At 38.2% G+C, this 144,179-nt stretch overlaps 2 protein-coding genes across 3 annotated transcripts; one reads left to right on the plus strand and one right to left on the minus strand.

Annotated features, from left to right (window-relative positions):
* Window positions 1–210: 210 nt before the first annotated feature.
* Window positions 211–49,369, minus strand: LOC124777429 (tRNA-splicing endonuclease subunit Sen2). Of its 2 annotated transcripts, XR_007015728.1 has the most exons (5): window positions 48,896–49,369; window positions 36,592–37,582; window positions 23,772–23,932; window positions 8,745–8,833; window positions 343–480 (listed from the first exon to the last, which is right to left on the minus strand). XR_007015728.1 is itself a non-coding variant. In XM_047252829.1 (4 exons), the coding sequence occupies exons 1-4, from the start codon at window positions 49,085–49,087 to the stop codon at window positions 319–321; spliced, it is 1,506 nt and encodes a 501-aa protein (XP_047108785.1). In that variant the 5' UTR covers window positions 49,088–49,366; the 3' UTR covers window positions 211–318. The 2 variants fall into 2 exon arrangements, 1 of the variants encoding a protein (XP_047108785.1); XM_047252829.1 differs by lacking the exon at window positions 8,745–8,833 and having other exon boundaries at window positions 211–480; window positions 48,896–49,366.
* A 79,326-nt stretch (window positions 49,370–128,695) lies between these two features.
* On the plus strand, window positions 128,696–129,208 carry LOC124775241. Its single transcript, XM_047250078.1, has one exon. It carries the CDS (start codon window positions 128,696–128,698, stop codon window positions 129,206–129,208), a length of 513 nt encoding a protein of 170 aa, XP_047106034.1.
* The last annotated feature ends 14,971 nt before the right edge of the window (window positions 129,209–144,179 follow it).

Here is a 144,179-nt window from a genome sequence, read left to right on the forward strand (position 1 = left end):
GTGTTATCCAAGGATTTCTACTAGACCTTGTCTTTTTACCTATTGGTCATCTGCTGCCACTACTATTTCATTTCCCATAGCTACCCATTCGCCTTGTACTGTATCCCGTTCCCGTGTTGCAGTCAATATACAGGCATATGGACAAAAGGAAGGTTTTTTGTGTGGGGGAAATTAAATTGTATTGATGATTAGATAAATTAAGCCCACATATCACGAACTTCACTTGGATTCATGTTTGTTCAGTTTTTAAGTCATTGTTACACTGTTGTATGTAATATGTATGTACATTGAATCATGATAGTAACAACTGTGTAACAGTTACTCAATAATCTCCTCTCTATCAAGTTCTTCTCGTTCTTGGGAAGAGACCCATCTTTTGAGCAGGACCTCTTGTACACAAAATCGAGCAAGCTGCTGTGGGGTATTTGGACCATGGTCAGCTACTGAACGTGGCCATACCACACGACACATCAGTATTTCCTGCAACATAAATAGTAATATTATTAAGTTTTTTATTCATGTTTTACTCAGGACAGTAAATTATTTTAAGTACACTGCTTGCATTTATTGTAACACAGCAGAGTGGGACCACACATTCTATATCTTATGATTCCGGAATATTTGATACTCAAGTTGCATATTATAGTAACTTTGTGTGAACACCAACTAATTTAGTTCATATGTGTAATTGTGATTATAGTTACTTTAATTCAGTTGATATGTTATATTTAAATAATTCTGTACCTCACAGCCAGCACATCAGATTAACCGATTACGCATCAATCTGGTAATTGTTAAATTATGTCTTAGAATTAAGACATAACAATTTTGCTCTGTACAAGTTATTAGTTCTATGAAAAGCATCTGATACAAGAATACTTAAAATATGTTAGCATCTTTTGATGCACCATTTTTGTAGTAATCTGTGTACCCATCAAAAAGCATTATCAATTAACTTAGCTCTATGCAATTTTGCACATTTTGTTTGCATTGCATAACAAACACGACAGCCAACTAAAGAAACTGTTTATTTCATTTTGCAATTTTCAACACACATAAAATGTATAAATTCATAAAGTTTTAATTGTATTTTTACAAAAATACTTATGTTGCAATGCTAAACTCTAAATGTGATTGTTAAACTGTTATATAAGCAACATGACAAAAGCCATGTTGAGTTAGTCTTGTTCCAGTTTTTGTAAGGGACACACTTTTTACTAGTTTCATTCACGAATATAGTGGATAATTTAAATCAAATGTGCTGAACTTTTATTAAATAGTTAGTCTACCTACAAATAAAAAAGTTTTTGAGACGCTGGGATGAATGACTACGGTCAACAAATTTTATTAATAACGAACTGATTTCGGAATAACTGATGTACACCCACCGTTCAAGATCATATGCAATTCAAGTAACATAATTAATTTGTAGTTATTAAGTGAGACTGCATTTTCAACACAATCAAAGTACAGTACATAATAATGTAAACTGACATAATGCATTGTTTGTGTATACAGAGGGGTCCAAAAAAATGTATCCACTGTTTAAAAGTCCATAACTGGCAAACTAATTGATGGAGTTGTCTCATCTTTGGTAGTGCAATAGTTTGTAGTTCCGGCAACCGCCACACAAGCATTGTATTGGGTTGTTTTGTTTTGTCAGATGACAGTCACCAGATAGTGTTTTGTTCTTAATTGCACCTAGTTACTCGAGTAAACATGGCTGGTGCAAGGGGTGGGGGGGTGGGGGAACAACCGACTGGACTGTGGATGCACTGATAGACTAGAAGGCTATGTAGGCTGGGTAGCACTGGACTGGGAGGAACAGGGAAGTGGACAGGCGAGTGAAGGACAGGGACTAGTGAAAGCTGAGACCAGGGGGGGAAAGTAGGATATATTGCAGTGCAATTCAGAAGAGCTGGTGCTGGTAGGATGGATCCTGATGTCAGTATGCATTTTAAGTAAGAAGGCCTATATCATTACATAACACAACTTTAGTAGGATGTACTCCTCTTTTGCATAATTTTGTACTTACTATGTTTATGTGTAGGTTAAGCTTCTGTCTAGTTTCACATGAGAGTAAATCATAATTATGCTTGAAGATGTTTCCTATTTTTAAGAAGCTCCCTTTTGTAAAAATTGGTATTTCATATTTATACAAACAAAGCAGGGATATTATCAGACTTTTAAAAAGGGGTCTACAGGAATCCCTGCAGTGAGGTTCCTTTACCACCCTGATAATCTTTTTTAAACAATGGAAAATCCAGGCTGGAATAATGACAAGCACAATAAAATGACTGCTACACATTTGAGCTTTTGGCCAAAAGTCCTTCTAAAGTAGAAAACACACACATACAAAACCACTGTCTCTAGTCACAGATGCTGGAATGCATACAGCAAATGCGCCTGGTAGGAACGCAATCTGTGGTTGAGAGATAGGGAAGAGGCTGGGACTCAATGGGGAGGGATAGCAAGATAGGGCTTGTGGAAAGTGTAGAGCTGCCTGTGGGTGCATGCAGGGATATGGAGGGGACAACAAGGTAAGGCTGCTACGTGCAGTCTGGTGGTTTGGGGGGATCGGTGGTGGAAAAAGGGAGAAGTAGAGGAGAGAGAAAAAAAGCTAATGGGTGCATTGGTGGAATAGAAGGCTGAGTTGTGCGGGAGTGGGAAGAGGGAAGCAGACAGATGGGGAAAGGACAGGGACTAACGAAGGTTGAGGCCAGGAGGAACATGTGATATATTCCAGGGAGAGTACACAACTGTGCAAATTAGAAAAGCTGGTGTTGGTGGGAAGGATCCAGTTGGTGCACGCTGGGAAGCAGTCACTGAAGTGAAGCATGTGTGTTGGAAATATGCAACTGGATGGTCCAGCTGTCTCTTGGCCATACCCTTGTAAAGCAGCACAGTGGTTGCAGCTTAGTTTGTATAATACGTTCATCATAAGAATAAACCTGATGCAAACAAACACAAACGTGACGACTGGTCAGAAGCCATAGCACACGTACACTGGTGTAACAGTTGTTACACTCTTGGAAGTAGGTCCTAATTATGTATTAGATATCTTATTACTAAGTTATGTTAAATGAAAATTTAAGATATTCAAATGTATTAACAGCCATCAATGTTTTCTTAATCACGGTTTAGCCAAGTAGTTTTTATTTCAAAAATCATGTACAGTCACAGTCTCTGCACTGTTGTGCTCTGATTGTCGCGCTGTTAATGGGCAGTATGAAAATGGCTGAGGCTGCTTTCCGTTCCATAGTGAAACACACGCATGGAACACAGTTAAGAGTGCCAAGAAATAGGCCGTTCTTAATGTTTTTAATAAATTTACAGAGATAATTGGCTTAAAATTTTACCAGCGTTGTATATACTGCAGTTGATTCACAAACCCGCACTGAACGTGTAGCGCAATCGGTCATCATCATCAGTGTTCTGCTTAAAGGCAGGTTTTCACATGGTAGTTCTCCAAGCTGTATGGTCTTCTGCCATCCTCTTCAGGTCTGCATAATTTCCTCTTTCCTTTAAGTCGTCTATCACCTTGTATCTCCTTCTTCCTCTCAGTCTTCTCCCACAAACCAATCCTTCCAAAGCATCTACTAGCAAGCACTCCCTTCTCCGTGAATGTCCCAACCAGTTCTTTTTCCTTTCTCTTATAACCTTCAGCAGACATCTTCTCTGACCAACCCTTTCCAATACTCTTTCATTACTCACTCTTTCCATCCAGCTTATTCTCTCCATTCTCCTCCACATCCACGTCTCAAATGCTTCTAACCTTTTTTCATCATCTCGTCTCAGTGTCCATGTTTCTGCCCCATATAGTGCCACACTCCAGACAAAACATTTGCCAAGCCTTTTCCTTCGTCCTTTATCTAATTTGCCACATAAGAGTCTCCTCTTTCTGTTGAATGCCTCCTTCACTATGGCAATTCGAGTTTTCACCTCCGAGTGACATCTCAAGTCTTCAGTTATTGTGCTTCCGAGATATTTAAATTCACTTACTTGGCTAATGGTAGATTAATATTGGACTGTCTGTGTCTTGTACTGATGACCATACTCTTTGTTTTTGCTGTGTTTATTTGCATCCCATATTCCACACAAGCTTCATTCAGATCTTTGAGCATGTTATTCACTGCCCGCTCACTTTCTGCCACTAATATCATGTCATCAGCAAATCTTATACATTCTATTCTCTTTCCACCAATACATATTCCTCTTTTCCCATCTAAACTTTTCACAATAATCTCTTCAAGGTATACATTAAACAACAGTGGGGAAAGGCAACAACCTTGTCTAACACCTCGTCCAATGCTGCTTCCTTCTGATATTTCATTTCCAATCCTTATCCTTACTTTCTGATGTAAATATAGATTCTGTATCAGTCGTCTCTCTTTCCAATCTACTCCTTTCCTCTTCAAGATATCCATCAGCTTGTTCCACTGAACTCTCTCAAAAGCCTTTTCTAAATCCATAAAAACAGCAAAGATTTCTCTACCCTTTTCCATATATCTTTCACCTATAGTTCTTAGCAGGCCAATAGCATCTCTTGTTCCTTTTCCTCTTCTAAATCCGAACTGCTCCTCTGCAATCCCTCTATCCAGCTTGCCATATAACCTTCTATTCCACACTCTCAGCAAGACTTTAGCTGCATGAGAAATTAGACTGATGGTCCGGTGCTCTTAACATTTTTTAGTATTTCTCTTTTTCTCTATTGGTATCATAACTGTTGCAGCGAAGTCCTCAGGCCATTCCCCTTTGTCATATATCTCGTTACAGAGGTAGATTATTTCTTTTCTTGCCTTGTTTCCCAGACTCTTCAACAGTTCTGCTGGCAAATAATCTATTCCACATGCCTTCCTATTCTTCATCTCCTTCAGCGCCTTTTCTACTTCTGCTTCCAAAATGGTAAATCCCTTTCCACCTTCCGGCACATAGTGCTCCTCTTCAACCTTAATTTCGCTTTCCATTTCATCCCCCTTATACAGACATTCAATATATTCTTGCCATCTGTTCAAAACGTCCTGCGGTTCTTCTGCTAGAGTACCATCCGCTCTTTCTATTTCCATGTTATTCCTCTTTCTTTTACATTCAAAAACTATCTCACTAGCCAGTCTATACATCATTTCATACTTTCCCTCTCTCTCCATTTTCTCTATTTCGTCGCATTTCTGTTTCATCCGTTTTTCTCTTGCTTCTTCAGTTTCTCTTCTTAATTCATTATTCAGTTTCCTGTACCTCTTTTTGCCTTCTTCAGTTTCTACACTTTTCCACTTTCTGCGCTCTTCCATCTTTTTCAACATGTTCTCTGCTATCCATTCTTTCCTGGTGCTTTGGGATACTCTAATTCCTAGTACTTCTTTGGCAGAGTCCATGAGTCCTTCCCTCATTTTTATCCACTTGTCATTAACACTTTCATCAACACTACCTCTTTGCCATTTTTCCATAAATCTGTTCTCCAAATCTGATGCCTTTCCTACCTCTTTGAGTCTTTCTATGTTTAGTCTTTCCTTTGCTTTACCTCTCCGGACTTTTTTCAACTTCACTTGTATTTCTCCCATCACTAGGTTGTGGTCTGAATTGGTTTAAAATTTTCCCAGCATTGTATATACTGCAGTTGATTCACAAACCTGCACTGAACGTGTAGCGCAATCGGTAGTGTAATGTAAAGTGAACCAAATGCGATTATTCGTGCGTTGGTTTGTATCTCCCCAGTGTCATTTTTTTTCTCATTCAATTTGAAATACCTACATCTCGTAATTATAAAACTCATCATTTTTCATGAATAATGCACATCATCTTGTTTCTAATTACATATTGGACGCGAAATTCCATTTCAAATACAAATTCGTATTATCGATGTTTTATGAAAGACTGTTCATAAAAGTTGTTTAAATTAAGAAAACATCAAAATTTAATTTTTCAAGGCAATAATGAAAAACCAAATCCTCTTCATTTGGACTACGTCCACCATTTTATACCACAAAGGTAGATAAGTATCGTAGAAAAATGAAAAACAATCATTTTCGCAGCATCGAGCACATCATACAAATACTGCATTTTTACATTTGATACTGTACTACTACAATATGAACCCAACAGAACTGATCTGGAGCCAAGCTGCGGGATTTGGCCCGAGAAGTAACAAGGCAGTTAAGCTGCCAGACATACTGGAACTAATGCATGCAGCTTTTTCATGCATCACTGCCGAATGCTGGCGAGATACAGAACGGCCCGTCATAAAAGAAGAAGAAGAGAAAATGCTGTGCCTGGTTGGCTTTGTGGACTCTGTTGTTGATAGGCTTGTTATCAACATAGCAGGTGACACTTCGAGAACTGGAATGTATTTTTTGGATTTGGATAAGGAAGGAGCTAAGAGATTACCAGACGACTGACTGTACATAATACCTTCAGTGCCTTCAATATTTAACTATACAGTGAAATCCTTCAATACTCTCCTATGCTACACACAGCTTATGCAGAAAAATTACTCACTGCTCAAGTCAGGACTTTTCAGCATTCTTTTTTTAAATTACAGTAGTACTTTAGCTAAAAACGATAACGTGTTGTGGTTTTCATCAAGTCGTCTAAGGAGCATATTGTGGGGGATTTGCATTATTTCATTCTGCTTAAAAATTAAATGACATTCAAAGTTGTATTGCTCCTTTGCTTGTCTCTTTTTAACTGTGAACTGCAGCTGGCCACACTGCAGGCTAGCTGTACCAGCTGACCGGCCAGTGCTGTCCGAGTTAAATGCACTGGTAAAGCTGTTGTCCCCTATTATCACTACGTCGATGTGGGCGTAAGGCACAGCACAAAATTTACCCTTATTATCATACCTGACAGTAATCGAGGCACCTTGGCTACAGTCTCACGTGAAACAGAAATCCAATGAGATTCCAGCAAACGTGGAAGAATACATAGCACAATGTTTACATCAGGTTTATTCTTATGATGAACAGATTATAGATCACATGACCAGACCTTAAGACTGATCACTCCTCCTGCCTCACTCTCACACATTTTTGTGTGTTACTTTCCATACCCCCCTGTGCCACACAAACTTCTTGAACCTTTAAGTACCAACCGACCCCCCCCCCCCCACCCCCTCCTTTCTCTTTCCTTATTCCAGCATGCTCATACTAACCTCACCTAATCCATTTACATCCGCTGTCTCCTCTCTTAACACATACCCACTCACCAATCTGCATTCCACATTATTGTTTTGTATTTATTTTTCTCTTTAATCTCATTGTGTTTTCACAACAATTTTAGTTTGTTTTGGCCTTTCACTATTGGCTCTACACCCCCAGGTTTTACCTCTTTTCCCCATATTTCATCCATTCTGTCCTTTGGTGAGTTTTTGCGCATATTTTTAAGAGTTTTTCAGATATATTTTTACATATTAAACTTTTTTAATCCCCTACCTCGGATCCTTGCTCCTTTCTTCCGGACCAATACAGAAAAGTTTCCTTATTCCTTGCCAGAACCTACTCCACAAACTGTTCCTGCATAGTTACCTAGATCATAGAATCTCACCAATTAGCCGTATCATCAAATTACCCATCTCCAGCTGCAGCCCCTCCTTCCATAATGACCTCTATCTGTCCAAATTCTGTCAGTCAATTGCCCTCACCTGCCTACTACATGTAAATCAGACCCAAATCTACTTGCAATACTCCCTCTTCATACATAAACTTCTCTCTTTCTGAAATCCCAAATTCCTGCATTCAATTTCTCATAAATAAAGCAACATGCACAATACCACCTCTAAAATCTCTACAGCTTGTTCCCCACCTACTCCTGCCTTGGACTACTGCTATCCACCACCTCTACAACAGCCTCCAAAATCTCTCACACCTCAGAAACTCACTCCCACCACTATACAAAATCCAGAACCTAAGCAGACCTGAAATACAGTCATGAACTACTCCTCCAAAAGCCTTAGTTCCACAGAAGTATCAGTCCTTTCCAAAGGCATTACCTTCTGCTCCACTCCCAAATTCTGTCATGCTGGACTCATTAAAGACATTATCCTCTTCTCCTGGCCCCTAAAAGTGGAAATACTTTTTTGCTACCAACCACTTCTATCAGACTCAACACAAAGCCATCATTAAATCATGCCTGACTCAGTTCACTCCTTCCAACCACGATCAAATCCCATTGCCCCAAATCACTTCCTGATAACATTCCAGAATTTTTTAACCTCAAACCTTGCCTTCTCATCATTCCCTAACAACCTCAACATGGAAACTAACCTTACATCCACAGAAACAACCACAATCCACCACATAAAAACAGATCCTGACCTTACAATCCTACATGCCACAAAGGCTCATCCACTGTGGTTTTGAACTGCAAAGATTAGCTGGCGGACGGACTCTGCCAGCTGTCAGGTTCATCTACCTACAAACCCTGCCACAGTGACTTCGTTCCACGAATCCAATAGGATCTCCACTCTTTCTTCAAACCCTTAGGACTATCTCAAAACCTCTCACCTGGGTCTCTCTCTCTCTCTCTCTCTCTCTCTCTCTCTCTCTCTCTCTCTCTCTCTCCCCCCCCCCCCCTCAATCCTACCTCCCTCTTGCACCCTAAAGTCCATAAACCCAACCACCCAGGACCCACCATTGTGGCTGGTTATTGTGCCCCACTGAGAGAATGTCTGCTCTCATAGGCCAACACCATCTGCCTACTACCTGTAACCTACCCTACGATATAAAAAGACACTATTTCCTCCAACGACTCACCACAGTTCGCGGTAAAGGTTCTGAGTTCCAGTCTTAGTCCAGCACACAGGTTTAATCTGCCAGGAAGTTCCGTATCAGTGCACACTCCGCTGCAGAGGGAAAGTTTCATTATGTTAAATCAGAATGGTCACAAAGATAATATTGTGGGTAAAGCAAACTAAAGACAGTGATTTATTGGCAGAACACTTAGAAAAGGTAACAGGTCTACTAAAGAGACTGCTTACATTACACTTGTCTGCCCTCTTCTCGAGTATTACTGGGCCACGCAGGATGTGCATCAGGTAGATTTGACAGAGGACATTGAAAAAATTCAAAGAACGTCAGCTTGTTTTGTATTATCACAAAACATGGGAGAAAGTGCTGTGGATATGACACATCAATCGGTGTGGCGGTCATTAAAACAAAGGCGTATTTGCTGTGGCAGGACCTTCTCATGAAATTTGAATCTCCAACTTTCTCCTCAGTGTGTGAAAATACTTTTTAGGCAAGCACCTACTTAGGGAGAAATGATCATCATAACAAAATAAGAGAAATCAGAGCTCATGCGGAAAGATTTAAATGTTCATTTTCTCTGCGTGCTGTTCGCAAGTGGAACAGTAGAGGAGTATCTTGAAGCTGGTTCGAGGAACCCTCTTCCATGTACTTAATTGTGAACTGAAGAATAATTAAGTAGATGTACATGGTGATTAGCAATATATCCTTTTCATAATATTATTGATAATCTTTTTCTGTATTTTAATTTTTTAAACTGTAAAACTCCCTTAAAAATGATTCCATACATCAGCAGTGACTGGATATGCTCAAGGTACATTGTCAACACTGATACGAAACTTCTATTTTGAGTGAGAGACCTAACAGCATACATACATGTATTCAGTTTCTTATTTACATTGTTAAGATCTCTCTCGCACTTCAAATCCTCTTGAAAATGTATGCCTAAAAATTGTCTTTGACAGACATTTGAGACATAGCGTGTAAGTTTTCGTACATATGTAAAGCAAGCATTGGTGAATGGGGAGGGGGGCAGTAGCGAGAGACCAAAGCTTGGATACAGTATGCACATTCCAGAGGACGTAGGTTTGTGGTGATTCTATAGAGATGAAGAGGCTAGCACAAGACAGCTTCGCTTGTAGAGTTGGATAAAGCCTGTCTTCAGGCTGAAGCCAACAACAACAACAACAACAACAACAACAACAACATGTTATGTGGAGTCTGAGCAGATAGCTTGTGAGGTAACGGGCAAGTTGTGGCGCCCTGAAAATATTGTAAGTTTGGAGTTGGCGTGGCCGCACAGGCTGCTCGGCATGCCGGGGCCCGTCAGCAACCACATGGTGCCACACGTTAGCCAGAGCAAGAGGGAAAACACCAGCGCGTGGTCCAGGCTGACCGCGTGGCTGGGAATTCCATGTTGACGCTGTGTCGAGGACTGTGCTTTGTTTCGATGAAGGAGATTTGTATGCCAGGAGGGCCACAGATGGCGGACTTTATGAAACCATAATGGCAGACATTTCACAGTTCACGCAAAAAATAATAATAGCCAGAGGAATCATGATACCTTAAGAAGAAACATGTACATTACCATTATTTGCATGATGATTCTGATCGTACAATCAGATTTTCAATATCTTTATTAGTTTAAAGTTTAGTCTCTGACTGTAAATTATACACGTAACACCGAGCAATGAATTTCCAAAATCTAAACAGTTCATCAGATTTTCTCGGCTGATGTGTCTTTGGAAAGTTATTAGTGTAAACCTAAATTGATATGAATTACAGGCATGTAACTTGAATAGTACCTGAGTTATTGGAGATCAAAGTGGCCTATTACTATTGATCGCGTCAGGCCATAAGTACTCTACAGTTACACGAAAAAATGGTAGCAGAACGCTTCTAAATATATTTACTCGTTTATGTCTTTGTTTATATCCGATATATACTAATCATGAAGAAATTCGTCGAATATTTACTTTGTTTTAGAAAGCACAGAGACATTAGGCTACTGGCCTACTTTTGCTTCTATTCCTTTGATATATGTTTATTTAATTTGTTTATGTATTTAATAATGTGTGTAAGAGCGTGTTTATGGTCCAGCCATAAGAATATTTATTTAATTTCAAGTTATTTAAATGTAAACCCAGTATTTTGTATGTGTTTCAATATGTTGGTGAGTGTGTGTTGGCTTGGAGAAATGGCGGGAGCGCTCTAGTCAATCACAGCACTCCTTAATTGCAATCTTTCATTTATAAATTTCTATGTTACATTCAAAATTCGCAATTGCCGATTGATAGGAACCTCCGCCATTCGATTCATGTGTATATTCATATTATATACCGCAGACTCAGTAGTATATGGCTTGTAATACGGCAACTATGTATCCCAGCCCCTAGACAATGAAACCCCAGCCAAAACTTTTAATACTTCAGCTCTTGAGTCTGAGGGTACATAGTTCAGGGCCACCATTAATTATTTGAATGGCCTTGCCACAGTGGATACACCGGTTCCCGTGAGATCACCGAAGTTAAGCACTGTCGGGCGTGGTCGGCACTTGGACGAGTGACCATCCAGCTGCCATGCGCTGTTGCCATTTCTCGGGGTGCACTCAGCCTCGTGATGCTAACTGAGGAGCTACTCGACCGAATAGTAGCGGCTCTGGTCAAAGAAAACCATCATAACGACCGGGAGAGCAGTGTGCTGACCACACGCCCCTCCTACCCGCATCCTCAACTGAGGATGATATGGCGGTCAGATGGTTCCGATGGGCCACTTGCGGCCTGAAGACGGAGTGGTGGTGGATTAATTATTTGAAAGCCCGCAATTGGAGGTTTCTCCTCTGGGATTTGAGTCCTGTAAAGTGGTAATTCCTTTGCTCTCTGTTATTCAGCAAACTATGTGAAGTGTAAAAACCTTTGCAAAACCAGTAGAGATTTCTGTAGAGTGAGCCTCTCACAAAACACAATGTAATATCGGTTTTTCCTTCTGCAAGTAGGTTTCTGGAAATAGTGAAATTATATAGTAATTTTCACAACTAACACATGCTCTCAACAGAGGTCCTAATCTGTCAAGTTAAAGGCAGTTTGCGTGGGGCTCAGAGTCTAAATAAGTTGAGTGCAGGGAACGGTAACAGTTGGTGGGTTTAACAGACAGCAGTATCGGAGACGGTTGGAAAGTGTGGTAACCAGCAGCAACTACAGTTACATCAGGCGACTTCTCCAGTGGCGGACGCAGTTCAACAGCAGTACGACGGCAGTGTCTTCGAGTACTCCAGGGCAGTCTTCAATGTCAACTTCCACTACAACTAGTGGCATCACCATGGCGGAGGGAACCATCTCAGATCAGATAAGTGCCTGTGCAAATAGTGAGATAGTGTTTAACTCTGAAGTTCAAGCTCCACTTATAGAGCTCGCAAATACGAAACAGTCACCTAGTATGTGTCATTCTGAAAATGGAAGTGAGTTGATTAGTCTGAAATCAGAGTGCGAAAGTGTAACTAGTAGGAATTCAGGCAAGGGGAATGAATATGGGGGGAGATATGATGTCTCAGCTAATGCAAATGATCCAGGGATTGTGAAATAATATGAATACAATGGCAAATAATATCAGTGCAATTTGAACAGATACAGGTATACAGCGAACAGATATGGGCACATTGCAAACAGTTATGGATACAGTTCGGTCTGATATGGGTACAATGTGAACTGAAATAGGCTTTGCTATAAAAGAAGAAGTTGAAAAAATTACGGGTAACCTTGAAAAAGCAATTGATGATAAATTAAAATGTGTCCGAGTGGATATGGGGAAAATTACAGGCGAAGTTGTAATAGTAAAATCTAAAATCGAACCAATGGAAAAAGATCTTGGGGAAAAAATTGATAAGATACAGATGGAACATTAGGGGCAAAGTAAGCAAATGTATAAAAGCACAAGATGCTCATAAAAGCAATATAAACTTAGCAATTAGTGACATTGCCAATCGTGAAGTTGAGGGGGAGAAAGAAGTGGGCAAAATTAAAGATAAAATAGAGTCCAGTATCACTAGTGAAAATGAAGCTAAAAAACAAATGCAACAGATAAAAAGTGATTTAAATTCTTTAGCCTCCAACAGGCCCTTGGGCAAATACCGGATCTGTGAAACATTACACAGATGACAGAAGGTATCACCCAGTAAATTTCTTGGCTGCATGCAGGGATGCTTTTGTTCATGGCATGTCAGACGAAGCAAAAATGAAATACGTTAAACAGCATTTGGAGGGAGACTCACAGTCTTAGGCAAATGTTAAATGTAGTTCGTGCGAATCATACAAAGAGTTCGAAATGTGTTTTTTGAATAAATTCTGGAGCGATGCAAAACAGATGAGCATCGAAAATGAATTTTTAAACGGGCTGAGTTACATGTGCGGTAATGGGACGATGAGAGATTTTTACAAGCGTGAACTGGCAAGCTTATGCATGTGAAACATCCGTTGGGGTTTTTAACTGAAATCACCATGTTAAAAAGGTGATTACCCGATAATTTTCAGTGGGACCTTGTCCATTGTTCATGTGATTCCGTGGACGAATTTCTAGAATTTGTAGAAAAATTAGAGGGGGCTTTGAAGTTCAAACCTCCAAGCCAACCTGGTGGTAGTTATCAAAATGGGAATCCAAATAATCATCAACAAAATAATAATCGTGAGAGAAATCAAAGGAATTCTCAGGGAGATAGTAGCTGGAATGAGCAGAATGGTTGGAGAACAGACGGGAGTGATAACTTCCGTGGACGGGACCCAAGTAAAGAATGCAGCTTTGATGGGGGAAATTCGCGCGAAGTGCAATCGCATAACAACCAGTCAGGAAACTGATGTTCGCCACATCTCGAATTTGGAGATGGTGATCTGAAAAGGCAATGAGAAGGACTGGAGACAATGCTGATGGTAGAAATGTTGGTAGGTTTGGAGAAAGACAACAAATACGTAATATGGAGCATGTTAAAGAGAAAGGTTATATAGGTCGCTCTTTCAATAAAAGCAGGCGCGAACGGTGGAAGCATAGATTTGTGAGAAATTTAAGTAAAAGTAATGGGAATAAATTTGCGGGGAACGATGTAATTTATGAATGTGTAATGAATGAGTGTGTGAATGGTGATGAATGCAAAGATTCAGTGGTTCAAAAAGAAGTTACAGAGGGGATGAATTTTTTGAAAGCAAATTGTTTGGAGAGTTCTGAAAAGATATTAGCAAACAGTAGCAATTGCAGTAAGGAAGATGTTGTAGTTGCAAGTATTTGTGAGTCGGCAAAAAGCATCGATGTTAGTGAAGTGGTGTAGCTTTGGTCTCGCCAGCTGCAAGTGAGGGTGATTGTGTTTTAGTAGAAAGCGACAATGTTACTAAGGGAGGCTTAGCACTGATCTCGCCAGCAGTTGCAGTTAAAAATGTATCGGTGGAGGTAGATGATTTCTGTTTAAAGGAACAGAGCAATGGAATTTATGTCATGATGTAAAAGCTAGTATCAACTTCGGAGGAAGGAATTTACGGATTCTAGTCACGTATGGAGGCGAAACGAAACTTATTGATGAATGTGTCAATCTAAAATGTTTGTCAGAGTGTGAAAGTGAGAATGTATGTAAAATAGGATTGGGGGTTAATCTGGATGACAGGTGTGTAGAAATGGCAGTGTGTGCTGCTTTTTGTCCAATCACAGTGGAATGTAGCAAGTCTGGAAGTCCCAAAATTGTACGACAAAATAGCAGCAATTTGTGTAATGTAGTGGCGGAGGATTAAGTTGTGTACGATTCACGTAAAGTTAAACAATGGAAAATCCAGGATGGAATGTAACAATACCAGAGGAGGAAAGTTGGTACTCACCATATAGCGGAGATGCTGAGTCGCGATAGGTACAATAAAAAGATTCACACAATTAAAGCTTTCGGCCATTAAGGCCTTTGTCAGCAGCAGACACACACACACACACACACACACACACACACACACACACACAAACGCAACTTGCACACACATCAGCAGTCTCAGAGATCTGAGACCACACTGTGAACAGCAGCACCAGTGCATGATGGGAGTGGCAATTGGGTGGGGGTAAGGAGGAGGCTGGAGCGGGGAGGGGGAGGGATAGTATGGTGGGAGTGGCGGGCAGTCAAGTGTTACAGTTTAGACGGAGGGCAGGAGAGAAGGTGCGGAGGGGGGAGGGGGTAAGTAGTGGAGAGGAGAGAAAATAAAAGACTAGGTGTGGTGGTGAAATGACGGCTGTGTAGTGTTGGAATGGGAACAGGGAGGGGGAGGGATGTGTGAGGACAGTGACTAACAAAGGTTGAGGACAGGAGGGTTACGGGAATGTAGGATGTATTGCAAGGAAAGTTCCCACCTGCACAATTCAGAAAAGCTGAGTGAATTTATGTAGTGATTTAAATGGTGTATAAGCAGATAAGGTTGCTGAGATGAATATTTATGGTGATGATGGCTTAGGCATTAATGTATTCTTTCAGGAGGATAAAAGTGTTTAACAGTGAGTTGATGTGTAATTTTGTTGAAGCTGCAAGTGTCGATATTTTGGATGGGAAAAACTGTAAAGTTTTGCATGCTGTGGGTAGTGAATTGGCACAAGGTGTGGAAGAACTAACAGAAAATTTAGAGAGGGCTGAAGTAAATAGTCTGGATAGGGATAGTTTGTGTAATGAAGTTCATATAAATTGGTATATGAAGGAGGAGTGTGATTTTAGTGTGACGGATTGGCGTTTGTACAGTAAAATGTTACGGTCATTACTGCTGCATATGTGGAAAGGAGAGGAGTTTAAAATTGCTAAGGGTTTAGAAAAGGGAAGGAATGAATTAGGGGCAAAGGAAATATTTAATGCATTATTTTGGGATGAATACGAGATTGAGGGATGGATAGAACAGGGTGTGTGTACGCTAGAACTGGGAGAGAAGGGGCCAGACATAGAGAATGATTTATTAAGGGAGAAATGAAAAGCTGTTCTAATTGTAATAAGTGGTAGTAAATCTGGAGGGATAATTTTATATGTTTCACTTGGGGATTCATTAGTAATTTGTTAGTTTATTGTGGCACTGTACGTATGCAAGAGGGGGAAGTTTAAGCACTGAGGGTGCTTGGAGGTCAGTGACCTCCTGGGTTTAGGTAAAATATGTATTGATTTATGCTTTGTATAAGAGTGTGGCAAAGAATTTAATGATCAATTTTAAGGGTATTAAAATTGTAATTGTATGTGCACGCATTTTTTGGTGCATGGAAGTAAGAAGGATTTGTTAAAGTCAACTTGTGGGAATTTGAGCTTACAGTGATTCAGTCATTTGCCTTGTGACTTTGTTCCTAAAGTGTAGTTTTCTGCTGGAGGGAATCTTTAGTGAGGATCCTGGTTGGATTTGGGAAATGGTTTGTTGACGGGTTTCTACTTTTGGTTTTCGTTGTAGACAGATTTGTCATGATAAATGGTGGAGATCAGAAGTCAGAGGCAGACACGATTTCTGCGAGGCACTTAGTCAAAAGACTGATGTGAGTTGATCAATACTTCGTGTTAAATCCATGTGAGCATGTACAATGCGAAGGAAAAATTAGTGCAAGGAAGGCGCCTTAGTGCTGAGTGGCACAAGAAGTGCATTTAAAAAAATATATTTCTTGTCCAAAAAATTGTTCGAGCATAACTGAACTGCAGGTATTTTTTAAATATGCCATTTCGTTCATAATTTGTGTTGGTTTAAGTTTAATTCAAAATTCATGCTGCTCCCAGACCACTACAAAAATTTGTAAACACTATTGGCCTGGAGTTTTAATCATTTAATTCTGTTCTTTGTAATTTGTTTTATACGTACTTATATGAACTGAAGGGTGCTACTTCTGAACATTCTGACAAGCCAGAATGTTAATAAGTGGAGGTGTGTGAGGTAACGGGCAAGTTGTGGTGCCCTGAAAATATTTTAAGTTCGGAGTTGGCGTGGCCGCACGGGCGGTTCGGCGAGCCGGGGCTTGTCAGCAACTGCGTGGTCCCGAACGTTAGCCGGAGCAAGAGGGGTAGCACCAGTGCATGGTCCAAGCCAACCGCGTGGCTGGGAATTCCATGTTGACACTGTGTTGAGGACTGTGCTTTGTGTCGATGAAGATTTGTATGCCGGGAGTGCCAAAGATGGTGGACTTTGTGAAACCATAATGGCAGGCATTTCACAGTTCATGTAGAAATTAACATTTTGCCATCCACACAAATTTATTTGCTTGGCGCCGGCAGTGCTAATTCAGATTACTTGGCTTATCGCCAGTCGCTTGCCACCTTTCCATTGATGACAAGCATCAAACACATTGACTTTTGAACGCTCTAATTTTTAAGGAAAGCCTTTATTTGTCATATTGTTCCAAAAACTCTAATTTTCTTTTCAAGTAACTTCTCTGCAAGTTCTACATTGTTATAATAATTATCCATGTAGAGGTGATGCCACTTTCCATAAGAAGGTGCAATTTGGCTCTGAGCACTATGCGACTTAACTTCTGAGGTCATCAGTCGCCTAGAACTTAGAACTAATTAAACCTGACTAACCTAAGGACATCACACACATCCATGCCCGAGGCAGGATTCGAACCTGCGACCGCAGCGGTCACGCAGTTCCAGACTGAAGCGCCTTTAACCGCACGGCTCCATAAGAAGGTGTCAATAGTTCCATCACTATTTTTTTTGCTAAAGGTTATCCAGTGCCAAAATATATCTTGAATAACAAAATGTATCCCGTACTTGAATCACACAGCATCCGAATGAGTATGCCATATTTCGCAATTTTCGATGGATTGTAAACTTTAAAATTTAACTGTCCAAGCCACAGTATCATTCCTTCATCAACTGAGATGTTTTGACTTGGATGAAACGTTTCTTTAAACTTTTTGGAAAAATAATCAATTATGAATTGCACTTTGAAAAGCCGGTCGGCATTATCCGGTTTATTGTTGTTGTCAGAAAAATGTAAAAATGATAACATTTGTCTGAATCAGTTGTGGGACATCGTTTTGCAAAATATCTGTGTGTCTATCAACAGATTCATTGCCAGTAATCATTTATCCTTGCTTTTTTTACAATTCCGACAAGGATAGCAAGTCCAAATCATTTTCTAAGTTCGGGTCCCGTAACGTCACAAATTCGGCATTTTTTTATCCAGTTTCCTTCTATTGCAATTTTGACTGTAATACTTGTTGGTTTTGTTGCTAATACATTCAAATAGATCATTCCCAATATACAATTCTACGATATCCATGATGCTCTGTGTATCTTTGCGAAATGTGTGTGGACCCAGAGATCCTTCAAATTTATTATTGGTTCTCAGTAAATCATAGTCTTTCTTCTTCGTCTGATTCATCCAAATCAGTTGGCAACCATAGCGTTTGCCAATTTTTCTTGGACGTATTTCACTATCTTCCGATGATTCTACTTCACTTTTATTTTTTTGGTATCCAATGTCTTCTTCTCAATCGGCCAAGTCATCTGGAATGTCAGACAAGACGTCCATGAATTCATCGTAAATAATCGTATCGTCTCTTTCATCTGCCATGATGAAAGTACACAAGTACTTATATTTATATAAAAAAAAAATGTTGACGTGTGTAACTTATTGTTACCTAAAAAACACCAACAGAATGAAAAAGAAAGCAAAGTGCTGTCACCAGTCACTGCGCAATACTACGCTCATGACACCACTCTGGTGTCGCCGGCCACTGCGCAATACTATGCACACGACACCACTGTGGTGTCGCCAACCGTTGACCACTATTTCGAACATGACACAACTGTGGTGTTGCTGGTCAGCAAAGTGTTAATAATAGCCAGAGGAACTATGACACCTTAAGAAGACATGTACATTACCATTATTTGCACGACGATTCTGATGGTATAATCAGATTTTCAATATGTTTATTAGTTTAAAGTTTAGTCTCCGACTGTAAATTATACACGTTACACCCAGCAACGTATTTCCAAAATCTAAACAGTCCATCTGATTTTCTCGACTGACGTGTCTTTAGAAAACTATTAGTGTAAACCTAAATTGGTATGAATTACAGGCATTTAACTTGAATAGTACCTGAGTTATTGGAGGTCAAAGTGGCTGATTACTATTGATTGTGTCAGGCCATTAGTACTCCACAGTTACTCGAGAAAACAGTAGCAGCATGCTTACAAATATATTTATTCATCTATGTCTTTGTTTATATCCGATATATACTATTCATGAATAAATTGGTCAAATATTTACTGTTTTAGAAAGGACAGAGACATTAGACTACTGGCCTACTTTTGCTTCTATTTCTTTGATATATGTTTATTTAATTTGCTTATGTATTTAATAATGTGTGTTAGAGCGTGTTTATGGTCCAGCCATAAGAATATTTATTTAATTTCACATTATTTAAATGTAAATCTAGTATTTCGTATGTGTTTCAATATGTTTGAGAGTGTGTATTGGCTAGGAGACATGGCGGGAGCACTCTAGTCAATCACAGCACTCCTTACTACGGTAGGCGACTACCGAAGTCAATGGAGGGACTGTATGTAAAAGGGAGAGGAGCATCGGGTGGCACAGGACATGGGGGGAGAGCTGGACAGAAGGCGCGATGGATGGTCGCAGAAAATACTTGGAGAGTGTTGAGCAGTTTGTGCCTGGCTGCGGGAGATAGAAATATTTTGTAGTGCTAACTTGTGCACTTGTGAGATTTCCATGGCTTCTGCAGTGAAGACGTAGTATGCATTTAGAAGTGAATATCTCGCAAGCTATGTTGTTGGTCGTAACTAATTATGTGAAGTAGGAATCTATTGTTTCCGTGTTATTTAACTTATACTTTATTTAATTGCTGGACCATCAACACCTATAAGTGTTTTGCAGTAATAAATGGCATTCTTAAAGGTACTTCTGCTATTGTACTCATCATTTAAAGTCATTAAAAATAGTACCCGCAGATTTTATTTAATTGCAATCTTTCATTTATAAATTTCTACGTTACACTCAAAATTCGTAATTGCCGAGCGATAGGAACCTTCGACCATTCGATTCATGTATATATTCATATTGTACACTGTAGACTCAGCAGTATTTGGCTTGTAATGCAGCAACTACATATCCCAGCCCCTAGACAATGAAACCAGCCAAAAGTTTTAATATTTCAACTCTGAGTCTGAGGGTACATAGTTAAGGGTCACCATTAAACCATTAATTATTTGAAAGCCCACAAGTTTTAACCTCTGTGACGGGAGCATGACACTTTTGTTATTCCTCGTTTCCTATGTATAGTGAAAAAATTTTTCTTCGAGTAAACTTGAGTTTTGGGACATGAAGCGAATTAGCTCAAAAATATGCCAGTAAGGATTTCTAAATATCTACTGATCTCCTCATAAGGGATACCACAGTTCTCTCTGTTATGCATTCCAAAGACTTCCAAGTTCCACTTCAGAAACGTTGATATTTCTGATTTATTATCTTCATTTCCCAAAACAATATTCTGTGTCTGATTCAAAATATGAGAAGTACACCACTTTTCTTGTGCTTATCTCTGTTGCACTGGATAGTACAAAAAATGCAAATTATTTAGTAGGCACAATATCTTAGACTTGTTTGCTTAATCATTGTGTCTAGCATCCTCTAATTTCAGGTGAAAGTATTTCCACTGATATTCTACACATAGTATCATACAAGTTAGCGACCTATGAGCCAACTACCCTTCATACAGCATTGTATTGTGCGTGGCCTCCTTCCTCACCCGCGAGCTACACGACCTCTGCCAATTGAAGAAAACAATCCAATGTAAACATAAACATGCAGAATTGTTTTCCCTCCCATCCCCAGTGGTGGTCATGGTTCTTGGTGGTGCAAGCCTTGCCAAAGGTAGCACTGTCACCACTAGCACTACACAGCTGCCACCAATCACGTGCTTCCAACTGCTGTAACACAGCTATACAGGCTGCCGCTCAGCTAATCTATGCCAGATGCACACCAGGAGTTGCTCAGTGGCAGGTGTTGCTCGGTAGCCAAGTGCTGACCACCCAGTCCATTAATATGGAGTTCCCTTTGTCAAGCACAGTAGCAGCTCATAAGGAGTTACTCTGTGAACACCCCTCCACAATGCCTCCATACGGAGCTCCCATTGCTGAGTGCATCGGTCTCTCTGAACTGATGTTCACCCACATCCAAATATGAAGGAGTACATAGCTGGCTGCCTGTTAAACTGCTGGGCCATCATCGAGTGCCTCTTCTGCATCACTTTACAGGCCGTCACCTCCAACATCGTCACTGAGTTATCACCTTATGGGACACCATCTACTACAGATCTGCTCATAACCCAAGACCAAAGAGCACTTCGCAGTCCGTGTGTCAATCTGGTGGGCCATTGCTGGTGCCTCCACCACATCTCTTCAATAAAGTTTGACTTACTAAAGTTGATTGTTTTAGCTACCTGGGTTCATAACTAGTACCGTGTCATTCCAACCACTCAGTCATGAAAACAAAATTGGTGACTAGGATAACTGGTTTTTGAGTTGTTTTCCCTAGTGACACACTTAGTGCTCTCACACAGTTGCCTTTCTTTGGTGCATTTTTTCCAGGCTGTTGGCAATATTTCTGCTGTGACACAGCAGTCCTTGGTTGTTTCTCGCCCCGTCCCCAAAGTGGCCACCACAACACTTGTCATTCAGGCTTTCAATGATGCCATGACCAGTCTTAATCCTCTAGCTGGAACAGTACTGCATGGCCTCTGTGATCCATGACTATTCTTGTCGTTGATCTTTTCTCCTCCTATGCTCCAGTGCTTTGGTACTTAACATCCTTCAGTCTCTTAACCCTGCTGTTGACCTTCCCTCTATTTGCAGTACTCACCTGCAGGCCAGCCGATGGCCTACAACGCTTCTAAGTCCCCTTCCGGGCCCTCTTTCCTGGTGGATCCTCTCACTTGACGTGACCTTTTGTCCCACTGTGTTCTCCTTCACCCCAGACGGCACTGACAAAGACTCTAACACCTGTCAATGCACAGTAAATGCACTGTTGATACACTTAACTTTGTTAAAGTTAACTTCATATGAGTTCATTGTTCTATCTATCTGGATTCGTACCTAGTAGCATGTCATTCCCACTCGGTCATGTAAACAGAACTATCTATGAAGAATACAATGACAAATCTCAGGGTCCGCAGCTCGTGGTCGTGCGGTAGCGTTCTCGCTTCCCGCGCCTGGGTTCGATTCCTGGCGGGGTCAGGGATTTTCTCTGCCTCGTGATGACTGGGTGTTGGGTGATGTCCTTAGGTTAGTTAGGTTTAAGTAGTTCTAAGTTCTAGGGGACTGATGACCATAGATGTTAAGTCCCATAGTGCTCAGAGCCAGAGCCACAAATCTCAGGATACTAAGATAATAATGGAATTTCCAGAACGTGAACTGCTTGCCTGCTAATGAATGGTGGGTCACACACTGAGGGAAGAAAAAATTTAATAAAAGGTGTGTGCATCACTCCCCCCCCCCCCCACAAACAGCTCATTATTTATCATTTATAACCCTTTAACATAAACCCACTTTGTGTCTACTGTACCAAAAAATGTCCTCTTTACAAACCTCAAAGCACCTAATATCTATCTTTTCCCTTTCCTCTAAGGGGCATCTCATTATTTAGAATAATCTAAATTAATGTAACACTAATGTTTCCAGTAGATTCATCCACTTGCAATGGTTATCTTTTTGTCTGTGTTAATAATTGTGCTCTACTATTACAGATGTGAAAATAGATCTAATGATTAAATGGCATCAAAATAATTAGTGTGGGGTTGGAAAATGGCATTTTTATAGAAATGTGGGTAAGTTACTATGCACTGCACGGAGAACACACCACCATGGCTAAGATATGAAACCAACACCCACAACAATAGTACAAGTTTATATGCCTACTAGCAGCTCCACAGATGATGAAGGAATTGACAGAATGTATAAAGAGCAAAAAGAAATTATTCAGGAAGAAGGAAATTTAATTGGGTGGACTAAAATTTGGTAGCAGAAAAAGGAAAAAAAAGAAAGAATTGTAAGACATTGTGGACTGAAGAAATCAAAGAGGAAGCAACCTTGCACAATTTAATCATTCCTAACATTCGGTTGAAGAACCACGAAAGAGGATCCTATTCATGGAAGAGACCTGGAGAAACCAAAAATTTTCAAATAAATTGTATGAAGATAATACAGAGTTAAAGAGGGTCTTGCCTTACTGCAAGAATACAATTTTTGTTTTGTTTAATTGTTGTAAGAAGCTGTATCAACTTATAATTCACTATTATTATCTGGAAGCACAGGAAAAGTGCTTAAAATTCCATGACGGTAACACAGATTTAGAAACCAAATTCTAAAATGCAAAACCTTCCCATCTGCTGATGTACCGCCACAAATGAAGTTTCTAAGCAAATTATGCCTGAGTTTTATAAGTTCTTCATATTTAAGTCTGCAGGCGAAATGGAAGTAAAAAATTAAACAAGAGCACAAGTACAGATAATATTTACCAACCATACAATGCAGATGTACTGTGTGGCCATATGAGGTGGCTCTCACTTCAGAGTTACAATTACAATTCTTTGTAACCACCTTATATCTGGTAGCACCACTGATTTATTTTTCATACACTGAATAAAAATGATTAGTATTCAAAATGACACAATATGTTCACATACAAGAAATCTGAACTATAAGCAATGAAATTAATAACCAGGGCACTGAGTAGCACACACAAACATAAATAAGTGCTGATATATAACAGCTAACCTTACGAACCTCCCTTCTTCAAAGAATACACAGACCGCAGAACCCGAACAAGCACTCTTCGGGTATGTGTATTCTGAAAAAGGACTCAGTTCACAAGATCAGCTACGATGTTCCAATTTTTTTAATGTGCTTATTTGCCACTCAATGCCTCTACTACATGCTTAATATTATCTTCCTTTACTCTACTGCTAATCTTCGACTTGGGACATCGCAGTACACCTAATGTGACCTATATGCATTACAATAAAATAAAAATTTGTTATGGTACTGACTTTGCCAACAGTTTCAGCAAGACGATTGACCCCAAACAGCAATGGCCAAGAGATTGACCGGCGATTGTGTGAGGAGCTCCTGCCCAAGTCAGCTTGCCGTAGTACTTCTACCAGAACAATGTATGATGCATGATAGAATGGAGGGCCTTCCTTGTACAGTACTGAAAAGTAGAGAACAATGCATTACTGTTAATATTCTGATGGAATAGAGGGCACTAAATCATTATTAACCCTGCTGTTCTGTTCATTTTTACTATACAAATGTACTGTTCAGGTCAATGTGGACTATACCATTTAGGAAGGACTTCTAATCACTTCTCCCACATACTACGAATTGTGGAGAGTTTATCAGTACGTCATCTTTCCTCTCTTGAGTACTTATTAAATCACAAGACATGTGACATTTAGAATGTTTCTAGGAACATGGTTGCTAGAAATAGATTTCGCTCAGTATCCTCATCCCACAAACTTTTTGTAGATTCCTCATGTGAGCAATACACACCCGAAAGGAATAGGAGTCCCAAGTATGAGTGAAAAAGATAATCATCCATGTTTGTCCATTGTTAACTGTAAACTCATTATCCCTCAATATTTGTCACCTCTATTATTTCATTCTGAAGTGCTGTAGAAAATAATATTTCAAATGAACTTTCTACATCACTTACTGTGCTGCTTCCATATCTAGTAACTCCCAGGGTACTCCTGATGACGTTCAAAGCAAGAAGGTGACCGTGTTGTGCTGGTGGTTGAAATTGCCATTCTATATTCTCATTTTTAGAACCAGAAGTCTGTACATTACTTTGAACAGACTGTGGACTGTCGTCAATGTCATCAGAATACTCACTCTGAGATGCATTACTGACATGGTCTTTGAACTCATAAAGTGATCCTTCGTCTGTTGAGCTATGTGCTAATCTTTCCAACTAAGTGTTAGTCAATGATGTAACCATCATCATGATGTCACAATTCAGACTGATCACAAACAATAGAGAACACAAACTGAGCAGAAACAACAGATAATTCTAACAGTTGACAAGACGTAATGACAAGTCCATTGTTGTAAATGCAGTACATTTCTTGACTTGTTGAATGTTGAGAGTAAGTATGAACAATGAAAGTCATTACTACTATAAAATATGAGACAAGCAGAAAGTATTTGACTTTAGAGTAATCATATTAATGTTGGGTCACACTGACCCAAACATTACATATGTAACACTTATGGTTTAAGACCAGATGACTTAAAACGTTTTAACAACTTACTGCCCTTGCATTTTCAGAAGTCACCAAATGTCATAAAGTTATTTTGATATTTAAATAATAAGAAATGAAATTTATAACCATTTCGGTCATATGGACTCAAACAGAACAGCAGGGTTAATAAAGACTCACATAATAATTAAAGCAATTTACTGAGTGTATCTCAACTGTAAGTATATACAGACCACAATTTAATGAAAGAGACTGATTGCAAATTGAACTAAATCAATTCCCTGGACAAATAGGCAACATATTTTCTGGGTATCATGCTGTAATCGTTTTATTTTTTTATCTTCATGATGTTCCACAACATATTTGTGTCCCTCTCCTTTCCCCACAGAATGAAAAACTAAACAGGTATTAGCAAATACATTGTTTTGTTTCCACCATGGAAAAAGGAAGATAATTAGGGCACAGTGTCCCAGAGCATACCAGGAAATTGCATCAGGAAAACCAACAGTGTAATTCTAACAAGTAAATGGTGAGAAAACATGGGTAGGCAGGAAGGCCAATCAACAGGTCAAACATAAGCAAAGGTCTAAAAGAAAATAAAAGCATGGATGAGAGATAAATAATCAGTAGCTGGGAAAATAAGCAACAAATTGTGGAGATGAAGGGGTTAAGCACAGCAAAATACAGTGCTCTCTGGCACCAGCTACAGGTTAGAAACTGCACACTTTGACACAATGAACAAAGTTCGTTAACAATGTACAAATCTCTCACTCACTCAATTGCCCATTACTTCACACTCGGGCATTCAGTGGCCGCAGTGGGGTGGAGCGAGTAACAAACATACAGCATGCGCAAAGTTTCAAACCATACTTTCAGAAGGTCATAACTGAGTAGTATCAGAATTATGGCCCAAATTTTAATGCAGGATAGACTGCTGCAGCTGGTATCTTCCAAGTGTGCTTTATTCTTCTTAAAATATGAGGTCAACCTGGTGATGTTTTCTTGTCAGTCCACATCCATAAAGGTGTTCTTTGTGATGTCTACGGAATACGGGGAAATAATAAGATCCAGGTGCAAGACCTACACAATCCAACCACCCAGCACTTACTATTCCAGTCCTGTCACAGGTTTATCATACCCCATCAGGGTACAAGGCCCTGGGAGTAGACAACATTTCATTACAACTACTGACAGCCTTGGGAGAGCCAGGCCTAACAAAACTCTACCATCTCGTTTGCAAGATGTATGAGACAGGCGAAATATCCTCAGACTTCAAGAAGAATATAATAATTCCAATCCCAAAGAAAGCAGGTGTTGACAGATGTGAAAATTACCGAACTATCAGTTTAATAAGCCACGTACGCAAAATACTAACATGAATTCTTTACAGATGAATGGAAAAACTGGTAGCAGCCGACCACGGGGAAGATCAGTTTGAATTCCACAGAAATGTTGAAACACATGAGACAATACTGACCCTATGACTTATCTTAGAAAATGGATTAAGGAAAGGCGAACCTACGTTTCTAGCATTTGTAGACTTAGAGAAAGCTTTTGACAATGTTGACTGGAATACTCTCTTTCAAATTCTGAAGGTGGCAGGAGTAAAATACGGGGAGCGAAAGGCTGTTTACAATTTGTACAGGAACCAGATGGCAGTTATAAGGGTCGAGGGGCATGAAAGGGAATCAGTGGTTGGGAAGGGAGCGAGACAGGATTGTAGCCTATCCCCGATGTTATTCAATCTGTATACTGAGCAAGCAGTAAATGAAACTAAAGAAAAATTTGGAGTAGGTATTAAGATCCATGGAGAAGAAATAAAAACTTTGAGGTTCGCCAATGACATTGTAGTTCTGTCAGAGACAGCAAAGGACCTGGAAGAGCAGCTGAATGGAATGGACATAGTCTTGAAAGGAGGATATACGATGAACATCAACAAAAGCAAAACAAGGATAATGGAATGTAGTCGAATTAAGTCGGGAATTCTGAGGGAATTAGATTAGGAAATGAGACACTTAAAGTAGTAAATGAGTTTTGCTATTTGGGGATCAAAATAACTGATGATGGTCGAAGTAGAGAGGGTATAAAATGTAGACAGACAATGGCAAGGAAAGTGTTTCTGAAGAAGAGAAATTTGTTAACATCAAGTATAGATTTAAGTGTCACGAAGTTATTTCTGAAAGTATTCGTATGGAGTGTTGCCATGTATGGAAGTGAAACATGGACGATAAATAGTTTGGACAAGAAGAGAATAGAAGCTTTTGAAATGTGGTGCTACAGAAGAATGCTGAAGATTAGATGGGTAGATCACATAACTAATGAGGAGGTATTGAATAGAATTGGAGAGAAGAGAAATTTGTGGCACAACTTGACTAGAAGAAAGGAACGGTTGGTTGGGCATATTCTGAGGAATCAAGAGATTACCAATTTATTATTGGAAGGCAGTGTGGAGGGTAAAAATCGTAAAGCGAGACCAAGACATGAATACACTAAACAGATTCAGAAGGATGTAGGTTGCAGCAGGTACTGGGAGATGAAGAACCTTGCACAGGATAGAGTAGCATGGAGAGTTGCATCAACCCAGTCTCTGGACTGAAGACCACAACAACAACAACAACAACAACAACAAGTACAATTTTGTATTCTGAACTTTTTCACACTGTTCACCATGTTTCCCCTCCTTTTTTGTGGTTTACTATTATTCTTTTGCTACTAGGTATAGCTATTTGTTCAAACACTGTGCTTTTAACAGTGTGAATATTGTAACTTCATTATGTATTTCCTCCTCTTTGGTTGTTTATCTACGTGTCACCACCCTAACAAAGTGTATGTTCAAAACCAACAACTTTTGCCTTGATTTTCTGTACGTGGTAAGTTTTTTGCAGGGTTAGGAGATGTTTTTTATTGTTGATTCTAGTTAGTTTCATGTCTTGTTCTCTAGTGGTTGGTTTGTGGTTATGTTCTCTTAGGTGTTCTGCAGATGTGGTGTGGTTTGTCCCATACTTCTAAGCTCTCGTATGTTCTTTGTATCTGACATCGAATGCTCTACCTGTTTGTCCCATTTATTTGCCTTCACAAGTGTTACACTAGTTGATATATACCTGCTTTCTGGGATATGTCTCCGTTTTTTGTAAGTTTTGTAGTGTATTTATGTATAGAATTGTCTGTTGTGTATGCTACATTTATCCCCTGTCTTTTGAAAATGTTGGTGATTTTATGTGTGAGTTCGTGTTTTTATGTCATTCTTGTGTTTTCTTTCATCTTCTTCTGATTATTCTGTCTAGGTGTTATGGTAATGCGTGTTTGTGTTTGGTTCTGTCATGTTGTTGTCTGCGGTTTGGTGCTTTCTGCTTTATTTTACTTTTAATTTTGTTATTTAGCTTTGTGACTATGTTACTACTGCAACCGCTGTTTTGTGCTATCTGTATTATTATGTCCAGTTTTTTGGTAGTTTTCTTTTGTGAATGGCACTGTGTTGAATCTATGGAGCATGTGTCAAAGTGCTGCTTGCTATTTTGAGTGTGGGTGGTTCGAGGATTGGGGAATGATAAGGTCCATTGCTGCGGGTTTACGCTAAATTTCAATTTTTGTTTTTTGATTGTTATATCCAGAAAGTTAATTTAGTTATTCTGTTCTCTGTCAATTGTGAATTTTATATTTTTATGTCCCTTCTTGATGTCAGTGTGTAGTTTTTCAATTTTTGTTTGTGGTTATCTGTTAAGCAACGAATGTCATCCATATACTTGAACCAATACAGTATGTTGTATTCTTATGCTACTATTTTTGTGAAAATGACCTGTTCAATTGTGATTTACAAAAATATTTGCTAAGGCTCCTGAAACTGGGGACACCATTGGTAATCCCTCTTCTTGTAAATAAAATTCATTATAGAATTGGAAGTAATTCTGTTCTGTTATGAGCTTCCTTAATCTGTTCATCAGGGAGTTGACTAAGTTTTCAGGTTCTTATCTATGATTTCTATTGTTTCTGGTACTGGTATCTTGGAACACGTTTTCTACATCAAATTAGAGTAGCATTGCTTTGTCTGGGATTTTTATATATTTATTTGTTGTATTAGCTGTGTAGTGTTTTAATGGTTCTGTGTTCTTGTACTTTGAAATTTTCTGGCAGTAATTTTTACATGTATTCTGCAAGCTGGTATGTGGGGAATTTTCTGGAATCCTGGTCTCACAGAAAGATTTTGTCTGTGGATCTTTGGTTGGCCTCGGAGGACAGGCGCAGTGGGATTAATCTGTGCCAACTTTCAGTTCTCCATGTTATCCAGCATGGTGTCTACATTTTTCAGGGTGTTTTTTACTTTTGTCTGGAATCTGTTTGTTGGGTCTGATTTTGTAATGTTGTTTTGTGAAATGATTTCTTGTGTTTTTCCAATGTATTGTTCTCTGTCTATCAGTACTACTGTGTTCACATTGTCTGCTTTAGAAATGATAACATTTTCATTTTGAAGTTTTCTCTTAAGTTTTCTGAGTGTTGCAGATTCTGTGTTTTTGTTGTTTTTGTGCAGTTATGTTTTTATACTGGTAATTATATTATGTATTTCTTTTTTTACTAGTTCTGTAGTTGGTCCAATGTTGACACTATTGGTTTCATTCCTATCTTGCCTTGTCAAAACACTTCCTGCTTCTATAATTAGATTTTCTATGTATTCTGCAGAGGATGGCCACACAAACAAACTTGTTATTCACTCCATGCCAGACATTTTCATGTGGTCCATACCAGAAATTCAGAGGACTTTGTTTCTGAATTTACATAGTATTTCTGAATTTACATAGTATTTTAATCCTTTCCCCAACAGCTGTCTTTCTTTACTGCTTAGTTCTGTGTCTGTAAGGTTCACTAATCTTGGGTAGAATTTGTGCGTGTGTGTAAAGGTATTGTATTGTGCCTGTAGTTTTTTGAGTTGGTTGATCTTTCTTCTATGAACTGTTTCCTTTCTTTGTACAGCAGTTTTTGTGTTCCTTTTGACCTTGTTGAGCAGATGGGAGAAAACTGTCATACTATTAATGGTGTTTGCAAGTTGTAAATGTGTCTCATATAACTCGTAATTTAGTTCTTGTTTTGTAGGGTATAGGAATTTGATTTCATATTTTAACCACATTTTCTGAGTGTCAAGCATTGCTTGTTGGGTGCTGGGTGAACTGTTTTTAATCTTTACATTGATGTGTTTAGACACAAGATCATTACAATTGCATATTTTGTTGAATTTTATTTGTTGTGTGGTCTTATGGATGTTCAGCTGGAGTCTTCTGAATTTCTGGTAGAGATCACATGAAAATGTCTGGCGTGGAGTGAATAACAAGTTTGTTTGTGTGGCCATCCTCTGCAGAAAGCACAGAAATACTTGGTTTTGTAAATAAAACTACCCTTTCTTACTGCAACTTCATTTATTTTTCCCAGGCACATTTTGCCTTTGTCTGGCGTGGAGTGAATAACAAGTTTGTTTGTGTGGCCATCCTCTGCAGAAAGCACAGAAATACTTGGTTTTGTAAATAAAACTACCCTTTCTTACTGCAACTTCATTTATTTTTCCCAGGCACATTTTGCCTTTTACTTGCTATAAGGCATCTTCAGTGGAATCTATAACGATACAGTTTTGTTATTTTTAGATTATCGAACATTTCACGTCACATGAGAGGAAATGCGGATCACAGCAAACTTTAAGTAATTACTTACTCAAATAAAGAAACATGACACGAACTGTTTGATAATCTAAAAATAACAAAACAATATCATTATAGATCCCACTGAACGTGCCTTAGAGCAAGAAAAAGGCAAAATGCGTCTGGGAAAAATAAATTAAGTTGCAGCACGAAAAGGAGGTTTTATTTACAAAAAAAGTACTAATGTGACTTCTTTACAGTAATTAGTAATCTGTCTTTTCCTACACTGCCGATATTTCTACCTGGAGTTTTCATTGTTTAACTTCAAACAAATGCTAGGATGGTTCCTTCAATCAGGCCAAAGTTAATTTCTTTCTCCATCACTGTGCAGCTCAACTACTGCTCCACCACCAGTGATCCCAAGGCCAATGAGATGTTAAAACTCTGATATTCCATCCATATTTTTATACAGTAATACGGATTCACACAGATAGCAATAAAAATGTTTACTTAAATGCCTTCATGCATCTTTCATTATTTTAATCTTATATTCACGCTCTCCAAATAACCAGTGTGCATGGAGATGAAGAATATATGCAGATTCCTTCTTGAAAATCATTTCTTAAATTTTCTAAATGTGTTTTGTAAGATTTTCAATGCATTTTTTGGAGAGTTTGACAGCTGAAATTTTACAGCATTTGAATTACTCTCTCCAGAACAGTAAATAAGCTTGTGACTATTTAGTAGGTAGGCAGGTATGCAGGATAGCTGTCAAGTTTGAAAATGAGGAGAGATGTAGGCCTAGTGACAAACTTCAGCTGTGAGGGTAGGTCATGAATCATACCTGGATAGCTCAGTCAGTAAGAAACGTGCCTATGAGAGATGTGGTCCTGGACCTGGGTCCACCTGACACTCAGTTTTAATCTATTATCAAGTTTCAAAACAGAACACATTCCACTTCAGGGTGTAAAATTAATTCTAGATGTCTGTTGCCATCCCCACTATTCTACTCTGTAAACATTTCATTTCCTTTTTAGTTCAATCTGAAATGAGTTTTACACATCTGAGTACTAGTTCATGATAGGCCATACAAGTGTATGAATAGATCTCTTAATAAACAAATTTCAGTCTGCGATTGGGGATCAAAGTTTGTCAATGTACCTACAACAATGACTATGTAATCATACTACTTCAGCACAAGATATGTCGCTATTTCTAGATCTGTATTTGTAGGTCATGGCAGACTCCAGCTGTAATTCGTTAGTCCTCTATTCAAACACTATTATATATTTACATTTCATGGAGAGCACCACTTTAGGGCATAGTCTATTTATACTTTGGTGGGAAGTCCAAATACAGCTCCTTCTCAGGTTTTGGAGCTTGGTCACCAAATATCTAGATATCAATGTTAGTTATTAAAATTCTTCTGAAAAAGAGGACATTAAAATTCAGGATAGAAGGGAGCCTATAAATTAAACACCTGCGGTAAGCACGGAGTAATTAGTCTCATTTCACATGCAGCTAAAGTTCTAAATAACATATTCGGAAAGGTAATGGAGGAGAATTTGGCTGACGAGCAGAAATACAGGTACAACATCTGCAATAGGGATACTACTTTTTTTTTTTTTTTTTTTGGGGGGGGGGGGGGGGGGGGAGGAGGAGTGTTATTGAGTAGGGAGAAGGCTTATAAATATGTTTTATAGACATGCAAAAGGCTTATGATACTGTGGCTTGGGATTAACTTACAACAATAACAAGGGAAAAGAGAGTGAACTGAAAGAAGCTGGTGACATAAACTCATTACATTTAAGTCAAGAAGTGTCAGTGAGAGTGAGAGGGGAAAGGAGTTAATTGAGTCTACCGATCCTATGACAAAATAATGATGTGCCATTTGACTTCATACATGCACAAACAGAAAGAAAACAGAACACTGACAATATTCTTTGCATCTAATATAGCAAAAAATATATTTTTTGGAATGTAGGTTATGGTGACAGACTGATTTGTAGCGCAACGCGACGTCTTGGTTATGCTGAAAGCTGACCACTTGGTTTTGGTTGTGAGTTAGTAAAGCAATGTCAAAGGCTTTAATTAATATGGAGAAAGTACCAGGTGGACTGAACCATGAAAAGGAGTAAGACAAGGCCGTTTGAGTAGTGCTCAAAAGATGGCAAGCGGGAGAGGGTGGGGTTGGGACTCAAGAAACAAGAAAATGGTGTCTGAGGTTTGCAGATGAAATTGTCCTTCTAGTGACAAATGAAAAAGAGTTGCAGGAGATAGAGCATGTCATTGAAGCTAAGGGAAAGAGCTACGGAATAAATATCAATACAAAGAAAGAAAGAAAGCAAGGGCACTAGAAGAAAAGGAAAGCATAAAGATAATGCTGAATAGAGAAACTTTGTAACACATGGAAAGCTTTATTACCAAGTAAAAAGAATAGAAAGTGATGAAGTGCAGCACAGAAACTAAAACCACTGTAGAGTTTTATATGGAGTGTCCTATATAGTGCTGAGACATGGTCAATGAAGAAGAAAGATAGAGCAAGGCTGGAAGCCTTTGGGATGTGGACATGGAAGAGGATGGAAAAAATAAGTTGGACGTATAGAGTGAAAAATGCAGGGATACTGAGAAGAGCAGTAGGGCAGAGACAATAAGGTATTTGACTGTTTTCTGGAAGCTATCTTAAACGATTAATTATGTCATTTTCTAAAATGCTGTTTTGCTCTTGAATTTCAGTATTCTTTTGTAAAAACGGAAACGAAATTCAAATAATTTGAACACCCACTAAAACACTCCATTTGAGTCAAGTGATGCCTGTGATGTCACTGGCTAACTCACCGCTCCTGCTGTCATAATGCTAATCTACAGTGATGTCTTGTTTTGGAATTTACGTTTTGGAAAATGGGTTATAAATGGTGTTTAGTACCATACTGCACAAATACATCAACAAAAATTCCTGAACAGTTATTTTTGAGTGTTCCAGAGAATTAGAAGATGCGTACAATGGGGTTGCACTGTACCAGCAAATTTCCAGCACATCGACACACAAATTCACTAACTTAATTGAATGTGTGTTGTACTACGAAGTTAACATTAACTTAACTCCGAGATATGCTCTCCGGCTCTTTCAACAAAAGATAGCACTTCAATGAATGAAATTAGATTCCTACTTAACATCGTCATTTTACCTTACTACATCTCAATTATTTGGAAGCTCAGGAATTAGAGCGACAACCATATAGATTGCTGGTTCAAACCTAACCTGAAAGAACATATTAACTTATTTGTGAAACAACTCGACAGTCATCTCATATGAAAACCAAATCACAATTACAAAACTTCACCACACTGCTCAGAAACAGAATACGAGGGCAATCCCAAAAGTAAGGTCTCCTATTTTTTTATAAGTACACAGACCTGTTTATTTCTACAATGGTTTACATCAGTTTACAGCTTGAACATTTAGCTATTTTTTGACATAATCACCATTTCTGCCAATGCATTTTTGAAGACGCTGCGGCAGTTTTTGTTTCCCTAGGTTAAAAGAACATTTGGCCGGAAAGTGATTCAGCTCCGACGACGAGGTGAAAGAAGAGGTTCATAACCTTCTGAACAGCATGGCGGCGAGCTGGTATGACATGGGCATACAAAAACTTCCATAGCATCTACAAAAATGCATCAACAGAAATGGTGATTATGTCAAAAAATGGCTAAATTTTCAAGCTGTGAACTGATGTAAGCCATTAGAAATAAACAGGTCGATGTACTTATAAAAAAATAGGAGACCTTACTTTTGGGATTACCCTCATATTATTGTGTTTTCCTTCCTGTTCACATGCACTCACATTTGCAATTGCTGTTCACACACATCATGTTCAAAAAGATGTTTTCTAGTTAATGTAACCACACACTTTTTATTTTATAGGAACTATGGGTTTACCTTCGTACTGCCTAGCCAGGATCCTTATTGTTTAAACTTTTGCAGTGTCATCATCTTACATAAAGATGTAGTTAGTCTGCTTCAGACCCTAATGTTAGTTTACACTCACAAACATCACAGCCCTTACGTTTGTATCACTGCATGTTTCACACACTGTTGTCTGGTTCTCAGATTAGGCTAATGTGAAACTGTATGTAAGACATCCCTTGATAAAAACAGCTGCTATACATTCAGTTCTTGCTAAAGCTATTTTCATATTCTGTGTAAAACTTTAAAAAAATATATGACCTTTCCAGGATTCGAAAATGTGACCTGTTGCACTGCAGTCCTATTTGCTATCTATTGCACCACAGAACACCTGAGAGATGCACCCTCTCTGCTTAGTGTCTTCTACACAGCAAATCAGCATCAAGTTTTACCAACAACATTTTTTTTGTGCTTTGGGTTGTAGCTCATGATGTACTCAACAATCTAGTTACAATACACGGACCCATTTGCAAAAGATCTGCAATTCCTTAGTTTTGATCAAATTTAATGATGTTGCAGGGACGGGAGAAAAGAATTTCCATTGTTGCACACACACACACACACACACACACACACACACACACACACACACACACACACACACACACACACAGAGGTTATTACTGACACACTGGTCATACCGGACTCAAGAGTCCATTACCGCAGCAACATATTTCTTGCACATATCACCACTCTAAATGGGTGGAGCATAAACTATCAACTTTCGCAAGAGTTCACTATTAACATTCACGAAATTCCTATCTACTGTCACTTAAAAGTTGTAATTGCATTTTCCATCAGTATATAGCTAAACTATTGGCAGTAAAAGTACATAAAAACCTTGCAACTTTGGCGAATGCTCCTATAACACAAGTATAGTTTCGTTTTGTTCCTAGTCTGTAACTTTACCAGAGCATCAGCCATTAACAGAGTGTTTTTGATCACATGACGAGAGATCTTGATATTTAATGATTTTTAAGCTTTAATTATAAACAAATAAGATATATTTTGTGACAATGTTGACTGTAAATTCTACTTAAATGTTACAATCAATCACAATAACAACAATCTGAAACATATTTTCAATATAGATAAATAGCCTATTACTGAATGTTAGGAAAAGAAGGAAAAGCATGGCACAGAAGAAACATTAAAGAAGAAGGAGGGTTTAGAAAAACAGTTTTAGAAGGGCACATGTAATGAAAGAAAGAGGCATGGGAGGAAGAGAATTCAGATCCTGAATGATGTACTGGATGACAGTATGCAAAGCAGCATTAAGAAGGAAGTGACGGACTGCCAAAAAATGGAGATGCAAAGGATTCATTAACATAGCAAAAAACTAATGACGAACACTCTACCTGAGCTGACAATGAAGCTCATGAAGAGAGTATTTGAAATTTTGTGTGTTATCTGCATCCCTGAATTTTTAGTTTGTAGCTTTTAATGTGTTGAGTTGGCTCATTTTTTTAGTTCATAATCAAATTATCTATAAGGGAATTGAAATGGTTCATCAAACTGTCTATCCTCATAGAGAGAGAGAGAGAGAGTGTGTGTATGTGTGTGTGTGTGTGTGTGTGTGTGTGTGTGTGTGAGAGAGAGAGAGAGAGAGAGAGAGAGAGAGAGAGAGAGAGAGAGAGAGAGAGGGGGGGGGGAGGGGGGGAGGGGGGGGGAGGGAGGGAGGGAGGGAGGAGGAGAGAGAGTGAGAGAGAGAGAGAGAGAGAGGGGGGGGGGGGCAGGGGGTTCCAGGGCCTTTTCCAATAAATATTCCAGGGGCCGCTTATGACTAATTTAAGTCTAGACTCGTACCCGTACTTTTAAATCCCATTCATCACATAATACTTTTGTCCTGATGACGATCCATCTTTGAAGCACCGAAACACACTTGCTAATGTCACCACCAATAATCAAATAATAATTATTATTATTATTATAATAACAATACTTGTTTTGAGGAAAAACACACTCCAACAATAATGAAATAGCATGGTATGCTGGACCTTAATGTGCTACAAATACTTACAGAAATCTCCACCATATTTAAGTCCTGATTTGACTACCCATCCTTTTCCACGGAAATGGTGATAGGCAACATACTTTTGCACAAACTCAGCATCTGATGCACGAAATGTCTCCCACAGTTCTCTTAATGTCATCACTTTGCCTGTGAGGTCCAGTACTTGCAAACATCCAAGAGCATAGGACAGAAAGAAGGCTTCTTCCAGTGTCAAGTGCAAGTGTTCAGGTACTGGATACGGGTTTTGCACCAACCTCGCCTCCAGTTTATCTATTACCAATTCCTCTTCTTCACTGTCTGAATCACGCAATACAACAACTTCATTTTCAACATTCCTTTGTAATGAAAGGCGCTCACTGGCTGACGGAGACTCGTCATCTGTCCTTATTTCACTTTTGATCTCTTCTGTATCCATCAGTCCAACCCTACCTGCTTCAATCACATGTGATCTGCTGTCTTCCTCAACATCACTTCCCCTTTTTTGTGATTTGCTTCTATCTTTGGCACTACCTCCAACTGGGGATCTAGATGCACCACCAGTTCCTGACGAAGTTCCTTCTCCTGCATTTACATTGTCACTGCTGGTTTGTTCTGACACAGGGTTCACTACAGTTACTCGTTTCTTGGGGGGATCCCTGTGAAATCTTATTGTAGGTGCTTGGTATGAAGTATGCAAAGGCTGTGGTGACTCTGTATCTTTTTGTTCACTCTGCCAGTCAGGTGGGAACACTTGAGGACCTTGTTCCTTAACCAGACCTCCAATACTTTGCATTAAATGTGATGATGAATGGTCTGTATCACTGTTGACCTCTTCTTTTATTAGATATCCACTATTGTCTTCAACTTTCACTGAAATAGCAATCTCTTCAGATTCAGAATCTTCTTTCCACTTGTTTCTCTGCTTCCACTGGCGCTCTGAAATAAATGGAGGAATGCCATTCTTGACTCTTCCAAAAGTGGGAAAATGCCTTGATAGTGAACCTTTCCCAAAGAAACCCTGAAAATATAAACATATTGTAATATCTTCAAAGTTGTCAGTAAATAATGTCTGTCACTACAGAAACTAAAAATATCAGAAGTCTAATATTATTCCTGTGAAGCATAATATTACTCCACTATTTAACAATATCAATATCATACAAATAACAAATCATATATAAATGAATACAACCACCATGAACTATTGGCCTATGATGATGTGAACCCCTTTCACTGTGTCTAGCTCAGGAATAAAATTAATACTCTTTTGACAACATTATGAAAAGGATAGACTGCTACTCACCACACAGTGGAGATGTCGAGTTGCGGACTGGGACAACAAAAAGACTGTTAAACAAGTAAGCTTTTGGCCAAAAGGCCCTCTTCTGAATTAGACAGCACACACATACACACACTTGCACAAACATAAATTTCACACTGCTGCTGCTGTGTCCAGACTGTGGGCAACAGCACGTGATGGGAGAAGCAATCTGTGTTGTGGTAGCAGGGGGGGGGGGGGGGGAGTGAACGAGACACGTAAACAGACTGTAGGTGCATTGGTGGGATAAAAGACTATTTAGTGCTGGAGTGAGAACAGGGAAGCAGATAGGCGGGTGAAGGGCAGTAACTAATGAAGATTGAGGCCAAGAGGGTTATGGGAATGTAGGATATTTTGCACAGAGAGTCCCCACCTGCCCAATTCGGAAAAGTTGGTGTCAGTAGGGAGGATCCACATGGCATGGGCTGTGAAGCAGTCACTGAAGTAAAGAAAACTGTGTTGGGCAGAATGCTCAGCAACTAGGTGGCCCACCTGTTTCCTGGACACACTTTTTTGGTTGCATTCATGCAGACAGGCAGCTTGTTGTATTGTCATGGCCACACAGAACAGCACAGTGTGTGCAGCTTAGCTTCTAGATCACATGACTGCTTTCACATGTAATCCTGCCTTCGATGGGATAGGTGACACTTGTGATTGGACAGGAGTAGTTGGTGGTGGGAGGACTTATGGGACACGTCTTGCATCTAGGTCTGTTATAGAGACATGTGCCATAAGACAAGGGATTGGGAGCAGGAGTTAAGTAGGAATGGACAAAGATATTGTGTAGGTTTGGTGGGTGGTGGAATACCACTGTGGGAGGAGTTGGAAGGACAGTGGGTAGGAAATTCTTCATTTTAGGGCAAGAGAAGATGTAGCCAAATCCCTGGCAGAAAATGTGATTCAGTTGCCACAATCATGAACGATGTTGAGTCACAAGGGGACTTTGGGAAGTGGTGGGTGACTGGAAAGATAAGGAACACAAGATTTATTTGTTTCTTTACAAGGTTGGGAGGATAATTATGGTTTGTGATGGCCCGAGTGAGACCCTTGGTATATTTCGAGAGGGTCTGCTCATTACTACAGACACGATGGCCAAGGGTGGGAGGAAAACATCAAGGAAGGCAGTTTGTTGGGCTGAGGAGGACCAGGTGAAGCAAATGAGAGAGAAAATGTTGATGTTATGGAGGTACATGGATAGGGTGCCCTCACCCTCGATCCAGATCATGAAGATGACATCAAAAACTCCGCCAGCTGTCAGATTCGTCCACCTACAAACTGTGCCACAGTGACCCCATCCCAGAAATCCAATAGGATCTCCATTCTTTCCTCAAACCCTTAGGCCGATCCCAGAACCTCTCCCCTGGGTCTCTCTCCCCTCACTCCCACCTCCTACTTGCTTCCTAAAGTCCATAAACCCAACCACCCAGGACCCACCATTGGGGCCGGTTATTTTGCCCCACTGACAGAATGCGTACTCCCATAGTTCAGCCTACGACCCATAACATACTCTACTACATAAAAGACACCAATCATTTCCTCCAACAACTCACCACAGTTCCTGTTCCTTTACCACATGGCACCCTGCTCGTCACTACTGATCGCACCTCCCTCTACACTAACATCCCAAATGCCTTTGGCCTTGCTGCTACTGAATAATACCTTTCTCAACATCCGACTGTCTTCCAACTTACAACCTCCTTCCTGGTAACATGAGCATCTATGTCCTTACCTCAAGTACTTCACCTTTGAAGGTATCTCCTACAAACAGGTCCATGGTACAGCAATGGGCACCCACATGGCACCATCCTGTGCCAACCCTATTCATGGGCCATCTAAAGGAATCTTTCCTAACCACCCAGAAACCCAAACTCCTCACCTGGTTCAGATTCACTTATCACACCTTCGTGATCCAGATCGAGGGTGAGGACATCCTGTGCACATTTCTCCAGAGCCACAATACCTTCTCTCCCACTCATTTCATCTGATCCTTATCAAACCAACAAGAGACTTTGCTCGATGCTGACCTCCAACTCAAACATGGCTGCATCAGTATCTCTGTCCATACCAAAACTATCACCCACCAGCAATACTTACACTCTGATAGCTGCACCCCATCCCATGCCAAGAAGTCCTTTCCACACAGCCTAGCCACCCGTAGCCACCACATCTGCAGTGATGAGCAGACCCTCTCGAAATGTATCAAGCAGCTCACTGAGGTCTTCACAGACTGAAATTACCATCCCAACCTTGTACAGAAACAGATCTCCTGTGCCTTGTCTCTTTCAGTCACCCACCACCTCCCTAAGTCCCCACTGTCCGGCCACAAAGGAGTATTCCCTTTGTGACTCACTATCATCCGGAACAGGAGCAACAGAATCACATTCTCCGCCATGTTTTGACTAAGTCTCGTCTTGCCCTGAAATGAAGAATGTGTTAACAATTATCCTTCCCCACCCCTCCCATAGTGGTATTCCACACACACCAAACCTCCACAATATCCTCCTCCATCCCTGCTAACAACCCCTTACCTCACGGCTGATATTCCCGTAACAGATGTAGATGCAAGACCTTTCCCATATATCCTCCCACTACCACCTACTCCAGTCTGGTCACAAGCATCACCTATACCATCAGAGGCAGGGCTACCTCCCTCCCCCCACCCCCCCCCCCCCTCCCCCCCCCACCACCCCCACCCCCCCCACCCCCCCCCAACCGCACCACCATCTAATCCCAACTGAACCTAGCTGCTCTACCTTCCCCCATCTCAATTTGTATGTTCCCACAAGCAGCACTTTAACCATCCCCCCATCAACTACCGTGCTATCCCTTCCCCTCCTCACCTAAGCCTCCTCCTTATGCCCCACCACACCCAGATTGCTTCTCCCATCATGCACTGTTGCATGCAGTCCTGACCTCAGCAGCCAGACAGTGATCATGGGGGGTGGGCAGTTGTGTTTGCCATGAATGTGTGCGCGTATTTTGTCTAATTCAGAAGAAGGAGTTTTTATCAAAAACTTACCTGTTCAGCAGTGTTTTTGCTGCATCTGTCTGCAACTCTAAATCTCCACTACATGACGAAAAGCAATCCATCCTTTTCATAATATTGTCATTATTCTTTCCTGAACTTTCCATTTTTTTATTAACAGATCTTTAGTGTCAAATGGGACCCCTTTCAAGGTGCCCCCAGTCAACATTAACCCTAGGGATGGGAAAAAACTGACCGGTTAAAAGCAATTCCAGTATTTCAGTTCTGTATAACCAGGACTTTTCGTTATTTGTCTGATCTCGGTTACGAGAGGTGTTTTCTATTTTTTTTTTTTTTACTAATCACCTAGTTAAAAAATGAAATATTAATTAGCCTTAGCAGCCACGCTAAAATTTTGTTCATTTTTTAAACAATCCTATTTTTTAAAAATGAGTAATTTTTATTTATGAAATCTGAACTGGTTTGAAATACTGCATTATTATAGAAATTGGGAATGGGATCAGTGCTGTTTTAATAACAACACTGATAGAAATGAGCAACAAACACTTGCATAAGAAATGGTATAACATTATTGAGGTAATAATGTCCCTGTTGCCATGTGTCAATGGTTTAAGGTATGCCTGTATGTACAGTGTGGAAGACTTGCCCCCACTTGGTCCATTTTTCTTTTTTTTTTTCTTTAAAAGATTAGAGCTGCCTGCCATTTCTGTGAAATATTAAAAGAGTAAGGAAATTATGGTAACAGTAATAATTTAAAAACTTAATAATAATTCATTCATAGTATAAAAATAGAGTAGCTGATTTGCTGCCTTTGTCTACATAGTATGCATTTATCTGCTTATAGCCTTTGAAACCTGACAAATTAACACAAAAAATAGAGTTCCTCAACCTCAGTTTTCGTTCCCCCTAGCACTGTAGCACTGATTATTCATAATGTCCAAACAGTGGGATGATCAATTATAACATGATCTTTGAGCAGAGTTTGAAAAAAAATCAGAATAAATAGGAGAGCCATGGTGATTTTTTTGTATATTCAGCCACTTAGGTCTACTACTTTTCAAGAAAAGCAGGAAACAGTGGATGTGCCAAGTTGATTTTTTTTTTTTTTGACTAATTTAATATTTTGATTTTGCATGCCTTGAAATTGAGTGAGCCAAAATTTTCCAGTCTCTGTTTGATTTTTACATTTAACACAGAAAATAACAGGAATAAAAAAAACAACAACTGGTTATTTCAGGAACCTGTTATTTTGAGAGGTTTTTATTGTCAGGTTAAACTGGCTTGAAAAAAAAAAAAAGATATAACTGAAAACTAGTTGTTTCAGCGATAACTCACCATACCTACATCAGTCCTGCAACTAGCATAAATTTACCATTTGCTACCCATTTAAAAGCTATCATTAGTCTACATTTCAATGCTGTCAGCTGTGCCCTTGCTGTTGTTATTGCTGATAGATGGACTTAGTAAATGCTGACAGAAGAAAAGTGTAATGGCACTTGAAAGAGACATTTGTTCAACTGCTCTGATTGTGATGAACAAATTCTTAATATAGGCTAAATGCAAAAATTGGAAGGGGTAGCTACAAACAAGACCCAGCTGAGTTTTAAGGTAGGAGGCTTTTTAGGATATGCTAGAGGAACAGTTCCCAAAGGCACGGTTCCAAGAAGCTGATACTGGCAGTTAGAAGTCAAACTGGAAAAGCAGTTAAGCGACTGTTGAAGTTCCTTCATATTGTGTTTTGCAGCATGCTCAAAACTAGGTAGTCAACAGTTAGCCATAGTTTCACTGCAGACTTTCATGCAAGTAGACAGAACGAACTGCACAGTAACTGAAGGACATGTGGAATGTAATGTGACTGACTTTCACACAAATCCTTATTTTTGATTGTGTAGGAAATCTGTGTGAAAAAGTGGGTGGGAGTATGAGACAGGTGGTGTACCTGGTTTGTTCACAGGGGGTGCAGAATTAGGAACTAAGTAGCTTAGTAAAGAACAAACATGTTGAGCAACAAGGTAGTCAATTTTCAATTAGTCACAGTTTCACAAATTATTTCATTAAGTAGGCCAGCACACGACACTGAATAGGCGCTGTAGGACATGTGGAACGTAATGTGACTTCCTTCACTTGAGTCCCTATCTTTGATTGTGTATGAAATACATATAACAGACCTGCAATCAGAAGTGATGGGGTAAGTGTCTGAGAAAGATGTTGTACCTCGGTTCACTCACAGGGTTTGCAGAATAAGGGGCAAAGTAGCTTGGGGGTGGACTAAAATACTGTGTATGTGACATATCTGGATGGTGAGAACAAGACTTTGAGTAGGGTATGTCTCATCTCGAAGCATGATGAGCAGTAGTCAAAGCCCTTACGAAGCTTCTCTGGGTCTTCTGTGAAACTGCATGAACTGGCCAGTGGCTGTTTCACCAATGGCAACAATTTTACTGATGTCCAGAGAAAATGACACACATCTCTGGACTAGCTGGAGGCATACCGACCGTAAAGGTTCTATGAAAGTCATTAACATATTTGGATAATTTCAGCTTCTCAATGCAGAGCCAGAGCCCAAGAATGTTGATACTGTAGAAGAACAGCATTTTGACATGGAACAAGTGACAGATGGAAAAAATTGGGGAATGTTGGTGGTTCATGTTTGTGATATGAAATGAGTTTCTTCTAATATGTTTTTAAAACTACTTCTACAATTGTCTTTTCATTTTTCTACCTGTCTTTCACCATATTTTATTCTTCTAATATGTTTTTAAAAACTACTTCTATAATTGTCTTTTCGTTTTTCAACCTGTCTTTCACCATATTTTATCTCTTACCAGTCTCACCATGTACTCTTGCTCTGTCTCCATCAGTTTGAAAAACAAGCCTTTGCCCTACATAAAATCTTGCCTGACATTCTCTTCCTGAAGCCCTCCATGGGTCTTATCATCTTTTAAGGGACTTGAAATAAGAATCAGTATCTCTGCATACACCCACCCTTTCCCAAAGACATTCACCATTACTAGGCAGCACTTAGCACTGACTCTGCATAATCACACCATTCAAATACATTTCTTACCTAAACACCCTCTGTTCCTTCCCACAAAATACATTTACTCTATAACACTACTTTCCTGTACTCCAACTCTAGAATCATAATTGTCCGCCAACAGTTGAAAGTGACATTTTTACGATTATCTGAAATAGGTACCTAAGATACTTGTGTCTTATTCCATTCTGGGAGTGTAACTGTTCACTAGTAAATTTATCAATTGTATTCAACTTTCTATAGACCACAGACATCTCATATCCCAGGAACTTCTTTCTCTTCCCCTTTAAAAAAATAAATAAAACCTGTATCTAACCCGGCTCTTAACACTGTTGTCAACCTGGCCCCTCCCTCCTTTTCACTATCCCAAAAAAGTTTTAGCCATCTTGAAAGCTCTCACCTCTAGATACACAGCAATGAGACATCAAGTGTCACAAAGAAACTGCAATGTTTTTATTTGCATATTCAATTTTTGATGTCACTTGTGTATTTTGTTTATAATTTATCATTAGTTCTTCTGTGGGAAACCCACTCATTTGATTTTGGGGTTGGTTCATATCTGATACGTCATGTTCATTGATTTTGTAAAGAGCAGCTTACATTGTGTTGTTCACTAGACCCACACTAGTCTTTTTACTTGTATCTTTTTGTCAGTTGGTATATAAGTGGCAGTCAAATGAAAACTAGACACATGGGAAAAAAGTAAGTTAAGTGTTCCTTATTTCAAAAGTAATCACCATAACTGTTGATACATATATCACACCTATGAGATAAGATGGCCAATTCCTTGGGTCAATGGAGGCGTCTGATCCCCACCCGTCGCCTTCGACCCGTGACATAAGGGTGCTGTGTTGTGTGACGTCATGGAGTTTTAGTTATGAGTGTGTTGTGTTTGTAGATTTTGTCCTGTTGTGGTTGGTGGTGTCCTCTGGTGGTGTGTGTATGGTCCGTGTGTTATGTGGTGTATTAGGTTCATTTGGGTGTCAGTGCTTGAAATGTGCATTTATCGGTCGTGACTGTTATAGAAGAATGGAAATTAGTTCCAGAGAGTTAAGAATTAAGTTTCCCGTTGTGTTTATGTTATTGGTTTGCTGTTTGTTCCATAGTAAGTCGTTTAATTCAATTTGTGGCTTCTTTTGTTAGGTATGGATATGACTTCTAAGTTTAATAGTGCGCATCTGCAGGCTGAAATGGGGGACATGTCATCCGTCATTAAAGTTTCTGCAGGTTTTTTGGGCTTATGAGAGAGATAGTGAAATGCGGTGAATGCAAGCAGGATATGCTTGTTGGGGGGTTAGAGTGTAGCGCCGTAACTATTTTATGGTATGTAGTCTTTTTTTTGGGTATATTGTTCGGGTGTTATGATGTTCGGTGGGGTTTTTATGTGGTGTTGGGTCGGTGTTATTTACTGCATGTGCTGTGGTTGATGTTTTGGTATCGGCACTTGTGGTTGATTTATGTATCTTAGGGGAAGTAACTCAGTTTCAATTTTTTTGGTATCTTCAGTTGTATTTGAGCTGTATAGGTCATGGGAAGTAACCGATTCTAATTTGTCATCATAGCTATGTGTTTTTTGGTATTGTGAGCTGTTGTAGACCTATATAGGTCAAGGGAAGTGTCAGATTCCAATTTTTGTTGTTTTAGGTGTCAGCTTTGTAGTATTGATAGTTGCGGTGTGATTATAATTTTTGGAGTAGCTGGTTTTTATTTTGTGGTACTGACAATTGCGGTTGAGCTATGTAGGTGAAGGGAAGTGACCAATTTTTGTCAATATCGTAAGTGTAGCAGAATTTGGGAATTATGTGGTGTTTTTATGTCGTCGTTTTGTGTGGTTTGGGATTGTGGTGTGTGTCTGTATGTGTTTGTATTTAGTTTGTCCCCACCCAAAAACCCCCAATTTCCCACACTGGTTACGTTAGTTTGATTATATTTTTGAAGAGGGAAGTGTTTGTTGGTTTTGTAAGTATTTTTGTGTTTGTTGTCATTTATGTAATGACGTCATAGGTGTCATATTGGAGACACTGAGAATGGTCATTTCCGTCATATTGGTGACGTCATGGGTTGTTAGTGTGTCATCCACTGGTTGTCCTTGAGGGTAATGTCTCTATCATGTTCATGATGTAATCAGTTTTTTAATTAGGTACTACATTTTTTGCTAATCACCTTTTCTTTGGAGTCATCAAACTTCTGTTTGATTTGTCGTGGTCTGCCTGAATTTCTCTTTTGTGACAACCTTTTCATCTCAGAGTAACACTTGCAGCCTATGTCCTCCATTATCTGCTGGATGTATTCCTGTCTTTCTTCCTCTACAGCTCCCTCTAGTACCATGGAAGTTATTCCCTGACATCTAAACAGACATCCTATCACACCATCCCCTCTCTAATGAGCCACAGCTTTTGTGTCATAATTGACTACCTTGAACACAAAACTACGGCAGTGCACATTTTTCAACTAAAATTAACAAACTACATTAAACAGCACCACCCTTGCATAAAAAACTGATTTACTTTTTGGATGGGGCAGCAAGTCAATATAAAAACAAAAAATATTTATTAAAATATCCTTTCATAAAGAAGATTTTGGGTTTGATGTAGAATGGCACTTTTCGCTTCATGCCATGGGAAGAATGCTTGTGATGGTGTCGGAAGGAAAGGCCCAACACTAGTCGGCACTCAGTCAGAAGATTAAAGGCACTCGATCTTTACACTGTTTTGTACCCCATTCACAAAACTTACTGAAGTGTAAGATCACATCAACTTCGCCTGATAGTGAACTTCATCGGTGTGGAAAACTTGTACAACTGGTTCTTCAAAATAAAGACATAGTGGCTTGTGTTTATGATGAACAATGGTGGATTGGCGAAGTTGATAATATTGAGTGTCAAAACCAAGATGTACATGTTATATTTTATCACCCTCCACGACAGGACCAAGGACATCTCTTAAAAAAATTGAGAAGGGTCAGATTTGGATGCCACTTAAAAATGTACTAAGGAAGCTGTCTCCCATGGAATTTACAATGGTGACTGGGCAAACTTATAATCTAACCCCCAAACTGTGTGAACAAATTTCTCAAATGTTCAATGAGCAATGTACTAAAAACAAATAACAAGAGAACAATATAATGTAATTAGTATGCTTATTTTCAATTAAAAAAGTAAGTAATCATAGATATGATTAAATTATCTACTGTATCTGATATATTTTATTCCATAAGCCTAGATATCGCAGATGTTAAAAAACGTACTTATGACTTGTGTTTGTAATTGTTTTTCCATAACTTCCTACTGAATCTCAAAGTTGAAATTTATACTGAAGTTTGATATCATAAAGGTCTATTAACTGTGAAATTTTCAGATATTTATCTGGTCCCCCAACAAAGATAATGCAGGCCACAAAACAGAAAAATAAAAAAATAAAAATAATTTTTTAAAAAAATAGTGTATTTTGGAAGTGTAAGCTGCTCACCATCGATACTATAAAAAGTAACTATACTATACAGTGTAATAGCCGAAAAAGTATTAAAGCTGAGAAATTAATCTTTCTTTGGAAAACTACTGTTCAAAAATTGAGTTTTATTTAATTTGTGACTGATAACTTTGAACTATCAAAAATATATTAAAGAATACATTCAGCTAAGTGATAATGGTGTAAATTTGTAGCCCAGAGTATGCTAAACTAAATGCATTTTATCTGAAAGGCTTAGGACAATCCACTACTGAATAATTGTAAAAAATGTAGATGCTTGCAAATACAAAAAAATTCACACGGCCTGGAACAAATACGGCCGCCATTTCAAAATAACAAACAATAAATTTTTTTGAACAATATTTTTGTGACTACTAAGCATTGGGGAATTCACCCAGCAAATATAAAATTCTTCTGAGATGGTCAAGCAACCAATTACTTCTTTCTTGGGCCACTTGCTATGGACTGACCCATCATGGATCCACTACAAGCTGTTGTAAAATACATTTATTCATAGACAACTAGTTTCAGTTACTCCTATTGCTACCCTACATCAAATTAAAGGAAGTTACATTGGCATTAAATACTTTTTTAAAGCATCTGTCAAATATTAAGTGTATCTATTATTTTATACATGTTACATCAGTCACCAAGTGATTTGCCTGTAATTGCAGCAGCTGTCACATGTAAAAGTGACTTTTTGACATACGAAAACTATAAGAAATGCATGTACAGTGCGTTACATATGCTACAACTAAAAACAACTAAATATTTCATCCCAAGAAACTTTTCTTCATGTAGTGCTCATCCGTCACCTGAATATGGTCACTTACAGAAACTTGTTATCTATGAATAAACATACTTTTCATAAGATTCTGGTTGTTGCCTACTACCATTCTTAAAATGCACTGAAAATGTGCAGCACTGTTTATAAACACATTTTGCTGAGAAAACAACTGCTGAAAACTCTCGAGTGACAGTCATTCAGGAAAAGACAACAACGTACATCTCACAACAACCCTCTTACAAACTTACAAAAATTGACTTTCTTAGCGGTAATTATGAATAGGAGATACATAAGATAAAATCGGATAATATGTTACAAGAGATTAAACAGAGATATTCAATATTTACTAGCAAGTAACATTTCATGAAGAGCTAAACTACTCAAATGAATGCTGATAACAAACTGCATGTAGATTAACGTCAAGTGTCTTCTTAAATATAGGCACAGTTCTTGATCAGAACAAAAAAGATGTGGTTTTCTAAATGTATCTTGTACATTGTGCACATTTTTTTTCTATTTGACAGTTGCATACACCTAATTAAAACAATTGACGGAAAAGGTAGAACGACATTAAATTGAACAGAAAACACAGGAATAAAACTAAGGGCCATCAAACCAATGGAGGATAATAAAAATCCAATGAACTACCTATAAGAGTTGAAAAACCTTTTCGACATCTTAACCAAGAATATTTAGTGTCTACTTATGTAAACTATTAGATCTGTTACTTGATTACCTTTGTATATAATGAGTGTATGTCATTTTTTTTCTCCACCACTACACAGTCGCCGTTGTAGCGACCAGTGTATGTTTGCCACAGACGCTCACTCACAGGTATACCGGAAACACTTTCTATAACGACGGGAAATGGTTGTTCTCGTGTTACGTACACATGACGCTTACGCTTGGGCTCCTTTACATTCTCCATTACCAATGGGTCCTCAAAAATCGGATCGTTATGCCGCGAATCGAATGTCGGCCTGTCCGCGAAATTAATGAACGACTACTACACATCCCGGCATAAAAAACACACTACCAATGTCTTATAGTTTTTCTCACCAGATATCCAAAGAAACACATATCTTCACGACAACCCCATTTCATCACAACAAAAACAACTTTTTACATTACTAGTAAAGACAAAAAAAATGTAAACAAGCCCGTAGAAATCCAATGACGTTAGAAGCCTTGTAAAATCAATGAAAGTTCAAAGAAGAAAGAACTTTACACTTTACCCTTCAACCATAGATACAATTTCAACAATTACGGGACTCCGACTCGTCACTGCAACAAACGGGCGATAAGCAAATGATACTTCTGAATAAGATAGTTAGTTAGTCACTTGGTTTCAAGTTCCATGGATCATTTTGCACGATAAATCGTAATGATTTCGAACGACTTGTTTTACCTTCCATCGCAGATTAAACTATGCAAATTCTTAAAATGAAAATGTTTCTAATTGGTTCTGCGTATATTTTAAAGCTGCGAGTACAGCTTTAGCTTCTGCTGAGAAACTAGAAGTTTCACTGTGAAGCGAAATCAATTCATTGTAACATGTGCTTGGGCATAGAAACACGTAGTCCGCTATGCCATTACGTGGCGTTTTGGAGAAATCAATTTTAAGATGGAAATATTGTTGTAAATAATCCACTACAGTTCAGAAGGAACAATGATGTACATAACAACAACACCAGAAGGAAAAATGACATTCATTACTCCATATTACGGTTGTCTTTAGCACAAATAAGGGTGTACAATGGTACAACTAGGGCTGGACAGGCGATACACGCGTTCAAGTTGGCTTGAGATTTCCCAGTACACCGCAGCGTTCGATGTAGTATCGAGCTTGTTCGAAAAATCACGTGACATTTCACTTGCGCGGCCCGAGTGCAAGGGATACGCAACGAACAACGAACTAGCCACAACAACAAGCTAAGGTTTTACTTAAAATTGAATAATTTAGTGAAACACTGGAGGAAGTAGTATTAAATCCTGCCACTGCACAAACTCCTATTATGTTTTGTTGCAAATTATTAAGTCTGAAAAAAACAGTTTCATTTAAAACGGTATATTTCTTTAGGATACAGATTTCGGGTCTAGTGAAGCACGGGATACAATCCGTCGGCTTTGACCAATGGCGTCAGAATTTGCCAGAGATCGTTTATTAGACAGTTGTAACAGCTGACAAGAGTGTTCAGAAACATAGGAATACAAAAGACAAAAAATATGGTTGACAAATGTCAAGACAAGTAATTGTATCATATTTTTTTCTGTGTAAAATGAAGGGGAAAAACTGGATGGAAATATTGGTAGCATAGAATACCTTACATCACATATTCATTTTCGTTAACATTGTTGTACAGTTGAAGTATATACGAGGGCTATCCACAAAGTACATTACGTTTTGGAATTAAAAATAAATAAAGTATTGGAAATTTTTTATTATATACATATGAAAGCCACACTTAAATACTACTTTTCTACATAGTTGCCATTTAAATTAAGGCACTTATCGTAGCGATGGACGAGCTTGGAAATTCCTTCGTCGTAAAATTCGGCCGCCTGCGCCTTCAACCACGTGGTTACCTCTTCTTGAAGCCGTGCGTCGTCATCAAAACGCTGCATAGCCAACCACTTCTTCATTGCTGGGAATAAGTGGAAGTCGCTCGGTGCCAGGTCGGACTGTACAGCGGATGAGGAAACAACTCCCACTTAAAAGATTCGAGAACTTCACGAGTGCCATTTGCCGTGTGGGCCCGGGCGTTGCCATGAATCAGCAAGATCTTTGAGCCCAACTTTCCCCTACGCTTGTTTTGTATTGCTCTTCTGAGGTTGTGCAGAGTTTGGCAATACCTTTTAGAGTTTATTTTAGTGCCTCTTCCCAGGAAATCCACAAAAATCACATCTTTTCTGTCCCAAAAAACAGTCGCCATCACCTTCCTTGCCGACATTGTCTGCATGCATTTCTTGGTTTTTTTGGGGGGGAATTTGTGTGCCCCCACTGCATTGACTGCAATTTTGTCTCGCGTTCACATGCTTAACCCATGTTTCGTCACCAGTGACGATGCGATCGAGTAATGAGTCGCCATCTTTCTCGTAAGCGTCCAAAAACGTTAACGCTGCAGCCATTCGCTGATTTTTGTGAATCTCTGTCAAGATTTTTGGTATCCATCTTGCACAAAACTTGTGGTAACCAAGCTTTTCGGTAATGATTTAGTGCAACAAACTTCGTGAAATTTGTGGAAAACTCATAGAGAGTTCCGTTATTGTGAAATTACGGTTTTCACGGACCGCGGCATCGACTTTTTCGACAAGTTCGGCAGTCACTATGCTGGGTCTTCCACTTCGCTCTTCGTCGTGACCCATTGACGCACTCCACCTTCAGTGATTATGTTGTCCCCATACACTTCACAAAGCTGCCGATAGATTTCTATCGGTGTACAGTTTTTTGCAGTCAGAAACCTTATTACAGCACGCACTTCACACTTCGCGGCATTTTCAATTAACACTGACATTTCAAGCTGTCACAGTAACTCAACTGAGTACAGCACGAACCTCTCACTAGCACGGCAGGATGCCGACTGAGCGGCGGAATGCCATGACACCAAGATGGCCGCGCTAGCCCGCCCCTAACGGACACAAACGAAAACGTAATGTACTTTGTGGATAGTCCTCCTAGGTCAACTGAAGCACGAGATACAAATTTTACATGTGGTTTTTTCTTTCGCTTCCTCTATCACTAATAGTCTCTTCTTATGTAGATAGTAGTACTACCGATGGCAGAAGGAGCTATGTACATAGTATTTGTATCCCATACTTCCGTTGACACTGCTAACGAAAACGTGGAAATGGACGTACGTTACATTTGCAACCTGTACCTCAGTTGAACTACTCAAAGAGGCAATCAGGCGACACATATACAATTTGTATCCCGTACTTCACTATGGGGCAGTTTTTTTCGCCGTCGATGCTAATAGTATCGACTGAAAGTTATAGTTTTCATCACAGCAATACCATAGTATCCCATTCTTTAGTTGAGCTATATAGGGGGGGTTGGGGTTGTTTGGCGGAGGAGACCAGACAGCCAGGTCATCGGTCTCATCGGATCAGAGAAGGACGGGGAAGGAAGTCGGCCATGCCCTTTCAAAGGAACCATCCTGGCATTTGCCTGGAGCGATTTAGGGAAATCATGGAAAACCTAAATCAGGACGGCCAGACGCGGGATTGAACCGTCGTCCTCCCGAATGCGAGTCCAGTGAGTTAGCCACTGCGCCACCTCGCTCGGTTTGAGCTATATAGCTATACACAACGTTTTTATCCTGTTCTCCATTTGACATATATAGGTAAATCTCATTAATGTTCTTTTCGAATAGATAGTGTCAGTGTAAAGGTCAACCGAAGGACGGGATACAAATTTTAGTTGTGTCGGGCGTTTAGCCTTTAATATTGCTAGTACAGATTCGAAAAAATCGTACTGATATTAGTGCTGGGAAACGAAAGAAGAACGACAACTCCGAAATTTCTATTACGTACTGGAGTACACAAAAATATACGTAATGGTGTAATTCAATAATGTTGTTGTTGTGGTCTTCAGTCCTGAGACTGGTTTGATGCAGCTCTCCATGCCACTCTATCCTGTGCAAGCTTTTTCATCTCCCAGTACCTACTGCAACCTACATCCTTCTGAATCTGCTTAGTGTATTCATCTCTTGGTCTCCCTCTACGATTTTTACCCTCCACGCTGCCCTCCAATACTAAATTGGTGATCCCTTGATGCCTCAGAACATGTCCTACCAACCGATCCCTTCTTCTGGTCAAGTTGTGCCACAAACTTCTCTTCTCCCCAATCCTATTCAATACTTCCTCATTAGTTATGTGATCTACCCATCTAATCTTCAGCATTCTTCTGTAGCACCACATTTCGAAAGCTTCTATTCTCTTCTTGTCCAAACTATTTATCGTCCATGTTTCACTTCCATACATGGCTACACTCCATACGAATACTTCCAGAAATGACTTCCTGACACTTAAATCAATACTGGATGTTAACAAATTTCTCTTCTTCAGAAACGCTTTCCTTGCATTGCCAGCCTACATTTTATATCCTCTCTACTTCGACCATCATCAGTTATTTTGCTCCCCAAATAGCAAAACTCCTTTACTACTTTAAGTGCCTCATTTCCTAATCTAATTTCCTCAGCATCACCCGACTTAATTAGACTACATTCCATTATCCTTGTTTTGCTTTTGTTGATGTTCATCTTATATCCTCCTTTCAATAATGAAAAACGTCAAAAATAATCAAATGCAGTAAAAGAAAATAATGGAAAACTGAACTTACCACACGGGAACTTCTTAAAAGAACCGAAGCTCGCCTTGAAAGACATCAACAAAAATGACATAGCCACATACACAAGAAGCAAAACATCACGAAAAAACACACACGCACACACACAAAGACATACATACACGCACAGCAATTTAACTTAGCTTACCTCTTCATTATTTAACTAGCATTTCCGGAAAGTAGCGTAAAGTTTAACTTGTTGTTTCAGAAACTTTGCACTTTTGTTTTTGTTTACACACAGTTGCGTATAGGCCAAATTTGTGTAACCATATTTTCGTGTTTATCTGTAATTTAACTGACTTATTCTTAATCAACTATTACGTTTATCATGAGTGAAAAGTGCTTGACTTGCCGTAGAATTGTTAGGTCGGGGCTTTGGTGTGATGGGTGCTGTAGTTTTTTCCATGTGGGTGACTGTAGTGGCGTGGGAATAGGGGAAGTAAATGAGACTCATCAGTGGTTTTGTAGGATTTGTAGTAGAGATAGGAAGATACTGGAACAGGAGGGGAAAATTGCTGCCCTTCAGGCTGAATTAGACAAGGCCAGGGGAGATCTTGACAGGTTAAGGAGGGAGAAGGGTAAAGAGAGGTGGGAAGTGGCAACAGGCAACAGGAGGAACAGGCCTAGAACTTTGTCTGACAGCTTTATGGTGAATGTGGAAAATACACTCCTGGAAATGGAAAAAAGAACACATTGACACCGGTGTGTCAGACCCACCATACTTGCTCCGGACACTGCGAGAGGGCTGTACAAGCAATGATCACACGCACAACACAGCGGACACACCAGGAACCGCGGTGTTGGCCGTCGAATGGCGCTAGCTGCTCAGCATTTGTGCACCGCCGCCGTCAGTGTCAGCCAGTTTGCCGTGGTATACGGAGCTCCATCGCAGTCTTTAACACTGGTAGCATGCCGCGACAGCGTGGACGTGAACCATATATGCAGTTGACGGACTTTGAGCGAGGGCGTATAGTGGGCATGCGAGAGGCCGGGTGGACGTACTGCCGAATTTCTCAACACGTGGGGCGTGAGGTCTCCACAGTACATCGATGTTGTCGCCAGTGGTCGGTGGAAGGTGCACGTGCCCGTCGACCTGGGACCGGACCGCAGCGACGCACGGATGCACGCCAAGACCGTAGGATCCTACCCAGTGCCGTAGGGGACCACACCGCCACTTCCCAGCAAATTAGGGACACTGTTGCTCCTGGGGTATCGGCGAGGACCATTCGCAACCCTCTCCATGATGCTGGGCTACGGTCCCGCACACTGTTAGGCCGTCTTCCGCTCACGCCCCAACATCGTGCAGCCCGCCTTCAGTGGTGTCGCGACAGGCGTGAATGGAGGGACGAATGGAGACGTGTCGTCTTCAGCGATGAGAGTCGTTTCTGCCTTGGTGCCAATGATGGTCGTATGCGTGTTTGGCGCCGTGCAGGTGAGCGCCACAATCAGGACTGCATACGACCGAGGCACACAGGGCCAACACCCGGCATCATGGTGTGGGGAGCGATCTCCTACAATGGCCGTACACAACTGGTGATCGTCGAGGGGACACTGAATAGTGCACGGTACATCCAAACCGTCATCGAACCCATCGTTCTACCATTCCTAGACCGGCAAGGGAACTTGCTGTTCCAACAGGACAATGCACGTCCGCATGTATCCCGTGCCACCCAACGTGCTCTAGAAGGTGTAAGTCAACTACCCTGGCCAGCAAGATCTCCGCATCTGTCCCCCATTGAGCATGTTTGGGACTGGATGAAGCGTCGTCTCACGCGGTCTGCACGTCCAGCACGAACGCTGGTCCACCTGAGGCGCCAGGCGGAAATGGCATGGCAAGCCGTTCCACAGGACTACATGCAGCACCTCTACGATCGTCTCCATGGGAGAATAGCAGCCTGCATTGCTGCGAAAGGTGGATATACACTGTACTAGTGCCGACATTGTGCATGCTCTGTTGCCTTTGTCTATGTGCCTGTGGTTCTGTCAGTGTGATAATGTGATGTATCTGACCCCAGGAATGTGTCAATAAAGTTTCCCCTTCCTGGGACAATGAATTCACGGTGTTCTTATTTCAATTTCCAGGAGTGTAGATTTGACCTGTTGCTTCAGTTAGAAGCTGGTGAGCCTCAAGCAGTTGCAGGTGTAGACAGGGCACAACAAACTTTCAGCAGCAGATTGAAAAGTAAGAATGTAGGGAAATCAGAAAAGAGAAAGAAAGTGTTGTTGTTAGGTAGTTCCCATGGAAGAGGTGTTGGCCAACTCTTGCAGGATGAACTAGGATCAGAATACCAGGTCACCAATTTTTTTAAACCTAGTGCTGGTCTGGAGCAGGTGACAGAGGATTTAGGATCACTTTGCAAAGATTTCACTAAGGAAGACACCGTGGTTATAGTGGGTGGGGCAGGTAACAGTATTGACAGAAATCCTGGGTACAGTATAGAGTGTGACCTGGCGCAGATTGCATCAGCATCGAAGCATACTAGTGTTGAGTTTGTATCTGTTCTTGGGCGTCATGACCGACCTCATTTGAACTCTTCTGTCAAGAGAGTTAATTTGGAGCTGGAACGGCTGCTCATGTCGGGTGCGGGGTCACACATTGGTGTGGTTCAAGTTGATTCTCTCAGTAGGTGGGATTATACTAGGCATGGCCTTCACCTCAACAGGAAGGGGAAGGGTAAATTGGCTGGGAAAATAGCAGGAAAGTTAAAGGGGGGAGGCACTGTCATGAGTGGTAAAATACCAGTGGTTATAGGATTCAGAAAAGACCCTTTTTTAGGGTAGGGAGGACAGAAAGAAAGCAAATTTTAAGAGAGGTTAGAACTGAGACAAATCTTCAGTTTGAAAAAGAAATCAAAAAACATAATTCCAGCTTATTACATCAGCATAAACAGCCATTGGTTAAGAATTTTCAACTGTCAGCAGATATTTTAACTCCACCCAATTTTAACTCAGACAATGTGAAATGTCAGCTATCTTTATTGCATCAAAATATTCGAGGACTGAGAAATAAAATTAATGAATTAACTATATGCATAGATGAATTAGAGTCTTCAAACCCAGCTGACATAATCTGCCTCTCTGAACATCATGTGACCACTGGTATAGAACTTTTAAGTGTTACAGGGTTTAGGTTAGCATCTCACTTTTGTAGATCAGAAATGGAGAAAGGAGGAGTTGCCACATTCATCAGGAACTGTCATAAATTTAAGAACATAGACATTCATAAATTTTGCCTAGAACAGCATATGGAAGCATGTGCAACAGAATTAGATTTTCACAAAAAATCTTTCATAATATTAAGTGTATATCGAGCACCTGCAGGTAACTTTAATCTGTTTGTAAACCACCTTGAAGCTGTACTGGCCCATTTAATAACCAAAAACAAAGAAATAGTGGTTGCTGGTGATTTCAATGTAGATTTCCTTAAAGACTCACCGAATAAGAACTTATTTGAGTTAGTAACACTATCATTCAACTTAATTCCCACAGTAAAGTTCCCCACTAGGATAGCCACTTGCTCACAAACAGCCATTGATAATATCTTTATAGAAAAGTCCAATGAACAAAATTATATTACAAAACCAATAGCCAATGGCCTCTCAGACCATGACATGCAGTTCCTTCTGTTAAATGTTAATACTGAACAGGATATAAAATCTGTTAAATCTGAGCTCAAGAGGGTAATCAGTAAGCCAAAAATTGATTATTTTAGGACACTCCTCAGAGACATTCACTGGACTGATGTTTACAGTGCTCATGGCATGAATGAAAAATATAACATTTTTGCTAATAAAGTGCTTACCTTATTTGAACACTGCTTTCCCCCAAAACTTACCAAGGTTAGAGGAAAATCTACAAAGAAGCCATGGATTACTCGAGGAATAAGGGTATCTTGTAAAACAAAAAGAAAACTGTATCTGTCAATCCGAAACATTTCCAATGTTGATGCTATAGCACATTATAAGAAATACTGCAAAATATTAAAGACTGTAATATGGATGTCAAAGCAAATATATTACAAGGAAAAGATAGTCATATCAGATAACAAAATAAAGACAATATGGGATATAGTGAAGGAGGAGACCGGTAGGACCAGACATGAAGAAGAACAAATAGCATTAAGAGTAAATGATACATTGGTGACAGATGTGTATAGTGTTGCAGAACTTTTTAACAAACATTTTATAACTGTTACTGAAAAGATGGGGTTGTCAGGTTCGGTAGATGCTGCTATGGATTACCTTAGACCAGACATTTCAAGTAATTTCCATAATATGAATTTGACCCTCACTACCCCAACAGAAATAATGTCCATCATAAAATCTTTAAAATCAAAAACATCTAGTGGGTATGATGAAATATCAACAAAGTTAATTAAAGAATGTGATTCTGAGCTAAGTAACATATTAAGCTATCTGTGTAACCAGTCGTTTATCAGTGGAATATTTCCTGAATGGCTGAAATATGCTGAAGTTAAGCCACTGTTTAAGAAGGGAGATAAAGAAATAGCATCAAATTTCCGTCCAATTTCACTGTTACCAGCATTCTCAAAAATTTTCGAAAAAGTAATGTACCGTCGTCTTTATAACCATCTTATCTCAAATAACATACTGTCAAAGTCACAGTTTGGATTTCTAAAAGGTTCTGATATTGAGAAGACTATCTTCACTTACAGTGAAAATGTGCTTAATTCATTAGACAAAAAATTGCAGGCAACTGGTATATTTTGTGATCTATCAAAGGCATTTGACTGTGTAAATCACAATATCCTTTTAAGTAAACTAGAATATTATAGTGTAACAGGAAATGCTGCAAAATGGTTCAAATCTTATATCTCTGGCAGGAAACAAAGGGTGTTATTAGGAAAGAGCTTGATACATGTCTATCAGGCATCATCCAACTGGGAACTAATTACATGTGGGGTCCCACAAGGTTCCATTTTGGGGCCCTTACTTTTTCTTGTGTATATCAATGACCTTTCATCAGTAACATTATCAGATGCCAAGTTTGTTTTGTTTGCCGATGATACAAACATTGCAATAAATAGCAAATCAAGTGTAGTCTTAGAAAGATCAGCCAATAAAATATTTGTGGACATTAATCACTGGTTCCTAGCCAATTCTTTGTCACTAAACTTTGAAAAAACACACTACATGCAGTTCAGAACTTGTAAGGGGTGTCCCAAGAGTATATGTCTAACATATGATGACAAGAAGATAGAAGAAGTGGACAGTGTTAAATTCTTGGGATTACAGCTTGATAATAAATTCAATTGGGAGGAGCACACCACAGAACTGCTGAAGCGTCTTAACAAATCTCTGTTTGCAATGCGAATTTTGTCAGACGTAGGGGATATAAAAATGAAAAAGCTGGCATACTATGCTTACTTTCATTCTATAATGTCATATGGGATTATTTTTTGGGGTAATTCATCAAGCCAAGCTAAAGTTTTCCGGGCACAAAAACGTGCAGTAAGAATTATATGTGGTGTGAACTCAAGAACATCCTGCAGAAGCCTGTTTAGGGAACTAGGGATACTAACTACAGCTTCCCAGTATATTTATTCCTTAATGAAATTTGTCATTAAAAATATATCACTTTTTCAAACCAACAGCTCAATTCATGGAATCAATACTAGAAATAAGAATAATCTTCACAAGAATTTAAAGTCACTTAGTCTTGTACAAAAAGGTGTGCATTATTCAGGAACACACATTTTCAATAACTTGCCAGCAGCCATAAAAAGCTTAACAACCAATGAAATTCAGTTTAAGAGAAGCCTAAAGGATTTATTGGTGGCCAACTCCTTCTACTCCATTGATGAATTTCTTAGTAAAACCAACTGATTTGTATATAAGTACAACATAACTTCTGCACAATTTCAGTGCAGTGATGTGTTCATTGAAAATTTGTGTGTGTGTGTAAGTATAATCTGACTTCTGCACCATTTCAGTGCAGTAATGTGTTCATTGTAAATAAGTATTACAGTAGTTGTATTACATGTTTATTACCTTATAAATAAATAAAAAACGTTTTTTATTTTAAATTCAGTGCATTAGTATTTGTAAAATGACTCTTAGTGTTCATTAAAAATGACGATCATTCCACTTGGGACCTGTGGAATGGTACATTAGCTTATTTGTTTTAGTTGTAAATATTTGTCATGTATTGTTGTTTTTCTGACATGTTCCACATCCAGGAGGACCTCCTCACTACGGATCAATTGGAATGAAAGTAAATCTAATCTAATCTAAACAGACACACACATTCACACCACCACCACCCATCCTAATGTGAAATTAGCTAACGTATTTCGGACGGTTCTTCTGCCCAATACGTTTAACAAAACATTTAAACGGGCAGTATGTTTTGGGAATACTAAGCCTCCATGAATAACTGTCTAAGTGACTTTGAAGTGTGGAAATCCGGCGTTTCCCCTTCCCTACAACAGATTTCACAGCTGACGAATAACCCTCTACGCTATTTGTGCAAGCCCCTGTGGATTAACTAAGAGCCCCTTGTGATTAACTACAAGACGCTGATAACGCCTTTCCCCTAAATCCCTATATGAAGAAAAACCATCTGAAATTACAGTGGAACCCTCTGCAACGTGATCTCCAATGAAGCTGACTAAAACTTCCTTCCTTCGATTGGGTACTTCTATAAACACTACATTGTCACACTCTTGACCTGAAACTACAGCCCCCCAAACCCATAATCCCACCGAAGGTTCCCCCCCCCCCCCTGTTGCACTTCCTTTTGCCAAAATGCGACTCGTCAATTTCGACCATAAACCCCGCCCCCCCCCCCACCCCCATCCCCAACGGCCCCCCTATATTGCATGTATTCCCCACAAACTACCCTGCGAAAAGAGTACCAATCCACAACTGCACGCTTACTCACACTTCATTCATGGACACACAGCCACACAGGATATCTCAAACACCAACAGTATGTGATTTTCATAACGTCTCTCAAGGCGAGCTTAGATTTTTCGAAACACATCCCTCATCTACTGGACTGCCACAACCGACCTTTGCTGCAGCGCCATACGAATAAGTCGTGAGTACGGCGACGAGATACAGTTGTGAGGTGCATATGTTCGCCGCACTCTCAAATCATCCAAGTTCATTGGAACAGATAAACCCATATCTACAAACGAAAATTAGGTACTAAAAACTGTCCTAAAATAAGAAACCAATAGTCCAGATTACCTCAATATCACTAAGAATGAAATTAAGTACCGAATGAATTGCAAACAACCAATTATTTAAACAAATGCACACGAAGAATGTTTTGAGCAATATGTAGCGCTCTCTTTTAAAATCACATTCAATTATTTTAATGATAGCGCTTATCTGGAATACAGAACTGTTTTTTTATCTATAGCTGAAAGTGAAGACATTATAATCTATGTGTAATGTATGACGTCATTGGTCAAAGCCAACTGGTTGTATCCCCTGCTTCACTAGACCCCAGAATTGGCACTTAACTGAAAAAACGAACTTCAAGGAGATCCTATATACACAAAACATACTTCATAAAAATACCACGGAATACTACAGTGAACGTTAAAAGCATTTTTCCTTTTTTCTACAAGACTTCCTCCAAAAGGGTAAATAAAACAGTCATATGAAAACAAAGAGTTACTGTTTGACTTCTTTCACACCAATCTCTGCACGCAGCAAATTAAATCGAACTCGCTCAAGTGGCTTTGTCAGCAGATCAGCTAACTGGTTTTTTCTATCTACATGTTCTACCAAAATTTCACCATCCAGAAATCTTTCACGAACATGGATGTGTTGGATCTCTATGTGTTTTGACAGACGATGATATTCAGGGTTTTTTGCCAATTTTAATGCACTGGCATTGTTAATATAAAGTGTTGGAGGTTGTTCCGGCATTTCAACCAAGTCACTTAGTAAACGATGTAACCAAATTAATTATTTGGCTCCTTCACTTGCTGAAATGATTTGTGCTTCAGTTGTAGATATAGCCACTATCTTCTGCAACTGACTTGTCCATGATATTGCCCCTCCATGGTACTTTGCCAGAATACCAGTTGTTATGCCATAATTTAATGTACCTTTCAGATACCGAAATATGCGTTTAACTCGGTTCCAGACTGAAGCAGTTGGTTTTCTGATAGCTCGAGCAGCTTTATTGACTGCAAAACTTATGTCTGAATGAGTAGCTATTGAGAGATACATAAGACATCCAATTGCCTCGCTATAGCGAACTGAGGACGAAATTGCTTCTGTTTCATTTGATCATTTTCTTCATATCCAGTGGGAGTTGAATTCATGTTAGATTCTACCATTTGAAATCTTTCCAGTATTTCTTTCGTGTACTTTTCTTGACTTATCATAATTGTTCCATTTTCATTTTCATTTTGTTTTATTTTTATGCCAAGAAAACTGTCAAGAGTCCCCAATGTTATATCAAATTCACATTGTAAAGTGTTCAGAAATGCTGTTATTTCTTCTACATCACTGCTGACAATTAGGCCGTCATCAACGTAAATAGCTACATAAAGTCTTTTTTCATTCCATTTGCGATAAAACAAACAAAGATCTTCAGCACTGTTTCGAAAACCTGCTTTCTCCATGACTCCCATAAACCGTTTGTTCCAGGAGCTTGGTGCTTGTTTTAGTCCATAGAGACTCTGTTTCAGGAGACACACTCGATGCGTACTATCTTCAAAGCGTTCTGGTGGTTCCATGTATACTTTATCTTGAAGTATTCCATTCGAAAATGCCGTCTTCATATCATATTGTTTCAACACCAGTTTTTTTGAAGCAGCTACCACTAGCAAAAGTCTAATGGTGTCATAACGTGCAACAGGACTAAATGTATCTTCATAATCTATTCCTGCTTGCTGAATATATCCTTTAGCAACTAATCGGGCTTTGAAGCGAGTATTTCCATCAGCTGAAACTTTTAGACATAGAACCCAACGATTTTGTAATACTTTGGCATTTATAGGACGTTCAACAAACACCCAAGTATTGTTTCTCTTTAGTGATTCTAGTTCTTCATTGATAGCTTGCATCCAATTTTTATTTATTTATTTATGCATTTATTTTACCTGGCAAGATTAGGGCCTTCAGGCCCTTTCTTACACCTAACCAGGCGTACTCATATTCAACAAATTTCAGTTTCTACAGAACATTAAGGACATATAACATGATATACAGTATTTATGTTAAAGAAAAAAATTGAGATTATAAACGTAGTACAATGATAATTATAACAATCAAAAAATAATTATAACAATCAAGAATGATAATAATAATAATAGTAGTGACTATGTATATGAAAGTAAACATATTTTTCTTTTATGAATGTCAGTCCTATTGATAGTTGGGAATTTTCTCGTTATATTCTTGCAGCTTGTGAGTTATTCTCATCAAGCAGAGTCGTAAGACGATAGAATGAGGTGAAAGAGATATAGAAGAGGTAGATAGGTTAGAAGAAGAGAAATAGAGTGGTAAAATTCGAAGCTATGATGGAGAGGAGAAAGAAAGAGATGAGAGGGGCACAACAATGGTGGCTATACCGTCCCTAATATGTAAGTCTTGAGTTCCCTCTTGAATGTTGAGTGGTTCTGGATAAGACGCATATCACAGGGGAGTGCGTTCCATAGTCTTATGGCTGAGATGGAGAATGACACGGAGAAAGATTTTGTGTTATGCAAAGGTACAGCCAAGATGCTAGACGTATCCAATCTGGTATTGCGGTTGTGGAATGATGATAGGAATTTAATGTGAGAAGATAAGTATTGAGGGCACCAGTGGCTAAGAAATCGATGAAGTAAGCACATCGTGTGGAGATCGCATGCCTTATGTGGGCGTATCCAACCTATCTGGGAGTATGAAGGACTAATATGATCATACAACCGTATATTGCATACGTATCTAACGCAAGCATTCATCACTAGCTCGAGGAATCTCGAATTTTCACTATTTGTGCCGTGTTGAACTACATCACAGTAGTAAAGATTAGGCAAGACTAGTGTTTGGACTAATTTTTGTTTAACATGGGTTGGAAATATTCTTCTAAATTTTTGAATTGCATGTAGGGAGGAGAGCGATTTCCGGCAAGCTGTGACTGTTTGTTCTTCCCAGTTTAGGTGTTCATCCAAGATTAGTCCAAGGTCTTTTACTGTTTTTTGGTATGGTAGTTGGGTACCATTGAGGAATATTTGAGGGACTTTTTCGCGAAAGTACCGACTGATTAACTTTGGATGAGATATAAGTATGACCTGGGATTTCTTGGGGTTTAGTTTCAGACCTAGGTTCTGTGCCCATCGAGAAACAGAGCAAAGATCTGTGTTCATACTCGCTACTGCATCAGCAATGTTCTTGGGGCTTGCACTTATGTACAGTTGGATGTCATCGGCATATAGATGGTAGTTGCAGGAGTGAATCACTGGAGAAATATCATTAATGTACAGTGAGAAGAGTAATGGACCAAGGACGGAGCCTTGGGGAACTCCAGAGCACACGTTTTTCCATGATGACTTTTCCGACCCACAAATGACTTGTTGACTTCTGTTTTTGAGGTAGCTGTCGAACCAGTGTATTGCGCTGTTTGAGAAATTCAGCTGCTTCATTTTAATCAGTAATATATCAAAGTCAACTGTATCAAAAGCCTTGCTAAAGTCAAGCAGTGTTAGGATGGTAGCTTCACGTCTGTCCATAGCATGTTTAATGTCATCAGTTACTTTGATTAATGCAGTTGCTGTACTATGGTGCTTTCGAAAGCCTGATTGATATTTGTCGTGGATGTTATGAGCTTTGAGGTAATCTGTCAGCTGTTCATGGACGATGTATTCTAGGGCTTTAGATATTGCAGGTAGTATGCTGATCGGCCTGTAGTCACCAGGCGACTTAGGGTTGTCAGTCTTGGGTATAGGTTGAATTAAACTTTCCTTCCACTCAGTGGGATATGTACTACTGACAAGAGACAGGTTGAAGATGTCTGTGATAACTGGAGTAATAGTGTCTACGATGTTCTTAATCATGCCAATGCTCACTCCATCATTTCCTACTGCCTCGGAAGAGATTCTCATAATTGCCTTGTGTACTGTGCCGGTAGTGACATGTTTTAGGAAAAACTTGTCTCTTGAGAGATTGGTATCTTGGGGCTGGTAATTTGTCGCTGCGTGGCAGTTTGCAGCTGTTGAGAAGAAATCGTTTAATTCTTCTGCAGACGCTTGATAAACAGCGTCAGCTCTTCGCTTCCCTATACCGAAACTGCGCAGCTTTTTCCACAGTGCAGCAGGTTTTGATATGCCGCATACGACAGACCAGGCATGTCTGATTTTGGCATTCCTCACGCTTTGCTTGGTTCTATTCCGGAGTTTCCTATAAGCTTCGTACGCCTCGGGAGTTGGGTTACGTTTGAAGGCCCTATGTGCAGCATCACGTTTATTCATTAACTGGCGTAATGCAGTGGTGAGCCACAGAGTGGGAGCTCTCTTTACCTTGACAGTGCGTTGAGGAGCATGTTTATCATTCAGTGCAATAATTGTGCGACATAATTCCCGAATTTTTCCGTCTAAAGTCGGTTCATTGCTTATATCATGCCAAGGGATGTCTGAGCAATCCTTTTTAGGTTTCTGTAGGTTACCAGGTGAGATTTTTCTTTGGTAGTATGCACTGAGTAATTTAAGAATATCACGTCATGAGCAGAGAGTCCCAGAGCGGATGTCTGATTGGCGCGAATTATTTTATCTGGTCGCTTTGTTGCTATTATATCTATGAGTGTATGGCTGTGTGGCGTGTGATGAGTTGGGTCCAGCGGTGTTAAACTCATATCATTGGAGTGGAACAGTCTCCTTAGTTTTTCTGCAGAGGGCGATTTTAACTGTAAGTCGATGTTTGTGTCACCCATAATGATTATGTGTTCATACAGTGTCACGAGCAAGGACGGGGCAGACTGAAAGGAGGACATAGCACCGACGTTTGGAGGTTTATAGATTACTCCAATTAGCAGTTTCTGATTTGTTGTATTTATTTCGAAAGACAAGAACTCTGCTTCTCCTTCACCCTTTGCATCCGATGTGCATAGTATAGTAGGTCTCAGATCAGAGCGAACATAGGCACCCACACCACCCCCGCGTCGTGTTTCACGATCTGCCCTTAGGAGAGAGTAACCAGTGATTCGGATAGCGTCGGAAGAAATGTTTGGTTTCAACCAAGTTTCAGAGACGAGGATAATATGGAACAGCGATTGGCAGAACAGGTCACAGAACTCGTCGAAGTGAGCCGTTAGCGACTGAGCGTTCGCGTGGGCCACAAAGAGCCCGCCGCCGGAACCGGTCCGTCCCATTGTGGCCGCCTGTAGGACCGAGCGCGCTCCATTTACCTGCTGGCCGGAAGAGGGACAAAAGCTGGATTTCGCGGGGGAAGACATATTTACAGGTGTGTCCAAGGTCGTGACTGACTCAAGCGTCTGTGGGCTAAAGGTGAAAGACAAGCTGGAGGTATCGGAGCAGGGAGCGAAAAGAAAGATGGAAAGTGGCAGTAGCGGTTACGAAAAAGATAATAGTAGTAGTAGTGGTAGTGATGAGGATGAAAATAACAGATATAGAAAGGCGGTTTTAAGGAGATTCCTGTTAATGGAGAATGTTAATTCCCATTTGACTGACAATATGAATATACATGAGCACTTATGATAGACAAATAAAGAAGCAATATTTATGTGAAACAATTGACTGATTTTAAATAGAGTACTTATGGTACTTATAGAAATAACGAAGCAATATTTACGTAAAAAAATACATCAGAAAAACAGTTTGGATCTTTTTGTTCGCCAGCAGTAAGTTTTGAAAACATCAAGAATTCACCACTTTCTATCCAGACTGGTTTTCTTCTTAGTCTTCTGTTCTCCAGTTCATCTATGTTAGAAGATTCTGATGCTTTGGCTTTCAGGAATTCTGCTGATTTTTTGTTATTGCCATCTGATTCCTGACTTCCTCCAGATTCAATTCCGTTAAAGTTTTCTTCACTTTGAATTCCTCCGAAAGCAGACTGCCGAGGAATGTCTAAGGTAATGTGATCACTGTGGGAGCTACACACTATCTCTGGTTTAAATTTTATATCATGACTCAAGACAACTTTCCTTTTCGAAGGAACCCAGACCCTCAATCCATCATTGTCATTGACATACCCAATGAGTTGTCCGAAAACAGCCTTGTCATCAAATTTTGAATGGAATTGTTTTCTTATATGAATATAGCAACCTGTGCCAAAAATTCTGAGATGATCAAGTTTTCCCACTGATTGATTGTACCACAGCTCATATGGAAATTGGTCTGGAACCGAAGACCTTCCAGTACGATTTAAAATATAGACTGCTGTACTGCCTGCTTCTGCTCACAGTCCTCTTGGTAGCTTACTTGTGTTTAGCATCGAACGTACGGCTTCAACAATTGTTCTGTTTTCACGTTCAGTCACACCGTTTTGTTCAGGAGTATACGATGGAGAAATCAGTAATTCTATTCCTTTATCCATGAGTAATTTCTTAATCATGTTCTTGTTGAATTCCTTGCCTCTATCACATCGAAATTGTTTAATAACGTGTCCTCTGGTTTGTGCTTCATTTAAAAACTGCTTAAGCATATCGTACCGTTCATATTTGTGCTTAAGAAAGAAAATTCGACGAAATTTACTGAAACCGCGTTTAAAACATACATAATATCGAGCACCTCCAAACGACTCTGTACTCATTGGTCCATTGACATCTGTGTGAATTAATTCACTGGTAATTGTGGAGCAGTTTGTTCGTTGCTCGAATGGTATTCTATGCATCTTTCCTGATGCACAACCATCACAAAATTCATCATTACAACCTTCTGCACTGATGTTAAGTTTCTTAAAAATGTTCTTGATGTATTGCTTATTTTGATGACCGAATCTTTCATGGTATATTTGCATTGTTTCAGATGTCGCTATATTTACTTGATCACTATTCTCTGGTCTGACAACATGCATATTAAACACGTGCAGACCATTTTCAACATAGCCTGTCATGACGATGTCGCCACTGATTTTTTTTAATCATAACACTTTTATAATCGAATGTTATTCTGTAGCCGTTACCTGCAGCTGCTCTGGCAGAGAACAAATGAGCGCTTGCATCGGGCACATACAAAACATTTTCCAACCTTGCCTTATACCATTCATTGTTTCATCTTATTTCGATGTAAACTGTGCCTTTACCAAGTGCATGCATGTTAGTACCTTGTCTTCTTAATGAAACCACTTCAGGAACATCAAATTCGCTGTACAAGTCGAAGTATTGTTTATTCGGAGTGATATGCTTCATAACACCACTATCACAATACCATTTATTTACGTCAATATAATTTACAGTAGACACACCCATGACACACGAAGTAAACACAGCGTTTTCACTCACCTTCTCTTCTTACCACTCTTATTGCAGTCACGAGGGTTCTGTGGACACTCTGCTGCCCAGTGTCCTAGTTGCTTACATTTGTTATATGGAAATTTTTGTTTTGCTCGCTCTTTTGACATTCTGCGTATGCTGCCTTCTGTTCACTTGTTGGTTCCCAAGGCAGCACCACGGGTTCGTGCGTACCGATAATAACATCTTCCAGTTCATATTAACAGAGTACCATAGAGATATGCGATTTCCATTTTGGCCAATCTTCAGGCCCTTCGAGTTTATCGATAATCACTTTATAGTCTCCGTTTGTAGCCATATTCTTACCGTACAGCTCGATTCAACAACAGATAGCTTCTACCAGCACACACTGAATTGAATCAAACTTGAAAAAACCTGTATTTTTTTCAGTTTCACGTAGCCTGAGCCGAACAAAACAGTTTCATTTAAAACGGTATATTTCTTTAGGATACAGATTTGGCACTTAACTGAAAAAACGAACTTCAAGGAGATCCTATATACACAAATATACTTCATGAAAATACCAAGGAATACTACACCGAACGTAAAAACATTTTTCCTTTTTTTTACAACATGTTTCAATAGATTTGCGGCACTTGTTCTCAAACAGTACCGGAATATAAGGATATATAACCATTATTTATGTTGGTTTTTAAGTAAAGAACTCAGACAAAGATGAAAATGCTGTCCTCCAAAAAATATTACACATCTGACCCAGTACAATATTTTAGTTATTTATGAGAGTCGGTAATGATTTGGTAAATTCAAATGCGCAATTCAATCTCTTTTATGACACAACAGATAAAAGGTTAAGAGTTTTAAATCAGTTTGAAAATCAGATGGCAATATTTGTATGGAACGATCAGACCTGTTATTCAAAAAAACAAAGAACAAATAACATATATCGTAATAAAGTGACTGTATTTTTACCGTGAGATTCAATAAAAGGGGCAAGACCCGTTTTGGGGATAGTACTATCGGTTCTCACTCGCTCACAGGACGAGCGAACGCTCGAGAATTGGACAGAATCATAATTTCAATGTTTTATTTTGTTATTAGATATCATTGTTAATCATGACCTGTGCTCCAGAAGATATTTCAGTCCGCGTTTCAGTTATTTTTATTATTAAAACCCATAGCACATTAAAAACGCTAAGAGTGATCGTTATGATAGTACCAACAAACACTGATTGCAGGCTGACCAAAAGTTAGAATAGAACCCAAGACTTCCCGAACTGTGACTGAAACTGTTCAAACAATTCGAGCCATGTTCAAACACAGCCCTACTGCACAAAAATTTTTAATCACTTAGCTTGTTGTGTTGGTAATGTCTTTGTATATCTGATTTTCTTACTATTTTTGCCACATCTCACTAGAGGTTCGTGTGAGCAGTTACCAGACAGCGCCAGACAACAGGCTGTACTGCGCATGTGCAGCTACGATGATGTAGGCAGCCCGTTCTTCGTGCTTGCTCTGCTTGTACGCTTTTTGTCTCATTTCTTTGTGGAATTTCATGCATGGTGGGACATCTCGTGACCATGTGCAGCCCTGTGGCATGTTGTTGAGAGGACAAACACAATTGTTTTATCATATCCCATCCAGATAAAGGATGCAAATATGGAAGAAGTTCTTGGCATAATATCATTTCAAAACTAGACTCCACAGCTCAAAGTACCATAACATTTTGCTATGGGGTGACTTTGACAGACTTTTTTCTTTTTTTTAATTCATACTCTGCAATATTGTTATGTAGCATACCTAATCAGGTTTGCATCTACACAGCACTGCAAAAAGCTAGTAGGATAGAATACAAATTTATTGCAAAAAAAGAAAGACACAGTTTCTTGTGTAGCTTACACCAGAATAAAGGACAATAAATTTCATGATTATTTCAAAATGTGTAAAAAATTAACAAGGTTCTCTGTGAGGCAAAGAAACTGTACAACTGGCAGTTTATATTTTACTCTAGGAATGAATATAAAGCCATGTGGGGAGTTAAAACGATAAAACACGGTATGCTGCCAGTCTACAATTTAGCATAGAATGGCACTCTATAAATTTAAGATGTAATCACAAATTTAGAAATAACTCCAAACCTAGAGGAAGTACTAGACAAGGGCGTTATGATCGGATCACACTGTTTCACAGAAGGCAGATTTGTAAAATTCTGCTACAGCTGTCAATATATCTGAAACAAAATATTAATTTCAAAACTACAGACCAAATTTGCCTACTTAGTCAGCTTAAAGTCAATGTTTACGTATGTTTGTATGTATATAGCTTTAACAGATCTTACAGTGTCATAAAAGGAGCAGGACATAGACTACTCCAGCAGCATCAGAATTTCATAAACCATACTAAAATGCTTCATTCCGCTCTAATTGCACATCTCTACACTGATATTCAGCTTTTCTATGTGGTTTTCGTGATCCAAATTTTCTTGGAGGTCCAGTACTGTATTCTCATATTTGGTTGTTTATTATGGTAAAATGCCATTCATCCCAGAAAATGAAAATTTGCACTTGAAATTGAACGAAGTTGAAAGTAGCCAATAGTGCGGAATTAAACACATCATTTCAAATAAACTAACTGCCTCAGCAGAAAAAATTAATAGAAGAAAATTTCTCTACAAAACAGCAAAACGGACAGAAATAGCTTCTTTAAGACATTAATGATTGATTGCTAATAACGTGGAAATAATATAAATTCTGGAAATTGAAACTACTAACTTTTTTGGTATTTCATGATTATGAGAGTGTAAACTAATTCACTTGATGGCTCCCGTTTTTATTTGACATGGGAGCTGTAAACTAAGAGACCAACAATACCATAAAACATACACGTGGGTCACATGGAGAACCCCCCTCCCCCCGACTATAACTCAGCTTGCTCTGTGCATGCGTGAATAAGGCAGCTTGGGCGTGCTGGAAAAATTTTTGCAGGTAGCATCTGGATACTTGCTGCTACTGCTCATATGGCAAACAGCCACGCTTCAAGTATCCAGAAGCAGGAGAAGGTACCGTTATAATGCGAATCCAGGTCTGCGCATGTGCATGAGCCTGCTGGCAACTGCTCAAACGAACTTTAGCACATGGTCTTTTATTCATTTGCATGTGTTAAATCTGTGTGATACATCATATCTGGTAACTTCATTCTTCAGTCATACGTCATTTTTCAGTAATAACCTGTCTATATGTGTATGTGTGTGTGTGTGTGTGTGTGTGTGTGTGTGTGTGTGTGTGTGTGTGTGAGAGAGAGAGAGAGAGAGAGAGAGAGAGAGAGAGAGAGAGAGAGAGAGAGAGTAGTTAGTGAGTATGTTCAGCCTACTAGGGAATTATATAATGATCAAACCCACCCAACCGCAAACATAAATATAAAAATTAAATCGATAAAATTATATTTGAAAATTTAAATCTGAGATCACCCAATTACTCACACAATGAGCTCGAGACCATGAAATTCGTTATTATTATTTTGAGTTCTCTTCATTCCTTTTTACTTTAACTTAATTTCACCATCTTAAAAAATTCAAAGTCCCAGTTATTTATTATTTTATTAAACCTGTCTGGCAAAATAATTTTAAATTTACTATCAATCTCCATACAAATTTTCTCACCATAACTAGTTTTTAAATACTCACAGCCTGCAATGTAATACAATTCATCTGCTTCTAGCTCACCAATCTTTTTAAACAAATTAAAACTGTTTACATTATTAAGTTTTTAGTAGAGTTTCCATTTATACAGAATAAAAAATAATAATACTAAAAATTGTAACTCAATACTCTTTGCTGAGCATCATATGTTACATTTTTCGACTATGTATGCATTTTCATCTTTCGGAATTTTATAATTAAAAGTAACAACTAATTTCATTGTAGTTTTCTTTGTGGTGAACATATAAATTCTCTTAGACATATTTATAACAAAATAGGATAATTTTCAATAAAACTTAAGGGATTTACTTTGACATCATCATTCAGTTGAGTAATCCTCATAAAATCAAAGAAAGCAACATATGATTTCAGGTAATTGTTTGATGGATCAAGATTCCATAATTCTTGAGGAAAAACTCAATTTCTTCCATTTTTCACATAGCTATTTCGTAATGTAACATGATCGAATAAGAAGAATCGATTAGTTGATTATTCTTTTCAATGAGTGTGGAAAACAACGAAAATAAAGTAAGGCATATCAATTCTGAAGAATTATAATAAATATTAATATCTAGTTTAAATTTCTTTTTCCTTCTAATCTAGCTGTATCAACTGTTTGTGACTCAAAGAAGGAAATTGGAGTTTTTTTATTTTTTAGTCTTTCTTCTCCTAGCTCTAATAAATATTCTAGTTCATATTTTACAACTGGAACACGAATTTCCATAGATTCTTTTACAATTTTACCTTCTTTTGGAAATGTATCTTTTATTTCAATTTCAGCATCATTTTTATGAGCCCATATAAGAATAGCATCTCCAGCAGTTGAACTCCAACTAAAAATTACTGTTAAGTCTCTTTCCCACATCACTTCTTTATGATCTTTAAAAAATGCACCAAACAAATCTAGTGAAAAAGGTATTTCATTTTTCTTACTTTTTATCTTACCATTATTAAAAATATGGCCTTCCATGGTTAACTCACAAGCTATAGTCGAAGTTAATCTCATAAGGACAGATGAAGAAACGAATGGGTGCTCCACTCTAGACAAAATATTCTTTCCTTTCTTTATAGCGATGACCTCCAACAACTTAACAATGTAGTTATCCATTAATTTTTAATGGATTTTCCATCATATGATGGATAATCTGCACCATCAGCTCCAATAATACTAAAACTCATGTACAACTGAGCATGATTAGGATGAACCCTACAATCTCCAATATCTATATTAATCTCTGTATTCTTGTTGGGAAGATTTAGATTATTTTTAATCTTCTCATTCACAGGAAATGAGTAAAACTGATAACTCTCGATTCTATTCATGATTTATTAATGATAAAATTTATTAAGACATTTCTAAAATTATCGGTACATAAGCACAATTAAAGTCAAACAAACTATCATTGTCATCAGTTATAGGAATTTCTAAATCATAAATGGATTAAAAATTAGAATAAAAACCCCCCATGAACCATGGACCTTGCCGTTGGTGGGGAGGCTTGCATGCCTCAGCGATACAGATGGCCGTACCATAGGTGCAACCACAACGGAGGGGTATCTGTTGAGAGGCCAGACAAACATGTGGTTCCTGAAGAGGGGCAGCAGCCTTTTCAGTAGTTGCAGGGCCAACAGTCTGGATGATTGACTGATCTGGCCTTCTAACATTAACCAAAACGGCCTTGCTGCACTGGTACTGCGAATGGCTGAAAGCAAGGGGAAACTACAGCCATAATTTTTCCCGAGGACATGCAGCTTTACTGTATGATTAAATGATGATGGCGTCCTCTTGGGTAAAATATTACGGAGGTAAAATAGTCCCCCATTCGGATCTCCGGGCAGGGACTACTCAAGAGGACGTCGTTATCAGGAGAAAGAAAACTGGCGTTCTACGGATCGGAGCGTGGAATGTCAGATCCCTTAATCGGGCAGGTAGGTTAGAAAATTTAAAAAGGGAAATGGATAGGTTAAAGTTAGATATAGTGGGAATTAGTGAAGTTCGGTGGCAGGAGGAACAAGACTTTTGGTCAGGTGATTACAGGGTTATAAATACAAAATCAAATAGGGGTAATGCAGGAGTAGGTTTAATAATGAATAAAAAAATAGGAGTGCGTGTTAGCTACTACAAACAGCATAGTGAACGCATTATTGTGGCCAAGATAGACACAAAGCCCATGTCTACTACAGTAGTACAAGTTTATATGCCAACTAGCTCTGCAGATGATGAAGAAATAGATGAAATGTATGACGAGATAAAAGAAATTATTCAGGTAGTGAAGGGAGACGAAAATTTAATAGTCATGGGTGACTGGAATTCGTCAGTAGGAAAAGGGAGAGAAGGAAACATAGTAGGTGAATATGGATTGGCGCTAAGAAATGAAAGAGGAAGCCACCTGGTAGAATTTTGCGCAGAGCATAACTTAATCATAGCTAATACTTGGTTCAAGAATCATAGAAGAAGGCTGTATACCTGGAAGAATCCTGGAGATACTAAAAGGTATCAGATAGATTATATAATGGTAAGACAGAGATTTAGGAACCAGGTTTTAAATTGTAAGACATTTCCAGGGGCAGATGTGGATTCTGACCACAATCTATTGGTTATGAACTGCAGATTGAAACTGAAGAAACTGCAAAAAGGTGGGAATTTAAGGAGATGGGACCTGGATAAACTGAAAGAACCAGAGGTTGTAGAGAGTTTCAGGGAGAGCATAAGGGAACAATTGACAGGAATGGGGGAAAGAAATACAGTAGAAGAAGAATGGGTAGCTCTGGGGGATGAAGTAGTGAAGGCAGCAGAGGATCAAGTAGGTAAAAAGACGAGGGCTAATAGTAATCCTTGGGTAACAGAAGAAATATTGAATTTAATTGATGAAAGGGGAAAATATAAAAATGCAGTAAATGAAGCAGGCAAAAAGGAATACAAACGTCTCAAAAATGATATCGACAGGAAGTGCAAAATGGCTAAGCAGGGATGGCTAGAGGACAAATGTAAGGATTTAGAGGCTTATCTCACTAGGGGTAAGATAGATATTGCCCACAGGAAAATTAAAGAGACTTTTGGAGAGAAGAGAACCACTAGTATGAATATCAAGAGCTCAGATGGCAACCCAGTTCTAAGCAAAGAAGAGAAGGCAGAAAGGTGGAAGGAGTATGTAGAGGGTTTATACAAGGGCGATGTACTTGAAGACAATATTATGGAAATGGAAGAGGATGTAGATGAAGATGAAATGGGAGATAAGATACTGTGTGAAGAGTTTGACAGAGCACTGAAAGACCTGAGTCGAAACAAGGCCCCGGGAGTAGACAACATTCCATTAGAACTACTGATGGCCTTGGGAGAGCCAGTCATGAAAAAACTACCATCTGGTGAGCAAGATGTATGAGGCAGGCGAAATACCCACAGACATAAAGAAGAATATAATAATTCCAATCCCAAAGAAAGCAGGTGTTGACAGATGTGAAAATTACCGAACTATCAGTTTAATAAGTCACAGCTGCAAAATACTAACGCAAATTCTTTACAGACGAATGGAAAAACTGGTAGAAGCGGACCTCGGAGAAGATCAGTTTGGATTCCGTAGAAATGTTGGAACACGTGAGACAATACTAACCTTACGACTTATCTTAGAAGAAACATTAAGAAAAGGCAAACCTACGTTTCTAGCATTTGTAGACTTAGAGAAAGCTTTTGACAACGTTAACAGGAATACTTTCTTTCAAATTCTGAAGTTGAAAGGGGTAAAATACAGAGAGCGAAAGATTATTTACTATTTGTACAGAAACCAGATAGCAGTTATAAGAGTCGAGGGGCATGAAAGGGAAGCAGTGGTTGGGAAAGGAGTGAGACAGGGTTGTAGTCTCTCCCCGATGTTATTCAATCTGTATATTGAGCAAGCAGTAAAGGAAACAAAAGAAAAATTCGGAGTAGGTATTAAAATTCATGGAGAAGAAGTAAAAACTTTGAGGTTCGCCGATGACATTGTAATTCTGTCAGAGACAGCAAAGGACTTGGAAGAGCAGTTGAACGGAATGGACAGTGTCTTGAAAGGAGGATATAAGATGAACATCAACAAAAGCAAAACGAGGATAATGGAATGTAGTCAAATTAAATCAGGTGATGCTGAGGGAATTAGATTAGGAAATGAGACACTTAAAGTAGTAAAGGAGTTTTGCTATTTAGGGAGTAAAATAACTGATGATGGTCGAAGTAGAGAGGATATAAAATGTAGACTGGCAATGGCAAGGAAATCGTTTCTGCAGAAGAGAAAATTGTTAACATCGAGTATAGATTTAAATGTCAGGAAGGCGTTTCTGGAAGTATTTGTATGGAGTGTAGCCATGTATGGAAGTGAAACATGGACGATAACCAGTTTGGACAAGAAGAGAATAGAAACTTTCGAAATGTGGTGCTACAGAAGAATGCTGAAGATAAGGTGGGTAGATCACGTAACTAATGAGGAGGTATTGAATAGGATTGGGGAGAAGAGAAGTTTGTGGCACAACTTGACTAGAAAAAGGGATCGGTTGGTAGGACATGTTTTGAGGCATCAAGGGATCACAAATTTAGCATTGGAGGGCAGCGTGGAGGGTAAAAATCGTAGAGGGAGACCAAGAGATCAATACACTAAGCAGATTCAGAAGGATGTAGGTTGCAGTAGGTACTGGGAGATGAAGAAGCTTGCACAGGATAAAGTAGCATGGAGAGCTGCATCAAACCAGTCTCAGGACTGAAGACCACAACAACAACAACAACAACAACATGAATTATTGGTCCACTAAGTTCTGCATTAGGCTCAAATGAAACATTAATATTAGTTTCTCAATGAAAATGATCATTATGTTCAACAAACATTCCATCAGGCAAATTAAAATTTACATTACTTAATTCAAATGGAATAATTGTAAGAAAATCTTTAGCAAGTGTTTTTTGATTAAGTTCAGTAATTTGATTGTTGAACCCGAAAACACTTGCAATATTATTTTTTATATCAATGTATAATTCTTTATCACTTTAAATAACAACTCTATTTAAAATTTCATCTGCCTCAATATGAATATTTGGATTTTTCAAATGAATAAATTTTTCTAAAGTTTTAAACTGCACTCACCTATAGGAATTTCTATCGTTTCTCCGTCACAATATACTTTATTATTTTTCGATATAATATTTGGAGTTAAAAAGTTGAATAAAAACTAACCAGTAGACCATTACTAAAGCCATGTCATATAGATACAATCAATCCCTTATTGAGAACAGATGACTCATCACTCCATTGAAATCATTTGCTCATTTAATATTAAAAAATCTATTTAACTGAGTTGGGAACACAAAACAAGAATTCCAGAAAAGATATGAAAAAACAAACAAGATAAACTTTTACCAAATTCCATTCGATGTTCAGTTATAGGAGCAAATGGTTGTGGAAAAGCAATATTATTGAAGGACAGTTATATTGTAGATCCAGGATGGTTAAACTGTAATAAAATTAAGCTCTTGTATGTTTATTCAAAAAGTTTAGATTAACCAAAATAACGAGAATTTATTTAAAAAATGTGAAAAATTGAAGGTAAGTGTAATAAAAAGTTTATTATTCTCATTGAAATTAATGATGAAATTACACCATTATGTCAATGTCAAGATAATTGGGTAGTGCAATTTGATGACTTTATTCTTCAAAATCAAGACATAGTTAGAGGATATTTTACTAGAGGTAGGCATAAAGGAATATATTGTTTTTATTTAAGCCAAACGTATCCAAAAATTCCAAAACAATTACTTAGAAATAATCTTACATTTTAAAATGATTTTAGAGAAAATGATACAAATTTAAATCATATTTATCATGAGTTCGTTGATGGTGATTTACAGTTGGATGACTTTTAAGAAATCTGTAGTAAATGTTGGAATAAAGATAAATTTTGTTTTATAACAATAGGTATGACTAGAAAACCAATTGAAGGTAACATCAGAACTACAGAATTTCATAACATTAAAAATGTTTAGTTAGAGTTTTTCATCTCTAATAAATGTTTTGCAAGGTATTATCCAGAAGTTATTAAAAAGCTAGACAAAATATAAGAGTAAAAGTTCAATTAAAAGAAGAATTTAAAAATGGGAAAAACAACCATGAACAAAACATGAATGTAGAAAATAAAATCAACCAGTTATTGATGCAATTGAACAAGTTAAACAAGAAATCGAAGGATTAGGTGGTAATGTTTTAAAAGCAATTGAAGGAAATAAACAAGATGAGAAAGAAACGGTTCCTTATTCCCATTGTCACCTAGAATAATTTGATGATATACAATCAATTAAACAATTTAAAAGTCCACAGTGTGACTATACTTTAAGTGGATCAGAAATACAAGATTTATTAAGTAAGTATGGAGAAGAGAGAAAAAAGGATAAAAACGTTAAAAAATAAATGTTAGTGAAAGAATCTTAGAATGTATTAATCACAGTAAACATAATGTTTTTGGATTGAGACCTGGTGTCTGATATAAAGTTTTTTATAAATTACCAGTAAAATCGATGGGGATAAATTAACTATTGGTGGCAGGACATATGAAGGTACAGCTGGATTTACGAATTTTTGACTAAAAACAGATAACTATGGAAGACAAGAATTCAGGTCCTGGTTTACCAAATTATGCAGATATATTATGCATCTGGGAGCATTATATTGTGATAATAATCCAAATAAAGTACAATTGTGTAGAGGAATTAAATACAAATATTTGATAAAAGAAATTGTTCTTGATTTTTTTCCAGCATTGAGATAAAAAAATTTAGATGATTCATTGCAAAGTAATGATGAAAAAGTTGGAGAAGTTTTAGTAAAAAATATTCAGAAAAACCAATCGAATATGTTTGTATGAATGATGTCCAGCAATTGATTGATAGATAAGCAATAATCCATGAAGAAGAATTAGCTGGAAATAAAAATTATCATAATGAGAAACTGGGAATAATGCATTTGTTGACAAAGAATGTTAGTGATTCTATTATCAAAAATCCAAAATGGATTTCATATTTGAATCAAACACAGGTAAAACATAGATGCAGGGACTATCGGTATAACAGTTATAAATTATCATAGCTGTGTTGGGAAAGTACCAGAGCACCAAGTGCTAATAGAAAGCACTGATGCTCAAATCGTTATAGGTATTGAAAGCTGGTTAAAGCCAGATGTAAACTCAGCCAAAATTTTTGCTAAGAACTAACAGTGTTCAGAAAGGATAGGCTAAACACGGTCGGCGGTGGCGGGTTTGTTGCTGTCAGATTTAGTTGTCGCAAAATTGAAGTAGATAGCTCCTGTGAGTTAGTATGGGCAGAGGTCACTGTTGGTAACCGGAATAAAACGATAATTGGATTCTTTTGCGGACCTCCCAATTCACATGATGCAGTTGCTGAAAGGTTCAAAGAAAACTTAAGTTTGATTTCAAACACGTATCCAACTCATAGGGTTATAGTTGGTGGTGACTTTAATTTACCCTAGATATGTAGGCGAAAATACATGTTTAACTCTGGAGGTACACATAAAACAACATCCAAAATTGTGCTAAACGCATTTTCTGAAAATTATTTCGAGCAGTTAGTTCATGAGCCCACGTGAAGAGTAAACAGTTGTGAAAACACACTTGACATCTTAGCAACAAATAATCCTGAGTTAATAATAAGCATCAAAACGGATACAGGGATTAGTGAACACAGGGTTGTCATAGTGAGGATGAATATTGTAACCCCCAAACTCTCCGAAAATAAACAAAAAATATACTATTCAAAAAAGTAGATAAACTCCTTCCAAATTAATAAGTGTAGGCCAGATGTTGTTTGAATTCAAAGAAATAGTATCAGCAGCAATTGAGAGATTTATACCAAATAAATTAACTAATGACAGAGCTGATCCTCCTTGGTACACAAAACGGGTTAGAGCACTGTTGCAGAAACAATGAAAGAAACGTGACAAATTTAAACAGACGCAAAATCGCCAAAATTGGCGATCTTTGACAAAAGCTCGAAATTTAGCGTGGACTTCAATGCGAGATGCTTATAACAGTTTCCACAAAGAAACTTTCTCTCGAAAGCTGACAGAAAACCCACAGAGACTCTGGTCATATGTGAAGTATGTTAGTGTCAAGAAACAATAATGCCTTCTCTGTGTGATAGCAATGGAGATACTATCGAAGACAGTGCTATCAAAGCAGAGTTACTTAACACAGCATTCCGAAATGCCTTCTGAAAAGAAGGCGAAGTAAATATTCCAGAATTCTAATCAAGACTGGCTGCCAACATGAGTATCTAAGAAGTAGATATCCTTGGAGTAGTGAAACAACATAAATCACTTAATAGTAGCAAGTCTTCTGGTCCAGTCTGTATACCAATTAGATTAGTTTCAGAGTATGCTGATGCTTTAGCTCCATACTTAACAATCATATACAACCGTTCACTCGACGAAAGATCCATACCCAAAGACTGGAAAGTTGCACAGGTCACACCAGGATTCAAGAAAGGTAGTAGGAGTAATCCAATTACTTACAGGGCCATATCGTTAACGTCGATATGCAGCATGATTTTGGAACATATATTGTATTAGAACATTATGAATGACCTCGAAGAAAAGGGTCTATTGACATACAGTCAACATGGGTATAGAAAACATCGTTCTTGTGAAACACAACTAGCTCTTTATTCGCATGAATTCTTGAGTGCTATTGACGAGGGATTTCAGATCAATTGCGTATTTCTGGAATTGTGGAAAACTTTTGGCACTGCACCACACAAGCGGCTTGTAGTGAAATTGAGTGCTTATGGAATATCGTCTCAGTTATGTGACTGGATTTGTGATTTCCTGTCAGAGAGGTCACAGTTCGTAGTAATTGATAGAAAGTTATCGAGCAAAACAGAAGTGATTTCTGGCGTTCCTCAAGGTGGTGTTATAGGCCCTTTGCTGTTCCTTATCTATATAAACGATTTGGGAGACAATGTGAGCTGCTGTCTTGGGTTGTTTGCAGATGACGCTGTCGTTTATCGACTAAAAAGTATCAGAAGATCAAAACAAACTGCAAAACGATTTAGAAAAGATAAATGAATGGTGCGAAAAGTGGCAGTTGATCCTATATAACGAAAAGTGTGAAGTTATCCACATGAGTGCTAAAGGGCATTCTTTAAACTGCAGTTACACAATAAATCAGTCTAATCTAAAGGCCGTAAATTCTACTAAATACCTAGGAATTACACTTATGTACAACTTAAATTGGAAGGAACACATAGAAAATGTATGAAATGATAATTAAATCAGGACCCCAAGCTGCAGACAGGTGTTGATATACAACAACAGTAACAGTTGAAAATGTGTGCCCTGACCGGAACTCGAACATGTGATCTCATGCTTACATGACAGACACACCATCCATCTGAGCCACTGAGGGCACAGAGGATAGTGTGCTGCAGGGATTTACCCCTTGCATGCTCTCTGTGAGACCCACATTCGCAACTTAATGTCCACATGCTACTTTCGTAGCGCCCCTGCCGATTTCACTCATTACTCGTTGCAGACAATGTTACCGAGTCCCATAAGTGTTCGAGCAATGCGTGTGCATCTACACTGAAGACGGTCAATGGCCTGTTAGCCTCAACTATATAAAGATTGTATCTGTTCTTTTGGACATGTCCAAAAGAACAAATACCATCTTCATATATTTACATATAAAACGTTGTGGCGAAGGCTAGCCAATGACTGTATTTTATTGGCAGGACACTTACATAATGTAACATATATATTAAGGAGACTGCCTACACTACACTTCTCCATCCTCTTTTAGAATACTGCTGCATGGTGTGGTATCCTTACCAGGTAGGACTGAAGTTCAAAGAAGGGCAGCACATAATGTAACATATCTATTAAAGAGACTGCCTACACTACACTTGTCCATCCTCTTTTAGAATACTGCTGCATGGTGTGGTATCCTTACCAGGTAGGACTGAAGTTCAAAGAAGGGCAGCACATAATGTAACATATCTATTAAGAAGACTGCCTACACTACACTTGTCCATCCTCTTTTAGAATACTGCTGCATGGTGTGGTATCCTTACCAGGTAGGACTGAAGTTCAAAGAAAGGCAGCACATTTTGTATTATCACGAAGTATGGGAGAGAGTGCCACTGAAATTATACAGAATTTCGGCTAGACACCATTAAATGAAAAGCGTTTCTCATTGCGATGAAATCTTCTCATAAAATTTCAAACCCCATCCTTCTCCACTGAATGTGAAAATATTTTGTTGACATCGACCTACATAGGGAGAAACAATCACCAAGATAAAATAAGGGAAATCAGAGCTCACACGGAAAGATGTAGGTGTTTGTCCTTTCCGGGCGCTATATGAGATTGGAATAACACATAATTGTGAAAGTGGTTCGACGAGGTAAAGGATTAGTCAGCAGAGTTTTAAATAATTTACCAAAGCAGAGATGCATCTGCCAGGATTTAATTAATGCAGACCTTTTGCTAAGCTTGAACAAAGACTAGTACATGGTGATCCAGGAATAAGTCAATTAGACAAAGAACGTAAAAAACATGATATTATGTACAGAGATAATAAAGATGTAGAAAAAAGACATGAAGAAGATGAAGAGCTTCAATTAGCTGCAAAAGAAAAAAATGTATGGAAGTGATGCTTCATTAGGAGAAAAATTAGCAGCAACTGCAGTTACGGGATAATGTACGGAAAGAGAAAATTAGGAATGGGATTAGGTTCAAATGGCTCTCAGCACTATGGCACTCAACTGCTTAGGTCATAAGTCCCCTAGAACTTAGAACTACTTTAACCTAACTAACGTAAGGACACCACACACATCCATGCCCGAGGCAGGATTCGAACCTGCGACCATAGCGGTCGCGCGGTTTCAGACTGTAGCGCCTAGAACCGCACGGCAACTCCTGCTGGCTGGGATTAGGCGTCGATGACAATGGTTGAGGAGTATAAAAAGTATTAATTCTTATAAATTTTTAATCTATAAAAAGGAATAACTATTCTTTTGATTATACTTTGCCTACTAGTGGCAAGACTAAGCCAAAAACAGAATAATGAACAATTACATAATATTGAAGCATTTTAACTGATGCACAGAAACGAAAGAAAGAGAGAAAAATGGGTGGAAATTTATTTATTACATTAGGTATTCCTGTTGTGAAAAAGATTACTGAATATATAACAAAAAAGAAAGAAGGAAAAGGATTAACACAATACAAAGGGGGATTTCTTCCATTACTATTAGCTGCATTACCACATCTAGCAACTATTGGTTCATTTGCTGGTGGTTCTGCAGCAATCGCAATTGCAGCAATAACCAAGAAAAAACTGATGCAGAATTGTAAGAAGAGAAAAGACATAATCAAGCAATGGAAAAAAGGCACTGAATCTAGAAAAAAATTTAAAAAAATTGATTTCTATCCTAATGCAATAAGTAATTTTGATATAGAAAAGCTAATTAAACAATTAAAAATTAAATACTTTCGTGGCGTTTTTATGAGTGATGAATTACCAAGTCATCTCAGAGAAAATGCATCTGGTATAGTTAATTTAGATACATCTGGTCATGTTGGTTCTCATTGGATTTGTTATTATAAGAATACAGATATAAAATTTGTTTTTGATTCATTTCGTGGTAATATAACAATTAAACTAGTTAAATATTTGGAAAAAATGATCTATACTACAATGCTGAGAGAACACAAAATTTTATTGAACTAATTTGTGGTCATTTATGTCTTTTTGTGTTATAGTTGCTGTCAGAGAATAACACGTTTCATGATGTTTTCACTTTAATAAATGGTAATTTTTGTAAATAAGATCAATAATGACTCAGGTTTTCAAACAAAAAGTAATCATGAAATCAAAAATATTCAATCACCAGTAGAGTCAAAAATAAATAATGTAACTAAACAATTTCAGAAAGAAATTAATCTCTTTTTAAAGTAACTAGAAGTTACATTGGTATTAAAGATAGAAGAAATGAGTATATAAATGATCCAATTGCTGCAAAAAATATAGTTAACAAATATTTTTTACAGAATTAAGTATCAAATGTTCTTACAAAACCTGAATTAGGAGCACTCTAACGAAATTCAATAATTATGTCAATAAAGAAGAATTAAAAAACCTTGTTACAAAGAATAAATACACGAAAATGCTCACATATTTAAAAGTAGGAAGTGATACTTGTGACAGTATTATGGAACATCATAATACAGAAGTAAATGACATGAAAAGAAGACTTCTTCAAACATTAACTAAAATGGATATCCTAGAAAGAAAACTTTACTCATTAGATTCAAAATTTAATAATTTACGTGAGAAAGTTAGTAGAGATCTACAAGTGCTGAACTCTATAGAAGAAAATTAAAAGTTTACTTAATTTTTATTCTATACAAATGGATAATCATACTCACATCTACTGTTTGAAGTGTAAAAAGTTTATTGAAACAAATAATTGTCACAGAGTAACAACTAAAAATGAAGGACAAACAATTCAAGGTCTTTGTACAGCATGTAAAAAAAGAGTAAATTAGTTAAAATATTTGTAGGTGAAGGAGTGAGCAAATCTCTCACCCTTAATATTCATTAAGAAAATATTATTGAATTATGTAAGTCAACAAGAAAAAATTTAAAAAGGAAATGTTATTTCATTTGGTATATATGATTGATAGCAAGCTGACTTAGTCGAAATGGACTCTGGAAATATAAAAGGAATTTCGAAAGTAAATAAAGGATGTAAATTGTTATTTGTTGCAGATGAACTTAGGAAATAATTTTGTAGCAAGAACACGATACTTTTAGGAATAGTACTTTTCTTCCTTTAATATGTAAAGGATGACTCATAATAACAACAAAAACTTCATAGAGTAAAAGCATGAAAAATAAAAGAATCTCTTAAGTGCAAAGAAATTCACAACAGAGAACCAAGTACCACCATAGAAGAGGAAATACATTTCTGGTTTATTTACTTTAACATTATTAACTATAATAGATGATTTTTCTATAATTTGCTTGCTCATTTCCAGTTAAAGATAAAACAAATAATAATACACTTGATTGTTTCGAGAAAATATTTGAGTCGAGAAACCAATACATTTGCAAACAGAGAATGGCAAAGAATTTTTTAATAAAGAATTTCAAGAATTAATGAAAATATGTAACGTTAATCATCATCCAACTCTTAGCGAATTCAAAGGATCGGTCGTTGAAAGATTTAATAGAACATTGAAACAAGAGATGTGGAAAATTTTTCTCTTCAAGAAAATCATAAAAGGGTTAACTAGAGTCGAAATTAGTTGATGAATACATTAACACAAAACATTCAACTATAACAAGGAAAACAACAGAAGTTAATGAAAAAATATAAACTCACTACTATTGTTTCTAACGAAAAAAACGAATTAAAATTTGATGATAAAGTTAGAATTAGAAAACTTGAAGGACTTTTTTGAAAATAGGATACACAGTTAACTGGTCAACAGAAATTCATTTTAATCCAGACACATACAAATTGAAAGGTACTGACACATATTTTTATGTGCAAGAATTACAGTAATTAAGTTTATGTCGATTGGTTGGGTTGTGATGATACACATAACAGTTGGGTAAATAAATCAAAAGTAATATTATAGTATGTTAATAAAAAATTATCTATGTTAATGGCAGCACTAATAGAAATACAATTGCACTTTCATTCTTTCTAGCAGCATCTTATTAGAATGAAGAGACCTCCAAATTCATAGATCAACTTACTGATGAAAGTGTAATTACTTGTTCATTCTCAATAGAGATGAAATTTGTATCATGCATGAATACTTTAAAGAACAGAATTACATTAATTCAGTCTGATGAAGAAGACAAAATATGCATAGTAGATTTAATAAATTTAAACAACGATTTAATATCCATATCTCCAAATATACATTCTACTATTACATTATTATGGTTTTTCACAGTGGTCGGTTTTTCCAATTGCTGATACTCTTTAAGTTGAATTTTGGTGAAGAATATTCATTATATCATTAATCAATTCTTCTCATGAATAATTACCCAAAGTATTGAAATAATTTCGTGACAATTAATTCTTAAAGTATCTCTCACTCAGCATATAATTAATTCTTAAAAATTCTTCACAATTTACATGTCTATTTCTGATAATATGTATTTGACTTTTGATATTTTTACACTGTGCTCAAATAACATAATATTTGTAATGAAAATCATGAATCTAAAAATTAGAAGTCATTAAATTTTGATGATTTCGTTGAGGAGCAAAAGTGTCGTAACAATGACTTTATTTCTTGATTTATACTGTTTATTACATCAAAAGCAGTATCAACAGTTTCCCTCAGATTTTCTGTTCATTTTTCAGCCAAGTTATATATCTTCTTTAGCTGTCTTATACAATAATTTTTGTATTTTCTTTGATTTCTGTAGGAATCTATAGTTGATTTTCTAATTGTATATTCACAGTGATCGCTAATTGCTGGTAATACTTCAAGTATAACCCATTTTCGAATTGTTTTGTTTCTACGGTTTTCGATTTTAATATTAAACAATATAATCCAGATTCATTAATAAACATTGTCCTTTTCTCATTAGAAGGTAGACCCTCCAAATTGAATAGTCTGATATTTTCTAATACTTTTTATCTTCTTTCTAAATATGTTTAAAAGCTTTATATGTTTGATTGTATACTAAAGATATTGCCCACATCTTTCGCTTTAAACAATAAATTATTATTTTCATCAATAATTATTGAAACAATTTCATTACTATAAGTGAGTTTATAACTATTTGGATCTGCAACTGACTCCATTTACATAGAATAAAAATATATTCTACAACACTCTGTTAATTTTTCGGGTGTCTGATCTTTGGCACCTGGAATATTAAACAGAAAAGATAAACTATGATTTGTTACTAATAAAATTTTCTGTTTGAATAAAGGAACCCAAATATCTCTAAACCAACTCAATAATTTAATTGATAATTGTTGTGCTTAATAAATTCAAATTTATTCACTGTAATTTATCTGAATTGCAAATAGCATTAGATGTACTTGGATGCAGTCCGAAACCTGCTTCAGCTGGCGCTGGAATCAACTCCATTTATGTAGAATAAAAATATATTAGATAAATTAAAATTCTGTAGCAATCTTTTAATTTTTCATGCTGGAAGCGTTTCCCATCTGGAATTTTATATAAAATTTATTTCTGCAATCTGCTTAATAGTGTGTCATCAGAGAATAAAATTTGTTTTTTATGAAATGTGTATTGTACTTCAAATTCATAAATGAAATAAAAACCACACAGTAAAAACGCTAGTGACAGGAAAAAAATTAAGAGTGTAAATCCTTTATCTATACAGCACAGCAACATGAAAATGGGTTCATTTATTAAGGAATAATTTTAATTAATCTAATGAAAAAATGTCTCTTTAAATGGATGTGTTCAAGAAGTGTAAAAATGCGAAGAAAAGTTGATTGATAATTTTTATTGACACATGTACACAAAGGATAAGTATTCACTTATCAGTAAACAGGTGTATTAAATTATTTGTGTGTGTGGAAAAATGTTTCATCTCAATATTAAAAGAATCATTTAAAACTAATTTCGTGTGAGGAACATTCTAAAATATTGATATCCATGAAAAATGGCGATTGAGGTAATTCAACAAAAATCTATGGACTGTGACGAAATTAAACATTGTAGTTGCTTTTAATTTAACCATTCATCTATCAAGTAAATGCAAGATTTTTGAACTAGAAGATAAGCTAAAAAGAAAAATTGTGTGTAAATGTGTAAAAGAATTAATTACAAGTGATCTAAAAAGACATTTATGTTCTGTCATCATAATAAATACGCTTCTTAAATTTTTGGTCTCATTTTTGGAAAACCTAATCTTTTTATTTTCTATAAATGGAAGCTTCACTGAGATAGTTTACAATCGCTCAACTTAGTGATTACTGCAGGAAGAATAATTTGTGAGTATAAAACAAATTTAGGAAAGATGATTTAATTAATTTAATCGTTTCAAGTAAACTACCTCCTGTTAAAGGAACTCTCGATAATTTGAAAATAAGGGAACACAAAGCTAGAGCTAAAAATCTTGGTATTAGAGGATACAGAAAATTAAAGAAATCAGATAATGCTACTGTGTTACAGGAGTTTAAATCTCATCCAGAATTATTTCAAAAGACTAGATCAACTCCGAAACGAGTACCTAATATGAATTATTTGTACAGATTCTATATCTACAGCTACATTTATACTCCGCAAGCCTCCCAACAGTGTGTTGCGGAGGGCACATTACGTCCCACTGTCATTACCTCCCTTTCCTGTTCCAGTCGCATATGGTTCGCGGGAAGAACACCTGCCAGAAAGCCTCCGTGCGCGCTTGAATCTCTGTAATTTCACATTCGTGATCTCCTTGGGAGGTATAAGTAGGGGGAAGCAATATATTCGAGTCCTCATCTAGAAACGCACCTGGACAGCAAGCTACACCGCGATGCAGAGGGCCTCTCTTGCAGAGTCTGCCACTTGAGTTTGCTAAACATCTCCGTAATGCTGTCACGCTTACCAAATAAACCTGTGACGAAACGCGCCGCTCTTCTTTGCATCTTCTCTATTTCCTCTGTCAACCTGACCTGGTACAGATCCCACACTGATGAGCAATACTCAAGTATAGGTCGAACGAGTGTTTTGTAAGCCACCTCCTTTGTTGATGGACTTCATTTTCTAAGGACTCTCCCAATGAATCTCAACCTGGCACCCGCCTTACCAACAATTAATCTTATGTGATCATTCCACTTGCAATCGTCCCATACGCATAATCCCAGATATTTTACAGAAGTAACTGCTGCCAGTGTTTGTTCCACTATCATATAATCATACAATAAAGGACCTTGCTTTCTATGTATTCGCAATACATTAATTTGTCTATTTTAAGGGTCAGTTGCCACTCCCTGCACCAAGTGCCTATCCGCTGCAGATCTTCCTGCATTTTGCTGCAATTTTCTATGCTGCAACTTCTCTGTATACTACAGCATCATCCACGAAAAGCCACATGGAACTTCCAACACTATCTACTAGGTCACTTATACATATTGTGAAAAGCAATGATCCCCTGTGCCACGCCAGAGTTTACTTTAACGTCTGTAGACGTCTCTCCACTGAGAACAACATGCTGTGTTCCGTTTGCTAAAAACTCTTCAATCCAGCCACACAGCTGGTCTGATATTCCGTAGGCTCTTACTTTGTTTATCAGGCGACAGTGCGGAACTGTATCGAACGTCTTCCGCAAGTCAAGGGAAATGGCATCTACTTGGGAGCCTGTGTCTAATATTTTCTGGGTCTCATGAACAAATGAAGTGAGTTGGTTCTCACACGATCGCTGTTTCCGGAATCATTGTTGATTCCTACAGAGTAGACTCTGGTTTTCCAGAAATGACATGATACGCGAACAAAAAACATGTTCTAAAATCCTACAACAGGTCGATGTCAGAGATATAGGCCTATAGTTTTGCGCATCTGCTCGACGACCCTTCTTGAAAATGGGAACTACCTGTGCTCTTTTCCAATCATTTGGAACCTTCCGTTCCTCTAGAGACTTGCGGTACACGGCTGTTAGAAGGGGGGCAAGTTCTTTCGCGTACTCTGTGTAGAATCGAATTGGTATCCCGTCAGGTCCAGTGGACTTTCCTCTGTTGAGTGATTCCAGTTGCTTTTCTATTCCTTGGACACTTATTTCGATGTCAGCCATTTTTTCGTTTGTGCGAGGATTTAGAGAAGGAACTGCAGTGCGGTCTTCCTCTGTGAAACAGCTTTGGAAAAAGGTGTTTAGTTTTTCAGTTTTACGCGTGTCATCCTCTGTTTCAACGCCATCATCATCCCGGAGTGTCTGGATATGCTGTTTCGAGCCACTTACTGATTTAACGTAAGACCAGAACTTCCTAGGATTTTCTGTCAAGTCGGTACATAGAATTTTACTTTCGAATTCACTGAACGCTTCACGCATAGCCCTCCTTACGCTAATTTTGACATCGTTTAGCTTCTGTTTGTCTGAGAGGTTTTGGCTGCGTTTAAATTTGCAGTGAAGCTCTCTTTGCTTTAGCAGTAGTTTCCTAACTTTGTTGTTGAACCACGATGGGTTTTCCCGTCCCTCACAGTTTTACTCGGCACGTACCTGTCTAAAACGCATTTTACGATTGCCTTGAACTTTTTCCATAAACACTCAACATGACAGTGTCGGAACAGAAATTTTCGTTTTGATCTGTTAGGTAGTCTGAAATCTGTCTCCTATTACTCTTTCTAAACAGATAAACCTTCCTCCCTTTTTTATATTCCTATTTACTTCGATACTGCAACGGCCTTATGATCACTGATTCCCTGTTCTGCTCTTAAAGAGTCGAAAAGTTTGGGTCTGTTTGTTATCAGTAGGTCCAAAATGTTATCTCCACGAGTCAGTTCTTTGTTTAATTGCTCGAGGTAATTTTCGGATAGTGCACTCAGTGTAATGTCACTCGATGCTCTGTCCCTACCACCCATCCTAAACATCTGAGTGTCCCAGTCTATATATGGTAAATTGAAATCTCCACCTAAGACTATATCATGCTGAGGAAATTTATATGTAATGTATTCCAGATTTTCTCTCAGTTGTTCTGCAACTAATGCTGCTGAGTTGGGAGGTCGGTAAAAGGAGCCAATTATCAATCTAGCTCGGTTGTTGAGTACAACCTATACCCATAATATTTCACAGGAACTTACCACTTCTATTTCACTACAGGGTAAACTACTACTAACAACAACACACACGCCACCACTGGTTGCATGCAATCTGTTCTTTCTAGACACCGTCTGTGCCTTTGTAAAAATTTCGGCAGAATTTATCTCTGGATTCAGCCAGCTTTCCGTACCTATAACGATTTCAGCTTCGGCGCTTTCTATCAGTGCATGAAGTTCCGGTACTTTACCAAAACAGCTTCGACAGTTTACAATTACAATACCGATTGCTGCTTGGTCACCTCATGTCCTGACTTTGCCTTCCACCCTTTGAGGCTGTTGCCCTTTCTGTACTTGCCCGAGGCCATCTAACCTAAAAAACCAGTACACGCCACACTAACCCTGCTACCCGTGTAGCCGCCTGCTGAGTATAGTGGACTCTTGACCTATCCAGCGGAACCCGAAACCCCACCACCCTATGGCCCAAGTCGAGGAATCTGCAGCCCATACGGTCGCAGAACCATCTCAGCCTCTGATTCAGATCCTCCACTCAGCTCTGTACCAAAGGTCCACAGTCAATCCTGTCGACGATGCCGCAGATGGTGAGCTCTGCTTTTATCCCACTACTAGCGAGACTTGCAGCCTTCAGCAAATCAGATAGCTGCCGGATGCCAGAGAGCATTTCCTCTCATCCGTAGCGACACACATCACTGATGCCGACATGAGCGACCACCTGCAGATGGGTGCACCCTGTACCCTTCATGGCATCTAGAAGGACCCTTTCCACATCTGGAATGACTCCCCCCGGTATGCACATGGAGTGCAAATTGGTTTTCTTCCCCTCCCTTGCAGCCTTGGTGACGATTTTATTGAAAAAACTCGACCATCGAGAGAAGAAAAAATCGTGAGAGTAGATAAAATTAATCCATTCAGTAGAAAGCTATTTGAGCAAGAAAAAGAGGCTGAGCCATCGACAAAGCATTTATTTGAGATGAAAGAAATAAGATCGAGAATTTAAGAAAAATTTCAAATTTGGTATGTTGCGTATAAAATTGTCCTTAATGATGCTAATATTGCTAAACTCGATACCATTAGTGAAAAAATATATTATATAACGAAAGCACTCAATTCAATGATTGAAGTAGCAAAAAAAAGAACAAATTTTAGAAAAGGAGATAAGCTGAATATAACATCCAAAAATCCAATAATATTCATCCAATTTCTGAAGGATATGGGTTGGGTTGTTTTTGGGAAGAGAACAAACAGTGAGGTCATCAATCTCATCGAACTAGGGAAGGAAGTCTGCCACTCCCTTTCAAAGGCACCTCATGGCATTTGCCTGGAGCGATTTAGGGAAATCATAGAAAACGTAAATGAGGATGGCCGGACACGGGATTGAACCTTTGCCCTCCCGAATGTGAGTCCAGTGTGCTAGCCACTGTGCAACCTCGTTTGGACTGCAGGATATAAAGTGTCAAATAATACTCAAAATTTGTTCAAGTTTTGTGCAATAAAATCTGAGATATATTAACATCTGATGAGACTATTGGTATAGCAGATATCTCATTTAATATTCAGATGGTAGCAGTTCCTAGAGGTAGTAAAGGCAAAAAAATAATAATTTAGCTGACAACATAAAGACTAAAAAATGTGTCACAAGAATTAATAATAATGATTATCTGTGTTGTCCTAGAGCAATAATAGTTGCATTAATGTACCAGAGAAATAAAATCTTAGGCAGAGAACTAACTACAAACTATATTAAGAAAATTAGAGAAGGAGCACAAATAACAAAAAAAAGGTAACTGATATATTATGTAATCAGTTGGGACAATACTTTAGATGACATTAAAAATGTTGAAGAATTGTTGGATATTGAAATAAATGATATATGTGCTGAGAATTTTAATTCAGTTATCTGTTGTGGTCCTGAGAAAGAAATAAAGATACATCGATATAAAGATCACTACCATTTTGATGTAATTAACAGTATGAAGGTTTTCTTGTGATCAGCATATTTCTGTAATAAATGTAATAAGCCATATAACAACAAAAAGGAAAACATAATTCCAAAACAGAAAGAAAAATCTGTATACTATGCAAAGGTCCAGACCCAAAACATTGGAAAACAAGATATACTGTGAAAACTGGAATAGATACTGTAATAATAAAGAGTGCCTAAGAAATCTCAAAGAAATTTGTGATACTGCTTATGAATGTTAATGAAGTAAAAAGATTTGTTTAAGATCTAAAGAACAAAAATTTAGTTTTGAACTTTGCAGAAATTGTAATCAAGCAGTAAAAACTGGAAATCAGAAATGTTACATGCAATACAGATGGCAAAAAGGTGGTATTTGTGATAGAAGTTTTGGTGAAGATATTGTAGTCCAAGTTTCCCCAATAAAGTTTGTTGTTATATTAATGGAGTTTTCTAAGAGTTTTAAGTTTACCAATGCAGGGAACGTAGAAAAATAGTTGTTGGTAAACTATTTGAGTGTTGCGAAGATGGATTCCCTATGATAGTGAGTTGTACCTATAGAGAATGATACATGTGTTTTGATTATGAAGCTCATCTAGAAACTGGGATACATATTCCGAATCTCATAGTAGTATACAATTTTAAAGGAGATACTGTTTATACGTTTAATACAGATAAAGAATTCTGTAGTTAGATGACATCTGAAATAAACAAGTATTATACATTCATAGCTCACTATGCTAAAGCATACAATTCATAGTTAATTTTGAAGTACTTTGTTGAAAACACAATGAAGAAATATATTGTCTACAAAGGAACTGAATTAATGTTATTGGAGATCAAACCTTTAGGTCAAAAAATGATAGATTGCAGTAATTTTGTACAAGGGTCTCTTAGCAGTTTTCCAAAAAATTTTCATTTGAGTAAATTGAAGAAAGGCTACTTCCAACATTTGTTCAAAATAGAGGAAAATGAAAATTACGTAGGACCGATTCCAGATACTTGATATTACTGTGTTGTGTTTCTCAAATGGCATAGCTCCTAAATTAAAGAAAATTACATGTTCAATATGGAGAAAGTAATTAATGAGCACTGTAATTCTGATGTAGATGGTTTGAGAAGAGGCTGTTTAGAACTAAGAAAATAATTTGTAGAAATAGCTAATATTGATCCAATCTGTTATTTGACAATCGCTCGATATTGTATTGTTATATACCGATCTAAATATTAACCTGAAAATAAAATTGCAGTATTGAATGAAGAACAGAAAGAGAAATATGGTAAAGAAGCCATAGCTTCGCTAAGCAGTTTAAACAATAATAATACGTTGCATACTCTTAATGGTGAACAAGTAAAACTACCTGCTGCAAAAGAGAATGTCTTTGATAAAGAAACTAATACTGTTTATCAATACCATGGTTGCTTCTGGCATGGTTGGAAAAAATATTTTATAAGTGAGACGATAAACACAAAAAAATAAAGAAACAATGGATGACTCTCATCAAAAGACTGCAACAAGAAGTAATGAAATACGAAATGCTGGATATAATTCAGTATAGATGTGTGAATGTGATTCACTTAACCCAACATAGTATAAACAGCTTAAGAAATTAAAACAGCTACATGAAATTGTTGAAATATTGCATCCACAAGATAATTTTTTGGTGGTCGAACAAATGCAATGAAGTTGAGCTAAAGCTAATGGTGCTAGCAAAAGACATGATGTATGTAGTCTTTATCCTACTGTGCGATTTTACTACGTTCATCCTGAACGAAATCCGAGAAAAATATATAGAGCAAGATATTATTCTAAACATTAGTATGGTTTAATAAAATATAAAGTAATGTCACCTAAAGGCTTGTATCAACCAGTTTTACCAGTAAGGACAAATGAAAAACTGTTGTTTCCCTAATGTGTGAAATGTGCAGAAGAAAAAAATAAGTAAATGCAATCCCAATGATGACAAAAGTAGTTTTATTGGAAGTTTGACGACTGATGAAGTGAAGAAAGTTGTAGAAAAAGGATATAAATTTTTGGATGTCTATGGAATTTGGGATTTTAGAAATAAAAACAACATACCATTTAAATATTATGTAAAACATTTCCTGGAAATAAAATTAGAAATCATTCCACATGATTTTTAAATGGGTGAAGAGTGTATCAAAACAGTTAAAGAGAAATTAGATATTGACTTAGATCCTGATAGAATAAAGGAAAATCCAGGAAAACGAGCTGTTGCTAAGATATGTCATTATTCATTATGGGGGAAATTTGGGCAAAGGCAAAATACGAATCAAACAGTATATGTAACAGATTTACAGCAATTTTATGAGCTACTGTTTAATGATAGATTAGATAATATAGATATAGAATGAAATTTTCGCTCTGCAGTGGAGTGTGCACTAACATGGAACTTCCTGACAGATTAAAACTATGTGCAGGGCTAACACCCAAACTCGCGACTTATGCCTTTCATGGGCAAGTGCTCTTCACTTGTTACCGAAAGGCAAAGGTCCCGAGTTCAAGTCTCGGTCTGCCATGCAATTTTAATCTGCCAGGAAGTTTTAATATAGATATAAATTTTCTCAATGACAATATGGTTCAGATGAAGTACAATGTGAAGGATTACTATGTGGAAAATAATTCAGTTACAAATATTTTTATAACTTATTCACTAATCGAATGCAAGGCTTAGATTATATGAAATGTTAGACAAACTTGGAGAATCTGTTACATATTTTGATATTAATTCTACAGTATATACTGATGATGGTGAAAATACTGTGAAAACAGGTTGTATGTTAGGTGAATGGATTGATGAATTGGAAATAAATGTATTACAGATTGGGTTTGAGCTAGCCTAGAAAGTTACTTTTATGAGAAAAAATATAGAAAAAACAGAGATGAAAGTAAAGGGATTCACATTAAATTATAAGAATATTCAAGAGCTGAATGGCAAATCTATGATAAGGTTAATCAAGAGTGAAGTGAAGGAAAAGATACAATTAGAAAACAGTCAGATCACTAGAGATTTTGATACTAAGAATCTAGTTAACAAACTGGATAAGAAAGAGTTCTTGATAAAAGAGTAGTTATAGAAAACTATGATTCTGTGCCTTTTGGATATTAAAATTATTTATTATTTAAAATATTTTCTATATCTTCTAATGTAAAAATAAAATTCATTTGACATTTCTTATACCATCATCATCATCATCATCATCATCATCTTGGACAGTTTCCAGCCACTGGCTGGGTCTGTCGGGAACACAAGCCTCTCCATCGTGTTCTGTCTTTCCACCATTCCCCCTCTTCCACCTTCGTCCAGTTCTCTCCTCTTCTCATCACACATTCCTTCACTCCCTTCACCCATCTATCTCTTGGTCTTCCCCTGGGCCTCTTACCCTCCAGTTGCAGATCAAACATCCTCTTTGGAATTCTTCCCTCATCCATTCTCTTCATGTGTCCATACCACTGCAGTCATGATTTTTCTATCCTGTCCTGTACTGGTTCCTCCTTTAGTCTTTCCCTCACATACACATTTCGCAATCTGTCTCGTCTTGTTACACTCAACCTGCTCCTCTGGAACTTCATTTCACTAGCTTGTATTCTACTTTTGTCGCTTTTGTGCATTACCCATGTCTCACTTGCGTATGCCAATATGGGGACAAAGTAGGTTCGGTATATAATTCCCTTGGATTTCTGTGGCACCTCCTTGCTCCAAATAAGCCCCCTAATACATTTGAAGAACTGCCCTGCTTTTCTGCACCTTTCATTTATTTCCACTGCGTTTCCCCCCTTACTTTCAATCATGCTTCCCAGGTACTTGAAGTTCTCTACCACTTGTAGTTTTTCCCCTCCACAAGTTATATCCACATTTGGCCTATTCTTCTTCCTTGTTGTGACAATTATTTCACTTTTCTTTGCAGAGAAATGCATTCCATATTGTGCTGCCGTTGCCTCCCATACATCTAACTGCTCTTGCACCTCCTTCTCGCAATTTCCCCATAACATCAGGTCATCGGCAAAAAGCACTGCTTTCATTTTATGATCTCCAATTGCATCTGATACTTGCTGTAGGATTTCATCCATAACAATAATAAACAATAAAGGTGAATGTGCACTTCCCTGTCGCAGCCCATTTTCCAGCTTGAACCATGCAGTACGTTCCCTCCCCACTTTCACACAACTCTCACTTCCCTCATACATTTTTCTGACTTTTCGTGTTATCTCTTCATCTATCCCTTTTGCGTTCAGCACATCCCAGAGCTTGTCCCTACAGATACTGTCATACACCTTCTCAATATCTAAAAAGGCCATGATTAAGTCCTTCCCGTACTCATAGTGCCTTTCCTGCAGTTGCCTTACCGCAAATATGAGGTCCGTTGTTGATCTTCCTGGTCTGAAACCATACTGCTCCTCTTGTAGTCTACTTTCAATACTGCTTCTTATTCTCTTCTCCAGGATCTTTTCATAGATTTTTCCACAGTGGCATAGCAGGGTGATTCCTCTGTAGTTCTCACATCTCCTTTTATCCCCTTTCTTGAAGATCGGGACTATAATTCCTTTCTTCCAATCCTCAGGAATTCTGTTCTCCTTCCACACCACCCTCAGCACTCTGTATAGCCACTGGGTTCCTACTTCTCCTGCTGCTCGTATCATATCCACTGTTACTTCGTCCCAACCTGGTGCCTTGCCCCCTTTCATCCTCTTTATGGCTTCTTCCAGTTCATTCCAAGTTAGATCATCAATTTCCCCACTATTATAATCATCTGCTGCCTTAGGCTCTCCATCGCTGTGAGTTACCCGCTTGACGGCATTCAACAGATCTTCAAAGTACTCCTTCCAAATCTTTTTGAGCTCATGCATTTCCTCCACAACTCTTCCATTATTATCCATGATCCTCAGGCACTCGCTTCTGTCGTTCCTCTTATTTCTTACCATGGTGTAAAGTACTTTTTTGTTCCCTTCACTGTCCTCTTCTAACATTGTTGTCCATTTTTCCATCCACTTCTTCTTCTCCGCCCTTACTATGGTCTGTGCTGCTTTCTTGCTTCCCTTATATTTTATCCTAGCTTCCTCTGTTCGGGTCTGGAACCATTCTCTGAAGGCTTTGTTCTTTCGAAGTACTGCCTCTTTACATATGTTGTTCCACCATGGGGTTTCCTTACTTCTCCTCTTTGTGCTAGTTCTTCTGCACACAGTCTCAGCTGCCTCAACTAGAGCCCTCTTAAAATCTCCCCATTCTTCTTCCACTGTTCTCTGATCTTCCTTTGGCAGCTTCTTCCTGATCAGTGTCTGGTACTGGGTCCTCCGTTCATCCTCTTTCAGCATCCATGTCTTCAACCTTTTCTCCTGTATGTCTGTTGTCCTCCTATCTTTTTTCTCTCTCAGGGTGGCTACCAACAGCCGATGGTCACTGTCTAAGGCCTCAGATGGAATGACCTTAACATCTGTGAGGCTGCTCATCATCTGCCTATCCACTAGTACATAGTCTACTACTGAAGTTTGGGACCAGTCTCCACTGCACCAAGTTATTTTGTGGCTACTTCTCTTCTTGTACCAGGAATTTGCGATCGCCAACCCATTCCTCTTGCAGAATTCCAGCAACAATTTTCCTTCTCTATTTCGGTTCCCCCAGCCCTCTGGTCCCATTATCTCCTCGAATCCTTTCCTGTCTGGCCAACATGTGCATTGAGGTCCCCTATTATAATCTGATTACCTCCATTTAGCTGCTTTTGCATGTCATCTTCAAATTCCTCTTTCTCCTTTTTTGTACACCCCACCTGTGGGGCATATGCTTGGATGATTTCAATGCTTTTTCCTTTCACTCGTACTCTGGCTTTTATCATTCGATCATTGATACCTTCCACCTCCTCCTGCAGACCCTCTCTGACCACTATTGCCACTCCATTTCTTCCCCTCTCATTCCCTATCCAGTACAGTTTACATCCTTTACTTAGTGGTTTTTCACCAACTCCTCTCCACCTAGTCTCAGCAAGTCCCAAGATGTCCAATTCCCTCCTTTCCATCATTTCTACAATTTCTTCTAACTTCCCAATTAGAGTCCTTACGTTTAAGGTGCCCAGTCGTAAACCATCTCATAATCCTTTTCCATTGCTTGGTCGGATTCCTTTAAATCCATTCTGTGATCTGAGGCATGTTCCCTTTATGAAAGCAGTTGATTTATCCACTACTGGCTTGCTAGGCCTATCGCAGCTTCACCAGAGCCCCGTTAGCCGTCACGTTTCAGGGTTCCCATAGGGCCTTCCCAGCTACCGTAGCGGTCCTGGGGCACACGAAGTCCCCGCTGTACATCGCCCCTATAGGCAGTCCCCTACTTTGTGCCGTTGCCCATCTCCCACGACTTGGACGAGGGTTTGGACTTATGGGAGACATATCTTATACCAATGATATAAATTTATTAGTTGGTTTTTTGTTGTATTCTCTATCTTCTAAATCTCTAATTACTAAGTGAAAAACTATTAAAAATAATAGATAGAATTTAATATATTTTTGTATTATTTTTGGTAAATTATAATTAGCTACTTTTTTTACACTCATAAAAAAGCAAGAATCTGAGTTTTCTATTTTATCCCCTACTTCTATAGTAGTTTCATCGTAACTATTAAATGTCATATTATTTTCTTCTTCATAAATTTGCTTTAATATATCAATACTTTCAGAATTCTCCTCACTTCTAAAATATTCTGTAATTAGAGATGGTTTAAAATATTCCTTGCAAATATTAGATAGAACTTTCTTCTCCCTTTGTTTATTATTTCTATCAACAAAAACATTAAATTTAAATTTATCTCACATATTAGTCATATTAATAATACTAGAAATTCATCAGGTTATTAAATTTAATTCTACATAAATGGAAACTCTACTGAACTATCTTAATAATGCAACAATTCAAATTTGTTTAAAAAGATTAGTGATCTAGAAGCAAATGAATTGCATTACATTAAAAACTAGATTGGAGAGAAAATTAGTAGAGAGCTTTACAGCAAATTTAAAATTATTTTACCAGATAGGTCTAAAAATAATAACTAACTGCGACCTACAATTTTTAGAATATGGTAATATTAAGCAACAGTATAAAGGAATGAAGAGAACTAAAAATAATGGTAAAGAATTTCACAATCTGAAGTTTGTTGTGTAGGTAAATTTTTAATCCCTAGGTAATCTCAGGTTTAAATTTACAAATATAATTTTATTGGTGTAATTTTTATATTTATTTTTGTTGATGGGTGGGTTTGAACATAGAACAATCCTCTAGTGTGCTGTATGTACCAACTTACTGTGTGTGTGTGTGTTCCTCCTCTCTCTCTAGGAGATTTTCTCTGTCTTGAGTTTCTATTCAAAAAATAAAACTCGCTTATCATAAGCTGTTAGATTTTAATTACAGCCTTTCCAACATGTTATGGCCACGAAAAACGTGTAAATTTACTTGGATATTTTGTTATTTTATTCACATCCATCTAGTCTCCAAAGTGTGTCCAGTTACATCGAAGGTTTTACGTGGAAAGTGAAAAGAAAAAGATGGATCGAACAAAAATCATCAGTATCCAAAAATTTGATGGAGATAATTTTCATTTATGGAAACATCAAATGGAAATTATCTTTCGAGTAGAGATGGTGCTGATTGAACAGTGAACAGTGTAACCACATTTTTCAGTCTTACAAAAAGGAAAAACAAACAGTTCTTCATGTAACCAGTCCAGTAAATGTGTTTTGAAGTGCTCATTATGTGCAAAGCATTAGTTTTGAGTGCATGAAAAGTGCACAAAAATAAATTTAAAATCCATGAGTAATGGTTCTCCTTGATCTAGATCTGACTGTTAGCAGAGCAAAGCTACTGAACTAATAAATACAATAAACTCGAAAGACGAAATAATAAAACTGCTACAAAGTCATATTGGATCCCCTAGAAAGGAGATTGAATAACTGAAAGTAGCAAATGCTAAGCGTGGAAGTGAATCAACATCTAGTAAATATGGAAATCCATTGTAAAGTGCAACACAAAACCATGAAAATTCTCATGTGCAAAGTACAAGAGAAATTTGTGAAAATTCTCATGCACAAATTACAGTGAATAAGACGCAGAGAAAATATCGTGCAGAAAATCCTTAAACAAATATAGCTGCAAAACAGTTACACGCATGAAAAACAAGGAAGTGATTGAACTAAATCAGTTAATTTCTTATTATTGGCGACTCCATGGTTCACACGAATAAAAAAGAGAATGTTCTCCGTAGAATATTCTCAGAGCAAAAAACCATTCTCCGCAAAAGTTCTTAATGTGGTACGAATAAAAAATTCGTAGCATACTCTCTGACGGGGAAGTCCCTTCTCACTACCTCCACTCCTCCTTAAGTGTGTTCTCAGTTTGTGTTGTCTGCTGTGCCTGTCACATATAGCATGTGTGACATTAAATTTTATTCAACTCGTTCAAACAGACAAACTATTCAGTGTACAATTATGGAACTGGAATCAGTATGTTCTGGAAAAGTTGTACTACATTTCGGTTTTACTTTCATGTGCAGCAACGAATAATTAAGAGAATTATGAACAGTTTGCTGAAATGCGTTTTCTTGCGATGTTCCCAAATTCTCGACATGCGGGAAACATTCTTGTTATTGAAATCTTAAGACTACATGAATTTTCATCTACTCCATACTCGAACACTTTCAGAGTATTCTAACACGAGGTTAAATATGATGCATAATAGTCTGCTTGTGTATCAAGCATTTAAGCAGTCGTCCATGCGGTTTGTTAGATCGCTGGGTTTGTAATAAACCAGTTATTAATTTTTGTGGTCCGCTTACTTATTTCTAACATAGCAAAATATAAGACTTATGCTGTAAGAAGACATGATGATGAAACTGCAACAAAGTCATATTGGATCCCCTAGAAAGGAGATTGAATAACTGAAAGTAGCAAACGCTGAGCTAGGAAGTGAATCAACAACTAGTAAATATGGAAATCCATTGTAAATGGAAATGTCAGTGACACACTTGCTTGATATATACCTAAGTCATCTCATGCGTCAGTCTGAAAACTTCGGTCCGTTAAAGAGCAGCAAAAATGTTTTAATTTTCTCTTCATTTGAAAGGTCACATCTTTTCTTTCGATATTTTCTAGAAGTAAATTCGCCAGGCAAATAATGTTTTTATTGTGAAACCTGTATAAACTTCTGTAGTTTCCCTCCTCACGATTTCTTCAGGCTATGTACATCTCTTTTGCCTTCCAAGTAACATAAATTCTGCCATTTATATCAAAAAGTCGATAAAACTTAACCTCAACACAATTCACTCAGCTCTAAGTCTGTTACAGAGCTCACTACAAAAATCAGAGCATGTTCTCTCTAGTTTTACTCTTACGAAATCAAAAATGTTCTTGTTCTGAGCAATTTTCCCCATCGTTTTACTCATACTGTGAACATACTCTGGTGCAGCATATTCTCTGACTCGCTTTATTCTTGCATACCTGAGAGTGTTCTTCAAAATTTCGAATAGAAAGTATGTTCTCCATTTTATTTATACAACCCCATATTGAAGAATGTGGTGGTTCTGAACTGTGATTTTGATGTTCGACCTGGCATCCAATCACAGTAAATGAGCAAACATCTTCAAAATAGCATGAACATGAAATAGCTCAACCACAAAAATAATACCGATCGTGAGACAAAGTTCAAAGATGGTGGGATGAACTTAGTTTGAAGCATCAGTCAGGAAGAAATCGTAAATGAAACAAAAAATTTAATTCGCTCAGCTGAATGTGTATATACAAGCTGAAGACTGGCAGTTAGTGGAATGTTACACAGAAGATCGCTGAGTAATGCTTACATAAACAAAATAAACAATTATATTAGACAGAAGTGCGACGAACTTGGTACAATATTTCTCGATTCAAACAAATTTCTGACTGACAAATATCTGGGGAGAGATGGCGTGTAGTTAAATAGACTAGGTACAATGACTTTTGGTAAAATACTTGCAGACATTGTAAAATAATTAAAAAAAGGAAAGCTGATGAGGTCTGAGGGGAGAGATAAAACCAAAATGTCATGTGAAAATAAAATACATGAACATGTTCGAAATGAAAAAGCAAAAGGACAACAGAACAAAGAGTACAAAAATTGCTGAATGTAGTAAAGATGAACTAACAATTGTTCAACATTCAGTTTCTAAAAAAAAAAGTACAACAGGTCGACGTTAAACTGGAAGTCATAGATAGCTCTGTTGTTTGTATCACAGAACATCTGTGCAAAGAAGCAGAAATTAACCATTTAATTTAACATCTTACAATTTAGCTCGTGAATCAAGTAGAACATCTATAAAATGTGGAGGTTGTTGTATCTATTTGAAACAAGCTATCAATATAATGGTAGACGTGATCTATGTGCAGTCAGTGAAGAGGAACTTTTGAGTTAACTGCAATATAATCAAGGGACAAATATAAGGGCAAAAATTAATTATTTTTCATTTACACAGATCATTTAGTGGTTATATGAATATATTTTTGCACACACTGAATCATTTCTCAATATAACATCCATTTCAAAGGACATCATCCTCATATGTGGATACTTAAATATAAATGCACTAAATTCTGATGCTACCTGTAATGTATTCCTGGGCATCACTCAAAGTTTCAGTTGAGTGCCAATGGTTAATACAAATGGTGCAACAAGAATAACACACCAGTCAATGACAGCTATTCATCATGTGTTAACAGATTTAGATAAAGAATACTGCAATGTGGATGTAGTAGATCTGGGTTTATCTGACCACTTCAGTCAAATTGTAGATATAGAAATGGCTGCACTAAAAACAAAAAATAATGGGATATGTGGATGACTATTTTCTAAACCTAGAAGACATGAATTTATCAAACAAATAGCTGATGAAACATGGGAAGCAGTGTACACAGAAGTAGATATAAATCAAAAATTAAAAAATTTCATGACTCTGTTCAAACTAAAAACTGAAGAGAATTTTTGTACAGTGTTATGTCCTTTATCCACAGTGGAACAAAAGAAAGGGGAAACAAAAGTCATCAAGAAATCATCTCAAACACTAAAGTATCTCAGTTCCATCAAAAACAGCTAATCTAATCTAGCTTTCTTACAGTTTTACAAATGGTATAGGCAAACATACAGGAAAGTGATGCTTGTGGCAAAAAAGGCTCATAATTCCAAACTGATACTCACTGCTAAAAACAAAAACAAACCAGTATGGCAGATTGTAAAGCAGGAAACAAGTACCAGAATCATGAACAAATCAAACACAAAAACCAAAGACAAAGGGACTCTAAAAAAGCTCCCAAAGATTTGGCAAACTATACAAATAACTACTTTAGCAGTATAGGAACAAAATTACAGGAAAAATTTAAACAATATTTTATGTCAGAAAACTAAACAGATGTGTACTGCATTCAATGGTACTATTGGCCACAACAAAGGAGGAAGTCTATAAGGCAATTCACAAACTGAAACATAAAATTTTAGCAGGTTTCGATGAAGTGCTAACTTGTCTGATTAAGGGCTGTGCAGAGAGCCAAACATCACCATCAGCTGACATCATAAATCAATCATTCAAACATGGTTGCTTTCATTATTATTTACAATATGTCAGATTACTGTCTCTCTATAAAAAAGGTGAAAATGAAAAATATTGAAAATTATTGGCCACACTCACTACTCTCTTGCTTTGGAAAAATATTAGAAACTATAGTAAAAGATACACTTATGAATTATTTAAATAAATAAATCCTCTTTTTCAAAGACCAGTTCAGTTTTTGATCATGGAAAGATACTGAATTGGCAACAGTATATCTAATAAAACATTTCCTACATGCATTGGATCCAGAACTAATTAAAGCTTTTGACACAGTTGACTGCAAAATACTGTTAAATAAGCAAGATGAACTGGAAATAAGATGGATGTTGAAAAAGTGGTACAGTCATATCTAGAAAATAGAGCGTAGTTGATTGGCATTACACACACATCAACTAAGTCCAAATACAATGAAAAAAAATACTTCTGGTCCTAAATGTGTAAATATAGGGGTAATTCAGAGTAACATGCTAGGTCCAGCTCTGTTCCTAATTTGCGTAAATTGTTTCCCACAAAGTATCAAGTGTGAAGAAACAGTACTGTTTGCAGGTGACTCTAATAGACTGATCACTGACAAATCACTAGAAGTACTAAGACCTAAAACTGAAGAAAGACTTAGCAGCAATAAAAAATAAGGTCACTCTTAATATAAAGAAAAGAAGAACTATGAATGTCCATATAAACAAAAAGCCAGATTACAACAACTTGAAAATAAATAATTAAGTTATGCAATGTGTGGAATGCACAAAATTTCTAGGAATGTGTGTTGACTTTAAATTAAGGTGGAAAGAATCTCTTCAGCATGATATGCTGTCGAATTCTTACATCAGTGGGTGATATTTCATACATCAGATCAGGAGAATTTGCTTATATTCGTTCTGTTGTTAGCTATGGCATAATTTTTTGGGGAGTGAATAAGAAAAATATTCATGCTGTATTCAGACATCAGAAAAGAGCAACATGTATAATGACCAAGAGTGAAAATAAGGTCATTGCCTGATAATTTTTACAGCGCTGTAAATATTAACTATATCTTGTGAATCTATTTTTCAGATTGTTGTGTATGTTAAAAATATATTCACCACTATGTTAAAAATTGCTTACTATATGATTATAAAAAAGGAACTGCTACAATTTGCATCTGAAGACAAAAAATAAAGCTAAAACTCAGCAGAGGTTATTGCATAATTCCGTCGTATTACATAACAAATTATCACATTATATAAAAGACACAGATACTATCTACTCATTCAAAGCAAAACTGAAGGGTTATTTACAAAATAAAAGTTTTTACATGGTAATGGAGTACCTAAATTAAGACAGGTTACCTATTATAAGAAGTACTGTTTGTAATGTGAATGTAATTAAAATAGGTTACCTATTATAAGAAGTACTGTTTATAACATGTACATTTCATTGCCAATTACTGTATAAGGAATTAATTTTAAGCCATTAAAGTTTCAATGTTTTACATAATGAAATCCATGCAATGTAAACTGTTTCACTGATAATAAAGGAATTAATCATAAATTGCTAGACGTCACTGACGCAGGTGAAGTAAGATCAGCTGAATGCACAGATGCACAGAACTTGTAGGAAAAGCTTAATGGAAAAAAATTCTTGTTTTTTCGTCTGGTAAGGAATTTGACCAGCTGCAAACTGTTATGTCATGTGCTACAGCAAATGGCATGTGGAATCATCTTAAGATAATTTATGAGCAGTTATCAGCAATAGATAAAGCATCGTTGAGACAACAGTTCTTTAGTTATAAGATGTCACTCTGTGATACTATTGTGCAACGTATTAGTAAATTTGAAGTATTAGCACAGCGTCTTGCAGATGTTGCTGAAGCAGTGGGAGATACAGAGAAGTTTGTCAAAATTTTAAATGGACTTCTGGCAAACTATGGTTCGTTTGCTAAAGCTTGGGACTCATGCAGAAAGCAGGCAGACTTTCGATAATTTAACAGCTTGGTTACTGCAAGAACAACATTTGTCTCAAACTGAAGAAAGTATTTGCTGCTCTTTGTGGTAATGACAAAAGGGGTAAGGGTCAGGATCAGTGTTTGCAAAGCAGTTTAAGTAACAGTTTTGTGAATAAGAAGAATGTTGAGCGCTATTATTAGCTATTATTTTCATAAGAAATATCCTAACAATGCTGAGTTCAAGAAAAGACTGACGAAATTGTCAAGAGAAAAATCAAGAAGCTAAATATAAAATGTTGACCCCAGAATTAAGGAACATTTTGGTTAAAAATTGTGTAATGTTAGGCTTGCCAACGGCGCTGCACCAACAGACATAATGTTATATGGAATGGTTTTTATGTTTAAACCACAAGTTGGAAGATCCTGTTCAGATAAGAGATAATTCAGTTGGCTATGCCGAAGGTATTGGATCAGTCAAGTCAAGTTAAATGCACTAGTAAATGATGTATGGGAGCTGCATATACTGGAGGATACTTTGTATGTACCTGGTTTGAAAAAAAATTTTTTTTTCAATGGGAGTAGTAGCTAATAAATTATTGGGTGTCATAGTTGCCAATAGTAAGATCAAGGTTTTTAGTGAGAGGTTAGTCGCAAGTGATGTAAAAGCTGAAAATCAATGTTACAGGATGTTATTTTGTATGGACAATGTAAAACAAGCAAATTGTGCATCATCTGACTTAGCTCTGTTATAGCACAAGAGGTTTTCAACCGCAAGTTTCGAAAATTTAAAGGAAATAGCTATTGTGGTTTGATTACTGAAATAAAATAAAATTTTTGTCTAAGTTTTTCTGTGAATTATGTCAGTATGGTAAACTGCATAGGAAGGGATTTAGATCAAGTTTTCAGATTTGTGCCTCTGGTTCAGGAGAATTCATTCATACTGAAGTACGTGTATATATGCCACCCACGTCATTAGTTGGAGCTGACTACTTTGTTGTATTTAAATACGACAGTACTTAATTAAGGTTTTTAAATGTTCTCAAGAAGAAAAATGATGTCGCTCCTATGTTCATAGAGTTTCAACAGTTGGTGGGAAAGTAGACAAGGAATAAGCTTAAAGTTATTATGACTGGTATTTGGGCAGAGTTATGTTAATGATCAGCTTTATAATCATTTTAATATACACCAGAGCAGAATGGTACAGCTGAAGTGAAATCATATCTATCGAGGAAAGTGTTCACACAATGCTTATCGATTTTGACCTTCCAGACAAAGCTTGGGCAGAAACTGACAACATGGTAGTCTATACATTAATCGCTATCCACGTAACACTAATTGTGATGAGGTGCCTTATGAGAAACAGTTCAGGAAGAAAACATAATTAAAGCATATAGGGAGATTTGGTGCTGAGTGCTGTACGCTCACTCCCAAACAGTTTCGATCTAAGACGATAATGGTTGGTTACAGTGGTTACAGTAACAATTACAGCCTCTATGATCCTATAACAAAGGAAATAATTGTACCATGAGAAATGGTTTCCAAATAAAACGCTGCAGGGTAGCACACAGAATTCAGGCGCAACAACTTCATATACAAGTACAACTTCATGACGATTTCAGAAGGAAATAAAGTTAAACAACTTGTTGAAAACGAAGAGGACTTCGTGCAAGACCAGGGACCCCTATGTTACTGAGAATACTGCCCATCAAGACTGAATCTTAGAAACGGTGATGTACTTTGCCACTCCATCTCCCCCCTCCAGTTTGTTTCCAAAATTCTGTGGCTTATCCAGCGGTCAATGATGAATGCAAACATTCAGTGAGGCGATGCCATCTGAAGACTCTGAGAAGTGATACAAAACAATTAAAGATGAAATGTCTTCATTGATGCTAAATGATACCTGAGATTTAGGTGATCTACCTCCAGATAGTTTGGCTGTTGGTTATAAATGGGCTACAAAATTAAATGTAACCCAGATGGTAGCATAATGAGGTATAAAGCTAGATTATGTGCAAAAGGGTATTCTCAGAAACGTGGAATTGGTTATGGAGAAACCTTTTAATCTAGTGTTCAGTAGGAATCAATTCGCATTCTTTTTGCTTTGGCGGGAGTGTATGCTATGGACATAGATCAATTTGATGTGAAAACTACTTTTCTCAATGGTAATTTGCAAGTAATATATATTCATGAAACAGCCTGAAGGTTTCATTAGTGGAAACATAAATTTAGAATGCAAATTGAACAAAAGCCTTTATGGACTGAAGCAGTCTCCTTGAAGAGGGTATATTAGTCCCATCTTAGAAAAATTCACCATGGACAATTGCAGGTCCTATGCATGACCCAATGACTGCAGTTTACATATCTATTTATGACCGTACCCAGCGAATGAAGATAAGAAACCTATGGAAAATGTTCCATTTCGCTAGGTTGTAGGTGGCCTAATGTTTGCTGCCACTGTGACAAGACCCAATGTAATGTTTTGTGTCAGTCAATTAAGTCAATTTCTGAACAACCTGGACCTGAGCATTGGACTGCTGTTAAATGCATCCTAAAGTATCTTCAGGGTACAACAGACAAAAGTATCAAATACAGTGGTAATAAGCACAAACTTCATGTGTATTCAGATGCTGATTTTTCTGCATTACTAGACCTATGACAGAAACAGAGCATGTTGCGGTGTCTGGTACAGCTGCTGAAATCACCTGGCTTTGTATTTTCCTAATGGAGCAACCAGCATCACTCTTTGCAACAACTAAAATGCATTACAATTAATGAAGAACAATGAACATCACAAAAGGACTAAACATATCTACAGAAAGATCCACCTCATTTGTGACAAAAATAAATATCAGTTCTATTCTTATTTTTTATGTGAATTCGGATGATTGGCTGGTAGATATGTTCACAAAAGTACTGCCAAAAGGAAAGTTTCTGACTAATTGTAAATCATTATCGATTGTTTCTTTAAAATCAAAAAACACAAGTGGGAACATTGCATAATATAGCTTGTTGTGATGATGTAATGTCTTTGTGTATCTGTTGTTTTACTATCCTTACCACTTCTGAACAGCTCTAGGTCTTTTATTCCTTTGAATTTTTTTCTAGGAAATGGTCTGTATCTTGTGTTTTTAAGTGCTTTCATTTTATTCAATAAATAAAATTCGTTCATCATATGCTGTTATTATTTCATTACAGCCTGTCCAACATAACAGATTGCAGGACATTAGTCCAAGATACGCTGACACCTGCCGCACTGACGGAAACTAATCCACTAGTAATGGATATGATGAAAACTTCCAACGAAAACGAATATCTCGGGAAGATGACAGAATTTACTTGGATCAAAAGACAAGCTAACATTAAATGTAATGAAATGATGGATGACTTACCGAAAAACACCGCTCCAAATAACACTTTTAAAAACATCTTATTACCATCATCAGATCTGTAGACTACACTTTATACACCCCAGTTCCCAGAACTCCTGAAGATAGACGTTGACTGTGGATATTGTATTACAGACACAGTCCCTTTGAATGTTTAGAGATGTCACTAAACTCCCCCACAGATGTAAACAACCATGCATGAGCAGTGCCTATTAGATGGAGGGGGTCCGACAGCCAATCAGTTCCAGTCATTCCACCAGGAAAGAGGTACATGGCTCATGTTGTCTATAGTTCAACCACGCCTAGATGGTCAATACCGCGGTTCGATCGCGTCCGCATTGTTACTTTGTGCCATGAAGGGCTCACAACAAGGAAGTGGCCAGGTGTCTCAGAGTGCACCAAAGCGATGATGTTTGGACATGGAGGAGATACAGAGAGACAGGAACTGTCGATGACATGCTTCTCTCAGGCCGCCCAAGGGCTACAACTACAGTGCTACCTAAGGATTATGGCTTGGAGGAACCCTGACAGCAACGGCACCATGTTGAATAATGCTTTTCGTGCAGCCTCAGTACGTTGTGTTACGACTCAGACTGTGTGCAATAGGCTGCATTATGCGCAACTTCACTCCCGACGTCCACGGCGAGGTGCATCTTTGCAACCACGACACCATCGCATCATGTTCTCTTCACCAATGAGTGTCGCATATGCCTTCAACCAGACAATCGTCGGAGTCGTGCTTGGAGGCAATACGGTCAGGCTGAACGTCTTAGACACACTGTACAGTGAGTGCAGTAAGGCAGAGGTTCCCTAATGTTTTGGGGTGGCGTCGCTGGTGGTCATGGAAGCGCTGTAACGGCCCTCCGACCGATAGTGCAACCGTATTGGCAGCATATTGGCGAGGCATTCGTCTTCAGAGCGACAATTCCAGCCCCCATAGTGCACATCTTGTGAATGACATCGCTCGACTAGGTTGGCCAGCATGTTCTCCAGTCATGAACCCTATCAAACATGCCTGGGATAGATTGAAAAAGGCTGTTTATGGACGACGTGACCCACCAACAACTCTGAGGGATCTACACCGAATCGCCGTTGAGGAGTGGGACAATCTGGACCAACAGTGGCTTCATGAACTCGTAGATAGTATGCCATGACGAATACAGTCATTCATCAGTGCAGGATGACGTGCTACTGGGTATTGGAGGTACTGGTGTGTACAACAATCAGGACCACCACCTCTGAAGGTCTCGCTGTATAGTGGTACAACATGCAATGTTTGGTTTTCATGAGCAATAAAAAGGGCAGAAATAATATTTATGTTGATCTCTATTCCAAGTTTCTGCACAGGTTCCAAACTCTCGGAACCAAGTTGATGCAAAACGTTTTTTGATGTGTGTAGAAGCGTACGACATCAATGGTAATCAGAACATAAATTATCAATACACATCAAAAGAAAATACTTTGTATTATGGCCAAGTACAGCCAAACATTCCCTTGAAGCCATGGCTCTCCACAATTAGGGGAGTTGGATGGTTGTTTGGTACAAAATTATTGGTTTTTATTTTTTGCATTTTTTTGTTAGGCATATATTTGGGTTTAAATTGATACCAAATTTATTAATTTATGTTGAATGGTTTCCGTTTTACAAGTGTTTTAGTAATACGCTGCAACGCACACTTTTCCTGAACTCAACCTTCTTTTTACTCGCTAGTGGCTACTTTTTACAGTACAGCTGTTTGAAAGTTTAGTTGGTAACACTGATGAAATACTGTTGGCAACAATGATGAAAACAGCCGCCAGTTTACTTTGTTGTTTTCAGTTCTTTGTTTGTGGTGATTGAAAGTGAAGTTTGTTTACGATATTCGTATTTCAGTGTTTAGATCTCAGCAAATAAGTTTATATTATGTAAAAATGCCGTGAATACAAAACTAGAAAAGAAAACGTGAGTTCAGGGGGGGGGGGGGGGGAGATGTATCCAAAAACAGTTTTTGCATTGTGGTGAATCTGAAGTGTAAGCTTATTGTGAAGGTGAGCCTAGGCCTAGTACTAGTACTGAAGCTGCTTGTGCTTCTAAAACAAGCTCTTCTTCTAAGAAGCTTACCCATAACGTGGCTAAATATGAGATATATGAAAAAGAAGAAGGTTGCTATGATATTGTTAATATCAACAGTGTAGGTAGCCTAGTTAGCCAAATTGCTGTGTGCATAAAATGTGAAGGATCCCTTATCGTTTCTACTGGAACCAGGCTAAGCTTACAAGTACTGATAGTAATAAAGTGCTGTGACTGTTCTTTTGAAGTGTCCACTACTAATTCTCAATGCTTACCAGATTCTAAACAAACAGAAGTGAATGTTCGATTAGCCTACACATCCGATGTATTGGAAAAAGTGAAGAAGCGGCGAAAACTTTCTGCAGTGTAATGAACCTGCTGTCTCTGCCAGTTTTCAAATATTACAATAAGATGCTTCGAAATGCTGCAAAAGAGATCTGTGAAAAGAGTATGAAGGTTGATGTTGAAGAAAGTGTCGGTGAAAATGATGGTAATAGAGACTTGACAGCAATATTTGACGGATCGCGGCAAGTAGGGGCCACACTTCACTCAATGGAATTGTAACTGCAATAGCATAAAACACAGGCAAGGTAATTGATTTTAAAATTTTATCCAAGTATTGCAGATGCGAAAATAGAATGACCAACAACTACGATGCTGATTGCCTAGCTGACTACTCTGGTGTAAGTGGAGGAATGGAGGTAAAAGGAATTGTGGAAATGTTCCAAGAATCGCTGCCGAAATACGGAGTGCGGTACAAGTATTATTTAGGAGATGGGGACAGTGCTTCTTACCCTAAGGATTGTGAGGCCAGACCATATGGTCCCGACTTCTCAGTTGAGAAATTGGAATGTTGCGGTCATGTCCAGTAGCGGATGGGTAGTCACCTCAGGAAATTGAAACATAAACTTGGGAAAACAAAACATCGCGGCGGCGAAACCATCAGGGGTCGTGGCCGCCTTACTGGTGAGGCTATAAATCAAATACAACTATATTATGGCCTAGATATAAGATGGAATGCTACAAAAAGTCTAAAGGACACGAAGGCAGTGGTCTGGGCAGAATTTTTTCATTTGGTGGCTACCAACGAAGACATATCTGGACACTGACTATGCCCCAAAGGTGAGACAAGCTGTTGCAAATTCCGAAAAGCCCAAGAGAAAAATGAGCCTTATGACCACAATGACCACACTCATCTTCCATTCGCTGTCATGGAACAAATAAAACCCATATTTAGAGACTTGGCCCATCCTGACCTCTACATGGTGGAAAGCAAAATCCGTCAGTGTCGTTCAACAATGTTGCATGGTCGCGGCTACCAAAAGCAACTTTTATTTTGATGACTACATTTCAGTTGTGAGTGTACGAAGCTATTACAAGTTTAAGAGACGAAAATTTAGCAAAGTGTAAAATTGTGAGTCGTGTAGGCGTATCTCCAGGCAAGAACTGTGTCAAGTTTTTGAAAAAGGACGACTAACTTCGGATTAAAAAAGCAGACAAAGCTGTCACAGAAATTGAGAAAAAGTGTCACCTGGACACACAGCAAGAAGAAAGATTGAGGACCAGTTTGAAGAACTAGAAGATCCTGATAGAACTTCACATGAAGCTGGAATGTACTAAAGTAAGAATAAAGTCATTGTTTAATAGTCTTATTTGCGTTTCCCCGACAACTGTGTTTTTCAGTGGTTAGGAACATTTTTCTTGGCTACTATTAATGTTATCAACATGATTTAAAAAAATTATTCCTTATTTGTTAGTTGTTGATTTAAACTGAGGAAATGTGAATATCTTATATAGAACTATGGTATAAATTTAATTAAAGTAAAATATTGCAGTTTTTATGGCAATTTTAAATTTTTTTTAAAATATAAGTGTTTATTATTTTTAAGACTTATCAGTTTAAAATGAAGATAGAGATACAAGGAACACAACAAAAAATCATGATAATATGTCAATTGGTTAGGAAGAAAAATGTTTCTAAAGTCATATAATTTAACATGGCCAAGATAGAACCATCCGACTCCCTTTAAGGCGAATAAAAAATGTATAAGGTCCACAATAAGGACGAGATTTAATCATGGATTATTCCCTAGCCATCTAAAGCGAACACATGTCCAGGATAATCCTTACTGTAAATGATATGGAGTAACAGTAGGGGGGAAACAGTCACATATTTTTTAATGTGAACTGTATGTAAATCAGCAAATCGATTTCATACAACAACTACTATAATGTCATCAACCATTCCCAACTACTGTATCAACTCTCCTTCATCAAAGTAATACTGCAGTTTTAAAATTAACCATGAAATTCATTGATAAATGCTACCTTACCATGTAAATCTCCAAAACACTAAGAGGCAGCTCTACAGGTTTTGGGCCAAAAGTCACCATAAATAAATATACTGAGAAGCGAATGTCAGAATGCCCAACTCCTTAAACAGATGTCTACAAAATGATCATGGGTGAGCACCATAATTATTCTTACAGCATGTTTTTGAGCAATGAAAACTTTCATTCCTAAAGACAAGTTACCCCAATACATTCCTCCAAATGATAATATTAAACGAAATACATAAACTTGCTGATTTGACTGTCCCCAAGTTTTGCAATGAATCTAAGTGCAAATTTGGGTGAACTAAGTTGCTGTAGCTATTCAAAAATGCGTTTTTCCAATTGAAATTTTTATCAATGTTGACACCCAAGATTTTTTCAGTTTCAGTCCCATTTACTTTTTCCTCAACATGTGTTACATTTACCATTGGTGTAGATACCCACATGTGCAGGACTGAATATGTTGTGTCTTTTAAAATTGAGAGTGAGACCATCCACAGAAAACTAGTCTCTGATACTTTTAAGAACATTGTTGATCATTTCTTCTGTTGCTGTAGTTATGCTTGAATAATTACTATATTAGTATCATCTGCAAAAAGAACATATTATGTCTGTTGTATTTAGATGGAAGATTATCTACATATATGAGGAACAACAGTGACCTAAGAGTGACCTTAAGGAACTCCATATGTGACTTCTCCTCAGTCAGAATTATGTTCCTAAACCACATTGGTAGAATCACTAAGTAAAACCTTCCACACACTTTTAGTTGAACATGACATTATCAGTTAGTTTTCCATAATATCAGTCCCTAAAACCTGATTATCTAGGAGAATATTCTGAGTTACAAAGTCAAATGCCTTAGATATGTTGCAGATAATACCAGCTTTCGCTTATTTATTTTTTAAGGCTTGTAAAATTTACTTAGTGCAGATGTAAGCATCATTCTCAGCAGAGCAGCTCTTCTGAAACTCAAACTGCGATTTTCTGAGGATATTGTTGCTAAGATGAGATACTATTCTAGCATACACAACTTTCTCAAAAATTTTCGAAAATGATGTCGTCAATGAAACAGGTCAGCAGCTATAGACATTTATCTTATCAGCTTTCTTAAAGAAGGGTTTAATAACAGCCTTGAAATAGTGATGCAATCGTATTTCAGGTAAAACTGGCCTTCTTTTCTGGAAACAGATCTTTAGTACTCTATTGGAAACGCTACCAAAACTAGATCAGATTTTATTTTTGAGAGAGTGTATAATTTTATTGCTTTTGGAAGGAGAAGTTATTGATACAGTCATTATTATATTTTATAAGAGTTACTTTTTCAACGTACTGCTGTGATTTTTCTCTATCCCTATACTTTCTACTATATTTAAGAAATGATTATTAAATATATTTTCCATCTGTGACTTATCCTTTATAGCCTTCCACTGAGTTCAACAGTGATGTTATCCTGTTCTGTGCTGGTTTTCCTGTCTCTTGATTCACTACATTCATATAGCCTTAAGTCTGTTATTGAAATTACTGATTTCTGACATGTAGATGTTCCTTGAGTTTTTAATAACCTTCCTTAGTAATTTTGATTAGTTTTTGTTGTTTGTAACTACTGCAGGATCTCTACTTGTTTTTATCAACAGATACTGTTCCTTTTTGCTTTCACTAGGTACTTTAATGCCTCTAGTGATCCATGGTTTTTTATAAGGGTGTTTAATGTCCTGTCTCATTAGCTTATGTAGAAAGATACATTCAAATAATGATATGAATATATCATGGAATTGGTCACTATTTGATATTAGCATTTGGTTCAACATAAATTTCATTCCAGATCATCCCTTGTAAACTATTTTTAGACACATTATTTGTGCTAAAGTCATTAATAATACCAACTGATTTCCACTGAGGAGTGTCCATACTGCAACGCACTATGTCAGTTATCTTAACAGACTGTGCATAGACCAGAGACAGCATTTGTTACTAGGTAAACCGTTATGTTCTTGCTTTGAGCTCCACCAAAGAAAACTTTATCTGTTTGGGGTTTACTGTCTTTATCCACCCTTGTCGGAAAGTTAATTACTAATATCAAATTTTAGGATCCAGATAAAATTTTCTGATCATTTTTCCTATCATAATCTCTTAGAAAATCCGCATTTAACTCACCAAAGGCTTCTAACTGCTTCTGCTGTCTGACAGCACAGTAAGAATCCAGATTCCTCATAAACAGTTCAAAATTTCCCATTGTTGGTCTATATACAGTTGTTATTAAAAGTGGACTATTTTTCTGTACTAATTCAGAAGCTTAGATTTCTATGTGTTGATTACTACAAAATCTACTTATCTCAATGCTTTTGAACTTGTATTCTGTCTTAATACAGTGACGGAAAAAATCAAAACTCTGGAAGTTAATTAATGTAGAGAAATGAAATTTTGGGAATACGTTTGTCTAGGTAACATTTTTAAGAGCTTAACACTGTTAGATCACAGGTCTTTGGATCAATACCACAATGCCACATCTTGAAGGCCATGACATCTCGATCAGCGAAAGATTCAATTCCAGGAAGGGAGGCGTTTTCACAACAAATAATGGCTAGGGTAAACCAACTATTACCAGAATTTCCAGTGGCGACGTCCAGAGTAAAACTAATCTTGCAGCCAAGGAAGAATATAGGTCCATTTAACATAACTGCAGCAGTGCTGTTGCAGACAGAGCTCACAGCGGAATGGTTCTGCTGGCCTTCACTGCCCGCGTATATAGGAGAGGAATGACCTTGATTACTTAGCCCCGAGAATAAACTTGGAGGAAATAGAACAGCCAAAGCAGGTATATTAAATGGACCTATATTCTTCCGTGGCTTACTCTGGACGTCACGACTGGAAATCCTGCCATGGCAGTTGTGAAATGTTGGTTGATTAATAACCAGTGTAACCACTACAATGGTGAATGCAAGTGTGCAAATGTACATGCAACAAAAAAGCAATTCTATCATGTACAGAAACCTTATGTTGAACTGATACGTTCCACATCATTACAAAACGTCGTTTCCATAACCTATGGAACAAGTGCTATTGTAGTATAATGTTTTTCTGTTGTTCAGGTGCCAGATGTCAGTTCGTGGGATAGAGCTGCATTTGTACAGTCAGTACAGGGATGGTTTAATGCTGGTTTTGGATGATGCTGGAGTTGTCGCCCAAAGATATTCTGAATGTGCTCTATTGGAGACTGATATGGTGCTTGAGCAAATCAAGATAACATATCAACACTCTGTAGAACATGTTGGGTTACAATAGCAGTATGTGTGTGAGCGTTATCCTGTTGGGTAAAAAACCTGTAATGCTGTTCATGAATACCAGCAAATAGGTCCTATCACAACTTATGTACAAATTTGCTGTCAGGGTGCGCAGGATAACAACGAGAGTGCTCCTGCTGTCATATGAATTTGCACCCCAGACCATAATTCCAAGTTTAGAACAATGTGTCTAACATGCAGATATGCTGGTTACAGGTCCTCAACTTTCCTCCTTTTAACTGATATATGGCCATCACTGGCACTGAGGTGGAATCAGCTTTTATCAGAAAACATAGCAGAATTCCACCCTGCCGTCGAATGTGCTGTCACTTGACACTACTGAATTTGCAAGTAGTGGTTGCTTGGGGTCACTGGAATGCGTGCTACAGGGTGTCTGATCTGGAGCTGTCCTTGAAGTAACTGATCTGTAACAGATCACTGTGTCGGTTTGGTGCTAATTGCTGCTCAAATTTCTGATACAGATGCATTATAATTTACCAGAGCCATACAGTGAACATGGTGGTCTTTCCTCTCGTTAGTGCCACGTGGCTGTGGCAATTATCCATTTGTATTATTTAATCTACTCCTTATCCTCATCCGAAAATTTTTAATGTTTTTCAGCAAATATTCGTTGTTGGTCGTTTTAATATAATGATGCAGTGGATTGGTCACCACTGTCTCAGTCTTCAGTACTCATAGCATGTACCAAAAAACCAACCTACGTTCATTCAGTTGCGTGATAACAAAGTCTGATACCGATTTTGAGCGTCATTTTATTGCTAAGTTAATTCTTGCACACAAAATGATCTTTCCATGGTCATGCATCATCATGTTATAGAAAGATTTACAGCTTACGCTTCGCCGATTTTCATGGTTCAGCTCACCATTATAATCGTCCTTTCTCTTTTGCTTGGTATATTCACTGCCATCAGTATTAACAATTTACTAAACAGAAAGAGCGATAGTAAATGACGATGCAGTGAAAGGACTTACAATCACCCAACATCTTTCTCACGTCCTGTGCTGATGATACGTTGAAGCACATGTTTATATTGAGTTGGAAATACTTCACTGCCTTTTAAATCTCATTTGTTAGTCAAAGAGTAAGTTTGTATAATCTTTGATGACAGCTGAAGATTAGCTTTGGAATGACTGTATTTGTTTTGTTTGCCATCATACAACTACCAACAATCTTAGTGTTTACTACCATAGATATGAGGAGAGATAGGTCCTATTTTCTTCTCACACAACTCTTTTCTTGAATCTGTTTATTTACAAAGTAAGTGGAAAACAACATGGTACTTTAGAGTACCATCTGGTTGTCTCTCCTTTCTTCATTTACTGCCACACAACCGTGGTTTTTCACCTTCTCTGATATTTTTCTTTGTATTTTACTAGTTTTGTCAACCTAGTTGCAGAAAAGTAGCCTCTCTTTAGTCTTAGCATGGTTCTCATTGTTGTAAATGTTGTTTCACAGAGAAATATCACATTTTTGGCATTGGCAATATTAACAGATGATGAAGTTGCTGACACTCTTCTAAAATATTTGCCAGATGATAATGACGCTGTGAAGGGCGAGATGATGAAGACAATGATACTGATGCAGATGATGCTAACAATCCTGTGTGTTTAGGGTTTGATGAGATTCTTGGAAAAGCTTTAGATTTTGATGCAATTTTTGAAACAGTTTTGACAGAATTTGCATCAGTGAAGCTTGAAATCAGCTTGCCTGAAACTGTATAGAAATGTGAAAAACAAGAGATAAATGACTGCTTACATGAAAATTCTCTCAGAAGTAGAAAAATGTCTGAAACTAAAATTGGCGGAAGTTGCAGGAAACGTAGATAACTCAACTCTTTTCTTCAAAGGAAGAAAGTCACTGAAACAATACTAAACAATGAAATCTATGCAACACAATTACAAAGAGTGATATATTTGATTTTTATCAAAGGGGTAATGAAGCTTTGGAGAAGGAATCCGAAAGTTAGGCTTAGGGTAGTTTTAGGTTTATAAAAGATATTTTGGGACAAAAACAGAAGACAAGAGCTTTATAAGTTTTTTACTTTTTCCTTTCTGGGGGGCAAAAGTATAGAAAAATTTTTTGTGGCATAATGAGGGTGAGTAAGAAGAGTTTCTAAGGAAATGAAAAGGGATGACTTTCATTGTAGGATGTCATCCTCTGGAACTGATATACTTTGCTGGTGAACAACAAAATCGTGTGTCTGACTTTCAATTACTGTGGAACAGTAGTAATATTTGTCTCCAGAAAGCAGGTGGACAGCACATTAAAATCAACATTCAATTTTCTTCTGTAGTAAAGAACTACAGTTGTAATAAGGGATCTGTAAGCCATGCATACAGACTTAGATCTCCTTATGAGTTGGCAAGAAGATTCAAAAAGTATTTGTAACTGCCTATGAAATGTACTGTAAGGTGTATAGAAAGATATTGCTTCTAGGTTTTGAGAGGAATGTTACTCAGGGACTGAGTGGACAACTGAATGCAAAACATATCAATCTCAGAGCTGCAAGCCAAGTCATGAGAGAAAGCAATATATGCAAAAAAAGGAAGAAATAAGCCTCAAGGAAAGCAAAATTTGGAACAAAAGATATTAATTTTGTCACATTTGCAGTAAACACCTGAAGATTCGAATTATGTTGCAGAAGAGAGTTCGATCTGAACCAATCTCAAAACGTTTATTTCTTAGAGTGTTTCTCTGCTGCTATGAAAATAAAATTATTTCTGCTGAATTATATTTAGTAATTGTGTAATTACGATCCAAAAGTTCACTGATTTGTAGCCTTAGTGTGTTCTTACACATATGGATTTGTTACTTAGGAAAAGTGTTGTACTGAGAACTCTTGGTCATCAAGCCACTGGAGGACCACAAAAGTACCACCTTCATAAAATGGTAAAAAATTTAAAATTCTGAAAAAATTCACTTTCGTTTTGTTACTATTTACCGCTGATATCCATCAAAAACAAGGAAATTTATGTGTTTTTCTGAGTCAGGAAACAGATGGTTAAAAGATACCATTGTGCAGTTATAAAATAAGACCTTTACGTTTGCAGAAGAACAAGGTGTGAGGGCTCAACCCAGTTGAATGAAGACTGCAAACACATTGTGGAAGAGTTTCCACAATGGCTTTCGCAACAGGATGTAGGGGTAAATGACAAAGCAAATTCAGAACTAGAGTATGTCACAGCCACTATGTCCGAGTGAGACAACGCTGCTAAATTGGTAAAATCGGAATCAGAACAAATAAAAATTACTTTGAACAAAGATCTGCCAGAATACCATGACCAAATAACGGTCCAAATCATGACTGTACAACAGGAGTGGTCTAAAGTGAGGCACATAATTCAAAGTACCCCACTGACTGCCAATAAAGTTTATGACTATTACACCTGTCCTACAGCAGAAAATCGCACAACATATGGTTATGACACAAATTCTAATAACCTGATGAATTGTTGTATCTTGGGATTTGAGTAATCAAGGCAATCACATTAATTTCTTAAGGTATAATGATGTTGAATATCAGAGATAATTTGACTATGGATCAGCCTCTGCACACCAAACAAATATGGGTTTTAGTGCAAGCCTCAATACATACCATAATGGGATAAATTCCTACCAAAGTAGCTTCAGACACAGCTGTCTCTATTAATGTCTTATTGCAAAACTTGTTTGAAAAGGTTAAAGAAGCAGACAAAGCGTTGACATACCTGGTACATATTTCCATGTTGTTGAAGCTCTAGGTACTACAGTAAATCTGAACCTATCATGTGGCAGGCACAAGTAAACAGATTCATTGGAAATGGAATTACCTGATTTTAAAAAAATGTTGTCATCAAGTGCTTGCTGCGTCTGAGTGTATCTGAGAAAAGCACATAAAATTAGAATTTAGTTTGGGTAATCATTACTTATGCATTGAGAGCAAGATTATTGAAGCAGATTTAATACAAACCACAGTGGAATGGGTAAGTACTACCAGAGAATTACAGTAAAATTTTTAAAGACAGAGGTGTACCAGTAGATTGGCTCTCACTGCACAATAGTGAAAATGACAATAACAAAACATGTATACTATATAACGCAATAGAACCCTCTTATCTGGATACAGAATAGCAATTAGATTTAAGAAACACACTTTTGAAACACTGAAGTGTTTTTGAGGAGAAACCTGGTGTAATAAACATGTTTGTGTACCACATGGACATCGTGCCACATGACACATGCTATAAATCTCACTCCATTCTGTGGATAAAACAAGAGTCTGTTGATTGAAAAATAAGATTAATGCTTCAGTGGAAAGTAATTGAACCATCACATTCAACATACTCTAGTCTATTATTAGTACTAAATAAACCTAATGGCCAGATACACCTTGTTCTGGATGCACATGCTATTAATAAAATAATTATAACAGTCCGCATCCAATATAAAAGCATTGCAAAACTTTTGTACAGTAAATCATGAACATCAACAAAAGCAAAACGAGGATAATGGAATGTAGTCGAATTCAGTTTGGTGATGCTGAGGGAATTAGATTAGGAAATGAGACACTTAAAGTAGTGAAGGAGTTTTGCTATTTTCGGAGCAAAACAACTGATGATGGTCGAAGTAGAGAGGATATAAAATGTAGACTGGCAATGGCAAGGAAAGCGTTTCTGAAGAAGAGAAATTTGTTAACATCGAGTATAGATTTAAGTCAGGAAGTCATTTCTGAAATTATTTGTATAGAGTGTAGCCATGTATGGAAGTGAGACATGGACGATAAATAGAGTGGACAAGAAGAGAATAGAAGGTTTTGAAATGTGGTGCTACAGAAGAATGCTGAAGATTAGATGGGTAGATCACATAATTAATGAGGAAGTATTGAATAGGATTGGGGAGAAGAGAAGTTTGTGGCACAACTTGACTAGAAGACGGGATCGGTTGGTAGGACATGTGCTGAGGCATCAAGGGATCACCAATTTAGTATTGGAGGGCAGTGTGGAGGGTAAAGGGACCAAGAGATGAATACACTAAGCAAATTCAGAAGGATGTAGGTTACAGTAGGTACTGGGAGATGAAGAAGCTTGCACAGGATAGAGTAGCATGGAGAGCTGCATCAAACCAGTCTCAGGACTGAAGGCCACAACAACAACATCATTTGATTTGATCTCCACTGTTCCTATTGGTAGGTCTTATTGTCAAATGAATCAAGGAAATGCACAGCTTTTGTCCATGCTGGCAGACTTTATCAGTGTTTTACCATTTGGACTTATCATATGTTCTTATGTTCTTATTATGACACTATATACAATTCTCGGACCAGATCTCATAGACAAAGTAACATTCTTTGTTGATGACATCTTGACTGTAACTGCTGCATGAGAAGAACACCTAGAATTATTTGACCGAACATTACATCAATTTTCCTGGGCTGGAGTTGCAGTTAACTTGCAGAAATCAAATTTTGGTCGTGAGGAAACAAAATTTTTATGGCATTTCATATGTCCCGCAGGAGTAAGTCCTGATCCTGATAAGTACAGTGAAACATTTGCAGCTCTGAACGCAAAACATCAGATGAAAGCTTGTCTTGATCTTTGCTCGTTTTTTCGTCATTTTCTCCTGGCTCGTTACTTAATAATCCAGCTCTACTGAGTCTATTAAAAAAGGATGTTGGATGACACTGGTCAGAAAAATGTCAAGTAGATTTCCATGCAATAAAGAATACTTAACTGAAATTCTGTATCAACCTGACATGAAATTAGATTTTTGTATTGCCATGGCCACATCGTTTTCGGGAATTGATGCATTCTATTTCAGATGCCTGGAAAGGACAGTCAGACTGAAGTTAACATGATAGGTTTTGCTAGTAGAACCCTTTCAGAGAGTGAACGTGGATATTCTGTGACTGTTATAATATGCATGTTTAAGAATTCCGGTTATTTTATTTATGGAAAGCGTACTAATGTATTTTGTGAGTACCATTTCTAAGCTTTTTATTATTCTATAAATTACATCTTATGATTATGAGATTTCTATGGGAACACAGTTTTGAGATAGTGCATGCAAAATGTATGAACATAGTTGTGGCTGATGCTTTGTCACATCTACAGCAAGGACTGACTGAACTTCGGATTTAACAGGACAAAAACTGATTATAGAATTTTGTTAATGAAACACCACACTACAAATGTTACTATTTAGACTATTTAACAACATGGGTACGTTGCAAGATTCAGATCTAAATGCCAGAACCCACTTTAAAAAATTTTACCGCATTACAAATTTCGAGACAACATTTTATTCTACAGACATAATGCTTCTGTTGATAACTGGTGTGTATGCATTCCAGATACTTATAGAGAAACCTTAGTTTGGCATATTCATTACGTTTGGAGTCATTACCATGGCTCCACGTGTTTAAGGAAACAGAATTTATGTCGCTACTTTCAACATATGTGAAGGTATGTTGAACAGCTATTAAAAACTTGTCTAATGAGTCGAAAAGCAAAGTCTACTAATAAGTGTGGCGACACGGACTTACACTGTCTCTTACCAGCACAACTACTACAAATGGTGTCTCTTGTCAGGGGACAATGCCCTCTTGCTGAGTTGGTGCTAAGTATTTAGTGGCTCTGTATTACCTTTTCTCTAAATATGTCAAGCTGTATGCTACATGATCGACGACAGCATCTACTATTATTAGGAGAATCCTCAAACATTACATAGAAGCAATTGGCTAGTCTGTCGTATTTCTCACAAACAACACATTGAATTTGACATACAAGAGATGGAAAGATTTTTTGAAATCACATGGGCAGGTATTAATGTTACATTGAAGAATGTGGCATTAGAGCTGTGACAAGATTTAAATAAAAGGAAGAAGAAATCGAGATGTTAGATCCAAAAATACACCTTATGTAGGAAAAAATAAACATATTTGTAAAAGAAATAGCACGTGAAAAAGAAAATGCTGTATGCTATGGCAAACTAACCAACAACTGGCATGTAAACATCATCTGCTGGCATGTATCTCTTCCAAGATTATAGAAATTGTATTTTTGATTTCGTTGTGTTTCGAATAACTAATTTTTAGTTTAACAACTACCTTATCATACTCAGGGGCTTTTTCCCCGCATATAACATACAATTTATACTGTTCTTGGTCTCAAAAACCACGAGGTTCAGATGACTCACATTTCTGGGTACATTTTCAGATTATTTATTTATTCATCCAAAAAATCTTTCAAAATTGTGAGATACATCTTTCGTTTGCAAATATTTTACACACACTCACACACACACACACACACACACACACACACACTGATGCAAACAACACACACAATGCTACAGAAAATGTACAGTATTGTCAGGTTGCTGTCGTAGTTCCAGAAGCTGACCAAGTGGCCTTGCCAACTATTGTTTTGTCTTTTTTCATTAATAAAATGAAAACACGCATTGAATGCTGTACAGCAACAGTTAGTCGTGATAATTGCCACAGAATGCTCGTGTTTCGAAGTATAGCCACCAGGGAGCAGTGGTGGAAGGTAAGTGACGTCAAAAAGTGCAACTGAGTTGACCTATTTGTGGAATGAAAGAATTGGCGGCGCTTGGGCTTTGCCATAGTATGCCATTGGCTGTGGCGTCACTTAAGTTGCGTTTGTGCACCCAGCTTATGTCTTTGAGAATTTTTTCATTACATTGGTATCATTCATTGATTTCTTCCAATTTTTTATTGTATTCCATTTGGCAAATCATACATTGTTAAATGTCATACAGCAATCAATCATACAGTCCGTTAGTAGTTAGTTAGTTACTTTAATCCTCCACATATCAACCACATGATAAATAGTAATGAAGTGGGATGAGTCATTTTATATTCAGCTTACAAACTACATGGAAATGCAACTACATGCTGATCATTGAAAAGGTGTTTTTAAAAATGTAAATTTACAAAGAAGACATATAGATGTGAGTAACCACCATAGTTTACACATTACATTAATAGAAATTCTTCTATGGAATAGAAGGTGTTGTCAAGAAGAAACTTTTCGATTTTATTTTCAAATTTTACTTTGCTGTATGTGAGACGTTTTATATTACTGGGTAAGTGATCAGAAATGTTGGTTGCAGGACTGTGCACACCTTTTTGGAGTAAAAACAATCTCAATGTGATATGATTAACATCATTTTACCATCTGGTTTTGTGATTATGGTGTTCTTTTGAACTACTGTGGATTATTTACAGCAGACTTCATGACAGAATAAATATACTGTGAATCTGTAGTCAAACTGTCTAAGACCTTTAACAGATGTCTACAAGATGGTCATGGGTGAGCACCACATATTATTTTTATAGCACATGTTTGAGCAATGAGGATATACTTTCTTAAGGAAGAGTTACCCCAGAACATAATTCTGCATGACGTTATTGATTGAAAATATGGGAAATATGTCAACTTATTGATTTGTCGATCTCCAAGATTTGCAATAATTCTACGTGTAAATGTGACTGAACCAAGTCGTTTTAGCAGTTCCAAAACGTGCTTTTTCCAATTTAAACCCTCATTAACGTGGACACCTAAGAATTTTGCAGTTTAAGTCCTATTTATTATTTCCCTGCCTTGTGTTACACTTATCACTGGTGTAGATGCCTAAATATGCAGAACTGTATATGTTGTGTCTTTTAAAAATTGAGGTTAAGACTTTTTGTAGGAAACCAGTCAATGATGCTTTTAAGAATATTGTTTATCATTTCTTCTGTTACTGTATGTGTACTTGTATAATTACAGTACTGGTACCATCAATAAAAAGAACTATTTCCGTTTCTTGTATTTAGATGGAAGAGAGTTTACATATATGATGAACGATAATGGACCTAAGATTGACCTTGTGGAAGCCCATAGCTAATTTTTCTCCAGTCAGAATTACATCCCCACTTATTATATACAACTTCCTGCATTCTTTTGGTTACAAATGATGTTATCTTTTGGTTGGCTATTGTTGTTGCTCAGATGGGATACTATTCTAGAATACATCACCGTCTGAGAAATTCAGAAAATGATGTTCCATCATATATCTTATAGAAGGGTTTAACAACAACATATTTTGATCTGCCTGGTAGAAAGCCTTAAATTAGTGATGTATTACATATTTAAGAGAAGACCAGGCTGCTTATCTGGGAACAAAGCTTTAATACTTTATTGGAAACGCCATCAAATCCAGATGAGCTTTTATTTTTTAGCGAATATATAATTTTCTTAATTTCAGATGAAGGTGGTGATACAGTTATATGATTGAATTTTGTGGAGTTGCGTTTTCAACATACTGCTGTGATTTTTCTCTTAAACTCTTTGTCCCTATACTTTCTGCTGTATGTAAGATGTGGTTAGTAAATACATTTGCTATCCGTAATACATCATTTACAGCCCTTCTATTCAGTCCAATAGTGATGTTATCCTGTTTTGTGGCTGCTTGTTGTGTTTTTCATTTCACTACATTCCAATTAGTCTTATGTTTGTGGTTGGAATTACTTATTTCTGACATTATGTGCATGTTCCTTCATTTTTTAATATCTGTTCTTAGTAACTTTGAGTAATTTTTGTAGTGTGCAAATACTCAGATCTCTTCTCGTTCCTTCCACCTTATAGACTTACCTCTTTCTCTCATAAGATATTTTAATCTCTCTAATGGTCAATGACTTTTTACATGGCTGCTTACTGTCCTTTATAATTAGCTTATGTGAAAAACTATTTTCAAATAGTATGAATTTATAATGGAAAAGATTAAATTTTATTTCATCATTTGGTTCGTTATAAATTTCATCCCAAGTCATCTCCTGAAACTATTCTTAAAAATATTTGCCCTGAAGTCATTAATTACTCCAACTGATTTTCACTGAGTAGTTGGGTTGTTTGGGGAAAGAGACCAAACTGTGAGGTCATCGGTACTGCAAGGTACTGACTTATTTATTCTAATTCTGCATCATGATCGGAGAGAGTATTTGTTACCGGGTATACATTTATTTGCATACTTTGAGCTCCACTAAACAAAATATTATCAGTTAGGGTTCTAGTCTCTTTATCCATATATGTTGGAAAGTTAATTACTAACATCAAAGTGTAGGATCCAAATAAGGTTTCCATATTAGTTTTTTCTACCAGAATCATTTAGAAAATCTACACTGAAGACACCACATACTATTAACTACTTGCTGCTGCCTGACAGATAACATGGTAAAGAATCCAAATTCCTTACAAGTAGTTACAATTAAAAGTGAACTATTTTTCACTATTAACTATTAGAATTGAACACGGTAGGATATGTGATTTAAATATGTGCCTATACAGGTTTTAATATATGAATCGACTTGGCAATATCTGACTCACTTTTTAGTGTAATAAAACTTTACAGTTTATTATTACACTGATTTCAATAGCTGTAAATTAAAGTTACATAAGGAAATAAATGTAAATAAGCACTCATATTGTAATGAATCATATTATTATTATTATTCTCTCATTTTTTTGTTTTTAGATATATAAGATATGTATATATATATATATATATATATATATATATATATATATATATAATAGTAATAATTTTGTACCATAGATAATATTGACATACCAACAAAACAAGTAGAGATATACTCTTCAATCGATTAATCTTCATCTGTTTGTCTCTATAAGGGGTAGCGGGTGGATGTACGATGGGTTCTGCCAACTTAATACTGCTAAAAAATTGTGTATTCCAACTGTACATTAAAGAAGTGCTATAAAAAGTTATTAGGAAAGCAAAGTTTATTCATCCATTCATGACGAACATACCAGTCTTTTCATCATTTTTCCCGTGCCAATAATCCTGCATTGAGAGTATTGAAGCAGACAAGAAGAATTTGCCTGAGCATAGAAGGGTCGATCCAGAACCAGTATTATCATACCAAGCTTGATGCACAATGGTGGTAACAAGAAAAAGAAGTATGTAAATTTAAAAGCTGAATATATATGTTTTGAATATTCAAGATCTGTTGATATTAATGCCAGGATATGTGTACCTTCCAATTTCTTTCAATTATTCTTTCATTTCTTTTGGTTATTCAAGCAGCAATTATTAATCAGTTTCCATTATATGTTATATTTTATGCCTGACCCCCTACTTTCAGCCACTATTCAATGGCGACTGCTCAAAGGATGGCGGCGAGCGGAATATGAACACACCTTCTAATTCTTGAGAAAATTTTTTTTGGAGATAGATGATCCTCTCATCGTTACAAGAAACTAATGAGGCTGTAGGAACCACCTGGTGACTCAACGAAGTAGCATAGTGGACTTTGGCGTTTATTCTGTGAAGAATGTTGTTTATGATGTGTTTATTCTTTGGTTTTGTTCTAGTGTTATGCCATCTCTTTTTATATATCTTGGCTTTGGTATTGTTTCCGTGTTCAGTGACATACAAAAATAAAGTTATATTCTTGAACACATAACTCTCTCTCAAAAGTAATTATTAATTAGCCTCAGTGGCTTTAGTGGTGACCCCTAACACTGAACATAAAGAATATTACGATTTACAAACAAGAGAATTCAGCTACTTCAGAAAGTTCATGGAGGAATGAAGAGATGCAGCTCGTGAACCTTCAAAAACAAATACAAGAAAAACTTGAAGCACTGAAGTTAGCATTGGAGACGCCTATTACTCCAACGTCAAACACGCGTGCGACCGTACAAACCAACAGCCCGACGGAAAACATGCAGCACATAAAAATTCGAACACCACAGTTCCTGCCTGACAAACTGCAGCCATGGTTTGCAATGACTGAGCTGGCGTTTGCCCAAAGCAAGATCCACGATGAGCAGACGAAGTTCGCGATAACGGTGAATGCTCTGGATGCTAGAGCAGCAACTGCACCAGAAGATGCAATACTCCGACCTCCAGAGGAACGACTGTACGCGGCGGTGAAAACTGTACTACTCACCAGAATGCGTAAAGCGTTAAATCAAGACATACGGCAGGTGCTTAAGGAAGAAGCTATAGGTGACAGGACACCGTCGGCATTTTGGAAGCATTTGCGCGGTATCGTCAACGCAGAAGAATTGTCGGACGCGACGCTCAAACACATCTGGTTAGACCAATTATCAAGCATGGTAAAAGCCGCACTAGTAACTCGTAAAAAAGACAACATGCAGAACCTCTTGGAGATAGCATGCAAAGTCCATGCGACCATAGGCAATCCACAGAAGGGCTTGCATGGCAGTCTTTAGCAGGGAAGAAGCGTCAGAAGTGATAGCAGCAATACAGAAGACTCAGCATACGCACCTCAGCAAACAAATACAAGAACTAACATGACAGATGACATTATTGCAGCAACAGGTCTCACAATTGTTACAGAATGAAAACAGCAAGGCCAAAGACGAAATTCAACAAGGACGGGTTGTTGGCACCATCAACGCTTTGCGGATAGAGCAACAAAGTGTTCGTAGCCATGTGCGCAACCAAACGTGAGCGGCGGCGAGCAGCAAGAGCAGCGGGCCGCGGTAGCACAGAAGAGCGCCTGTAACAACGAGGTGAGGTAGACGCGAACTATGGATGGGTGAGTAACGTAATAATTTTCTTACCACCTCCAAACGCTTTATGTCAGAGGCGTCAAGTCGAACCGTTGCTACCTAACAGACTCGGCATCCGTTGTGAATGGCTCCCCTTTATTGACTATCAAGGAACGGATGGCACTCCATTTATGCAATTAACTGCAGCAAATAAGTCGCCCATTGTTGCTCATGGCACACGTAAAATCGAAGTCGCTTTAGGTTTCTCACAAAGCAGTCAGTGGACCTTGATTCTGGCAGAGGTGTCAGAGGCGATATTGGGTGCAGACTTTCTTTGTGACATGCACATTATCATCAGATTAAAAGAAATCAAGAGACAGTAAATGGCATCACGGAACGAGATACTTACCTCGCTGGCAAGAATAACTACGACGCGGTGTCACATGCCGTAAGTGATAACACAGGCGCAGAAAAATCAGCAGTAACTCACAAAACTGTACACCGCATTTACACCACGCCCAGTCAGCGAATACATCAACGACCGTGCAGGTTAGCACCTGAGCGGTTCGTGGCAGCAAAAGCAGAATTCGAGGCATTACTGGCATCAGGTGTCATACATAGATCTATAGATCTGACAGACAGTGGGCATCACCCATAAATTTGGTAAAGAAAAATGATGGGTCGTGGAGACCATGTGGCGATTACAGGAAGTTAAACGCACATACTATACCAGCTCGTTACCCCGTGCCTAATATTCGCGATTTCACAAATCAATTAGCTGGGGCAACGATATTCAGCATTATTGATTGTAAAAATGCTTATCACCAGATACCGAGTGCAGAAGAAGACATACCGAAAACAGCAGTTACAACACCTTTCGGTTTGTTCGAATATGTCCGAATGCCCATCGGGTTAAAGAAAGCAGCTCAAACATGCAACGATTTGTTGATGTAGTGTTGCGCGGGTTGAAACGATGCTTCACGTATCTTGATGACATATTAATCTCATCAACGACGACAGAAACATATGAGAAGCAACTGTCCGCAGTGTTCGCCCGCATAAACCAGTACGGAATAATAGTCAACAAAGCAAAATGCGAAATGCGAAAACGGCAAGTGACGTTTCTACGAGGTGCATTCAAGTTCTAAGGCCTCCGATTTTTTTTCTCTGGACTGGAAAGAGATAGAAACATGCGCATTGTTTTAAAATGAGGCCGCGTTCATTGTCAATACGTCCCAGAGATGGCAGCACCGTACAGCAGATGGAATTTTACAGCCAGCGGCGAGAATGAGAACTGTTTTAAATACTTAAAATGGCGACGTTTTCCTTACCTGAACAGCGTGCAATCATTCGTTTTCTGAATTTGCGTGGTGTGAAACCAATTTAAATTCATCGACAGTTGAAGGAGACATGTGGTGAGGGAGTTATGGATGTGTCGAAAGTGCGTTCGTGGGTGCGACAGTTTAACACAGTGTGACAACAAACCGAAACAACCTCGGGCTCGCACAAGCCGGTCTGACGATATGATCGAGAAAGTGGAGGGAATTGTTTTGGGGGATCACCGAATGACTGTTGAACAGATCGCCTCCAGAGTTGGCATTTCTGTGGGTTCTGTGCACACAATCCTGCATAACGACCTGAAAATGCGAAAAGTGTCATCCAGGTGGGTGCCACGAATGCTGACGGACGACCACATGGTTGCCCGTGTGGCATGTTGCCAAGCAATGTTGACGCGCAACAACAGCATGAATGGGACTTTCTTTTCGCCGGTTGTGACAATGGATGAGACGTGGATGCCGTTTTTCAATCCAGAAACAAAGCGCCAGTCAGCTCAATGGGAGCACACAGATTCACCGCCACCAAAAAAATTTCGGGTAACCGCCAGATCTGAAAAAATGATGGTGTCCATGTTCTGGGACAGCGAGGGCGTAATCCTTACCCATTGCGTTCCAAAGGGCACTACGGTAACAGGTGAATCCTACGAAAATGTTTTGAAGAACAAATTCCTTCCTGCACTGCAACGAAAACGTCCAGGAAGGGCTGCGCATGTGCTGTTTCACCAAGACAATGCACCTGCACATCGAGCTAACGTTACGCATCAGTTTCTTCGTGATAACAACTTTGAAGTGATTCTTCATGCTCCCTACTCGCCTGACCTGGCTCCTAGTGACTTTTGGCTTTTTCCAAGAATGAAAGACACTCTCCGTGGCCGCACATTCACCAGCCGTGCTGCTATTGCCTCAGCGATTTTCCAGTGGTCAAAACAGACTGCTAAAGAAGCCTTCGTCGCTGCCATGGAATCATGGCGTCAGCGTTGTGAAAAATGTGTACGTCTGCAGGGCGATTACGTCGAGAAGCAACGCAAGTTTCATCGATTTCGGGTGAGTAGTTAATTAGAAAAAAAATCGGAAGCCTTAGAACTTGAATGCACCTCGTAGGATATGAAGTTTCGGGGGAGGGCATACACCCACGAGAGGACAAGGTAGCAATAATCGACAACATTAACCGCCCATAGACTTACCATCAACTCAGAAAATTTTTAGGCGCGGTAAATTTCTATAGATAGCATTTGCCGCGAGCTGCACTAGTACAAGCGCCCTTGACAGACGCTCTCGCAGGTAAAAATGCAAATGGCAAACGACCGTTGCAATTGAACGTGGGCATGGAGAGAGCATTTCAACACATAAAGGTCGACTTAGGAAAAGCAATACTCGCTACTCAGCCGGTACCAAAAGCACCTCTGTCAATAGTAGTCGATGCCAGCGAAGACACGTTAGGAGCCGCACTGCACCAGAAAGTAAACGACAAATGGCAGCCTTTGGGTTTTTCCTCATCAAAGCTTACAGACCCACAAAGGAACTGGAGCGCATACGACAGAGAACTATTAGCGATATATGAAGCTATTCGGTACTTTCGCCTGTATGTAGAGGCAAGAGCATTTATTGTATACACCGACCATAAGTAAGTCTCAGCATAAGCATAAGCATAAGTCAATAAGTCTCAGGATAACTGTTCTCCACGCCAATTTCGCCACTTAGAATATATCAGTCAATTTACTACAGATATCAAGCATATCAAGGGAGTCGAAAACATAGTGGCCGATTTTCTGTCGCGGGTCTCGGTTATTTCACAAACTACAGACTACGATAAACTAGCCGCAGCTCAAGCTAACGACGCACAACTCCAACAGTACTTACAGGACCTAACATCCGGACTTCAGTTAAAATCAATCCAGCCAGAGGGCGCGAATGTGAAGATATGGTGCGACATAGCTACCAACAAACCCAGGCTTTCATCCCAAGGCAACAACGGAAAGAGGTTTTCGACAGCATACACGGACGCAGTCACCCGGGTAGCAGAGCAACTATCAAACTACTCACGGAACGTTTTGTCTGGCTGAGTATAAGGGAGGATTGCCGGGGTTGGGTAACAACAAGCATGCTGTGCCTAAGGAACAAGATTGGACGGCATGTACATAAAGCAGTTGGAGATTTTCCCCCAGTAACAAAGAGTTTCTCCCACGTTCATTTGGACATTGTGGGGCCTCTACCACCTTCGGAAGGCTACAAGTATTTGTTGACATCGGTGGACCGATATACAAGATGGGCAGAAGCTCTCCACTATCAGACATTTCAGCAGAGACGGCAGGTTGAGTAGTTTTGGCTTCTTGGATGTCCCCTTTTGGATGTCCACTACACGTGACAACCGATCAAGGACGACAATATGAATCCACTTTATTCCAACAATTAGCCAAGCTCTGTGGATTCCGCCATCACCGCACCACAGCTTATCACCCAGTGAGCAATGGCATGGTTGAGCGGTCGCACAGGACATTAAAGACAGCACTGATGTGCCATATGGACAGCTGGACTTCAGTGTTGCCAGTGGTCTGCTAGGTCTCCGAACTGCCTGCAAATCAGACCTAGGCGCATTCATGGCTGACCTGGTTTACGGAGAGAACCTCAGGCTGCTAGCAGAATTTTCTTTGAATGGAAGGAAGCGACAGCGGGTGACATGCCTTACGTCTTACAAGTCCGCAACCACATGGCACAGCTATGATGGACACCTGGATTTCGACATGGCACCAACACGCCATTTGTTCACAAGCAGCTTAGCAAGTGCCCTTATGTATGGCTGAGAACAGACGCTGTACGAACACCTCTTCAGCCGCCATATACTGGCCGTATAAAGTACTCGCGAGAGATGAACATATGCTGCAGATAAATCATGACAGGAAGTGACAAACAGTTTCCATTGAGAGACTTAAACTGGTGCACATATGGCCACCAGCTGACGAAGAAAATCAAGACACTAGTGAAGAACCGCCGCCTACACAATATGACGAAGAGGTGTTGCCCGCAGAGAGCAACACGCCAAGCCAGAAGCAGGAAACCACAACGGAAGTCCCACTGTTCTCAGAGAAGTGCTCTAGGGCGGGCAGAATTCTAAAATACAAGTATCCATATGTGACCGGAGCTCTGCTCTACAAAAGGGGGCGGGGGGCTGTGTAGGAACCACCTGGTGACACAACAAAATCGCACAGTGGACTTTGGCGTTTATTCTGTGAAGAATGTTATTTACAATGTGTTTATTCTTTGGTTTTGTTCTTGCGCTATGCCATCTTTTGGCTTTGGTATTGTTCCCGTTGGAATGCCCTCAGTGGTAGTGGCATTGTAGCGAGAAGGAAGTGAGACTGCCTTACTTCTCTGGTTTCTATATCACTAACCTGGTGTCTTGCTGCTTCGGTAGTCCGTCCCTCGTCACACAGTAGTAGCGCTCAGGCACCAGGTTCAATGTAGGTGATCCTGCTGAAGTGAAATGTTTTGGGATACCAGTTCTTAAATGTCAACAACGATTTTTAGTATACTCGTTTTAATAAAGAAAATACTTTGACACACACATCACCGAATTTGCAATATGGCGGCTCTGGGCTACGTCGTTAGTCAACGCTTTACAACACATTAAGGGGAGTCGTACTTCCCAAAATGACAAAATTTGACATTTTTACTTTTATGCAAATTATAAAAATATGGATGTTTATGCTTAATTTGGTGTTGGTTTTATTGAAATATTCGATTATTTACTATTTTAAATAAATATTTGAAAATAATCATGCAATGACATTTTCGAGAATTTTGTTTTCCATCATTTCACATATTGGCATTTTTCTCTGGAACTATATAGTCTACAAGGCTGTGGTTTCTTTTTTTTTTTTTTGTAGAGAACTGTCCGTTTCATAAGTTGCCTACACTGGCGGTACTTTGCAGTAAACTCTTTGAACTGTACATTTGTTTGTGTTTGACAAGAACAGTTATCCACTAGCCGCATTTTAGTTTCTCTCTTTCCTGTGATAGATTTCGTCATGACTAAACCAAAAGGAGTGTTAAAAAAAACGAAACAAAGGAAACAGGTACTACAGAACAAATATAACAGCAGTGAAAAGAGTGGTTAGCGCCGGATGGCGTGATAATTTGGTTGTAAATAGTGACAGTCCTTCTACTCCTCAGAGTGATTCCAAGAAAATACTGCTGGGTAGTGATGTAAAATACAATGCAGCTTCAGACAGTGAAACAAACTGCAATATCATTATTAATTTCCATGTACTTATTTCAGCTTTGTGTGAAAGAGTGTGTTGTCATATATGTGGGGGGGAAATTGAAATTTCTGAAAAGTTATCTCAATGCATAGTCTCATGTGCACTTTACAAATAATGTGTTTGAACTGTAAAAATGAATAGACTTTCAAGACTTCTAAAGTAAGTGTAAAGAATGGACTTTTTGTCACTAATCTAATATACTTCTATGGACTTAGATGCATAGTAAAAGGCCATTACGCTGGTAAGGTTCTTTGTGGCTTGCTGAACCCCCCTAGTCCCCCTACAAAATCTATCAAATACAACTCCATAGTAAGAAGTAGTGTCAAGGTGTGTGCTATGGAGTCAATGACTACAGCAGCAGAGCAGGCTGTAGCAGGAAATGGTAGTTCTGACATAGCAATATCATTTGACAGATCCTGGCAAAATCTTCTCAGGTATTGTTGAAAGGAAAGTGCGAGTATTAGTTGAGGACAAATTGGATGAAAATCAGTGTGGGTTTAGGCCTCTTAGAGGTTCTCAGGACCAGATCTTTAGCTTATGGCAAATCATGGAGAAGTGTTACGAGTGGAACAGGGAATTGTATCTATGTTTTATAGATCTAGAAAAGGCATACGACCGGGTTCCTAGGAGGAAGTTATTGTCTGTGCTACGTGATTATGGAATAGGAGGCAAAATTTTGCAAGCAATTAAAGGTCTTTAGGTAGATAGTCAGGCAGTAGTTAGAGTTGACGGTAAATTGAGTCCATGGTTCAGAGTAGTTTCAGGGGTAAGACAAGGCTGCAACATGTCTTCACTGTTGTTCATATTATTTATGGATCATATTGAAACGTCCCCTTTGAACAATTTATATATGACTGTGCTTAACCTGACACACAATATTTTTAGCGCAACGCAATCTGACTTTCAATAATTCGTACAAAAGAATGGGCCCTGACTAACATTAACCTATACCTTTCACAAATCACTTACCTCACAAAAATCTTCGCTGCTCAAGCTACTGCAATACAGCGAGCGCCACTACTGCCAGCTAAATAAAAGATTCAAACTACTGAAGGCACTAACTACTGATAGGGATAGTTAGCAAATGAAAGATATTAATAGAGAACGAACAATGTATTTACCTTGATATCATCACAAGTCATAATATATATATCAGTTCATGACAAATTGCAAACCTCCGCCATCTCTCTCCCCACATCCACCACTGCTGGCGGCTCACCTCCAACTGCGCAACGCTACGCGCTGTTCACAGCCAGCTGCCTAACACTACAATGGCGAGTATTACAACAATGCAAAGCAGACACAGACTGCCCACAGCACAGCCAGTGATTGTCATACAGAGGTGGCGTTACCAATAAAAAACCTAAACAGCCTACTTACATAGAGAAAACATAAACAGCCTACTTACAATATGTTGAAAACAATAGACTCGCTGGGTGAGATTAAGATAGGTGAACACAAAATAAGCAGTCTCGCATATGCGGATGACTTAGTTGTGATGGCAGATTCTATTGAAAGTTTGCAAAGTAATATTTCAGAGCTAGATCAGAAATGTAAGGACTATGGTATGAAGATTAGCATCTCCAAAACAATATTAATGTCAGTGGGAAAGAGATATAAACGGATTGAGTGCCAAATAGGAGGAACAAAGTCAGAACAGGTGGACGGTTTCAAGTACTTTGGATGCATATTCTCACAGGATGGCAACATAGTGAAAGAACTGGAAGCGAGGTGTAGCAAAGCTAATGCAGTGAGCGCTCAGCTACGATCTACTCTCTTCTGCAAGAAGGAAGTCAGTACCAAGACTAAGTTATCTGTGCACCATTCAATCTTTCGACCAACTTTGTTATATGAGAGCGAAAGCTGGGTGGATTCAGATTACCTTATCAATAAGGTTGAGGTTATGGATATGAAAGTAGCTAGGATGATTGCAGGTACTAGTAGATGGGAACAATGGCAGGAGGGTGTGCACAATGAGGAAATCAAAGAAAAACTGGGAATGAACTCTATAGATGTAGCAGTCAGGGCGAACAGGCGTAGCTGGTGGGGTCATGTTACACGCATGGGAGAAGCAAGGTTACCCAAGAGACTCACGGGTTCAGCAGTAGAGGGTAGGAGGAGTCGGGGTAGACCAAGGAGAAGGTACCTGGATTCGGTTAAGAATGATTTTGAAGTAATAGGCTTAACATCAGAAGAGGCACCAATGTTAGCACTGAATAGGGGATCATGGAGGAATTTTATAAGGGGGACTATGCTCCAGACTGAACGCTGAAAGGCATAATCAGTCTTAAATGATGATGATGATGGCAAAAAAGAGGTTTCCAGTCAAAGAATTCATGTGCATCTATTATCAGCATCGACAATGGGGAAGTGTTGGATATTGATGTGTTGACCATTTACTGACAGGGTTATAGGCAAGCAGGCAGGAGTACTGAAAAGCAAACTAAGCATGAAATGAATTGTCAGAGAAACTATGAAGGAACTAGTGGAGAGATGGAGGTTGCTTCTACAGTGAAAATTTTCCAATGTTCCCAGCATGACCGTGCTGTTCGTTACATTAGTTTTCTTGGGGATGGAGACTCACAATCATAAGGCAGTGGTGGAGAGTAAACTCTATGATGATTTGTCAATTACAAAACTAGAGTGCATTAATCATGTGCAAAAGAGGATGGGTACGAGACTATGAAGACTCAAACAACAGTTGGGAAGTAACAAGTTATCTGATGGTCGAAGTATAAGACGTCGACAGACTGAAAAACAAATTGATCAGATTACACAATATTATCGTATGGCTATTAAAAGTAACAGAGATAATTTAGATGGTATGAAGAGAGCTGTGTGGGCAATTTATTTTCACAAGCTGTCTACAGATGCTGAACCAATACACAACCTGTGTTCCACTGAATGGTGTAAATACTTGAAGGCAAAAGAGGAGGTTAAAGTAGACACTTTCTCGCACAAAATTACTATACCAAATGCTGTTATGCTTGCCATGAAACCAGTGTTTCAGGATCTTGCCCAACTAGAGCTGTTGAAGAAATGTCTCAAGGGCAAAACACAAAATGCCAATGAATCATTTAACAATGTTGTATGGTCAAGGATACCAAAAACTGTGTTTGTTGGAAGGTCAGTCTTCGAACTCGGTGTTTTGGATGCTGTTCTTACTTTTAATGATGGCTATTCTGGAAGACTACAGGTTTTGGAATATCTTGGCATTCATAAAGGTTATAACCCCACTAAAAGTGTGATTGACTTGGACCAACTGCGAATCATGAAGGCAGAGATTGCAACAAAAAATATGTCAAAAGAAGCCAGATCCAAGAGAAGGAGGGCAGCACTGGGTGAGGAAGATGAAGGAGGAGATGAGGACTTTCATCCAGGAGGATTCTAACATATTTTTTATGTATCAGTTGGCTGTATATTAAAAATTTTTCTTTCAATGCAATTTTCTCAACATCACATTTTTCAGTATAAAAGCCCCTTTTTCTCAGAAACTTCTGAATCTACATCAATGACTTATTTACCACATAACAAGATAGTACAATGATGTTGTAGCTCTACTTTAGTAGTATTTACTGTAATAGTTAAAATTCAAGAAATTAAAATTGTGAAAATTTACTCCAAAAAATTACACTCCTGGAAATTGAAATAAGAACACCGTGAATTCATTGTCCCAGGAAGGGGAAACTTTATTGACACATTCCTGTGGTCAGATACATCACATGATCACACTGACAGAACCACAGGCACATAGACACAGGCAACAGAGCATGCACAATGTCGGCACTAGTACAGTGTATATCCACCTTTCGCAGCAATGCAGGCTGCTATTCTCCCATGGAGACGATCGTAGATATGCTGGATGTAGTCCTGTGGAACGGCTTGCCATGCCATTTCCACCTGGCGCCTCAGTTGGACCAGCGTTCGTGCTGGACGTGCAGACCGCGTGAGACGACGCTTCATCCAGTCCCAAACATGCTCAATGGGGGACAGATCCGGAGATCTTGCTGGCCAGGGTAGTTGACTTACACCTTCTAGAGCACGTTGGGTGGCACGGGATACATGCGGACGTGCATTGTCCTGTTGGAACAGCAAGTTCCCTTGCCGGTCTAGGAATGCTAGAACGATGGGTTCGATGACGGTTTGGATGTACCGTGCACTATTCAGTGTCCCCTCGACGATCACCAGTGGTGTACGGCCAGTGTAGGAGATCGCTCCCCACACCATGATGCCGGGTGTTGGCCCTGTGTGCCTCGGTCGTATGCAGTCCTGATTGTGGCGCTCACCTGCACGGCGCCAAACACGCATACGACCATCATTGGCACCAAGGAAGAAGCGACTCTCATCGCTGAAGACGACACGTCTCCATTCGTCCCTCCATTCACGCCTGTCGCGACACCACTGGAGGCGGGCTGCACGATGTTGGGGCGTGAGCGGAAGACGGCCTAACGGTGTGCCGGACCGTAGCCCAGCTTCATGGAGACGGTTGCGAATGGTCCTCGCCGATACCCCAGGAGCAACAGTGTCCCTAATTTGCTGGGAAGTGGCGGTGCGGTCCCCTACGGCACTGCGTAGGATCCTACGGTCTTGGCGTGCATCCGTGCGTCGCTGCGGTCCGGTCCCAGGTCGACGGGCACGTGCACCTTCCGCCGACCACTGGCGACAACAACGATGTACTGTGGAGACCTCACGCCCCACGTGTTGAGCAATTCGGCGGTACGTCCACCCGGCCTCCCGCATGCCCACTATACGCCCTCGCTCAAAGTCTGTCAACTGCACATACGGTTCACGTCCACGCTGTCGCGGCATGCTACCAGTGTTAAAGACTGCGATGGAGCTCCGTATGCCACGGCAAACTGGCTGACACTGACGGCGGCGGTGCACAAATGCTGCGCAGCTAGCGCCATTCGACGGCCAACACCGCGGTTCCTGGTGTGTCCGCTGTGCCGTGCGTGTGATCATTGCTTGTACAGCCCTCTCGCAGTGTCCGGAGCAAGTATGGTGGGTCTGACACACCGGTGTCAATGTGTTCTTTTTTCCATTTCCAGGAGTGTATAATTTTAAGGAAAAAATCATGACCTTTTTCCAGTTGTTATTTTAAAGTGATTGTAGAGCAATACCGTCACTAAACATGGGGGAACGTGTGATAAAACACCACATTTATATACTCAACAGTTCCTGAGAAAATGGGGTATTTATATAGCCAATTTAACATTGTCAAGACAGGGCAGTACAACTCCCCTTAACACCTTTCTGACTTTCCATAATCGTGATACACACTGTCCACGGCACGTGGTGTTCACTGATAACTAATACCTTCACTTTATCTCTTGTTTAACAGATGAACTATTTACTCGCGACCGTTCTTTTAGCGCCGCCCTGGTTACTCGACCGTATGTTTTGAGTGACGCCTCGCTACTAACTCGCCCTCTCTTCCCGACAGACAAGAGAAACCCCACCTTGCTCCCTCAGCCAATAAGGACACTTCTCTCGTTTCCTGCATATATATATATATATATATATATATATATATATATATATATATATATGTATATATATATATATATCCAAACTTTCAGCTAATGGGCCTTCAGATCGCTGTCGTCGCTATTGTTAGGCGGATCTGACGTCATGTTTGGGGAAATTTTGATGGAAGTTTGTCTTGTAACACTTTCTCAGATTGTCAGATCCTACTCCTGAATAGTCGGATCTTGTCCCTACTAAGGTTGCGCAACATTGTCTCTCATGATTTCATCGCCAATGCGCCTTGCTGACGTTTAATTGTCAAACGTACATGTAGCCTGGCTGCTACTGAGCATTCCCGATCGGATAAATGTGCGTAATACTTGGCTTAAACAAGTGAAGGGAATGCATGTATGCATTACCCATTCCTCCTTATTTTATTTTCAAAATTCAGGATGCTCCAAGACCTTGTTTAATTTTGAAATATTCTCGGTTGGTTATCTCTTGTCCTCGATTTACATCTTTAATCATTTGCATTACTTAGTCTGGCACTTACTCTAGTGTCATTGCTTACTGCTTACTGTTCTCATTATTAAACTCTCTTTAACATGATATAGCTATACAGATATATATCCTATCAAATTTGAGTACGTATTCTATCTTCAAATTTACTTCTGATCTTAATCTTCTTCTAGCTTTCTAGCTTTATGTCTTGAACAGCATATAACATCTACCTTAATTAAAATTCAATATTTATTCAGGTGTACTTTTGTTTTATCTGAGATGGAACATCTACTCATATGCCACTTCATTTTAGCTCATCTAAACATTTACATATTAATTAGTTCTATATCCAATACAAAACAAGCTAACCAAAAACTTATAAAATTGCCATTTGGCTGATCTTAATTTATAATGCCCAATTTCTACTACGTACCAGAACATGTACTATACCATTGGCTCTGTAATTGCCGTCCTATGAGTCACTGGTTCACAACTTCTTTCTTTTTCGTCAGCGAATGCCGTCCTTCTCACTCTTATAACTTTAAAGCATTGGCCTTGTTATGGCCGTTCTATTGGTTATAAATCAACTTGAAGTTCACTACACTAGAAATAGTTTATGAAACCTATAGTTCGTGATGGGGTGAGCTGAGAGAAGAGAAGAAAGTGTGGTGCTCCCGCCCTTGCGAGTGTGGCAACAGCGAGTGATGTGGGAGATGAGAAGAATGTGTGGTACTGAATCCCCTGCGAGTGTGGCAACAGCGACCAATGTGGTGTATAGCCGTTGCTGAGGCCTTGCGGACCGACTGTCTCGCTACATTGTGCTCTGTGTCTTTCCAGGCGCCATTCGTGGATTACATGTAACAATTTACCCATACATTTAGTCGATAGTTATTACTATTTTAACATATCTTCCAACCCAAGTAACATTCGATATACATTTTTTTTTCAATTTCTATTCCATGCTTGATAGTCAATTCTGTGTGATCAAGCAGTGCAGCTGCGGTTTTCAGATCCTGCCTACTGGTCTTTTATACCTTCATTTCGTGTATGTCTTACAATTATCTAAGACCGTTTTATTCTTACATTTCCATATGGGATCATTTCCCTTTATCGCCTACTCTTTTTTTCCTCATTTGGTTTCTTTTGGTGAATCATTTAATGTCTCATTATCTCGACTTACTTCGAGATTTTTCCCTAGTATAGATTACGTTCTTCTACTCTTACATTGGAGACCATCATTTCATATCCTACTTGTTTACATCTTCCAGGGCTTTTACTTGTCATATATAAATCATTATTTCACATGCATGTATAGTTAAGTGAAGCATTGCCTATCTCTGTTCAACTGTTTCTCGCCTGAACTATTCCGTTATGTTTAATGACCATACTCATAGTGTAAGTAGTGTAAGTGCGCCGATTGTTTCTTCTTTAGCTCTTCTGCAGCCTACTAATTCCGTCTAACTTACTTCAATACTTCTTGTCTTTACTTAAGGTACCTCTTGGGCTACCATTACCCATTATTGTATGTGGGGACACCTTTGTATGACCCTCATTATCTTTATACTTCATCACTTATAGCAATACCATCCTTGGCCGCACATTAATTTATACTATCATCTTTATACTTTGTAACTTACAGTGATAACATCCTCAGCCGCTCATTAACTTATACCTTTAATTTCTTTTATTCTATGGGGTTTGGACCCAATTCCAATACTTAATAATTTCGATTCTTCACCTTATTCTGCTGCACTTACCTCTTTATCCTTTGGTCACGACTTCCCTTGTCAGTTGGCTAAACATACATTCCGCATTTTTTTACCATTTGATCTCGTTACTGTTCACTTCTCTAAGCACAATTGCAGAATGATACACACTTATATCTATTTTCCCTGTTCTCGCTAAGATGTTTGTTCGCTGTCTCTACAGTGTCTTTTTAGAATTTGTTAAACTTGTTTCCAACAGGCTAACATCTTTTTTTCTGTATAACTTGTTTACTCTTATAATAGCTATTTCCTTGTCGTACTGGCTATCTCTTATGGTCGTTACATGTTATAATCACATAATTTCAGAGTTTGCTGAACATTTTCCAACAGAATAACACATTTTTATAGATAGCTTTTCCCTTTTTGTACCATCACTTTTCTAACTTACCTTTGTTACTCTCTATTCCCATGTTCCTATATTCGAAGATACAGAAGGGACTGATGATAGAGTTTCGTTTCGAGAGAAAGAAGGAAATATTGCCACCATGGAAGTAATATTGCCAATGCCTGAGCAACTAGCGTGTGTCACACACCTTACCTTGCAAAGAAGTATTATTCTTTGACGTTGGATTGCGAAGAATAAAAGATGATAGTGAATAGTTCTGACTGAAAGAAGAAGAAGATTGACAATATGAAGAGAAACTGAAATAATATTGTCAATTACTGGAGTGCCTGGTGTTCGTTACACATGTTGTACAGAACACAATGCCCTCTGAGGTTTTCAATTAATCCTTTGAACAGTTGTGTGTGTCCTGTCTATCATTGTCTACTGATGATTTATTCCGTTATCTGTGTATTAAGTGTATTGTATTTTTTTGTTTGTCTGTCCGTCTTGTATCTTACTTTCATTGGTTCCATTATTTCCGCAGGGGTTTCTTCTCCAACCTTCTAGATTCTGATTGTTCCCTGCCAATGAATCCAATTGGTTCATGCACAATTGCATTTACATCTGACTTGGATATTCCTATTAATTTTTCTTGTACCCTCGGAGGTAACTTGATCATAGTGATTGATATTAAATCCGTTTCTTTCAGGGGATCATCCAAGTTCTTTTCGACATAAGCTTGGAAGAACTCTTTGTAACTTCTACAACCACTACTACTAAAGTTTCGACCTTCAGATAGATCTCTAAAAACGCAATTCTGAGCGCTGCTGGACCAATACTGGTTCATGAACACTTGCATAAACTCATCATATGTTTTGCTTTTCGATCCAATTTTCATACTCCAGGATAACGCTTCGCCTTCCAACCCACTTATAACACAGCCTATTTTCTTTTTGTCATCCCAACTTTTCTCAAAGACTCCCTCAAATTGCCGCTTAAAAGCTACAGGATGTATCTGTCCTTGTGACGAAAAGC

This window comes from Schistocerca piceifrons, chromosome 2, assembly GCF_021461385.2.
Source record: "Schistocerca piceifrons isolate TAMUIC-IGC-003096 chromosome 2, iqSchPice1.1, whole genome shotgun sequence".
NCBI classification, from domain to species: Eukaryota; Metazoa; Arthropoda; class Insecta; order Orthoptera; family Acrididae; genus Schistocerca; species Schistocerca piceifrons.

Bases quoted from the DNA above. Each gene is read 5' to 3' on its own strand.
- LOC124777429 (XM_047252829.1), bottom strand. From the start codon at position 49,087: ATGGAGAATGTAAAGGAGCCCAAGCGTAAGCGTCATGTGTACGTAACA. The intron at 37,583-48,895 runs GTAATCAAGTAA...TTATATTTTCAG, and splicing joins TACACTCATTATATACAAAG to GGTTTCTTTGGGAAAGGTTC. The intron at 481-23,771 runs GTCAGTACCATA...TTTATGTTGCAG, and splicing joins TTGCTGAAACTGTTGGCAAA to GAAATACTGATGTGTCGTGT.
- LOC124775241 (XM_047250078.1), top strand. From the start codon at position 128,696: ATGCAGCACATAAAAATTCGAACACCACAGTTCCTGCCTGACAAACTG.